Genomic DNA, 113,941 nt, shown 5'->3' on the forward strand with positions numbered 1-113,941 from the left:
TTATAGGCAGTTGTGAGCCATTATGTGGGTGCTGGGAATCGAACCTAGGTTCTCTGTAAGAGCAGCCAGTGATCTTAACCGCTGAGCCATCTCTCCAGCATCCACACATCAGTCCAGGCGGATCTCACACTAGCTTTCCTCCTGTTTCCGCCAACAGCTCCTTCTTCGTAAGAACTGCTCTGCACATACTTTGTTAGGGCTCTGCTCACCATAGAACTGAGCACCTACCATCCCAGCAGGAGCACAGAGAATGGCGTTGGTTTTCATTTGGGATGGGGCCCGGGTGAGAACTTACCACCACACTGCGGAGGAAAGGCCGAGAGCACAGAGTCCTGGGCACAAAGCAGATTGCAGCTCCATGGGTCACAGGTATCCTGGACACACAGTCTGAGGAATGAGGCAGGCAGGGTCCACCTGAAATAAATGCCAGCCCATCACCCGTGCCTGCCCATCACCCGTGCCTGCCCATCACTGAGCCTGCCCATCATCCGTGCCTGCCAATCACCCATCCTGCTCATCACCCGTGCCTGCCCATCACCCATGCCTGCCCATCACCCGTGCCTGCCCATCACCCGTGCCTGCCCATCAGTATGCCTGCCCATCACCCATGCCTGCCCATCACTGAGCCTGCCCATCACCCGTGCCTGCCCATCAGTATGCCTGCCCATCACCCATGCCTGCCCATCACTGAGCCTGCTCATCACCGGTGCCTGCCCATCACTGTACCTGCCCATCACCGAGCCTGCCCATCACCGTGCCTGCCCATCACCAGGCACCCGTCCTCCACTGAGTCTAGGGGAAGGGTATTCCCACAGTTTACCTGCCAGGCCCGGGCGAGCTCCTCCAGGCCGGCAGCTTCCGTGCCATCTGGCAGCATTAGCTCATCATCTGCTTCTTTATTGTTGGTACCCAGAAGGCCAGCAGATGTACCTGCAGGGCAGGAGGAACCTACTGGGAAAGCCTCCGTCTCCCCTCCCCAGGACTCCAGAGCTCCCAGAAGCGGGGGTGAGGGCGGGGGAGAGGATCTGGAGATGGTGTCTATGCCTTGCAATGCTTTCCCCACTGGGCCAGTTAGCAAGCTTTCCGGGAACCTCTTGGGGGTCTAGCTGCGTGATGGGGACCTCATGAGAGCCGACTTCTCTCTGTGTGTACTGCCCCCAGGGAAGAAAGCCAAGATGGGTCAGAAACCCTGGGCCAGATGTTGGCCCTGGGAACAGGAGTGAGTCACTCAGCCTCTGCTGGGTCATCTATAACGGAACAGGACCCACCAGGACTAGAAGTAGATAGCTGTATCATACTAGCAAGGAGGTCAACAGTCACTGCCACCCCAACAGGGAAGTGGCCAGTCAGCAAAGACAACCTTCGGGATTATTTCTGCCTCTTGCCCATTGGCTTCTTCCCCACCAGGAACACCAACAACGGTGCTACTGAGAAAGGGACACATCACCCTCTGCCCTGGAGTCTGGCCATGGGATAGCCAAAAAAGGCCCTTGTGGGCAGCACCGAGCCCTGACCCACCGTGGTGCTCAGGCCCAGCGTCAGGCTGCAGAGGCCTGTGGTACATCATAAGAGACAGACACATCATCCTCACGGCTCAGCTTAACCTGGGACCCAGTGTTCAGCATAGTAGGAGGCAGGTCTATATCCCAGCAGCTGTCCCGAGGCCTGACAGTGTTGTACAGCTTGTAAGCCTGTGGACTACACGGGTAAGGCCTGAATCATTCCCAGCACCAAACCTTTAGGTGACAAAGACAAGAAGCTCCTCCCACTCCTAAGCACGCACCTTGGGATACAGAATGAGGGTTGTGTGGTTCATCTCCACTTGAAGGGCCATGAACCCCAAGCCTGTGCAGCTCAGCATCAGAGAGAACGTTTGGGGAGTGAAGTCCTTGGCTGGCAGGAAGCTGCTGCAGCAGGGACCCAGGCCCCATACCAGCCCATCAAAGTCACCAGGTTCCTGGTACTGGCAACCACAGCATAATCTGAGATGAGGCCAGGCAAGATCAACACTAAGTAAACCTGCCCAGGAACAAGTGTGTTCCCAAGTCTGGGGTCTCTGCATTCAGGGGTGCTAACCACACCAACCTGGTGCTGGGCTTCCTCTGTAGAAGGCCTTGGGCTCAGATGCTGTGCATGGAGCCCACAGGAGCCAGCTGTGCTATCCTTCCTACTGCACACAGGAAGAAACTGAGGCTGAAGAAGTTGATACAGCAGTGTGAGCCAGATGCAGGCCTCCCAGGGCCTCCCAAAGGCTGCAGACACCGCCTCCCCAGCAAGCCTGCACTCAGCGAGCGGCCTTCCAACTCCAGCTGGAACCCGGCCTGCTCCTTCATGGCCCTCTGGGAGAAGGCTGGCCTCAGAAGGCGCCCTCGGCAGCTGTGTACTCCCCGTTATATTCCGGACAAAATCCAAGGTCTGTAGCCCCAGATGACCTCACCAAGCCCAGAACCTTGTGGGACTGAGGGCTTGGCAGGCTTTCCTGTGGCTGCTTGTCATCAACTCCTTACTAGGCCCTTTGCCCCATAGGCACAGGGTTTCCCAGGGAGGAGGTGGAGAGGTCAGGCAGGACTTAGGCTGGAAGGGCCTCCTCCGTAGATGCTGCCGGCACCCATAGAACTCAGCCAGCACGTTAGCCTCAGGCAGCTGCGGAGTGGCCGCAGGAGTTTCTCCTGCATCCAGGGGTTCATCTCCCGCTGGCAGCAGAAGGTTCCTGGAGGGACACAGAGGAGCTGGACCCCCTATGAAGCTGGGATGTCCCACTGAGCCTCACCGCCTTTCCCTGGTGGGTGGTGATGTCACATTAGCAGGCTATCCCCTAGAGAGGGCCTGCCTCTGTCTGAGAAAGTGTCCTTACAAGATGGACCAAGGCCCTGCAGTAAAGGCGCAGCTGTCTGATTTTTTTTACCCTGCTCCAGGGTGCAGTGGGGTGATAGGATGGGCACGGACACCAAGGAAGGGGAAGCCTACTCAGGGTGCTGTGTCACTGACACTTGTATCAGGGATACAAACATAGTGAGATGATGCCGAATGGGCTAGAACAGGGTTCAGCCAAAGGGAAGCTGGGAAGGGCAAAATGATCGTTGGGATTTCCACAGGCACCGAAAAGACTCTAGAACTTTCCATGACTGTGGAACAGAGCCCAGCAAACCTGGGGTTTGAAGGAGCAAGGAGGCAGCTAACCCTGGGCTACAGTAGGAAGGGGGATGGGCCCTGGGCATGGCCACCACAGAGCTACAGGAACAAACCTTCACTGTCACAAGAGACCTCACTCAGTCCCATCTGCTGGAGCGTTCTTCCTACACAGACCCTGCCAGGTTTGCAGCTGTATCTCCACTCATTCTCCTAGGAGGCATGTCCCAAGTTTACAGGTGGGTAAACTGAGGCAGAATAGGAGTCCAACCAAGTAGGCCCAAATTTTTCATACCCATTCTGCCACCTGCTGGAGTAGGTGGGAACTGCAGGCATTCTTGGAGGCTCCTACCTGTGCGTCCTGTGCTGCCACTTGTCCAGGCTAATCCCTGTTCACCCAACACCTAAGGTGCCAGCACCCTGCCTCAGTCTTCCAGAGCTGTGTGAGAATAATTCCTGTGGTTCAAGACACCACATTTCTAGTTACACAGCATTGGTTACACACGTACAGAAACCACACAATCTTGTCACCATCTGTAAAGGGACCTCCATCATCCTTCTAGCTGCCGAGGCCACGTACTTGGGAATCTTCTCTCACTCTTTGTACCACCGACCTCCAGCTGAGTCTCAGTCCTCCAGGCTAACCTTAAACATAGCTATGTTCTGGCTGTCTCTCATCCCTTCCATGCCGCCACTGTCCCGGCAACCACATACCCAGCCACATTGTCAAAATAAGGCCCTACCCCCTGCCCATCTTCATAATCTGTCCTCAACATGATCTGCTATGCCCAAATCCCAGAAGTCCCCGCAAAAGCCAACAAGGAGACCGAGTCCTGTATGTAAAAGCAAAGAGCCTTTATTTTATGCAAGTTTGCAAACTCAGTCTCTCCGCACGTCCAACGTATTGGAATAAATGGAGAGTCCCGAGCTCAGTTAGAATTGGGTTTTTAGCCGGGCGGTGGTGGTGCACGCCTTTAATCCCAGCACTCGGGAGGCAGAGGCAGGCAGATCTCTGTGAGTTCGAGACCAGCCTGGTCTACGAGAGCTAGTTCCAGGACAGGCTCCAAAACCACAGAGAAACCCTGTCTCGAAAAACCAAAAACAAAAAAACAAACAAACAAACAAACAAACAAAAAAAAAGAATTGGGTTTTTATAGTAGTAGAGGTGGGGGTGAGGGGTTTCTGAGGTTCAGGACCCCTGATTGGCTGTCATTTGTCTGGGGTGTGCTGGTGAGTGTGTGCAGGCAGGAGGTCCTATCTATAGCAGTTGGAATGCCAGGCATTTCCTTTGGATGGTCTGTTCTTGGGTGGTGCTCAGGTAATCTCAGCTTGTGGTTCTTCCTGCAACCAGGTATTACTTCAGGGTAAACTACTGAGACTCGGGCCTCTTATTAAATTTATCGATGGCCGAGTTCTACACTGGCGGGTTGGAAGTAAAGAACTTCCTTTGGGTGATCTGCCCATACTTAGCTTATCATGGCTGGCCCCCACAGATCCACCTTTCCTTGGGCTAAAACCCTTGTTTGGCATGTGTGCCTATCTCCAAGCAGGAGCCAAGACCCTGGGCCACCATGATCCTGTCCAAGGCCTGCTGGCCTCCTTATTGTTCTCCAGACACGCACCAAACGGTGCACTTGCCTCTGCCTGCCCAGAATTCTCTGCTCAAAGGTCACCTGGGCCAAAATGCTTGCCACACAAGCATAAGGACTGGAGGTCAGAACTCCATATGAACGGGGTGATCATGATGGCACTTGTAATTTCTTTCTCAGAAGGTGAGGCAGATGGTCCCCAAAGCAAACTGGCTAACAAGACTACTCATCTGTGAGCTCTGGGTTTGACTGAGAGAGCCTGCCTCAATGAGTAAGGTGGAAAAACAATAAAGATTATTCTATCAGCTTCAAGCCTCCATATACTGTGCACACATCTGTGGGCCCACAGAAATGTATACCACACACACAAGAAATGGGGATCCCCTTCTCGGCCAAACTGCACCATCACACACACCCCTCCTCTTCAATCCACTTGCTGACCACGGCTTTCAGTAGCACATGCCACCTAACACATAGGTCAGTGTAGTGAGCTGCGTGGTGTCACACCTGATGGAGATGTATAATCAACTCCTGAGATGGCTAAGGCCTGACCTATGCTATGATCACGCAATGATTATCAGCTGCCTGCATATGCGTGAACCTATGGGCAGTGCCCACCTGGCAGTTCGGGGTTGGCAGCCCATGCCTACTTAAGGGCTGGGAGAGGTTTGCCCAGAGAGAGAGGAGAGAGAGGAAAGAGAGAGAGGAGAGAGGGGAGAGAGAGAGAAGTGATAGAAGTCCTGGAATAAACTGCAGTGAGAAGAGCTCCGGTGTGTCGTGCGTCATCCTTGCTGGACGAGGTAGAGCCGTGACAGGTCAGGGACTGGGACCCTGCCCCCCAGACCAAATCCATGCAGCTGGCCAAGAATGGCTTTCCCATAGCTAAGGCTTTTGCAAAACCAAGTAGAATATGAACAGAGCTTTTGCAGGGCCTGAAACTCAGTTTCCCCTGTCAGAAGAGGACCACCTGTATGGCATTGTTGTCCTAAGAGTGAGATGGGCCAGTTTCCCATTGCTGTGTCCCGCCATGTAGCAGGAACACAGAACCCACAAGTCTCTGTGCCCCCCACTTATCTAACTGAGTACATGCTCCATAAGGATTTGCAGAGTTGCCTCAGGGCCCAGGAAACCTCAGCCCAGGACAGTGTATGGTGGGTGGCCTGGGTAGGGCAGGGACAACCATCAGAGCCACCCTCAATTAGTTCAACCCCACCCCACCCTTTCACACACACCCTCACCAGCTCCAGGGCAGCCTGAGCAGCCAAGCCTATAGCCACTGCCTGGCTTCTTTAGCCCCCTCTCACCACACCTCATCCAGCAACTGCAGCATCACCTCTGAGTAGGCCTCCTTTAGTGTGACCAGGGGCTCTGCAATAGGTAGTCACCCTGAGTGAGGCCCCAGAGCTCCTGGAAGCAGATGAGAACCTTTATAGTGTGAGCAAGGCAAGCCAACCATGCCTAACATCCCAGGCCTAGAGGACATAGAGCCTGTGCCCTGGAGTAAGGCTGGAGTAGAAATAAGGGAGGGCACACTAGGACTGCTGACCTGGTTACCTGGAATTGGTGGGAAGGGCCTGCTATCCGGTTTGTGCAAGTGTGCCTCCCAGCTGGAAAGCCCTGTAACAAGGCTGGTGGAACCCCTGTGTATCTACACGGTGCTTCCCTGGTAAATGCTTCCTGTGGGCATTACAGTTCAACCCAGGGGGAGTTGGTGGCATCCAGTGTGACATGTTGAGGCTCTGGATGCTGCATGTAGGGTTCCTGGACTCCAGCCTCCTGCCCCGTAATCAACTCTGCTCTTTACCCTGTGCTGCAGTTGACAGTCATAGCCATGAGGACATCTGTGTGCTCCTGGCCAGTCACTGACACAGGGACTCAGGCATAGCTAGTTCTGAGCTAGGACAGAGACAAGTCCCTAGTCAGCGACACAGGGACTCAGGCATAGCCAGTTCTGAGCTAGAGGCAGAGACAAGTCACCACTGATTACTTTAGTCCTGGACAAGGGTCTCAGGGACTGAAGGAGGACCAAGAGTGTTCCTTAATTGTGGGGAGTCCAGGTTCTCAGCTTGCTTGGGGAGAGGGTCCTCAGGGCTGGGTTGTGTGCTAACCAGAACAGAAACCTTGCTGGAGCTCATAGACAGATACCCAGTGGTGACCCTGGATTCTCACAGCAAGGCTGGGTGCATGAGAGAAGCCAGGCAGAGGGCAGATGAAGCCTGGGCAGCAGACATTACTTTGGAGCCTATGAGGATGGAGAAAGCATGTCAGAAGGGCACAGAGGCTGCAGGAGCCTAAGAAATAAGGTGGGGGGGGGGGGCTCTAAAGAAATTAGACTTTCATTCTGACTGAGGCAGTGGTGTGAAGACAGGTGTGCAGGCCTGGGGACCCTGGGCCAGCATAGTGCAGGGTGTGCCCTCTCCTGTACTCACGGTCCAGCTCATGCCGCGGCTGCTCCAGGTAGAGAGGCAGGTGACCAGTCAGCATTTGCTTGACCTGACCCTGGCCCCACAAGGTGGCCACCACCTGGCCACCTGCCTAAACAGCGCCTAGCCCCATCCAGGTCAACTGTACCAGGCACTCTGTTGCTCTATCCAGGGTGCCCACCGGCTGTACCTAGGCAGGAAAACTAAGGCAAGATCGGAGGGAAGTCTACAGAGATAGCACTCTCCAGCCTTTTATACTGGGGCTTGAGAACTGGGCACCCCAACATGATGCCTTAACAGGGACTACTCACCAGGTTCTGATCTCACATAGTAACCCAGGCATGTGGTCCTCTCTTCCAGCTGGGCTTGCACCCGGGAACTGTCATCCTGGACTGTGGGGCAAAGGGACAGGCGAGAACTGGAGAAAAGGTCCTCGTAGGGACTGGAGGATGTGCCTGCTGCCCTAAACTTGTCCACTCTGATTTTCTAGGCATTGCTGCACTTTCCAAGAGCCCTCCATCCCAGGCCTGCTTACCTCCATGTGGCTCAGCAGGGGCCCTGAAAGCCTTGTACAACTAGGAAGAGGCCCTGGTTAGCTACCTGCAGAGCCAGGCATCCCAGTGGCTGAATGTGCTGCTCACTGCACTGAAGCAGGGCCTCCCCCTCCACGGCTCTCTTGTGGGGGCATGCCTGTAGCTTCACCCTCTTCTCTGCTCTCTGGAGCCCAGGAGGGACTGAGTTTGCCTCCATGCCTTCTCTCTCTGCCTCCCCAGTTCCCTACACAAAACCTCAGGCTGTTATGGTTTAAGAGCCTTGAGCTGTACCACTTAGGTGATCCCTTCTCCTGCTCTAGTTAAAGTCCCCACTTCACACCCACCTCTGGGTGGATGAGCTACATCCACTCCCATCCCCTGCTGCCCCACAGCCTCGCCTGACTCAACAAAGTCACGACAGATATGGATAAGAAGTTCACCCCAAATCTGGGGTTTTCTTGTGCTTCTAAGTTCTCAACAGGACAGAAATAGGGATCCCCTGTCCTCCCTTGGACAAAGGTGAGGCCTAGCTTAGCTGGCCTGGATACCTGTTGTTATTCTTAAAATATTTCTAAGATGTTTGTGGCACAGCTGCTAGCCCTGAAGAGACAGTTGTCGGTCCCCTGGGGCGGGCTGGCAGAGCCGCCATGCGACAAGCGGCTAGTTTCCCACCAGCGGGAGGGCATGTGCCACGTGGGCGGTGGCGGCGGGTAACAGACACATAAACACAAAAGATAGGCATAAAGGTAAAATATTTATTACAGGAGAGAGAGAGAGAGAGAGAGAGAGAGAGAGAGAGAGAGAGAGGATAAAAGGAGAGAAAGACAGAACATGTGCGCACGCCAAGAAAGCAGAAAAGGAAAAGGGCAAGATGGCGGCGGGCAGATCAGAGGTAATGGGTGTGGGCATGGCTTGTCCCTTAAAGGGATGGGAAAGCACAACACCTTCCACTTACCTTCCATGTGGGCGGCAGAAGTCTGAAGACAGCTCAGGGCCCACAACACAAACAGCCTTAGTTTCTCATCCTTATCCATGCTGCCCTCCAGCAGGACCAGGCTTTGGGAAGCTGAGGTAGAGATGCTGCCCAGCAGGAGGAGCTGCTGAGCCCTGGAGCCTTGAAGCTATGAACCAGACTGAGTGGGCCTGGCTACTGGGCTGCTCTGGTTTTTGGCCTCTGCCTGTCCAAGGCTCAGGGAAGGGCTAGGGCTGATCTAATCAGTAGAGAAGAGACAGGAAAAATACCCACACTGTTCTTCCAGGAGCACCGGGTTCCCTGCTCGTCACATGGCTCGGAATCCCACCACATACAGTAGAACATATATAGCAAAGCCCGCTTGTAGGTGTCTCCCCACCAACCCAGTCTAGGAGGCTTAGAACCCTTGTCCTTGCACACTCTTGAGACGGATGCAACTGGTCTGGGGATTCTAGTCCCAGTGTCCATGGGACATAAAGCCTGGGTCATTGTGTTTACCCAAATCCTGATAGGCACCCATCCTTGAGGGAGGAGGTACAAGACAAATGTTTTTGAATGAACTGGAACAATGCCAAAGGCTTTAAGGTCCCAGGGGAGGGACCATTAAAAATGACCAAGAGACTGGTAGAGCAACTGGGAGAAGGGAGACACTCCTGCTCTGGCCACTGCCCTGTATTCTGTAGGCTAGATCCTGCAACTCAAAGCCGTGCAACCTTAAATAAGGGTATCACCTTCTCTGAGCCTCAGCTTCTGGCTGTAATATGACATAGATCAGCAGAAATCAGAGGTTCCATTGAGTCTTAGGGTTGAGCTGCATTCATCAGTCTCTGATGTCTTTGCTGTGGTGGTCAAGGAAAAATGAGGCCACAGTGGGATAAAGCAGACCGTGAATGCAAAATGCTGCATTGCTGAAGGCGGTACAGACCAGGGGCTGGGCAAGGACTGCAGGGCAGCACTGTAAGCCAAGGACAACCAGGAGCTGCTTGGAGCTAGCGTGGCTGGGGACCTGACAAGCCAGCCTTCAGTTTGTCTTCAGCGCCATTAGTTACGGCCGGAGAACAAGGACCCACCAGCCACGGTTGGCTTGGGTCTGTTATTTGTGAGCAAAGGCTATGCACCTCACAGACTCCAGAGTGGGGTAAGGAGAGCGGAGGGTGGGGACCACATTTGGGTGCTCCCAAGTGCTTGCCCTCAGGCCTTACTCTCTGTCTCTAATTCCAGGAGTGGAATCAAGCACCCGTTCGTAGCTGGGCAGAGCAGGCCTGGTTGTAATTGAGGAAGTGGCAGGCCCAGAGACTCAGCCTGATATGAATGGCCATGGCCTCTGGGCATGACCCCACCTAGAAATGTCATCTGTGATGGCTATTCTTGGTTATCAACTTGACAACATCTAGAGTTGACTAAAACCCAACTGTGGCTGGGCACACCTGTGAGGAATTCTCTCTCTCTCTCTCTCTCTCTCTCTCTCTCTCTCTCCTTTTTTAATTTTTAAAGACAGTTTTTATTTTGAGGCAGGGTTTCACTGTAGTTTTAGAGCCTGTCCTGGAACTAGCTCTTGTAGACCAGGCTAGCCTCGAACTCACAGAGATCTGACTGCCTCTGCCTCCCAAGTGCTGGGATTAAAGGCGCGAGCCACCACCACCTGGCTAAGACAGGGTTTTTTTTTTCTGTGTAGTCCTGACTGTTCTATAAGTCCTCTGTGGACCAGGCTGGCCTCAAACTCGCAGAAATCCACCTGCCTCTGCCTCCCTAGTGCTGATTAAAGGTGTGCGCCACCACCACCCAGCTCAGGAATTTCCTTCTTAATTTGATAATTTAAAGTGGGAATATCTACTTTGAATCTTTTGAGGGGGTGTCATCCACCTCTAATCTGGCCTCTAATCTAACCTGCTGGCACGTCCATTCCTTCACTGGCAGTAGAGCCTACTTCTTCGGCATTATGGTGTCTACTGAAGGCCAGCTGAGACATCCAGCCTCGTGGACTGAGTACTTACTGGGTTCTAGGACTTTCCATTGGTAGAAAGCCATTGTCAGGCTAGCTGGACCACAGCCTGTGAGTCACTCTAATAAGTCCCCTTTCTATAGATTCATTCCATCAGATCTGTTCCTCTAGAGAACCTTGACTGATACACCATCCTTGTCCCATTTGAGAAGGATAGAATCTGTCTCTTGGTTATAGAAAGGGAAGGAAGGACCGTGGAGTAATGGAGGAGCCACTCTGGGGTCTGAACAATAAATATTCCCCAGAATGAATACTCTACACGCTTCTAGTCCTGGACTAGTAGCGTACAGACCTGAAGTTCCACTGATAGCCATTAGATGGCAGTGCAGCCCAGACAGAGGGGCTGCTGGCATGGAAACTTGGAAGGATTAGACATTTACCTCCACCTGCACAGAGAAGTCAGGTGCATTAGTTCTGCTGTGGTTGTAGGGGGTGAGGCTAAAGTGCAGGCCCTGGTCATGGTCTGGAGGAAGACCCAGCTGGTATTGAGAACGCAACAGTAGTGCACCCTGGTCCAGACTGTGCTCCCGGGAGAATGAGAGGACCTGAAGGAAGACTGCAGAGGTTCAGAGGTCAGGAGACACAGGGAGAATGGCTTTGTCCCCACTGGATTTTGGCCCAAGCTGTGATCCCTCCCACCCGGATTGCTGTAACAGGCTGTGCAGGTGACAGGTCCTACTGCCCCTCCCACAACCTTCTTCAGCAAAACCTGCACATGTGCCTGTGTGGGGGTGAAACATGCATGTACATGTACCTGTGTGTGGATAAAACATGCCTGCACAGGTGCCCGTGTGTGGGTGAAGCATGCCTGCACAGGTGCCCGTGTGTGGGTGAAGCATGCATGCACAGGTGCCCGTGTGTGGGTAAAACATGTCTGCACAGGTGCCCGTGTGTGGGTGAAGCATGCACGCACAGGTGCCCGTGTGTGAGTGAAGCATGCCTGCACAGGTGCCTGTGTGTGAGTGAAGCATGCCTGCACAGGTACCCTGTGTGGGTGAAGCATGCCTGCACAGGTGCCCGTGTGTGGGTGAAGCATGCCTGCACAGGTGCCCGTGTGTGGGCAAAGCATGCCTGCACAGGTGCCCATGTGTGGGTGAAACATGTCTGCACAGGTGCCCGTGTGAGTGAAGCATGCCTGCACAGGTGCCTGTGTGAGTGAATCATGCCTGCACAGGTGCCTGTGTGAATGAAGCATGCCTGCACAGGTGCCCGTGTGAGTAAAGCATGCCTGCACAGGTGCCCGTGTCGGTGAAGCATGCATGCACAGGTGCCCATGTGTGGGTAAAGCATGCACGCACAGGTGCCCGTGTGTGAGTGAAGCATGCCTGCACAGGTGCCTGTGTGGATGAAACATGCCTGCACAGGTGCCTGTGTGAGTGAAGCATGCCTGCACAGGTGCCTGTGTGAGCGAAGCATGTCTGCACAGGTGCCTATGCATAACTCCTGCACAGTGCCTGTGTGTGACCTCTGCGGGGCCTGCAGGTGTCCTGAGACCACTCGTAAGCCCTGCTCCCATCCCACCCTCCCCCAGGCCCTGAGCATACGACTTTGGTCTGTCCTGTTTTCCTCCACTCTGGACAGCTAGCTCTCCAGCAGAGTGGCACCTGCCTCTCACTCAGCAGATGGATAGATGGCTGGGTGGGTGGTAGGTGGACAGCAGGAGGGTGGGCGGGAAGGCAGGTAGGTATGAGCATGGGTGGGGAAGGGACAGGAAAGAGGAAGAGAGATGGATAGGGGGACCTGAGAATGGTGGGGGGCTCAGGCGACAAGCCCAGGTAGTGGCAGGATTGGGTCCCAGTGTGTGCCTCAGCAGTGGTGTTGGTGACAGCTCTCGTTTGCACATCCTCCTGAATATCACAATCTCCCCGCTTCCTTCTCTCATGTAAACTAGTGATAGATGCCCCACAGCTGATGTGTGCAGAGCCACTGTGACAGTTCCGCCTGTCCCAGGTACTCCCCCTCCTCAGGGCCCTGGTTCCTTGTACCCACCCTGCTCAGCAGACTCACCCTGGGCAAGCTGCAAAGCCCCAGATGAAGGGTGAAGCTTAACTGTGTGTGTGGTCAGTCTCCACTGTGCCCTGGAAGCTGTGCTGGACACAGGGGCCCGTGAGGATGTCCTCTAGTGTGGCCTGTGTGTGGACCTTGTCCCATTGGGGCAGCTGATGCTTCTGGAATGGATCATGACGTGAGGGTTATCACATAGGAGAGAATGCCCACAGTACCCACAGGGGTGAGTGTCACCCACACAGAGACAAAGTGCCAGTGACCCCAGCCTTAGGACCCCAGGGTCTCAGAAACCTGGGGCAGGGGGCTGAGGTGGACAGACTCAGAGCCAGGGTCTCAGAAACCTGGGGCAGGGGGCTGAGGTGGACAGACTCAGAGCCAGAGTCCCCATTTCAGTGCAGTCTCTCTTTTGTCCCACACTCTGAAGAGCTGCACTCAGCCCTCTGGAAGCCCTGGTTGATGGGGAGATGGGAGGTGAGCCCTGCCCCTCCCCCATATGTACAGACCCTAGCACTAGCAGCGCCTACACACTGCTGAACACCAATCGGAGTGATCTATTTCCTGGTAGGACAGGACTATCACATCCATTTCACATGAAGCAAGGCTCAGCTAGAGGAAAGAGTGGCCTAGATCCCATGGCGTAGTCAGCACCTGAACCCAGAACTACACTGCCTTAAGCTCGGCACTTCCCATAGCTGCCAGGGCTCCCTGCCAATGCCTGGCTCTGAGTCTGGCTTCCTGGGCCTCATGTCACATTCTGCTGCGGCTGGTGTTGGCCCCAGGAGAGAGACCCGGATCTGAGTCAGGGCCACACAGGCCTGCAGCGGGCCCAGGGCCCAAGTTCCCTTGAGCTAACATGAACCAAAAGATGAGCCCAAGGCCTACTGGGTGGCCCAGAATGAGGATCCTAAGCAAGAGGTCACCAGTGAGCCAGTTAGGAGGCAGTCAAGCAGCCATCCCAGGCCACACTGTGTGTAGAGGACCTGTTAGCCCAGGTAACCTCCAGAGTCACAGGTGAGCCTCTGTCCCTTGATTGCTGAATCTCTATGAGGAGGGAACAGAGGTGAGGCCATCACCGCCTCTGACAAGGAGATTTTGGCTGGATTGTGGCTGCCTTCATCTTCCCTGGAGAAGAAGTGGGCTTCAGGAACTTTGGTCCTCCTACTAGGACTCCAGAACCCCATACTGGGAAACTGAGAAAGGCCTCACCCTTCTGGGTCCTGAGTGTCCTACCCTACCATCAGCCAGTCTCTTCCATCAGAAGCTCCTCAGCTTAGCTCCGACCTCAGGGCCTTTGCACTTACTGCTCCAGAGCTCACATTCCTAGGTCCTTGGCTGACAGCCTCCTCTCCCATCAAGGTCTCCCCTGACCTTTCAAATCCAGCTCCCTGTGTCCTTGCTATCACAACTGCTTGCATTGTCCCAGCCCCGGCCTCAGGACATGCCATTGTTCCTTGATGACCACTGGAATGTTCAAGCCTTGGCCTTCAGAGGCTTGTTACCACTTCCCCTCCTGACCTCTGAGCAGCCACCAGGGAGCACACTTTGGCTGACTGACCCTAGCCTCAAACTAGGCTTCAGGTGACAGCCAGAGGGTACTGAGCTCCAGAGAGAACCCAGAGACCAACAGAGACCCCTCCCCTTAGCTTGTTGCTGACCTTGATGCAGGGGCCTACCGCAGCCTCCCTGCTCACCCTCCTGGTAACTTTAAACCACTGGGCTTCATTCAGGACAATTTAGTACACCTATTCGTATGTGTACATGAACATACATGTGCCACAGTCCACATGTGTGGGGGATCAGAGAACAGTTGTGGGAGTTGGTTGTCTCCTTTAGCTTCTGGGTCCCAGCTCAGGTTGTCACCCACTGAAACATCTCATTGGCTCCATTTTGCTTTTGTTGCTAATTTTGATTTATTTGGGACAAGGTTTTATGTAGCTGAGAATGACCTTGAACTCCTGACCTTCCAGCCTCTACTTCCTGGGGGTTGAGATTACAGTCATGCCCCCCCCCCCCACACACACTGTTTTTTAAGGTGCTGGGGATCAAATGCTCTAAGCAAGCACTTACTCTACCAACTGGGCTGCAGCTCCACCTAGCTCTTTGCCTATCTCCTTTGAGAGCCATCTTTTGTGTCCTGAGGATTCTAGAGGCCTAGAATAGCACAAGGAAAAGCAGGCACTCACCGTGGCAAGTGAGAGCACCCCGAAGCCCACGCCTCCTGCTCCTCAGCTACTCACCCTGAGTCCCCAGGCTCTGAGACGGGCCTGGAGAGGCTTCCAATGAGGGCCAGTTCCCTGCCATCCCACTGCACAGCCTGGTGCCAGACAGGCTCTCTGGAACACAGTCCTCAGGGTCAGCTCTGCGTGAAGGGTGCTGAGCCAGAAGAGAATGGGGTGGCTAGTGCATCGCCTCTCAGAGCCGAGCCGCACACCAGCCTGGGGCGGGGAAGGGCAGATGCATCCAGAAAGGGAAAAAAGTTGTGTGTGGTCAGAACCACAATACTAATCAGAACCACAATGCTAAGTATATCCTAAGTGTGAGTGGACAGTGTAGAGGGAGAGGGTGGGCTGAGACATTTCTTCCAGAGCCTGGAAGGAAGGAAGTTGTAGCAGAGACTCCAGCCTATTTGGGCTGACAGGCCTGACACCTGCAGACCAACCACACTTCCTCCTGCCATCCCCTCCCAGCCCCAGGGCTTCTAGCCAGTTCTCGACTCATCCCCATCCCAGACCCTTAGCATAGAATGCTCTTTCCCCCAAAATGCTTGTTGTATAGCTCAAGTGTCACCTCCTTAGGTGACACTTCCTGACCCCTAATCATATATATGGTTTATTTATATGACTTTTGCCACCTGCCTCAACTAGATGATCTATTCAGTGACAGCCAGAGCCTACCAGTTCTGTCCTGTGCTATATCCCAGCTTCTTTCTGGAACAATGCCTAGGATTAAGAGATGACCACTAAAGACAGACACACAGCTGAGAGTCCCTTCCAGCCAGTTTGCCGCCTTCAGAGCCCGGCTTATACCAGTCCCCACAAAAGTGAGGTCTCAAACACGATTTCTCTTTTCTTAGGAACCTCCACACCTGGAGGAAGGTCAGTTGCAGCTGAATAGCATTGTCTAGGCTGTCCTTAGCAGCCCGCAGGCTGGCACTGACATGGGAACGGCGCTCCTCCATCCCTAGGACAGCAGTGCTTTGGGTCTCATCCTTGGAGTACCGGAGCTGGTGAAGGGAAAGTGTAGGGGATCAGATCTCAGCCAGATGATGCTTAGCTCCAGGCTTTGCTCCCAGAGCCCCAGAAAGGGGCCTACAGCTTCCTGAGATGAACAAACTCTGATGAAATAAGGATCTTGGGTCTAGGCAGGCCCTGAGGTGTGATGCGGGCAGCTCTTGGGCTGCAACAGTGATACAGATACTGGCTCAGGACCCGCGACAGGGATCTAGTGGTGATACCTCTTGTGACCACAGAGGGCAGCGTTACACAAGGACAATGCTCAGGGTGGTAGACCAGGCTCCATGGTGGGGCTCCTAGGTGTGGGTTGAGTTAGTGGCAATTAGATCCTTGGCTTCCTGAGCCGTGGCCTTTTAAACTTATAGCTAAGGATAAGGATGCTTGCTTTTTAAAATGGACCTAGTAGCTTTAGAAAAGGCAAGGCTTGATTGTTATATCTATAAAATGAGCTAACAAGCTGGCTATAGCTTTGTGGAAGGGTCTGGATACCTGTTGCTGCTAAACTGACAATATTATAGCTGGCCTAGCCACCAATACTATCAGAGATCCCAGAAGGATAAATAAAATATGCCTGAGTACACACCAAGTAGTTTCCAAATCTGTTAAAACTGACAGGGACCAGAGTCCATATACAGTTAGCCATACCCAGGTCTTCATAGCATTGGAGGCAGAAGTATCCAGAACAGCAGTCTTAAAGAGTCTTAGCCAGACCCATAAGGTGATTTTTTTTTTCCCTGTAGAAGAGGGCCATGGAAAAGACTGACCTTATTTCGTCTAGGAAAAGTGGTGCAATCAATTCTCCAATGCCCTGCTGTTTGCCCACAGTCTGGACCGGGTCCTGGCAGCAGGTGTTGTACGGGGCATCTCGCCCAGTGGTCAGCATTGTCATAATCCAGGTGGAGACATCATGGTCTTCCAATAATCTTCTGTGGAGACCTTGGGTTACTGCTAGGCCCTCAGAGTCTCTGTTTAATATAATAAGCTTCTTAACCATTATTTTAAATGCCACATTCTGCAGATCTCTGAAGTATGAGGGCTGCCCAGGTATGTCTGATTAGATAAACTTTGTTTCTTTTTTTTAAAAGATTTATTTATTTATTATGTACACTGTTCTATCTGTGTGTATGCCTGCAGGGCAGAAGAGGGCATCAGATCTCATTATGGATGGTTGTGAGCCACCATGTGGTTGCTGGGAATTGAACTCAGGACCTTTGGAAGAGCAGGCAGTGCTCTTAAATGCTGAGTCATCTCTCCAGCCCCTCTTTTTCTTTTTTCTTTTTATTGAGCTATATATTTTTCTCTGCTCCCCTCCCTTCTTCTCCCCTCCCCTTCTACCCTCTCCCATGGCCCCCAGGATCTTAATTTACTTAGGAGATCTTCTCTTTTTCTCTATCCTATGTAGTTTAGATCCATATATGTCTCTTAGGGTCCTCCTTGTTGTCTAGGTTCTCTGGGATTGTGCACTGTAGGCTAGTTTTCTTTGCTTCATGTCTAAAAGCCACTTATGAGTGAGTACATATGATATTTGTCTTTCTGGGTCTGGATTACCTCACTCAATGTGATGTTTTCTAGATCCATCCATTTGCCCACAAATTTCAAGATGACATTGTTTTTCTGCTGTGTAGTACTCCATTGTGTAAATGTACTACATTTTCCTTATCTATTCTTCAGTCAAGGGGCATTTGGGTTGTTTCCAGGTTTTGGCTATCACACATAATGCTGCTATGAGTATAGCAGAGTTGTTTTGATTTGCATTTCTCTGATGACTAAGGATGCTGAACATTTCATTAAGTGTCTTTCAGCCATTTTGGATTCCTCTGTTGAGAGTTCTCTGTTTAGGTTTGTACTCTTATTATTATTATTATTATTTTGATTATGTGATCTTTTGGTGTCCAATTTCTTGAGTTCTTTGTGTATTTTAGAGATCAGACCTCTGTCTGATGTGGGGTTAGTGAAGATCTTTTCCCATTCTGTAGGCTGTCGTTTTGTCTTGTTGACCGTGTCCTTTGCTTTACCTAAGTTTTTCCAGTTTCAGGAGGTCCCGTTTATTAATTGTTTCTTTCAGTGTCTGTGCTGCTGAGGTTCTATTTAGGAAGTGGTTCCCTGTGCCAATGTGTTCAAGTGTACTTCCACTTTCTCTTCTATAAGGTTCAGTGTGGCTGGCTTTATGTTGAGGTCTTTGATCCATTTGGACTTGAGTTTTATTCATGGTGATAGATATGGGTCTGTTTTCATTCTTCTACATGTTGATATCCAGTTATGCCAGCACCATTGTTAAATATGCTTTCTTTTTTTCATTTGATATTTTTTGCTTCTTTATCAAAGATCAGGTATTCGAAGATGTGTGGCTTGATATCCGGGTCTTCTGTTCAGTACCATTGGTCCTCCTGTATGTTCTTATGCCAAAACCGAGATTCCATCTTACATTTGTAAGAATGGCCAAGATCATAAACACTGATGACAACTTATGCTGGAGAGGTTGTGGCGTAAAGAGAACACTCCTGCATAACTGGTGGGAGTGCAAGCTGGCACAACCACTTTGGATATCAGTATGGATTTCTCAGAAAATTGGGAAACAACCTTCCTCAAGACCCAGTAATACCACTTTTGGTATGCTTAATCGCACCACAAGGACATGTACTCAACTATGTTCATAGCAGCTTTGCTTGTCATAGCCAGAACCTGGAAACAACCTAAATGCCCCTCGACCGAAGAATGGATAAAGAAAACGTGGTACATTTACACTATGGAGTACTACACAGCAGAAAAAAATGACAGCTTGAATTTTGCAGGAAAATGGATGGAGCTAGAAAACATCATTTTGAGTGAGGTAACCCAGACACAGAAAGGCAATTATCATGTGTACTCACTCATAGGTAGTTTTTAAACATAAAGCAAAGAAAGCCAGCCTACAAACCACAATCCCAGAGAACTTAGACAACAATGTGGACACTAAGAGAGACTTACATAGATATAATCTACCTGGGAAGTAGAAAGTAGAAAAAGACAAGATCTCTTGAGTAAATTGGGAGCATGGGGACCTTGGGGGAAGATTAAAGGGGGAGAGGAAAGGCAGGGAGGGGAGCAGAGAAAAATATAGAGGTCAGTAAATATCAATAAAATGTATAAAAAATGGAATCTCAGAGTTGTTTTGATTTGCATTTCCCTGATGACTAAGGATGTTGAACATTTCCTTAAGTGTCTTTCAGCCATTTTAGATTCCTCTGTTGAGAGTTCTCTGTTTAGGTCTGTACTCTGCAGGGAGCGGAACAGAATCGCCATTACAAGATGGAGCTGACATCCTGTCCCCTTGGAAATAAACAACTCCATATATGGCTATGCCTTTGGGAGTTGTGTGTCCCCTGCTTCCTGCATGCGCGGTGGATAAGGGCCCTTGGGCCTATCCCGATGCAGTCTGGTGTCAGCTGATGGTGGCAACCAATCACAGGGCGACCCGTGTGCCTACTCCCTATATAAGCAGCTGCTTTAGTGCTCTCGGGGCCCCTCGCTTCCTGCTCTCCCCCTCAACCAAGAAGCACTCCAATAAAGCGTGATCTGAGAAGAATCCTCGTGTGGTGGTTGTTCTTCCTTGCTGGTCAAGAAGTTCGCCACAGTGCTCCATTATTTTATTGGATTATTTGTTCTTTTGATGATTAATTTCTTAAGTTCTTTGTATATTTTAGATATCAGACCTCTGTCCAATGTGGGATTGGTGAAGATCTTTTCCCATTCTGTAGGCTGTCATTTTGTCTTGTTGACTGTGCCCTTGCTTTACAGAAGCTTCTCAGTTTCAGAAGGTTCCGTTATTGTTTCTCTCAGTGTCTGTGCTGCTGGGGTTATATTTAGGAAGTGATCTTCTGTGCCAATGTGTTCAAGTGTATTTCCCACTTTCTCTTTTATGAGGTTCAGTGTAGTTGGCTATATGTTGAGGTCTTTGATCCATTTGAACTTGAGTTTTGTGCATTGTGATAGATATGGGTCATTTTCATTCTTCTACATGTTGATATCAAGTTATGCCAGCACTATTTGTTGAATATGCTTCCTTGTCCCTTTTTTTTTTTCTTCTTTGTCAAAAATCAGGTGTTCGTAGGAATGAGGATTGATATCCGGGTCTTTGATTCAGTTCCATTGGTCCTCCCATCTGTTTTTAATGCCAATACCAGGCTGAAAAACAACAATTTTTCAATTGAAGTTCCCCTTAGTATCAATACAAAAAATTTTTTTTTTAAATATTTATTTATTTAGTATACAATATATCCCTTCAGGCCAGAAGAGGGCACCCGACCTCATTACAGATGGTTGTGAGCCACCATGTGGTTGCTGGGAATTGAACTCAGGACCTTTGGAAGAGCAGACAATGCTCTTAACCCCTGAGCCATCTCTCCAACCCCCTCAATACAAAAAATTTATCACTCAGTTTATTTAAATAGCTTAAACCCAACAAAGTTAGCAAAAACAAGGAGGCTAAATGTACATTTTTAAGCCTGAATAGACCTTGAGCAAGGAGATACATTCTTTTAAGCCACCGATTCTTAACTTTAAAATGGCTTGACCTTTTAATATAGTTTCCCATGTTGTGGTGATCCCCTATTACACAATTTTTCCTGTTGTTATTTTACAAGTAAAAGAAATGAACATCCAGTTTCTGGTTAGCATTTGGTGCTTATGGCTGTGACCTTAATTTTTAGCCTTTTATGAAGTCCAAACACATACAATATAAAACATTTTATAAGCACAAATATCTCATAGTTTTAGCTGTTCTTAAAAAATTAAAATCTCTTAAATGTCTTCCTGTAATATCAGAAATAAAGTACCTCTTTCTCTCCATCTTCGACAGCATATACATAGCCTGTCTTTTAGATCTCAGCCTGCTCTGTTTCACTGTAGCTGGTGCTTCTGGTGACTATCACCTGGCACTGGCGTTTCCAAAACTGTCAAGGTCCATTCTTGCGACTGCACATTGTTTGGGACTCCAGTCCCGCCGTGCATTTGTAAACCTCAGCTGTTTCCTATGATCCTTTTATGTCTCTATAACCATTATCACCTCGGTGACTCTTAAATTAACAACGTCTAGCTGGCAGTGCAAGGTACATTTTTGAGTATAAAAACATTGAAGTTCAACTATGTATGTTGTTTTCAGAACGGGACCTGAGCCATCATATGAAAATCTATCCCAGTCCAAACTATCTTAGAGATCTGTTGCTGCCTCCTAGTTAGGCCCCCTCCACGTGATCACGATCAAGATAGCAGTGAAATCCTGTGGCGTCCATTTTTTTTTCTAGCAAAATGCCAATCCAAAATGGAATTATGTCTTATGGTTTCCTTAAAATTACCCATGCATACAATTTAAGTTATCATTCCCCAGTGTTACTAATTAGATTTTAACTAGTTTTATTTTAATTTTAACAGATTTTTGACCATATCGAAAAATAAACTTATATATCTGAAGCTACAGAATGTGACTGTTCTGCTTTGTTTTTGTCTCCTTGTCATTGTGTCAGGGGCTTAGACTGACAGAGGAAACTTTTAAATAAACATAAGCCTGGGTCTAACAAAGGAAGAGCCACAATCCAACTTTAAAGTCAATATTTCAATAAAAAAACAGCATAAAAACAGTTTTAACATTATCTATACCAAAGATATAGTCATCTAAATTTCTGCTAACCCAAGTCCAGCAACCAGAGTTCAGAGATAAAAGTCTGAAGTCAGGCCCATGAATGTGGCCACAGCAGTGATGGGTGGCAGAGACAGCGAAAATAGCCGGACCGTCATTTCTGTCTCAGCTCCATGCTTGCAAGAAAACTTACATGGACAAACTTTTCAACAAAACAAGCACATTTAGTATTTGAAGTTATGAGAAACCACAGCAAACATAGTTCACATCCCCTTCTGACCGTCTATAACTTTTATATACTTTCATCCATTTTTCCTCTCTTCATTCTTTTAGCCTCCTGCTTTTTTCCTCTTTCCAGACAACACACCAAAGTATTTCTCACTCTCCAGACAACATAAAAACTCTTACCGAAGTCTTTCTTGTGGTTTCCCTCAGTGGTATATAATATATTGTATGGCTACAATATTTTAAACAAGAACAGAAGCATGCATATACTATAACAAAAATAACTTTAAATTACATCACATAAAATCCTGTACCAGCATGAAACATTTGAGACTAACAGTAGTTTTTTTTCCATACTCTAACCAATAGTAGTTTGTAACCAGTCCCTCTAAATGATGACAGGTATTTATAACACATTGGATCTGAATGATGAAAGAAGCTCTGGTGGAGGGAAGTCTGGCTATAGTGTCACAACATGATGACTGCAGCCTGACATCAGTGCCCTTGGCCCGAGGAGCCCACAGCCCTCAGGGCAGGCCGAGGGAACCCCTCCACCAGCATGGGAGGGGTCAGGGTGGCATGGAGCATGGGTCTTTAAGGGAAAAACCTGCAAAGGCGAAGGTAGTGCAGTCAGATTAGGTGAAATGAAAGGCTTGTCCAGTCAAGTCAGTCGTGAACAGAGATACAAAGACAGAACACACAAGACCAACAAACACAACAGTTAGACAAGGGACCCAAAACAGACTCCTGCAGGTACTAGATGGTATGGCTTGTTGAGAGCCTGGAGATTTGACCTCGACAAGACCAGAAACCATACAGATAGGACAGGAGCCATTTAGTAAGGCTACCTGATCCCCAGCAAGAAGCAGAATTTGGCAGCTTCAGCCACGTGGTTCTGCCTTTAGAATCAAGGATACTAGGAAGGGTTTACGGAATCTCCCTCCACGGCTAAGGAAAATTGTTGAGGCCAGGCATGTGGCAGGGCTGTCCCTACATGGAAGCCTAGAGAGGCCATTGTGTGAAGCTGTGAAGGTGAAGCCTGGATTATGTTGGAGAAAGATGGAGATGCCAGAGTCATGGTAACTGCCAAGGAAAGATGCTACAGGGATTAGAATCAGCTCAGAGAAAGAAGTGTGTTGTCGTCAACAAAGCTGAAAGGAGCTGGAGATCTGAAGAATGCTGTGACATCAGACATGGAGATGACGAGTTTGGAGTTTGCCCTGCTGATTTTCAGTCTGCTTTGGCCCAGTATTTTCTCACTGTGCTCTCCTTCCTCCATTTTGTGATGGTGATGCATTTCCTGTGTCATTGCATGTTGGAAGTATTGATCTTTTCTCTTTGATTTTTACAGGGGATTATGCTTAAGAGATTGCATGACTCTCAGAAGGGACTTTCAGCTTTGGACTTTTAAAGTTGGACTGAATGCTGTTTTACCAGCCTGTGGGAGACAGGGAGCAGAATGCAGTGATTTGAATGAAAATGGCCCCCATAGGCTCATTGGGACTGGTACTATTAAGAGGAGGAAGTGTGTGAGCTTTCAGGTTTCAGATGGTCAAGCCACTCCCAGTGTCCTTCTTTCTTCCTGTTCTCTTCGGATCCAGGTGTGGAACTCCCAGTTCCTTCTCCAGCACCATGTCTGCCTGCATGCCACCATGCTTTCCACCATTATGACAATGGACTAAACCTCTGAAATATAAGTCAGTCCCTAATTAAATGTTTTCTTTTATAAGAGTTGCTGTGATCATGGCATCTCTTCCCAGCAATAGAAATCCTAACTAAGACAGTGTGCTCAAGACCAGCCTGGGCTGCATAAACGGACTGTCGAGTTGGTAGAGTGATTGCCTAGCATTCAAGAGGTCCTGGTGTGGTGGTTTGAAGAAAAGTGGTCCCCTTAGGCCCCTAGGGAGTGGCACCATGTATAGCCTTGTTGGAGGAAATGTGTCACTAGGGGTGGGCTTTCAGGTTTCAGATGCTCAAGCCAGGCCCAGTGTCTCACTCTCTTCCTGCTGCCTGTGGATCCAGATGTAGAACTCTCAGCTCCTTCTCCAGCACCTGTCTGCCTGCATGCTGCCATGCTTCCCACCATGATGCTGATGGACTGAACCTCTGAACTGTAAACCAGGCCCAATTAAATGTTTCCTTTATAAGAGTTGCTATGGTCATGGTGTCTCTTCACAGCAATAGAACCCTGACTAAGACAGCTCGGTTCTGTCCTCAGCACTGAATACCCTAGGTGTGGTGGTGTATACCTTTATTGATCTGGACACCTCAAATTAAAAAAGAAAAAAAAGTTCTAGCCTGGGTTACATAAGACCAATTCTCTAAGGAACTAAACATCCTAATTTATAAACATCCTGTGTTATAATATAGAAAAAATCCTGTTCTACAAAACACTTGCCGTCTTCAGGAGTAAAGACGGAGCCTCATTAACTCAATTACACTGCAAATGTGTGGTCTGCCCTGACTAGTGGTGACTTCTTTGTCGTTGCTTGAGACAGGTTTCATGTAACCCAGGACGGCCTGAAATAAACTGTGCTGCTGAGGCTGATCTTGACCTTCTGATCCTCTTGCTTCTACCTCCCTAGTGTGGGGGTTCTGGACTGACAGGGCTGGACCCCAGGGCTTTGTGCGTGCTAGCGTTCCACCCACTGGCCCCCTGTGGGTGTCCAGCATTTCCCTGCCTGTGGCTGCAGCTAGTCTGAATAAAGCTGGAGAGAGAACTAAGGTGCTTTCCTTTGGCTGCGATGCTGAGAAAACATCCACTTGGGTGAAGGCTGCATAGAGTGTGTGCTCCGTAAGTGAAGGCAGGCCAGGATATGATCAGGGGGCTGGTAGGAAAATGCAGTGGTCGGAGGCTGGGGAGGGAGGTGTGTGTGTGTAGCTCAGTCATAGAGAGCTTGGCTAGCGCACGAGGCCCTGGGTCCGGCTCAGCACCAGAAGTTACTGGCAGGGCCAAGGGAAAGGCAATGAGGAGAATGAGAGGGAAGGGCAGGGGTTGGCAGGTACCAGCTAGTTGGCAGGCCTACCAACTCACTCTTTACTAACAGCTAATCTGTACTGGTCCCTGTGCCAAGGGCTGGCATACCCTCATTTGGGAACTAGAGACAGACAAGGACACAGCAGCGACAGTGCAGAGCAGCCTTTGGCCACGGTTTAACAAGCCATTCTGTCTACCCAGACCTCCCTGTAATGCATGCAGGGTGTGGTGGCGGAGGTGGCTCTTCTCAAAGAGCCAGGGTGCCTGCTGCAGCTGCTGGGGGCACGCCAGGCTGCAGGGGGTGGGGGTGGGAGTGTCAGGCAGCAGGCGCCAGAGCAGCAGACCCCCCAGCTCCCGAGGGTCCCCCGGGCCCCTCTGGAATGTAAACAGCAGGATGTTTGGGAAAGTCAGAGCCTGAGTTTTGGAGGTGGCCCACCGGGGCTCACTGCAGGCCTCTGACGGACAAGGATGTACGGACAGCCCCCAGCAGCCCAGGCTGCACAGGACTGCCTCAGGCAGTGTCTGGAGCTACTTAGGAGCTGGGGTTGCTGTGGCGGAGGCTGAACCCCGGGCGGCCATCGAGGAAGGAAAGGAGGCAGTGCTGGCCCTGTAGCAACAGCATCAGGCTCTTTGTTGGAAGCAAGGAAAGAGAGGCTGGAGCTGGCAGGAGGGCATCGGGCTCAGCACTACCCGGCTCAGCAGGTTGGAGGCCCCAAATGTGAGCAGTCGATCCAAGCGTGGTCACTGGTCACTGGGGCACAGCTTCCACCCAGCTCTGGCACCAGGAACCAGTTTCTTGTTCTGTACCTCTTAACCTCATTTCCCTGTAAAGGCTAAAAGTGGGTCTGGACTGAAATTGGTCCAAGAGTCCATACGCTTGGGTTTTCATGGCAGGAGCCCTCTGGGATGCGGGCAACAGGATTTACTTAGAAATCCCAGCCTCCTCCTTGGGACAGCCACCAGTCCTTCCACCAGGTGCTCATCCATGGGGCCAGGGTCTCTACAGCTGGGGCTGTTCTATGCTCCCAGGGGTGTTTAGCAGCCTTCCTCTCCCATTTAGCTACAGAAATTTATTTCCCCAAGCCTCACCCAGGTGAGAATCACGGGCTAAACCTTTTTGTTTGTTTGTTTTGTTTTTCAAGACAGGGTTTCTCTGTAGTTTTGGAGCCTGTTCTGAAACTCGCTCTGTAGACCAGGCTGGCCTCAAGATCCACCTGCTTCTGTCTCTGGAGTGCTGGGATTAAAAGGTGTGTGCCACCACTGCCCGGCTATGCCCTTAACAAGTGGGGACTGAGTTCAAGAAGTAGAGCTGGTAACTCATACCCCCCTTAAGAGTTCCAAGCCCCAAGCCAATTCCACTAAGAGCAGTGGCTGATGAGAGAGAGAGAGAGAGAGAGAGAGAGAGAGAGAGAGAGAGAGGTGGCAGAGGAGTGGGGGAGGACTCATACATGCTGTCCCAGGGGCCAGGGACTTTTTTAAAATTTATTTATTTATTTATTTATTTAGAGACAGGGTTTCTCTGTAGCTTTGGTGTCTGTCCTGGGACTAGTCTTGTAGACCAGGCTGGAGGCCAGGGAATTTTTAAGAGCTTGGTGACCTTGGAAATACCACTCTGCCTCTCTGAGTCTCCCATTCTGTAATCTCAGCGGCTTTGTGATCGTTTGGGGAGCCAACATGTCTCATTGGTGCCCAGCAGTGTCCAGCTGCCAGCTGGCTCCAGTTCCCCTCCTCCTGGACATCCCCAGAACTGGATCTGGCCACGGACATGGAGGAACAGGAGATCTTGGGTGTCGCAAGTGACTTGAAGGGATGAATTCATGTCTTCCAAGGTCCAGAGTTCTTGGAATAGTAACTGGGGAGGGACAGAGAGCAAGACACATATTATTGGAGTGCCGAGGACCCTGGAGATCAGTAGAGGTGCCTGTGTGATTCCCAGCCCTGAGCAAGACCCTGCCCAGCCTGCAACCATGCAGGCCCTGGCTCATGGCTCCCCCTGGATGTGGGACTCATGGGCAGGGCTCAGAACCAGATGGACTGGGGAAAAGGGGAATCTGCAATCTGGTGTTCTCAGTTGTGGGGTACAGGCTCTACACAATGGGGGGGCATCAGGAGCTGCTTCTTCCTTCTCAGCAGAATTATGGGACAGAAGTAAGCAGTGCCCACTGACACAGGCTTGTGGGGACAGGACACAGAGGCTCGGGCACACATGGCCAGGGCACACCCCATGCAGTGGGGACCACAGAAACACAGGGTTGAGTCCTCATTGTTTGAGCAAGTTACCTAACCCTCATGTGTACCCAGACACAGTGATGGTCCTGTCACCACTAACAACATTGTCGTAGTCAATGGTGTCCCAGCATCCTCAGCCAACAGCCTGGATCTGCACAACTCCATGCGACAGGAATATTACTTACCATCTTTATTTCACACACAAGGTGATTGGGGGCACAGAGAGAGCAAGCCGTCTGCACAAGGTTGCACAGCTGGGGATGATAGGATGTGCTGTCCTGTACAGCAGGGGTGTCAGCAGGACAAAAAGCATAGAACAGCCTGGGTGCTGCTCTCAGCACTGAGAACTGGGCCCAGAGTGCTAAGTAATGCTCACAGCACTGAGCCACATCTCCTTGGTGAAAAGAAGCTGGCCTCAGCTCTGGTTCATTACTGGACAGGCAGAGAGGATCCCGGCCAGGAGCTAGCACAAGGCTGCAGGATGCCAGGCCTGTGGTGGAAAGAGTTTACTACGTAGGCATTTGCTACAGCTGCCCATTAGTTCGTTTTTCGGAGACAAGGTTTCTCTGTGTAGCCCTGGTTGTTCTGGAACTTGCCCTGTAGACCAGGCTGACCTCAAACTTGAGATCCTTCTGCCTCTGCCTCCCGAGTGCTGGGATTGAAATCATGTCCCACAACACCTAGACTACAACTGGTTTTGTTTATTTAGAGAGCCTCTGCAGACTGTAAAGTGTTGTGACCACTTGCCAATCCTTTCCTCTGCACATGAGAAACTGGATGAGGGCTAACACGTTTGGAGAGTGGCCTGCTGGCCCTGTGGCCCCTCACTTGGCTGCTGAAGGGCAGGCCCAGTCTCTGGACAGCATGCACCATGTGGCTGGTACTCACTGTTGCTTCCAGTGCCATTTGGCAGCCAAGCCAGGAGGGCAGGCTCATTTGCCTTCACCTTGCTGTTCCTGCCACGGAGACCACATGGGCTCAAGTCTTGGTCTCTAAAGGCAGAGTGACAAGAACTGTGGGAACCTGAGCTCACTCCCTCCCTCCCCAGAGAGGAATGCAGCAGAGACGGTAATGGGGTGTGCTGCAACCTATGCACCTTGGCAGAAAGGCTACCATGCAGGCCTGGAGGGATCATTGACTGACCTCAGGCTAGCAGGTCACCTTCTAAGCCCTCATGAGATCATCTATCACAAGGCATTCCTAGACCCTCCTCTGAGAAGGCTCACCCACCCTCTCCCGCCTGCCACCCTTCCCTGCTGGGCATCTTCATCACATCACAGGGCACAGCAACCTGTGCCTCGTGGGAACACCAGCCTGGGCAAGCCTTAGCTGTGCTCTGCAGGACAGGCGGGTGCCGCTGTTGGTCTAGCAGGCACTCAGAAGCAGGCGCCTGTTGTGTGAACTTGCCAAAGGGTGAATGGCTTGTCCTGAAAGAGGTGTGGGCCAGATGCCAGCAGCTCTCCTTCAGTGAGAGACTCAGAGGTCATCTAGGATCTGGCCTGGCTTGTAGGATCCCACCCCTTCTGCCATGTGGGGAGCTTTGGCAACTTCTGCCCCGAAGTGGGGTCCCCTCTCTGTGGCTGCCTCACACGGTCCCTCCAGAGCAGGCAGCTCCAAGAGCTCACACACACACGTCCCCTGCTGTGTATAAGAAATGACTGGCAGACCTGGGAACCTAGGACTATGCAGGTGGTTCCTACTGGGTGTCAGAAGCTGGGGTCATGCTAGGTGAGGCTCACAGCTTAGGTCTGCCCGGGGGCATGGCCAGTGCCAGGAAGCCTGAGCCTTGTTGTTCTCATCTGTAAAATGGTTGGAGCCTACCCACCTCAAGACAGTACCCAGGTGACATCGTACCCAGAGGAGCTGGAGGTGGGAGTGCTCAGGGGTCAGAAAACGCTCATTTATTCTTGCATTATCCCATATCCAATCACACACGTCTGCTATGTGTAGGGTGAGGGAAGGGAGGGGACATGGATCTTATGCTTGGGGACTCCTGGCGTTCGGGGCTCCATGAAGTGTCATTGTGGGCTTGGACAACCAGACGTAGAGAGCAATGGAGGGAGGAAGGGGCTAGGAACTAGTGCCGTCCCCAGCAAGCCCAATGCCTGCTCCCGAGTGATCTCAGGTCCCAGCGTGAGCATAGCCCCCATTTGCCTGCCCCCATGACAAAGATGGAAACATTTGCAGCCAGAGGAAAATGATTCGGATGGCAGGGAAAACACCCAGGGTCCCAGTGTCTATCTGGAGGACAGAGAGCGGCAGAATGTGAAGCCAGACTGAAGTAGACAAGAAAGTTCAAGATCTGGCTTCCTTATAAATCAGCTGTGTGGCCTGAGGCAAGCGACTCCACCTCTCTGAGCTGTGTCAGGGAAGGAACTGGGAGGAGAGCGTGAAGTCTGGGTGGGGAGCAGTGCTCTGTGGCTCTGATGCTAATATTGGCTGTCCACTTGACGGATCCAGCATTACCAGAGCTCCCACTCTGCACAGGCCTCGGAGAAACTTTCTGGAACTGGTAACTGAGGTGGAAGAGTCACCCCGCATGTGGGCCACACTGTCCTATGGGGTCCTCTACCAAATAAAAAGGAGAAAGTGAGCTGAGCACCAGAGTTTGTCTCTCTGCTTCCTGACTGTGGGTGTGATGTGAGCAGCTGCCTCCAGCTCCCTGCCTCCAGCTGCCTCCAGCTGCCTCCAGCTCCCTGCCTCCAGCTCCAGCTGCCTCCAGCCCCAGCTGCCTCCAGCTCCAGCTGTCTCCAGCTCCAGCTCCAGCTGCCTCCAGCTCCAGCTGTCTCCAGCTCCAGCTCCAGCTGCCTCCAGCTCCAGCTGTCTCCAGCTCCAGCTCCAGCCCCAGCTGCCTCCAGCTCCAGCTGCCTCCAGCTCCAGCTGCCTCCAGCTCCAACTGTCTCCAGCTCCAGCCCCAGCTGCCTCCAGCTCCAGCTGCCTCCAGCTCCAACTGTCTCCAGCTCCAGCCCCAGCTGCCTCCAGCTCCAGCTGCCTCCAGCTCCAGCTGCCTCCAGCCCCAGCTGTCTCCAGCTCCCTGCCTCCAGCTCCAGCTGCCTCCAGCTCCCTGCCTCCAGCTCCAGCTGTCTCCAGCTCCCTGCCTCCAGCTCCAGCTGCCTCCAGCTTGAGCCCCAGCTGCCTCCAGCTCCCTGCCTCCAGCTCTGCTCTTCCTCCTGCTGCTGCGACTTCCCCATCACCATAAACTATAAGCCGGGAAGTCAGCCTTCCCTCTTTAAGCTGCTGTTTGTCACTCTCACAGTGGCTCTTCCAGAGCTGACTTCAATGAATGACAGCCGAGGACAGTCACAGCATAGTCCTGGCAGAAAACTTGTCTGGCTGGCTCTTAGCTTCTCCTTCCCTTAATTACAGGCTGACTTGTATCCCACTCTGAAATCTTACCTCTCATACCTGTGAGTGTGACTTTATTAGAAAATGGGCTTTACTGGTGTGACTAAATAAAAGCAAGGTGACCATGGAGGTTTTGGGATCTAAGCCCAATGTTGGTGTCCTGGTAGGAGAACAGGCCAGAAGGAAGGTGGTCCCCTGCAGAGAGAGGCTGGGCTGGAATGATCTGTTGTAGCTAGCAGACACCTGCCTGCAACAGAAGTCTCTTGGGACTGCCAGAGGGAGACCAGGACACCTGCACTGTGATTTCAGATGTCGGGCCAGAATTCAAAGTAAAATGCCCGCTGTTTCCGGCCTCCTGCTTTGAGAAATTGTGTATCTCTAAGGGGTAGCCCTTGGAGGACCAGGCTATCGGTCATTCCCAAAGTCCAGAGCCATCTAGACCTGCATGGGTCAAGGCCGCCTGGGTCAAGGCTGGGGCTAGATTTGGGCCCGGGGATGCTGCCCTCTGGACCTTAGCTCACTGTATAATAACCGTAGTTCAGCTTGCAGGATGGCCTCATCTGGGACCCCAGCCTACAGCAAGGCCTCACTGTCATGTTGGCTGTGGGCCCATAGCTCCAGATGGCCAATGTGGGCCCAATTTACAGAGCAGTTAATGGATATGCAGCCTGTTGGGATATGTGTGGAGTGCCCAAAGCACCTGTAAGGATGGATCATCCCAAACTGGTCGAACCCCAAAGCCCCAGGGATCTCAGGACCAAGGCATGGAAAAAGCAGGCCTGAAGTCATACAGTGAATACAGGCCTGAAGTCATACATTGAGTGAAGTAGGGTACAGAGAATGGGCTGGGGAGGGCCACAGGGACAATAGTCAGAGTGAGCCTGGGAAGACAGAGATGCCCTACTATTGGAAAACAGGGGCACAAACCTAGGGCTGCTCAGCTCCTGTACATGTTCTTGTTAATAAAGTTTTATTAGAATATGGCTCTGCTCCTTCATCAACTGCTGCTAATGGCTATTCTCCCCTATAGCAGATTGGGAGACTCCCACACAGCCTAAGGGTTTCCTTCTCCCTCTCTCCCTCTCCCCCCCCTTTCTTTCTTTCTTTCTTTCTTTCTTTCTTTCTTTCTTTTCTTCTTTATTGGGGGCAGGGTCTCTTTATGTAGCCCTGACTGTCCTGGAACTCGCTTTGTAGACCAGGCTGGCCTCAAACTCACAGAGATCCATCTGCTTCTTGGTGGTGATGTGCATCGCCATGCCTGGCAGGTTTTCCCCTTTTGTCCCCTCTGTGGAGAAGCCTGCTGGCCTTTGCTGTAGTGCACTGCTCTTTCCTGTTCCACCTTCAGCTGTCTCAGGCCTTAGGTAAAACCTCCACCCCCATTACTGAAAAAAAGATGAGGATTAGGGTTAAGGCGGGCATCCCTGGCCACAGCCATCCACAGTGTTGACTGTGGACCAGGATTGTTGGTGTCACCCGGCCACACCGTCTCAGGCTGCCCCAAACCTGCCAGACCAGATTCACATTTAAACACTTTTATTTTGTGCATATGGATGTTTTACTTGCATGTTTGCCTGTGCAACACACACGTGCGGTCCCTGAGGTTAGAAGGTGTTGAAGCCCTGGAGTTACAGATGGCTCCGAGGTGCCAGGTGAGTGCTGGGAGCCAACCCTGAGTCTTCCACAAGAACAAGTATTCTTTACCACTCAGCCAGTTCCCCTGCCTCAGATTCACACTTTTAAACACCTAATCTCGGAAGATGTTTAGCCTGTGGATGCATGGCAAGCTAGGACAGAGTGGTGTTCATACCAGAGGGCCAGAGGCAGGCCCTCTCCACTGGGGCCAGAGGCAGGCCCTCTCCACTGGGGCCAGAGGCAGGCCCTCTCCACTGGGGACACAGGAAGGCCCTCTCCACTGGGGATACAGGAAGGTCCTCTCCACTGGGGATACAGGAAGGTCCTCTCTACTGGGGACACAGGAAGATCCTCTCCACTGGGGACACAGGAAGGTCCTCACCACTGGGGATACAGGAAGGTCCTCTCCAGCCCTCTCCACTGGGGACACAGGAAGGCCCTCTCCAGCCCTCTCCACTGGGGACACAGGAAGGTCCTCTCCAGCCCTCTCCACTGGGGACACAGGAAGGTCCTCTCCAGCCCTCTCCACTGGGGACACAGGAAGGTCCTCTCCAGCCCTCTCCACTGGGGACACAGGAAGGCCCTCTCCAGCCCTCTCCACTGGGGACACAGGAAGGTCCTCTCCAGCCCTCTCCACTGGGGACACAGGAAGGCCCTCTCCACTGGGGACACAGGAAGGCCCTTTCCACTGGGGACACAGTCAGGTCCTCTCCACTGGGGACACAGGAAGGCCCTCTCCACTGGGGACACAGGAAGGCCCTCTCCACTGGGGACACAGTCAGATCCTCTCCACTGGGGACACAGTCAGATCCTCTCCACTGGGGACACAGTCAGATCCTCTCCACTGGGGACACAGGAAGGCCCTCTCCACTGGGGACACAGTCAGATTCTCTCCACTGGGGACACAGGAAGACCCTCTCCACTGGGGACACAGGAAGACCCTCTCCGCTGGGGACACAGGAAGGCCCTCTCCACTGGGGACACAGGAAGGCCCTCTCCACTGGGGACACGCACTTGGAAAACAGAGGAAGGTGGATCTCCAAGTGCAAGGCCAACCTGGTCTACAGAGTGAGTTCCAGGACAGCCAGGGCTACAGAGAGAAACCCTGTTTCAAAAAACCAAAATAATTTTTTTCTTCTTGAGACAGGGTCCCACTAAGTTGCCCAACTTGTCTTTGGACTTGCAATCCTCCTGCCTCAGCCTCCCTAGTAGCTAGGATGATAAACCTCCCTCTCCAAGCCTAACTCCACTCTTTACAACCGTATGAGTGACGGTGATCATGTAAGTGACGGTGACCATGAGTGACGGTGACCATGTGAGTGACGGTGACCATGTGAGTGACGGTGACCATGAGTGACGGTGACCATGAGTGACGGTGACCATGAGTGACGGTGACCATGTGAGTGACGGTGACCATGAGTGACGGTGACCATGAGTGACGGTGACCATGAGTGACGGTGACCATGTGAGTGACGGTGACCATGAGTGACGGTGACCATGTGAGTGACGGTGACCATGAGTGACGGTGACCATGTGAGTGACGGTGACCATGAGTGACGGTGACCATGAGTGACGGTGACCATGTGAGTGACGGTGACCATGAGTGACGGTGACCATGAGTGACGGTGACCATGTGAGTGACGGTGACCATGAGTGACGGTGACCATGAGTGACGGTGACCATGAGTGACGGTGACCATGAGTGACGGTGACCATGTGAGTGACAGTGGATGACTGTGGGTGGCTTCCTTGTGATGGCTTCTAGCAATAGTCAACCTCACAGGATATAGACTCAGCATGTTCCTGAGGGATTTTCTACATTAGGCTGAGGTGGGGAGACCCACCTGAATGTGGGCAGCAGCATTCCCTGGGCTACACTTTCTGTTTCCTGACTGCAGACGCAGTGTGGCCGGCTGCATCATGTTCCTGCCCCCGGGCCTTCCCAACCACTGTGTCGTAAATCTGTGAGCCGAGACAAACCCTTTGCCAGGTATTGTACCCCAGCAACAAGAGAAACAATTTGTCTAGCCTACATGGTCCCTTGACTTCAGCCACGATGAGGAAGCATAACCTAACCCTTCTATCCCCACCTAAATGTGACCATGGCCATATATGGAGAAGGAGTGGGCACAGTGCCTGGGGCTGGTATGGTAGGGCCTGAGGTGTCAAGGTTGGCATCGAGGTGACAGCTGTCACTCCACAATTCCATCTGTGCTGAGCAGTTGGGAGACTCCTGGGCACCGGTCCCTTGCACCCCTACCTTGAAAGCCGTTCCTCAGGTGAGACACCAGAACAGATGGCAATGGGTGGAAGGAAGCAAGGAGACCATGAAAAGGGCTCAATCCAGCTTGTGGTGTCAGAATAGGAGCTAGAATTCTGCAGAACTCCTGAGCTCCAAGACAGACTCCTTGAGTCCCAGTGTCCCCAGAGACTCCAGGTGTGTCACAGTTTTCCTGAAGCAGTAAATTCATCTAATCCACTGCAATTTCCACTCACGTTTGCCCCTGTGGGCTCCCTGTCATGAAGAAAAAGGCCCAAGACTTAGAACAAGGGATGGGGGTGGCGCTGTATCTACCACTGCTGAGACATCCTGGGCTTCTCCAGGCATCTGAAGAACAGCCCCTAGGAACTAGAGTCGGAGCTATCTGTCCCACAAGCACAGCTCACAGAAAGGCCTGGAACCACAGCTTTGGGCTCCAGGGGTTTCTTTTGCCCCTGCCCTCAGATCTAGGATTCAGAGTCTGGGAGAAGCCACACAACTGAGATCTGTCCTACCTGAGTCATTCAGCAGGCTGAAGTTGTGAGTCAGGCTGCCTGGAAGCTGGCGATGCCCAGGATCCCAGGTGCGGGGCCAGGCTGATCAAGTACCCACGGAGAAGACTCCTGTGTAGGTCTGCCACTGTCCCCAGCCGGAGCTCTGTGGCTAAGGCCTGGCTGCAGTTCTGGGTGAGGTGCAGGTCACGCTGTGCAAACCGCTGTCCTCTGTCTCCTCGTGCTTATCCTGCAGGAAGAAGCTCGGCATGACTGAGTCAGTGGGAACCTTAACAGAACAGTCGGGGAGGGGAGGGCAGAATACTGGGTGGGCAGTTACTAGATCTGTGGTACTGTGAGGCCAACACTAGTGGAGTGGACGGTAGTACACCAGCCTCTACCAGGATGCTCTAGGCCACACGATTAAGACTAAAACCCAAGTGGCTGGACACACCTGTGAAGGGTTTTTCTTAATTAGATCATTTGAAGTGGGAAGGCCCACCTTTCACCTGGGCCACACATCTGCTGGCAGCCCTTATAAGGACACGGAGAAGGAAGCTTTTGCTCACTGCCTACTTGCCATCACTCTAGATGGCAAGCCCATTTCTTCACTTCATTAGAGCCTACTTCTTCAGGATAGCCTCATGGACTGAACAACTACTGGATTCTTAGCCCTTCTGTTGGTAGACAGCCATTGTTGGGCTAGCTGGACCGCAGCCTGTAAGCCACTCCAATAACTCTCATATATATCTATATATATTTATATAGATATGAATATATATTCATTCTGTCAACTCTGTCCCTCTTGAGAACCTGACTGATACAGCATTGCTCAGCTCTCCCCTTCTCTGGATGTCATCTTCTGCTTTAGCACCCGCCTGAGGCTCAGGACAAGGCCCCACAGGCTGAGGACCCAGCCTCGCCATCTCCCCTCAGATGTCCTGAGGAGCAGCTGTGCTGGGCCCGGATCCCGCAGCACCTTGGAAAACAGCGGTACCCTAGGAGGAAGGCATGGGGACTTAGTCTTCTGCAGGCTCAGATGTATGAACACTTGGTCCCCAGCAGGTGGCGCTGTGGAGCCTTTGGGAGGCGGAGCCTTGGTAGAGAAGTGGGTCATTGAGGGGTTACCCCACTTCCTGCCCACTCCCTGCTGCCTCATCCACCAAGCCATTAGCAAGCAGCTTCATACTCCTTCCACAGCTTCGGGCTGCTCACTCTGTGGTGTGAACTGCACCCTCAACCTCTTTGAGCCAAAATAGCTACCTGTTATAACCAGCTGTTTGTTCCAGGAAACGTAACAAACACAGAGATGGTAAATGGACCCCAAGAGGCATTCCTGAAAGTCCCCAGGGAGAGTCATTGCAGGGCTGCTCTATCAGGGCTTCATGCAAAGGGAGACAGGGAAGCTGGGCACCCAGACCACACAAGCTCTGAAGTCAGGCAAGCCTGGGTTCAAACACCAGGGCCGCCTCTCTCAACTGTGTGCCCTCGACAGGGAGACCTCTCTGGCGGCCCAGGAGGGAATCAGAAGGAAATATTAACCCAGATAGTTACACAGAAGGCCAGCTCCCTGAGCTCCTTTCAAGGGACTCTTACCACTTCCCCCAGTAAGAGACAAACAAGGCAGGCCTTGGGACGTGGGTTTTGATGGATAAAAGAACTGGAGGAGAGGCCGTGACTCCATGACCCCTGTCCCCAGCTGGCACAGGTCTGGCTGAGTGTTGGGTCAGATGGGAACAGATTGTGCAAAGGCTACCAGCAAACACTGCAGTGGTTCCGTCCTTCGACCTACTGCTTCAGCGTTGTTACAGGTCAATCTTAATGACGCACTGCCCCGAGCATACACAGTCTGCCAGGTGCCTTATCAGCCCCCTCACCGGAGCCTGTGAGAGCTAACCATGCCAGGATTCCCCCCACCCAGTGAGGGAACTGAGGCAAGTGGCAATGATTGGCCTGGAGCTCATGCTTACACTTAGGTTTCTACTTGTGTTTACAGTGCTGGTTCTGTGAGGGTTTCCAGCTAAATGGACTTGGGACTGTCTGAGCTGGCTCCTGGCGCTCTACTCACCGTCCAGCCCTCTACTGAGATCTTCCAGGTCCTGACCTAGAAAAGCTCTGCCGTGGTGACAAATGACAGAAGTGCACTCATGTTTAACAATCCTGCCTCAAATCAGTGTGGTGACCACACCTTTAATCCCAGCACTTGGGAGGCAGAAGCAGGTGGACCTATGAGGCCAGCCTGGTCTACAGAGTGAATTCCAGACATTCAAATTAATAATCATAATAATCTGCCTCAAGTTTTATTTTAGCTTAACTTTAAATTTTTATGTGCATTGGTATAACAGTGTCAGAGTCTCTGGAACTGGATTTTCAGACAGTTGTGAGCTGCCATGTGGGTGCTGGGAATTGAACCCGGGTCCTCTGGAAGAGCAGTCGGTGCTCTTAACCGCTAAGCCATCTCACCAGCCCCCTGCCTCATCATTTTATAGGTGAGGATAAGGATATAATCAGACAAATGGCTGAACAGCTGGAGGCTGGAGGTCCTGGGCACCAGAGGAAGGAAAAGCAGTACTTGGCCCAACCCAGCCCCCAGCCCCAGGTTCTCAACAACCTGGTATCCTGGGAATTCCAGTGAATAGTCAGAGAGGAGAGTGGGAGGCAGTGGGCAGTCCCTGGGACTGTCTTGTGACTTGTTTTCTTCTTTTAGGAAAGATATCAGTTGAGACAGGGTCTCTCTCTGTGGCCCTGCCTGGACTCAAAGTCACAATCCTCCTGCTTCAGTTCCCAGAGCATATGAGTAAAGGTGTACGTGACGAGCTCACGCCGCCCTCCTGTCCTTACAGAGCCTTCTTGCCAAGACCACCACACCAGAACTGATCCAGGTGGTCTCAAGAATCAGGGGCCTGTGGGGATGGCTTCTCCCAAGCAGGACACTAGCCTTGGTCCTAAAGCTTTTTCAAGGCACTCAGGGGCTGTTACCTTGCTGGGGTGACTATGGAGGACAGTTGTAGCTGAAGGACTCTGGGGGTGCTGAGGGCGCCTGATGGAGGGAGACCCTCATGTTCCAGCCCCAGTGGCTCCTCCTTGTGCTGCTTGCTTGTGTCCACCCCCAGCAGAAGCAACTCATGGCTAGACACACACACACACAGTGACACATCCACTCTGCCTCTCTTGTGACACACTGTGGCAGCCTGCACCTGTAAGGCAGAGAGGGCAGGAAGCTGTATGTGATAAAGGGTTAGCAGAAGCCAGGGCAAGCATTGGCGAGCACGGCCTCTCTCTAGCCCAGGCAACCCCAAAGGCTCCCTGATGACAAATAGGAGAAACCAGGTCACCATCCCCAACCCCAGCTCCGAATCCGAATCCTAGCTGATCCTCAGCTCCAGAGCTCGCGTCAGCATTCACGTTCACGCCAGCAGAGGAAGCAGCAGAGGGCACCTAAGGTGGTATATGCCTGTCATCCCAGCATTTAGGAGGTTGAGGCAGGAGGGTCATAAGTTTGAAGACCCCTAGGCTACAAAGGAGGACCTAGCCTCAAAAAGAGAGACAGCCAGGTGGAGAGAAAGAAGGAGAACTTGAACTCCCATGTGTGGCTGAGACCAAGAATTTCCAGGGGGGCCTCCTGATTGCCTCCAGCTCCCCAGGGACCCGGCAGACCCCCAGACTGCCTCCTGCTCCCCAGGGGCCCGGCAGCCTGTACGGTTCCAGACCAGGCAGTGTGGCAAAACTTGGTTCTTTAGCCAGGTATGGTGACACACACCTCTAACCCCAGCACCTAAGGCATGAGATAGGAGGATTACTTATTTCAATTCAGCCTGGACTATATACCAAGACCCTTCCTTAGAAGTGGGGAGGATGCCTAAAGTGGGTTTGGTGGTGCATGCCTATAATCCCAGCACTCTGGCAGCAGAGGCAAGAGGATCCAGAGTTCAAGGCAGGCCATCTTGTGCTACATAGTAAGCTCAAGGCTAGTCTAGGCTTACTATGTAGCACACACACAGACACACACGCACACACACATGCATACACACACAAGCATGCTTGCATATACATACACACACACGCACACACGAGGAAGGAAAGGAGAGAGGGGGCAATGTCCATTCTGAACACACAACTCAGAATGTCCCTCTGTTCTCTGCCCCCATCCGTACCCACCCTCAGCCCATGTGAGTGTAGAGGGCCCTAATGAATGGTTCTGAATGGAAGACTGCCCACTCAAGTTGCCTCTGCTGGGCCTAAAGCGCCACACTCCTGAACACACAGCAGCTATGGGCACCCCCATTTTCCAGCTAGCAAAACCGAGGCAGGACAGGGTGAAGTGTTGACCCCAAGGCCACGAAGCTGTTAAGCTGGTGTTGGGATGCTCCTAGCTCCCTGCGAGTTGCCCCTGCCTCCTGCTGGACCCTGACCATGAATCCCGCACTGTGCTCCTGGCTCTCTGACCATTACCTTACCTGAACCTCACACTGCTCTGCTGGGTTGGTGATGCCACTCCATTTCCCAGCTGGTAAAACTGAGGCTCAGAGGCCTTAAGTGATTTACCTTAGGTCACATAGCCAGTGAGCACAGTGCTAGGAACTGAACTGTAATAAGCTGGGCACCCACTGGCTTCAGAGTTCCTTGGAATTGGAGACCAGTCTGAGACACCCAGGCCTCCGTGGTGTTAGAATACAAATGGCCCTCATAGACGCTCACATTCAAATGTTTGGCTCACAGGGAGGGGTCTGTTGGGAGGTGTGGCCTTGTTGGAGGAAGCGTGTCACTGTGGAGGCGGGCTTTGAGGTCTCATGCTCAGGCTACGCTCAGTGCGGTAAACAGTCTTCACTTCTGCTGCCTGTGGATCTAGTGTGGGACTCTCAGCTCCTCTCCAGCACTGTGTCTGCCTGCATGCCACCATGCTTCCCGCCATGGCGATAATGGACTAAACCTCTGAAACTGTAAGCCCCAATTAATGTTTTCCTTTATAAGAGTTGCTGTGGTCATGGTGTCTCTCTCTTGACAGCAACAACACCCTAAGACACCACCCATCACCTAGCAGAGGCTGGCATAAGGCAGACACACGGAGCGCACAGGGGATGAATGAATGCAGAAACACACCGCCACCAGCCACTCTTGGGGTTAATGATTTCCTCCAAGATGCACAGCCAAACTACATTTCCCAGCTTTCCCCACACCAGGTGGGATTTCCTATGAGTTCTGGCCAGGAATGGGGGCCAGGGTGAGGGTGCTACTGAAAGGCCTGGCGGTGCGGGTGTGGACGGGGCCGCTCTGGGCCGCGGTGAGGGTGTGGACGGGGCCGCTCTGGGCCGCGGTGAGGGTGTGGACGGGGCCGCTCTGGGCCGCGGTGAGGGTGTGGACGGGGCCGCTCTGGGCCGCGGTGAGGGTGTGGACGGGGCCGCTCTGGGCCGCGGTGCGGGTGTGGACGGGGCCGCTCTGGGCCGCGGTGCGGGTGTGGACGGGGCCGCTCTGGGCCGCGGTGCGGGTGTGGACGGGGCCGCTCTGTGTGTGTGTGTGGTCCGAGAATGAGCCGTCCTGATATGGTCAGGAGACCACCAGTGCATCCCACCTCAACAAGGACTGGGATTCTGGCTCCCCGGCCACCTTGTCACCCTCTTATCTCCCCACCACCTCATGTGTGGCCCCTTTTCTGGATGTGGTGGTCGGAATACCTGGTTTCCTGTTGGTGGCTGTTTAGGAAGGATTAGGAGGTGTGTCCTTTGTTAGGGGTGGGAGAAGTTAAAGTTTAAAACCTCCCTAATAGGCCCTGTCTGCTTCCTGCTTGAGGATCAGGTGGGCCATGCCTTTGCTTCACCTTCATGGACTCTAACCTCTGAACCTGCAAGCCAAATTAAATGCTTTCTTTTATAAAGTTCCTTGGTCATGGTGCTTTGCCACAGCAATAGAAACCCTAACTAAGAGACTGACTGTTTTATTTTTTGGAAAAAGGACCTACGTAGATCAGTCTGGCTCCAAACTCCAGTAACTGAGCTCTACATAACCAAGGATGGCCTTGAACCCCTGACCCTACTATGGAACTGCAAGCATATACAGTTACGCTGTGCTGGGGATGGATCCCAGGGCTTCATGTACACCAGGCAAGTGTTCTGCCTCCTGAGCCGCAGCCCTGGTCTCCTGCAGTGGATTAGTAAGACCCCTTTCCCTCACGCCTGGGCAGAGGCCCGCCTGGGATGCGGTGCTACACTGAAGTCAAATGCTCCTTGTCGGTGCCATGTGAGGTCAAGCCACTATTAAAGTGAAGGCTCTGGGGAGACAGCCAGGAGGAAGCATGCCCTTCACTCCTGCATGGCCCGCCCAGCTCCCCAGCACACTCCAGTTTTTTTTTGTTTTGTTTTGTTTTTTTTTTAGAAAAGGTCTCAGGTTGGCAAAATGGCTCAGCAGGTAAAGTCACTCCCCTCCAAACCTGATGACCTGAGTTCTGGACCACATAGTGGAAGGAGAGAACAGACTCTTTCAAGTTGTTCTCTGACCACTACACATGCACAGGCTGCATGAGTGTATTCATATACATACAAAATACATACATACATATACACCTATACACACACATATATACCTATATATACACACACATATATGTATGTATGTATGTATATAACTTTAAAAATTAAAAGTTTAAAAGGAAAGCACTAACATGACCAGGGTAAACAGTCTCAGGCTGCAGCTAAGGATGACTTCGAACCCTTGATCATACCGATTCCCCTCCTGAGTGCTGGGATTATAGGCATGCACCTCATAGCAAGCTCCCCTTGGCATATACTAGGTAACATTTGCCCAGCCTGGAGACACTCACCTGGGAGGAACGGGTGACATCTAAAGCCACGTATGCCGGATCCCTCCACCCTGAGAGCTGCCCCGGTGGAAACCTTCAGATGCAGAATGACTTTCTGGTTGACTTCTAACGTAGCCTTGATCTCCCTGTTCTTAGCCTGAACGTGTGAGAACCAGAGCTATGGAGAGAGGTCACCACCATGTCCACATGCAAAAGAAGCCACGTCAGAATCCAGAGACCAAAAGCAAGTGGCCCAGGGATTGATGTCCAAAGTGTAGTCTAGTCTCTTGCATTCATGGAAGAGAGAATGGGGCCAGGTGCGTGCTGGGCCTTCCAGCAGGGCAGCGCCAGTGCTCTTAGCTAGAGGTGGTAGGTTAAGACCCTCCCCACAAACTGGGGCTCAGTCAGTCTATCTTCTTTACTGCTAGCTTCCTAGTACTTAGATACCAGCACACAGTAGGTACTAAACAAATGCAGAATCACTGGTTCTAGCCTGAAATGTCAAGGTCGAAGCTGAACCAGAGTGGGAGAAGGACACAGAGTGGTCAGAGGAACTGCAAGACCCTCATCCTATCCCTGGAGCCTGAGGCAACATGACCTTCTGGACAAAGGTGATTCAGGGATCTCGAGATGGGGACAGGTTCCCGTCTTTATCTGAATGCGGATTTTATGAGGACAATAGGAGGGTCACAGTCAGACACGGAGAGTGTGAACTGCTCTGCTGCCCTTGGGAAAGCCACAGAGTGCAGACAACCTCGGACGGAAATGCTTCTTCCTGAGCATCTCTGCAGGGAGCTCGGTGGTGCTGGTCCTACAGTTCCACTTCCTGAGCTCAGGGACGAAAAGACGTGTTGGAAGTTGCTACATTTGGGGCAGCATGTAACCCAACAAGAGGAAGCACACAGTTATCAATTATTCACTCAGTAACCCTCAGCGGCTGCTGGAAGCCAATGATACCGTTGCTGGTTGATTTCGTGTCTTCCTGTCTGTACTGATGGAGAAATCCAACTGTCTGCCCTCAGGTCTCATCCGTGACCGTTCAGTCTATATAAGGAAACATGGTTTTTCTTGGAACCAGGATAGCAGAAAAGGAAGCAGCTGGGGAGGAAAATGTGTGTGGAAAAACCCATTTGTTCTTTTATGAATCCAGGGCTGGAACACAGCTAGGCAATCACTCTCCCGTGGAGCTGCCTCCCAGCCAAGGCACAGCTCCGAGCAGAGCAGACAGCAAAAGGACAGTAATGGAGGTCTCTCCAGCCCCTGCTGCTGGCCAGATGTTGTCAGCTGGGATTTGAGTCTAAGCAGAGCCAGACCTTATTTTTCTTTTCTTATAAACAGTAGAAATCCAGGCTTTGTCTAAAACCTCCCAATTTTTAAGGTAAGCAGGCCATAAAAACACACGTGTGCCCTTGTTTTGCTGGAGCATCACTCCACAGTCTCGGGTGAGAAACCCAGAAAAACCACTGGGAGCCACCCGTGCAGGTCTCTGGCTTGGCATTTACTATTTCCCCTCAGATGGTACTGGCCTGCATCGGAGAAATCACTGATAGCCCCCCTGACTTAGGGGAAGCAAAGCCCTGGACCCCGCTCAGTCCCCACTGCCTGCTTAGCTTCATCTTCCTTCCTAGTTCATTCTGTGTGCACACAGTAGGTGCTCAATAAATGGTTGTTGGCCATTGTGGTGACTCCCCTCTCCCCACGGGAGGGTCAGGAGGACGAGTCTAAGGCAGCCTTGTAAACATGTGGTACCTAAGTACTTAGGGGAGATTACCAATTATATCCTGACCTGTGGCCAACCATGTTCACAGCAGAATCACTTTATCATACACAGAATCTGAAAACAACTCAAATGTATCTCTTCTACACACATCATAAATGAGATAGCCACAAACACCATTAATATCTTTGAGTAACTCTGATCATACAAATTGAAAACCTGTATAACAAGAACTTTAAATCTCTGAGGAAGAAATTTAAGCCATCAGAAAATGGAAAAATCTCCTATTCTCTTGTAAAGATAGCGCCAACATAGCAAAATTGACATTACTGAAAGCAATCTACAGATTTAATGCAAATGCCCATTAAACTTATAACAAAATTCTTTAGACTTTGAAAAACCAATCCTCAACCTTATGAGAAGACAAAACTCAGGATAGCCTAAACAATCTCAAAATCAAGGAACTTCTGAATGCATTACAATCTCTGACTTTAAACTTTACTACAGAGCCACCATACTGAAATCAATCCACCTTGGATACAAATTCACTTGCCTACAAACAGCAGACTTTTGACAAAGAAGCAAAATTGTGAAATGGAAAAGAAGCATTTTTAACCTGCTTATCTCAAAGACTACCTTAACTTAAACCTGTCCTTTTTCTTTCAGTTGAAGCTGTGCTGCAGGGCAGGGGGTAGGACACAGGCTCACTTTGTTAGACTGTCTTTCTGAGCTCTGGTGGGCAGATTTTTAACTATCTTTTTTTTTATTTTAACTCATAAATCATAAAATTAAGAGAATCTCTGAATCCTCTCCTCTGTTCTGTAGACTGTGAGGTTAAATTTGCTCTCTAGACTCACTCTTGCCCCTGCTCGCCTCTTACCCACAGGTGAGTTAATCAGCTGATCACTGTGTGCACGCGGCATCTCAGTCTCACCGGTAACTTGGTGATTCTTGGGCCAAAAGTCATTTTTCCTTCACCTTTCCTACTCATTTAGCAATCAATAAAAGTTGCAAATCTGCATCTATCACACTTACAGATTCTCAATAACTCTGCCATTGTTTCTGCTCCACTCTCACTCCCTTTGGTTACAACATATTATAACCGAATACTTTTTCCTTATCCCATATCTAACTTACTTACAAATTTTTACACCCGATTTAAATTTTGTCCCACTTTTTTCTACATTTCTTTAAATTTTGATCTCTATTTCTGAGCGCTCACTACTCATGCATCCACTGATTTCTTCTCGCGGGTTCCTCACGTCTGTGCCCTCTTTCTTGCTTTTTTGGGGAGCGCTGACCAGCCTTGCGTTCTCCTCCATCCTTTGTCTGGTTTCCCTCTGGGATCCAGCGATCAGCATTCACTGTCTCTCGTGTTGTCCCTTTTCTGGGGTCATGGAGTTCGGCGGTCAGCACCACGTTCCTTTTTGTACTTCTTCCTCCGGAATTCATCTCGGGGTTTGGTGGTCAGCACCACGTTGTCTTTAATCTCGGGGTTCAGTAGTCATCCCCACATTGGGCGCCATTATGTTGGGGCCCCGTGTGGGTCCAACACAGATTCCCTAACTGGACTGGAATGGAGTCGCTTACACGGTCATCATGGAAGGGCAAGATCTCTCTGAAGATCTCTCTTAATTCTCCAAACACCTTATATATCATCACATAAATTGAGGGGGGGGGGACACATTAGGCTGTCTCCTAGGCAACCAGGTGAATGGGCTCAACTCACATCCGCATCTACCTATATGCTAGCTGTCATGTAGGCCATGAATTAGCATCTCTATAAGGCTTCCTCCAAATTACAAAGGAAAGAAGCACCAAACCTCCTAACTCTTAAGTCATCAGCTTCAGCCAACATCTCTTCTCAGGTAATCTACATTTATAACAAAAGAAACTAGGAGCGGCACGTCCTGGCTATTGTTAAACAGAGACAGCTGGTCTGCAGAGTTCGTGACCACTTCAGACCAGGCTTATGGCTCTTGTGCCATACAGAAATATGGGCCTACACTGTGCAAAAGGGATGTGCTGCTACCTCACAGGAAGGGGACCTGAGGCCCAGGGACACAAACTTGTAATGACATGCAGGCAGTGTGAGCCTTGGATGTATTGCTAAGACTTTGCAAATCGAAGACCATGGGCCGTAGCCCACTGTCCAAGCAGCCTGTTCTGTTTGTTAGATTTAAAAAGGATTTTAATTTTTATCTATTTTTAAATTTTATTTGGATACAGGGTCTTACCATACAGTCCTGGCTGGTCTGGAATTTGGCCAAGTGAGCCACCAACTCCAGAGGTCTCCCTGACTCTGCCTTCTGCTATCTGTAATTTCAATCATGTGTCTGTATTATGACTGCTGGTGCCTGTGGACCCTCAGCCATAGGGGGCCGAAGGCTGCCTCCAACTGCCTGTGCCCTGAGTTAATGGAACCTAGCTGCAGCCTCCGGCCAACCACAAACCTCTACCTCCCAACCACCCCTCCTACCCACCAGCTTCTGGAACTTCTGGGCTAAGGAAACTGAGTCCCCCTCCCCACGCTGTGGTCTGCACTAATATGCCTGGCGTCTACAAGAAATCAGTGCTCAAGGAGGCCCAAGGTCACAGGCCAAAAAGAGAGGGAAAAGGGGACCCAAGGCCTCCCCACTGCAAGGGGCACCTTCTTTGTCTGTTGGTAGGCTGCTGTGAGGCTGAGTTCCCCTCGGAGGCTCATCAAGCAGTGCAGGACCTTCCTTCCTGTCCTGACTGTTCTCCACACGTACCTCACTGGGCACAGCTGCACTCCAGGCTGACTCAAGCTCTCTCCTGCTGTGGAAGAGGCCTGGCATCAAGGTTGTCACCATGGAAACCTACAAGGAAGTCAGGTGAATGAGCAGAGTTTTTGAACCTGTTAGTTACCCTTTATTCACTTTGCTACTTGGTGAACTCCTATTCATCCTTCAAAGCCCCTCCAGCCAGGACCATCTGTGCATGGCCTCCAGTGGAGGGAGATGTGATGTGTGGGCTGGTTCTTCCTTACAGGATCCTAAAGAAAAATCCTTTCTATAACTCTGAACCAAGCAATACAACTTCCTCTCTCCTCTTTGATTTAGGGTGGGACTATTATCTCACTGGGCCACCATTTTTTTTTTATTAACTTTATTGAGCTATACATTTTTCTCTGCTCCCCTCCTTTCCCCTCCCCTCCCCTACAACCCTCTCCTATGGTCCCCATGCTCCCAATTTACTCAGGAGATCTTGTCTTTTTCTACTTCCCATGTAGATTAGATCCATGTATGTCTATGTCTCTTTTAGGATCTCATTGTTGTCTAGGAATGGGAAAAGATCTTCTCCAATCCCACATCAGACAGAGGACTGATCACCAGAATATACAAAGAACTCAAAAAATTGGTTATCAAAAAACCAAATAACACAATTAAAAAAAAATGGAGTACAAACCTAAACAGAAAACTCTCAACAGAGGAATCTAAAATGGTTAAAAGACACTTAAGGAGACGCGGCGGAGCGGCGGCGGCCAGACACCGCATACAGGAAGAGGCTTTCGGGGACCAGCGCAGCAGCAGACCCAAGCGGCAGGGACAGGCGTGCAATAAGGAGAGCAGATCGCCCTACTACAATTGAATCAAAGAGGTAGGCCTTTGGTTGGCCAAGTCACTGGCACACGGGGAGCCTGGTCATGTCCTGAAGATCTGTAGAAGAATGAAAATAGATCCATATCTATCACCATGCACAAAACTCAAGTCCAAATGGATTAAAGACCTCAATATCAGTCCGAACACACTGAACCTGATAGAAGAGAAAGTGGTAAGTACCCTACAGCACATGGGCACAGGAGACCACTTCCTACGTATAACCCCAGCAGCACAGACACTAAGGGCATCATTGAAGAAATGGGACCTCCTGAGGCTGAGAAGCTTCTGTAAAGCAAAGGACACTGTCACTAAGACAAAAAGGCAACCCACTGACTGGGAGAAGATCTTCACCAACCCCGCAACTGACAAAGGTTTGATCTCCAAAATATATAAAGAACTCAAGAAACTAGACCGCAAAAGGCTAATCAACCCAATTATAAAATGGGGCATTGAGCTGAACAGAGAATTCTCAACAGAAGAACTTCAAATGGCCAAAAGACACTTAAGGTCATGCTCAACTTCCTTAGCGATCAGGGAAATGCAAATCAAGACAACTTTAAGATACCACCTTACACCTGTCAGAATGGCTAAAATAAAAAACACCAATGATAGCCTTTGCTGGAGAGGTTGTGGAGAAAGGGGTACACTCACCCATTGCTGGTGGGAATGCAAACTTGTGCAACCACTCTGGAAAGCAGTGTTTCGGTTTCTCAGGAAATTCGGGATCAACCTACCCCTGGATCCAGCAATACCACTCTTGGGAATATACCCAAGAGAGGCCCTATCATACAACAAAAGTATATGCTCAACTATGTTCATGGCAGCATTGTTTGTAATAGCCAGAACCTGGAAACAACCTAGATGCCCTTCAACAGAAGAATGGATGAAGAAAGTATGGAATATATACATATTAGAGTATTACTCAGCAGTAAAAAACAAGGACTTCTTGAATTTTGCATACAAATGGATGGAAATAGAAAACACTATCCTGAGTGAGGTAAGCCAGACCCAAAAAGAGGAACATGGGATGTACTCACTCATATTTGGTTTCTAGCCATAAATAAAGGACATTGAGCTTATAATTCATGTTCCTAGAGAAGCTAAATAAGAAGGTGAATCCAAAGACAAACACATAGGCATCCTCATGAATATTAACCTTCATCAGGCGATGAAAGGAGACAGAGACAGAGACCCACATGGGAGCACCGGACAGAAATCTCAAGGTCCAAATCAGGATCAGAAGGAGACGGAGCACGAGCAAGGAACTCAGGACCACGAGGGGTGCACCCACACACCAAGACAATGGGGATGTTCTATTGGGAACTCACCAAGGCCAGCTGGCCTAGGTCTGAAAAAGCATGGGATAAATCCGGACTAGCTGAACATAGCGGACAATGAGGAATACTGAGAATTCAAGAACAATTGCAGTGGGTTTTTGATCCTACTGCACGTACTGGCTTTGTGGGAGCCTAGGCAGTTTGGATGCTCACCTTACGAGACCTGGATAGAGGTGGGCAGTCCTTGGGCTTCCCACAGGTCAGGGAACCCTGATTGCTCTTCGAGCAGATGAGGGAGGGGGTCTTGATCGGGGGAGGGGGAGGGAAATGGGAAGTGGTTGTGGGGACGAGGCAGAAATCCTTAATAAATAAATAAATTAAAAAAAATATCAAAAAAAAGACACTTAAGGAAATGTTCAACGTCATTAGTCATCAGAGAAATGCAAATCAACACAACTCTGAGATTCCATCTTACACCTGTCAGAATGGCCACCATTCTTAGCAGACACCATCTCCGCATCCAGGGGGCACATTCTGGGAAGTAGTTTTTGTTCCCTGGGTCACCCTGTGATCTCCAGAACCTGGAGGAGCTGGGTGTTACTCTGGCTTGTATTGGAGCTGGAGGAGGCCCATGACCATGGCCCTCCCCCAGCCCAAGCCTCAGTGTCCTCTACCCTAGAGCCATGGTTCCTGTCACACACAATCTTGAGGTCAAATTTGGTAGGGCCATGCTGACCCTCCAGCTAAATGCCAGACCCTGGGATGGGGCTTTACTAACTTCCCCATCTTGGCTTCTCCAACCAGCTGCTCAGGCGGAAACCACAGTGTCATTTATCCCCTTCCTTAAAATCCACCCACTGCAACTAGGGAGCAGCCCCAGCCTCCTGGGAAGCTGGGTTCCTCTAAGTTACCTTCCCCACCAGCTGGTGGCCCATAGGAGCCAGCTGCCACCTCCTCTTCACAGTCCTGCCCTGGCCATCCCTGACACCCAGTCACCTCCTCACAGTGCCTGAGCTCATCAGGCACTCACCACTGCTGTCTGTCTTCCCAGTGCTGCCCCAGAGGGGACTGTGCTGCCCCAGAGGGGACTTCAGTGTCCCAGAGGGGACTGTGCTGCCCCAGAGGGGACTTCAGTGTCCAAGAGGGGACTTCAGTGCCCCAGAGGGGACTGTGTTGCCCCAGAGGGGACTTCAGTGTCCCAGAGGGCACTGTGCTGCCCCAGAGGGGACTGTGCTGCCCCAGAGGGGACTGTGCTGCCCCAGAGGGGACTGTGTTGCCCACAAAGGCTGAAGTGGGCTGGACTCTCCCTGGTCCTGCATTGCTCCAGAGAGGGCTCGGAGCAGAATTGTCTGCGGCACGGCCTGAGTGGCAGCACGGTATGGGTGGAGAAAAACCCTTCACTGAAGTCACTGAGTAATGCCAGCTGTGCCCTCAAAGCTGTCACTCTGGTGGCCAATGCCCACAAGGGGCCATCTGACCACTTTATCCCCTCAGAAGCTGCTACACAGGAACTGGATTCTCTTTATTCAGATCCTCTTGGTAACAGTTCTGAGAACTCTGGCTGAATCCTGTCCCTGTGTCTGTGGGGTGACATCAGCCATAGGCCTCCAGTTTTTCCTGTGCAGAGGAGGGCAAGGGCAGGGAGCATAGCTCCCGTGTTGAGTGTCAACAGGGGCAGGCAGCAGGACACGGGGCTTGTTCAGGTTATAAGAGGCCCTTGTTCCAGGCCTGTATGTACATACTCAAACACACACGCTTATGCACACACACAAATACACAAATCTCTGTGCATGCACAGATAGACACATATGCACACATGTACACATATATACAGCATGTACACAAATATGCACAAATACTGTCCTAGGGTTTCAATTGCTGTGATAAAATGTCATGGCCCAAAACAGCTTGGGGAAGAGTTTGTTTCATCTTTTGAGTCTCTTATGGGCCACACCCCATCACTGAGGGAAGTCAGGGCAGGAACTCAAGGCATGAACCTGGAGATGGGAACTGGAGTAAGAGGCTTGGAGGGATGCTGCTTGCTGACTTGCTCCTCATGGCTTGCTCTGCTTGCTTTCTTATATCACTCAGGGCCACCTTCCCAAGGGTAGCATCACTCACAGTGGACTAGGACCTCCCCCACCAATCACTAATTACAAAAATGAATGATGGACTCGTCTCTGGCAATCTGATGGAGGCATTTTCTCAATTAAGTTTAATTTGTGTAAAGTTGACAAAAAAGAAAACCCAGCACAACAAATGTACCAAGCTGTGTGCACACATGCATATGCATGATCAAGGACATGCACACACATGCACACACATGAGATGACCTGTACTGCTTACCCAGAGATAGGTGGTGGTGGCTTCAGTGTACACCGGGATCTTGGCTTTCCTGTCATGGCTCTGGCTCATGGCTCTGGCTCATGGCTCTGGCTCCTGCAGGTCATGCTGACCACCAGATCTTTGAGGGTCCAGGCCTTGGCCAGCGTCAGCTCTGAGACAACCTGGAATGTGACCCAATGTGGCCAGTAGAGCCAATGAGCTGCAGACACTGTGAGCCATGTGCTGTCCTGCAAAGGCACAGAGAGAAGCTGGTGTGGGGGGCAAGAAGGGAGTGATTGGCAGGCACCAAGAGGCCACCCTTTCCAGTCTCATCACAGCTGTGCAGAGCTGGGGTTCCTGGGATTGGGCACCAGAATTCCTTTTACGGAGTGAAATGAATGTGAGTTTTGGCAGGACCAGTGCATGCACACCTGTCTAAACTCGCCCAGTGTCACCCTGGGCATCACTGTGTTCCTTCTAGATAATGAAGCGCAGATCACAATGCTCGGGAGAGGGAACGACATCTACTAAGCCTGTGAACCTTTTACATTGCTGTAGGACCCTGTCATCTACAGAGTTCATGTCTGAGAACTGTAACTGGGTTAACAAACAGACAAAGCGCTAAGTGTGGAGTGTTTATGAGGGTGCTATGGCCTGTCGAGGACAGACGATGACCTTGGGCTGAGAGCTGTAGTTAAGATGAGGCCATCCTGGAGGTGGCCCTTAGATCAATATGACTGGCGTACCTTTGAAAAGAAGGGACGGTGAGCCCAGAGACACACAGAGAATGACAAGTGCCAACAACAAGGAGATTGTCATCAAACAGCTGCAAACCAAGGAACAAGCATTGGTGGCCTCCTCCAGAATCCATGAAAAAGCAGGGAAGTGCTCTCAGGGTCCCAGCAGAGCAGGGATCTGATGACCCTTTGAGATGCATGACCTTCAGGTCTACAAAAGGCTTTCTGGTTTTGGTTTTGGTTTGGTTTGGTTTTTCGAGACAGGGTTTCTCTGTGGCTTTGGAGCCTGTCCTGGAACTAGCTCTGTAGATCAGGCTGGTCTCGAACTCACAGAGATCCGCCTGCCTCTGCCTCCCGAGTGCTGGGATTAAAGGTGTACACCACCATCACCCAGCTGGGCTTTCTGTTTTTTAAGCCCCCCTGTTAGTGACCATTTGCTATAGCAGCCATTGGGGACAGGTGCACCTGCCTGGAAGTTACTGGAAGGTGCGTTCCATCTGAACAAAGGAGCACATAGAAAGATTACAAAGGCACCAGACACAGGGGCCATGACCCAGACAAGTGGCAGGAGTTCCTAAGGGGACAGCAGAGGGGACCGAGGCAATGGCGCCAGGAAGACTCTTCAAGGAAACTCTCCAAGGTAACTAAAGCCCATAAGCATTCAGACATGCCTGGCCATTGGAGAGAATTCTGGTAAAGTTGCTAAAAGCCCTGGGAATAATGAGAAGGAAGAAAACAGAAAACTTATCAACCATGAAAAGAGGTGATTGTAACCATCACCTACACACCTCTGCCAGGAAGACATGTACACAGCCCCACTACATAAACACGGAGTGGTAGCAAACACAGCTCTTTCTGGAGGATGAGAAGAAGTGGATATCTGGAGAAGGGCCCTTGTGAGAATCGGATTCTCATATTCTTAGTAAGGCATCTACCAAGAATGCCTACTGAGGCATCATGGCAGTCAGGCTGTATTGTTTTTAGAGGTGTATCTAAAAAAGAGCTGCGATAATTCACACCAATTACTCTCGGGAGCAAGACTTGGGGTCGGAAGAAAGGCAGAGGGCTCCTTCTATAAGTTTACTACTGAAAACTTCACTTTGAGGGTCTGGGGATGGAGCTCAGTTGGTAGTGTGCTTGCTCATCTGCAGCCTTGTATAAAATTAAGGCATGGTTGTGTACACCTGTAATCCCAGCCCTTGGGGAGCAGAGGCAGGAGGATCAGAAGTTCAAGGTCATCCTCAGTTATATAAGAAGTTTGAGGTCAGACTGACTGGCCTATGTAAGACTTCAGCTCAAAAAGAAGGAGGATGGAGGAGGAGGAAGAAGGAGAAGAAGGAGAGGAAGAAGCAAAGAGGTCTGAGGGATTCAGAGAAATGGGGGGAGGGGATGTAGGGGAAGATGACAAGGGGACACATAAGGTAGCTTTGTGTCACAGGATGTACGAAAGGTTTGCCTTGAGTGAGGCTAGCACACAGATGAAAAGGTGTTCCAGGTAGAAGGTGCATTCTAGGAGAAACCTGGAGATCAAAATTAGAAGCCATTAGCTAAGAAGGCCCCTGAGTTGGCTCTCAGCTTCCGGTCTCGACAGGGTGGCCCTAGCTGTGTCCTTCCAGTGCAAGCCTACCAGGAAGGGCAGCTGCCCATTGAATAGCTTCACTTTGAGGGTATGTGCTGCTTTTGACATAGGGCTGCTGGAGGCTCAAGTGATGCATCTGTGAGAGGCAGCCCACCCACCTCTCTGGGGCCTGCAGTACAAGCTGGAGAAAGCACCCACAGCACCCCATCAGTTCCCACTCCAAGTCCAGAGCACTCCCCACTCTCCCCTCCAGCTGGGGCTCACAGGTTAGACCTGTCCTGTGACCCCCCCCCCCCCCCCCCGGCGCTTTACCTCTAAGTAGGCGCTGAGGAAGTTTAAAGCAAGTCTCGGCTAAGCAGTGTGGTGGTGGCACATGCTATCTATCCCTGGCAAAGGCCCACATGGAGGACATGGGTAAGGTGCGTCTCCAAGCCTGATGTCTGCAAACATCTCTGCAGCTAGAGCCCAGAAGGGCATATCTTGCACCCCCCCCCCCACACACACACACACACTTCCTAGGCTGGCTCTGCTCTGGTGGCAGCTCACCTCCAGGAAGTAATTGCGAAGTGCTAGTCCTGAGTCATTCTTGAAGGTCAGGCTGATGTGCAGGAATCCCCTGTTGCCTCTCAGCTCCCCGTAGCTGGCCTCCAACTGCCAGCATAGGCGCCCCAGGCCCTGTTTGTGCTGCAGCTGGACCTGGGGACACATGAATAGTGAGGTCCCTGAGAAGGCTTACCCCACAGCCCAGAGCCCTCTGCCCCTCCCCAAGATGTTAGATGGCCTTTCAGCAAAGGGTGCTGGGAACCATACCAGTGTCGTCTTCAAGAATGGTGAGTTGTTGGGTGCACACACCTTTAATACCAGCATTCTGGAGGTAGTGGCAGGAGGATCTCTGTGAGTTTGAGGCCAGCCTGGTCTACATAGGGAGTTCTAGAACAGCCAGGACTACATAGAGAGACCATGTCTTGAAAGGAAGGAAGGAAGGGAGGAAGGGAGGAAGGAAGGAAGGAAGGAAGGGAAGAAAGGAGGGGATAAAGGAGAGCGGAAGGAAGGAGGGAGGAAAGGCAGGGAGAGGAAGGGAAGGAAGGAAGAAGGAAAGGAAAGGAAAGCGCAGCAGTGAGCAATCTCAGGTGCTGAGCCATGTGAATTTTCAGGATCAAAGTCAGGTTCTTATACTTCTATGATGAGCGCTTTACTGACCCAGCCATCTCCCCAGTCTACATTTGCCTCTCCACACCGTGCAGTGTCCTGAGGGACAGGAGCGGCTGGGTGTACAGCTACACACCAGGTACCTAGGAATAAACAAGCCTAAAGTCATGAGTCCCACACTCTCATCAGAACCATGAGACAACAATCAATGGGAGAAGGCAGCTTTAAGAAGGGAAGGCAGGGGCTGGAGAGATGGCTTGGTGGTTAAGAGAGCCAGCTGCTCAACTCTAAGGACCAGAATCCTAGCAGCCTCATCAGGTAGCTCACCGAAACCTGTAACTCCAGCTCCGAGGGACCTGATGCCCTCTTCTGGGGTTCTTGAGTATCTGTACATACATACGTACATACACTCACACATGTGTGAACACGTGTATGCGCACACACACATAACAAAATAGAAAACAACAGGCTAGGGGACAGGCTCAGCAGTTACGAGCAAGTGCTTACTGACCTGAGTTCAGTTCTCAGCACCCAAGTCTGGTGGCTCACAGCCAACTGCAGCTCCAGGGGATCTGACCCCCCTTCTGGCCTGTGCAGGTACTGCACTCGCATGCACCAACCCACACACAGGCACATGTAATTAAAAATAAGGGCTGGAGAGATGGCTCAGAGGTTAAGAACACTAGCTTCCCTTCCATAGGACCCAGGTTTGATTCCCAGGGGATCCAATGTCCTCTTCTGGCTTCCTTGGGCACTGCATGCAATGGTACACAGACATACATGAAGGCAAAACACCCATACACATAAATATCAAGTTGTTGGTGGTGGTGCGCACATTTTAATCCCAGCACTCCGGAGGCAGAGGCAGGTGTATCTCTGTGAATTCAAGGCCAACCTGGTCTACAGAATGAGTTCCATGTCAGTCAGGACTATTACTCAGAAAAACCCTGTCTGGAAAAAATAAATCTCTCTTAAAGGAGGAGGAGGAGAAAGGGGAAGAGGAGGAGGAGGAAGGGGAAGAGGAAGAGGAGGAAGGGGAAGAGGAGGAGGAAGAGGAGGAGGAGGAAGGGAAGAGGAGGAGGAAGAGGAAGAAGGGAAGAGGAGGAGGAAGAGGAGGAAGGGGAAGAGGAGGAAGGGGAAGAGGAGGAGGAAGAGGAGGAAGGGGAAGAGGAGGAGGAAGAAGAGGAAGAGGAGGAGGCGGAGGAGGAGGAGGAGGAGGAGGAAGAAGAAGAAGAAGAAGAAGAAGAAGAAGAAGAAGAAGAAGAAGAAGGTGGTGAAGGTAAATTAATATAGATGATCTGGCAATGTGGTTCAGTGGAAAAGCATTTACCCAACATGTAAGAGGCCCTGACTTCACACAATCCCAAGACTTCACACAAACAAATAACAGTCCCCCCAAGACAGATGCACCATCCCTGTCCCCCTTTCGTTTGCCCTTCCAGCTGCTCTGCTAACCTTCCGTCACCGTCACCCTCTCCCCGTCTTCTGCCTAGGACCTTGGTACTTAACACCCCCTTTGCCCAGAACACACTTCTCTGGGGATAAAGTCACCTTACATTTTAATTTTCAGTGGAAACATTCCTTGACCAGAGACATCTTCCCGCCAGCGCTACCCAAACAAGCTTGCCTGTGTTCAGCTCTCCCACCTCACTCAGGCAAGTATATTTTCCATGATTTCAGTTTTCTGTTGTATGTTACCTATGTCAATCAGCAAGGTGGCAAGCACTGAGGCTGTTTCCCTATGGCTCTCTGCTCCAGGCTGGGTACACATAGGGATTTCATAAAGGCAACCCAGCAAAGAGTCTAGAACTCTGTGACCGTGTGCTGACCCACCCTTCCAAAGATGAAGGTAAGCTTTGAAATCCTCAGTTCTCTGCCTAGGCATAAACTTTATGACTGATGGTCAGGAGCTGTGTGCAGTGGAATTCTTGGACCAGCTTCAACTCATGGGTGTCCTTGGGGCCATTCTCCATCCTCAGCCTCTGGTGGGGACTGCACTCATGGGCAACATGCCTCGTCTGACCTGTTTGGATCAGCCCAGAGCCCTGCCTCCTTCTGCCTGGCATTTCTGCCATTCTCCGAGGAGAGGTGAATTCCAGCCTGATTCAGGGCTTCAGGCACCCTAAGCAAGCATGTCATCAGGCCACCGCTGCCCCCATTTTGCTTTTGGAGACAGGGTCTCATGCCGTAAGTTGACCACTGACTGGTTATATGGTCAAGGATGATCCTGTACTCCTGATTCTCCTGTCTTTATCTCCTAAGTTCCAGGCTTACAGGCATGTGGCACCATGGTTTATTAAACGCTAGGGATGGAACCTAGTCCACGCAGCTGGGCAAGCACGCTACCAACTGAGTTAAATCCTTAGCCCCTTAATGCAGCTTTCAAAATGACAGGTGAGCAACCCTCCAATGCACTGTGAGCAACCCTCCAATGTACTGTGTTGTTTCTAATTAACAGCTGTGTCCGATCCACGGCAGGGCCAACAGAATGGCAGCCGGATGGCAGAGGCGGCATCTTAGCCCCCCAGGTCACAGTGCAGAATACATTCCTCCCCCATCCGAGTACTGTACCCAGGAGGCCGTACTTGATCCTCAGGGTGTCGCTTCCCACAGAGCCATGCTGCTCCAGCAGGCCCTATATGTGGAGCTCTGTCACACTGGGAACCTGCAGCTGGACACCCAGGATGGCTGACTGCAGCCCAGCCTCTTCCTTCTTCTCCAGCAACACTGTGGGGCAGTTGGTAACAGGCATGGGTGGTTGTCCCCTAGCACACTCCCCACCTTGGGGGCTCAGAGACCCCACCCCTGCTTCTCCTGTGCCTCGGGGGCATTGACACAGACTGTAATCTCCACCATCTGGGGCAACTGTGTCACCTTGGCAGGTCTGCTAAGTGGAATGAAACAATACCGAGTGGGAAAGGAGAAGAGAGAGTGACATCTCAGGCGACTGGGCATGTCTAGAAAGTAAGCTTTCTAGAACTTTCAGCCCTGCAAGTCTATCACACAGACAAAGTACACAGAGCTAAGCCATACTACAGGACCCCAACATGCCTATGCTAGGCAATTCACAGTCACCGCTCCAAGTTCCTCCAGCCCAGGCCCCAGGAATGTTCCAGAACACTACAAGGAGCATAGTCAAGGGCTAAGCTGCCTCTAGCACCAGGGCCAGCACCTCTCTCATCCATCCTATGTTCAGACAGCATCCTGGAGCTGGGGATTTAGCTCAGTTGGTTGGGTGCCTGCCTAGCTTTCAGCTAGATGTGATGCTCCACACTGAAACCTGGGTGCAGTGGTGCACATCTATAATCAGAGGTAGAGACAGGAGGTTCAGAAGTTCCAGGTCATCCTCAGCTTCCCAATGAATCTGCAGTCAACCTGGGGATGATAGACTATCACAAAATGAACCTACATCTAAATGTACTTCTCACCGTGGGTTAGAGTCAAAATAGTACCAAAGCTATTGTCTTAGAAAGCTGCCATTTTAAGGTACCTAGGGTGGGTTTAAGGGGAAGGAGGTCAGTGGGCAAGTGGGTGGGAGCACACAGGAGCCATTACCCCTTAGTGCGAAGGAGGCTGAGCTGGTGGGGGTCACACAGGGATACTGGGCCGTCCATCCCCAAGCTGACCACAGAACAGGGTTACGTGAGCTCATCATTTAGCATGCGCCTCAGAGATGCAGAGATGGACAGCCTGCTGCCCAACTGCCGCCGGATGTTCCCATCAGGGACTATAGGTCTGCCTGCTGTCTCCAGCTTTGCCTCCACCTGGGCCTCAAACTGCTGAATCTTCTTGTCTGTCTCTGTCACTCTAGACCTGAAAAAGTCCCAGCATCACCTGAAGGGCAAGCACGACCAGCAGGCCTGGTTCTGACCCTGTGATCTTGGACCAGATGGGGGTAGGGGCAGAGCTTAACTGATGACCTTCTACTTTGACCTTGACCTCATTTTTTAAGATAGGGTCTTGGGTAGCCCAGGCTGGCCTCAAACTCCCCACATAGCTGAGGATGACCTTGAACCTCTGAGTGCTGGGATTACCATGCCAGTGTGTGTGGTATGGGGATCAAGTTCATATCAGGCAAGCACTCTACATCTGAGCCTCATCCCCACACCTTGGCCTGGGTTTTAAAACCCTGGATTGTTTGAAGTAGTCAGGGGGAAGCAGGAGGGACCCCTCTGTCCTTCCCTCACCTCACCTTGTTACAGGACAGACAGCTGCCCAGGCAGTGCCTAGAATCGAGCACCTCTGCGACCTCTGGCCGCCCTGTCCTCCATCCCAGTCTTGAAGCCTGGGTCACTATAGTATCCTCCTCCTACCCCACTGGCCTCTTTAAGATGTCAAGGTCAGGGTACAGCCAGGAGCCAGGACTCTGCAGCGAGGGCTGTGGCCGGAGCGCAAAGGCCACCCTTGAAGCTTGCTGGGGAACTACAGACAATTGGGACCATTGCCTTCAGTGGCAGGTGCGAAGCTGAAGGATGGCCCTGCAGACAGTGCCTGCAGGAGCTGCAACAGAGACAGGTGTGGCGGTCCACACTGCAGTCCCAGAGGATTGCAAATTCGATAATATCCTGGGCTACAGAGCGAGGCCGAGAAGAGATTGCTCGGTGGTTAGAGAACTTGCTGCCCTTTCAAACGACCTGGGTTTGGCTCCAGCATCCACACGAGTGGCTAACAACTGCCTGTCACCCCAGTTTTAGGGGATCTGATATCTTCTTCTAGTCACCAAGGGGACCAGCCATGAACATTGTACATATACATACAATACACTCAGGCCTACACACATACACATAAATAATAAACCATTTTTTTAAAAAGAAGAGTAGAAGGGAAAAATGATAGAGAGGGGAAAGGAAAGGGAGGATGGAGAGGAGAAGAAGAGGAGGAGGAAGGAGAGGAGAAAGATGAAGGAGAGGAGGATGAAGGAGAGGAGGAGGAGGATGGAGAGGAGGAGGATGAAGGAGAGGAGGAGGAAGATGAAGGAGAGGAGGATGAAGGAGAGGAGAAGGATGAAGGAGAGGAGGATGAAGGAGAGGAGGAGGAGGAGGATGGAGAGGAGGAGGATGAAGGAGAGGAGGAGGAAGATGAAGGAGAGGATGAAGGAGAGGAGAAGGATGAAGGAGAGGAGGATGAAGGAGAGGGAGGAGGAGGATGGAGAGGAGGAGGATGAAGGAGAGGATGAAGAAGATGGAGGTGAGGAGGAAGATGAAGTAGTGCAGACATAATAATACAGGCCTGTAGTCCTAGTGCTAAAGAAGGGGGGACAGGAGGATCACAAGTTCTAGGTTAGCCTGCCCTACACAATAAGACCTGTTTCAAAAGGCAAACAGGTTAGAAACAACATGGCCTATGTGAGTATGTGTGCATGCATGTGAATACATGTGTGTGTTTACACAAGCATACACACACTCCCTTTTTACAATAATGCATGCAGTCCATGCACTGTGTCCCAATGATGGCTTCTTTAGCTCTTCATTGGGGCTGTGGGTGGCAGCATATCCCAGACCTGGCACCCACATTAGGGGACAGACAGCTGGGCTTCTCCAGGCCAGTCACTATGTATGATCCCCAGTGTGTCACACCTGCCTGAATTCAGGAGCTCACCCGCCTGTTTCCTCACCTGCTCTGGGAAGCGGGGACCTGGGAGCTATGAGAACAGGCTGCAATGAGTTCTGCAGCTCCAGATGCTGGCGTTACTGCAATGCATCAGAGGTGTGAGCGTTGCACAAGGCACTCTGGGAGCCCACGGGGCTTTTCCACGCTGGCACCGAGGACTCAGGGCTCCAGGACTGAGAATGAGGAGTCTTAGCCTGAATGCCTGGGGTTGGAGGAAGACGAACTTCCTGGGCACTCAAGAGGTAAAGGCGGGTGGTGGAAAGAGTGCGGGTCAGAGGTAGTGGAGGGGGTGAGGTCAGAGGTAGTGGAGGGGTGAGGTCAAAGGTAGTGGAGGGGGTGAGGTCAGAGGTAGTGGAGGGGGTGAGGTTGGAGGTAGAGGAGGGGGTGAGGTCGGAGGTAGAGGAGGGGGTGAGGTCGGAGGTAGTGGAGGGGGTGAGGTCAGAGGTGAGAGGCACCTCATCTGGAAAAATGGTGTCTTTGTGTCTGGCATTAAAAGAGGTTTGTCTGAATTCAATATGACAGGTGTCCCCTAAAAAAATGAGGCAATTTGAAATGACCTGCAGAGGGATGACAATCTGACCAAAATGGAAAGAAGCCATCTCTGGGCTGAGGAATTCTGCAGGTAGCACCGGACAGCTCTGGGAACACAGGCTCCTCACAGCCCCTCTCTGCACTCCCTATTAGCTCTCGGAGCTAATGGCGGATACACTGTGTTAGGGCATCCAGTTCTGAGAACTTCAGTGGGATATCAGGAAACCCGGGAGCAGTCTGCATAACTTGTTTTAATACTTTTCTCTGCTGTAAACTTTTATTAAAGAGATTTATTATCTGATAATTTATTTATTATCTGTGCATGTATCTACTGTGTGTATGTGCACAGGCATGCAGGTTCCCACAGACGCCCAAAGGGGGTGTGAGGTCCCCTGAAACTGGAATTGCATGCAGTTGTGAGTCACTGGATGTGGGTGCTGGTCCTCTGCAAGAGCGGAAGGCAATCTGAATTGTTGAACTATCCCAACCCCAAACTTTCTATTATTGATTCCACACATTTGTTTACATCAGTGCTGGCGTGGGGCGGGGGAAGGAGAGGGGCTTTGTTGGACCAGGACACTGACTGGGTCAAGGAGACCTGGGGTGGGAGTAGGGCAGATGAGTGCACCTCGATGTCACCTGGGGACCAGGCCAAGGTCAGAGGTGGGCCTTCTGGTCCATTTTCTATCCCCTGAGCCATCAAATGGACCGGCTCTTGCTCTGGAACCCAGGAACAAATGTGTGACAGACACACTACCCACATCACAGCTGCAGAGGAGTCAGGTGGCGAGGGAGGGTGTTGTCCTCACCATCCAGGTGAATTTTCTTTTGGGGGTGCCCAGCTTGAGCCAGCACTTCCTTTGGGGCACACTCTTGCTGACATTCACCCCAACGTCCCTGGCCACTTCTGACTGGGGTGTACCCATGAAGATGTGGGCGGTGGCTTCTTCGGGGAGCCAGCTGTCCTTCTGAAAGCACAATGGGGTTCCTGAGAAGAGAAGACCACCGCTCCCCTTCTGAAATAGGGCTGCCTATCCAGGCTTTGAACAGCAGCACAGGACTGGCAGATTTTCAGGACAGTCTGGCACAGGACTTTTGATTTTCCCTCATAGTTGGGGTGCAAGGCTTTGCTGCATGCTAGGCAAATGCTCTCCCACTGAGCTACACTCAAGCTTCTCTGGTCTTGATTGACAGGAGAAATGGCCAGAGTGGGGCTTCTGCAGTACACAGCTCCAGCATCCTGTCAATGCTGTCTCAGCCCAGACTAGCCCTGTGCAGGTCCCTCCCCTTTCTCACTCTGCTATGCACAGTGGACATCTGCAACCCCAGGACACAGCCCTATGCTCTGGAGTCAAAACAATACTGTCTTTTGCTTACTGCTACCAACCCTCTTACAGATTCTGAGGTTGGTGAAGCCAGCTTCAGCCTCTATCTTTCCTAACTTTTCACTTCTCCTGGCCCGAGGGCCTTTGTTTAACAGATTCCTTTACCCCGAGCCTCCATATATAAAACTTGGAGAAAAGCAGCTTTGAACTCAAGCTGCTTCTAGAACCCAGAGCCAGGCTGGGGTGTGGCTCAGTGGGACACTGCAGGCTTTGCACACACACACACACACACACACAAGGCCCCAACTCCTCCCTCTATATTGCAAAAGCGTCAAAAAAATACCACATCCTGGTTCACTCATTCGGCACTTCTTGTGAGGCTAGCCTGAAGCTTGGGGAGCCCTAGGTATGCAAAGCTCCTGACCCTGGGGGCTGACACCCCAGAGTCAAGGGCATACAATAACCACACACAGAGCCAGGTAAGAGAGCAGCCAGAAATCTTTGTCTTGTGGGTACACGAGTGGCCCTCGAAGAGACATGTGTTTTATGTCGGGTGGAAAGGCACAGGCTACCTGTGATGGCCTGTTAAGATGCCTGAGAAATTACAGACTAAGAGGTTAGCTGGCACTGGAAGAAAGAGTGTCTCGGGCACAGGAGAGAGCCAGTGCAAAGGTCTGGGCACAGGAATGCACTTGACACATTGAGTCAGAGTTGATCACGGCACTAGGCAGAGTCAGCATGTGCAGAGATCCTGCGGCAGAAGGGAGCCAGCTCGAAGCCTTAGAGTCGAAACCTGTGTCTCTGTGGCCAAGTCCTCGGTCCTGATGTGCAGCAGGTACAGCTGAAGTCCCGTTTCCTACTTCTGCAGAATCAGTCCCCAAGCACAGGTGCCGAGAGCAGGAAGGGCTGACCAGGCCTTGGCCAGGTCACGTTAGTACACAGCTGCCGACCCAAGGCTCGGGATCGGCGAAGACCTGAGTGACAGCTCCGGTTAGCAGACGGCTCGGGCTGTTGGCCCAGCCACCCATGTTACATTTCCTTCTGAGAACCAGCGCTGTACAGACATTAACCCTGAGAGACAGGACTGCATAGGCCAGGGCTCCTCAGACTCAGCAAGCTGTTGACATGGGCCCAGTAATCTTTTGAGAGTATCATATAGATTATACAATATTCTATAGCATTCCTGGCCTTTATCAATTGGATGCCAGGAACTACCATAAATGCCAGTTATAGCAGCTTTACTAATCATTGCCTTAAGGCAATCCCCTAAATTCAGGGGTGGTGCAGAAGGCAAAAACAACCGCACTGAGAACTGGTGCAGACTCTCTCTCTCTCTCTCTCTCTCTCTCTCTCTCTCTCTCTCTCTCTCTCTGTGTGTGTGTGTGTGTGTGTGTGTCTGTGTGTCTGTGTGTATGAACATGTGTGTAAAGGTACCCAAAGAGTCCAGAAGAGGGTGTCTGATCCCCTGGAGGTGGAATTACAGGCAGTTGTGCATTTCCCACTGTGGATGCTGGGACCCAAACTCGAATTCTCTGCAAAAGCAGCCAGTGCTTAACCCCAGAACCAGATCTCCAGCTCCAGGGTGATTCTTTTTGTTTTGTGTGAAACAGGGTCTCACTCTGTAGCCCCGGCTGTCCTGGAACTCACTCTGTAGAGCAGGCTGCCCTCAAACTCACAGAGATCCGCCTGCCCCTGCCTCCTGAGTGCTGGGATTAAAGGTGTGTGCCACCACATCCATGCCCTGGACCACTTTTTTCTTATAAAATTATTTTTATTTTGAGCTACATAAACATCTTTCTCTGGAATGTACCAAAGTGACTTGCTTATGGTTTGGGATAAACATAATTAACAAAATGATTTCATTTCTATTGTACAGAGCTGTGATGTAAAATGATTTAAAGGCTGTATTGTTTTAGAAAGCGGGTAATTCGACAGTAATATATTGAAGCAACTCTCCTGCTAAAGCCTCCATGACAAAGCAACATGTTCTGGTTGGGATGCCGAGTTCTGGAGGATGCCTAGCTTCTACCACACACAGTCACCGGGATTTGCTCAGTCTTTTCCAGTTCTACCCTGAATGACTTGGCAGAGAAAGATTCTTACATCTTCTGATAAAATGATTTGACACAATATGTGTCGATTTCTGAATGAAAGACATAATTTTGATCAATGTGAGTGCCAGCTCCCTTCATGGCTTGATGAGGTTCCTTGGCAAAGACATCTAGGATGCTCGGCATACGTCACGATGGCTGTAAGTCACTTCAAATGTCACCTTCCGTTCCAGACCCAGAACCCCTTCACGCTCACTGAGTCGGCATAATTGTGAAACACTCTGCAAAGATGGCCATAGCGTCTGGCCCAGGCTTGCATTAATAAATGCACATCATCCCCCTCCCTTTCCCCAGCCTCATGCGAGGCCCTGGAAACCACATCAGTTGAATCTTGATTCCCACTCCGATCCTCACAACGGTCACCCTGGGCAAGAGAAAGCAATGCGAGCTGTGTCTGAGGCAGTGTCTTTGGCCAGTCTCCTATCAGATCTTCTCTGTAGACTCTTAATCTCTCTGGTCTCTGTGGTTTTTTTTTTTTTCAGTAATCTTCATTGTTTTTATTTTTGGTTTTTTTTGTTTTGTCATTTATTTATTTATTTATTTATTTATTTAAGATTTCTGCCTCCTCCCTGCCACGGCCTCCCATTTCCCTCTCCCTCCCCCGATCAAGTCCCCCTCCCTCATCAGCTCGAAGAGCAATCAGGGTTCCCTGCTTAATGGGAGTCTTCACCTGTTCCAAGTCCCTTCACAGCCCACAGGATCTTTGTGTCAAACTGAGCTGAAGTTTGAGCACCCTGAGAAACTCTTTCTCCAGGCAACCTGTGAGGCCTCCCTCTGAGCTTCCTCCCGTATGTTTGCAGAGGTGTGCTGTCTTGACCTGCCTTGCTGAACTTTGATTCTCGGTGAGAAGGCAAGTGATGGCTACTCCATCTACATCTTTCACTGTTAAAGATTTGTGCATGACAGCTCCACCCAAGGATGGCCTGAAGCTAGGGCTCCCTGCTGACCTGCGACCACATCTGGGTGATTTCACGGCTTCAGTGGGTCTTAGTTACTTTTCTATTGCTGTGAAGAGGCATCATAACTCAGGAAACTTATTAAAAAAGCATTTAATTTGGGGGCTCATGATTCCAGAGTGTTAAAGTTCACATTCATCATGGTGGCTGGTAGGCAGGTATGGCTAAGCTAAGCCTATAGCTAGGAGCTTACATCCTGAGCCACAAGCTGGAAGGAGAGAGACGGGGAGGGAAGAGCACTAACTAGGAAGGATTGGGGCTTTAGAAACCTCAAAGCCGGCCCCTGGTTACATACCACCAACCACCAGAGAACATATTCCTGTTCTGGACGGCCAATAAACCAGGCCTGCCAGAGGAATTCTGATGTCATTGCCATTTTAAAGAAGTGTCTTTTCACTTCCCCTTCTAAGGACCTAAAGAGAGGTTCTGCTCAGAAGGTTTCCATCTCCCTAGGACCTTTAAAGTAAAGATGGCTGCCAGGCCATCTCCGTCGAGTGCCATGCATCCTCCTGGGAATGGCTAGCCCAGTCTGCTGGGCCTGTGGTCCCAGCAGCATCCCCACCTGGCTAAAGCGGAGATGAACAACCTGACCATGAAAGGATGGACTCCCTCCTGGACTGGTGGCTCCCGAGGGACTCATATGACTTTGTACAAGCATGTTTGTGAAGGACTTGCTCTGATCCTTTGCAGAATTCTGTTGTATAAGAGGCAGCTACAGCTGGGTGTGGTGGCCATGCCTTTAGCCCAGCACTCGGGAGGCAGAGGCGGAACTCTGTGAGTTTAAGGCCAGCCTGGGCTACAGAGTGAGTTCCAGGACAGCTCAGGCTACAGAGTGAGTTTCAGAGCATCCTGGTCTACGGAGTGAGTTTGAGGCCAACCTGATCTACAGAGTGAGTTTCTGGACAACCAGGGGGTGTTTCTGAGGGGTTTTCTGGGTTAGGATAATGAAGGAAGGAAGACCCACCCTAAACGTGGGTCCAGGACTGAATAGGAAGGAGAGTGAGAATCAAGCAGCAGCATTCACCCCGCTCTGTGTCCTGACTACGAACGCAACACAACCAGTCAGCCTCCCTTCCACCACGGCAAATGATCCTCTGAAGATGTGAGCCGGAACAAACCCGGGGCAGGAGGATCAGGAGTTCTGCTGCTTGTGACTTTGAGGACAGCCAGGGCTACATAAGACCTCGTCTCAAATAAACAAACCAAAGTTGATAAGACTTCTTTGTACACGAGCCATGCAAAATGGCTTTCGATTTTCCCTGGGTGCAGTACTAGAAACCAGATTGCTAGGTGACTAAATCCTTTTGGAGAGTAATTTGGAGGTCATCCCCTCCACACCCAGGACACTCATCTCAGGCTGAGAACCAGAGGCCCACCAACCAGCTTCCATCAGCTGTCCCTGTCACCAGCCTATCTTACAGATGGGGACACCAAGCCTCTGAAGGACAGAACACTGCATGGCGGGGGTCATGACACAGCCCCATTTCTAAGCCCCACTTCAGGTCACCCCAACTCTGGTAGATGGTGTGTTGTTTGTGTTCTCGGTCACACCCAGAACCCACAGACAGCTTGGCTGGGTGGTGGGACAGATGTCCCGGAAATGAGACCATGACTTACATGAATTCTGTCCCTCTCCTTCCATACCACATGGGCTGCTCCTGCAGCAAACTCATTTGACTATATTTCCTCACCAACAGTGGGATTAAAGAAGGGCCTGCCCTTCTTGGTCCTTGGTCACTGGGGCTTGGTGAGCTTGGGTTGGGCTCCTCTTACCTCCCTTGGTCTCTAACTAGAGACCCTGTGGCCCGACTCCCCCGTGCAGCCCTGAGCACACAGCTTCACCACTTTGGGGCCTGTCTTCTTAGCAGTAAAGGGACCTCATAGTCCAAGATCCTCACGGTTGTTTAGTTCAGCAAAACAGGCGGGCTGAGAATGGTCCATTCCCACACCCTGAGCCCCTGCTTGCCTCCCCAGTCTGTATGATGCCCAGCCCTACCCCCTGAGATCCTGTTCACCTCCCCACAGTCTGTACAATGCCCAGCCCTACACCCCGAGCCCCTGTTCACCTCCCCACAGTCTGTACAATGCCCAGCCCCCCACACTCTGAGCTCCTGTTCACCTTCCCACAGTTTGTATGATGCCCAGCCCCCACCCCAAGGACCTACTTACCCCAGCTTGGAGAAGTCTGTTTCCTGGACTTGACAGAACTCCTCAGGGAGCCATCCGAAAGCTGCTGGAAGTCAGCTGCCCCTTGGGCATGGATTCTGACAGTAGCCAAGGCATGTAGGGTGAGCCTGGCTGGAATGCCAGACATTGTGGGAGCCAGACTCAGCCTCGGGGTCACCTGACCTCCTGCCCCTGTGGCCAGAGAACCATAGTGACAGCTCACAGCCATGTCTAGGGACAGGTGATCTTAGCATGGAGCACAAGACATCCACTTTTTCTCCAAGTATATGTCACTCCAGAGATACACTGGGGAAAATGAGGTCTTGGACCTAAATGGTTGGCTCAAGGTCAAGTAGCTAACAGGAGTAGAATGTGATCTGCTTATTGATCAAAGGCGAGCTGGGCAGATGGGGACAGTAGATGTCTCCCACAACCAGGGACACATCATCCAGTGTGTCCTAGGCAGATCCGTGCACTAACTTAGTCAGCCTGGGCCTTCTATTTCAAGATCAGAGTAGAGCTCAGTGCACAGTGCTTGCCTAGCATGCATGAGGCCCTGCACCCTGCCCCAGCACCAAAAAGATAAAAAGAGATAAATACCTCCACGTGTGAAGCAGGAGTCAAACTATGGCAAGACCTACAATAGACCCAAAGTAGGAGGTGGTGTGGGGGAAGCCTTGTGCTCAGGTATGGCCCCAACTGTCATGTTCCAGGGTCAAAGGGTCAGGGGACAGAGGTAGGGGATAGACAGGAGAGGCAGGAGTAGGATCCAGGTCAAAGGACTGTAAGCAGAGGCAGAGGGAAGGAGATGGGGACATAAGCCATGAGGCAGGCCCAGGTTGGAGATGGAAACATGAGGGAGTGTGCAATACTGTAGAATATTAGCTAAATATCTGCTGCATTTGTTTATGTTGTAGAGCATTTGTTTTAATGATGCAAACATGTGCTGCGTTCTCTTATGCTGCATTTGTTTAACTCTGAGAAGCTGTGTTAGTTTGCCTGTCTGAAACACCTAATTAGTCTAATAAAGAACGGAATGACCGATAGCAAGGCAGGAGAGGGATAGGTGGACTGGCAGGCAGAGAGAATAGGTAGGAGGAGAAATCTGGGAGGGGAAGGATTGAGGAGCGAGAGGAAGATGACTTCAGGGGCCAGCCACCCAGCCACACAGCCAGACACGGAATAAGAAGGAGAAAAGGATGTGTAGAAATAGAGAAAGGTAAAAGCCCAGAGGCAAAGAATAGATGGGATAATTTCAGTTAAGAAAAGCTGGCTAGAAACAAGCCAAGCTAAGGCCAGGCATTCAAGAGAAAGAATAAGACTCAAGTGATTCATTTGGGAGCTGGGGGGCAGGCCTCAAAAGAGTCAGAGTTAAAAGACAACCAATTACAGCCCAGGGCTGGGGACAGGGACATGAGGCAGGGCTGGGGAAGGGATATGAGGCAGGGCTGGGGACAGGGACATGAGGCAGGGCTGGGGGACAGGGACATGAGGCAGGGCTGGGGACAGGGACATGAGGCAGGGCTGGGGGACAGGGACATGAGGCAGGGCTGGGGACAGGGACATGAGGCAGGGCTGGGGACAGGGACATGAGGCAGGGCTGGGGGACAGGGACATGAGGCAGGGCTGGGGACAGGGACATGAGGCAGGGCTGGGGACAGGCACATGAGGCAGGGCCCAGGGCTGGGGACAGGGACATGAGGCAGGGCTGGGGGCCAGGGACATGAGGCAGGGCTGGGGGACAGGGACATGAGGCAGGACACGAGACAGGGACATGAGGCAGGGCTGGGGGACAGGGACATGAGGCAGGCCTGGGGACAGGGACATGAGGCAGGGCTGGGGATAGGGACATGAGGCAGGGCCCAGGGCTGGCGACAGGGACATGAGGCAGGGCCCAGGGCTGGGGACAGGGACATGAGGCAGGGCTGGGGGACAGGGACATGAGGCAGGGCCCAGGGCTGGCGACAGGGACATGAGGCAGGGCCCAGGGCTGGGGACAGGGACATGAGGCAGGGCTGGGGGAGATGGACATGAGGCAGGGCTTAGGGACAGGGACATGAGGCAGGGCTGGGGACAGGGACATGAGGCAGGCCTGGGAACAGGGACATGAGGCAGGGCTGGGGGACAGGGACATGAGGCAGGGCTGGGGGATAGAGACATGAGGCAGGGCTGGGGGATAGGGACATGAGGCAGGGCTGGGGGATAGGGACATGAGGCAGGGCCCAGGGCTGGGGACAGGGACATGAGGCAGGGCCCAGGGCTGGGGACAGGGACATGAGGCAGGGCCCAGGGCTGGGGACAGGGACTTGAGGCAGGGCTGGGGGAGAGGGACTTGAGGCAGGGCTGGGGGAGAGGGACATGAGGCAGGTCTGGGGGACAGGGACATGAGGCAGGGCTGTGGGACAGGGACATGAGGCAGGGCTGGGGGACAGGGACATGAGGCAGGGCGGGGGACAGGGACATGAGGCAGGCGCAGGTGCAGAGACCAGCGTCTCCTGTGGCCTCCAGAGGCTCACAGTCCCGGAAGCTCAGCTCATGCTGGACACTGGCACTCAGCTGGCAGCTTGGTGCCTGTCTTTCCCTAAACCTCCAGGGTACCCGAGAAAGAAGCCAGAATGAAGACACAGAAGCTTAGGTGAGCCAGACAAAGCTTCTGGATTAGGAGGGAGGCTGGGTTGCCAGAAAGGTCAGGGGCATGTGGGGCTCTGCCCCCCAAATTCACTCTACCACACCTGTTCTTTGATGTGCACGGTAGTGCCCATGGCCCAGTGTAAACACACCTTCCAAGGACAAGTGTGAACAAGAAGCCAGCTCTGAACCACAGCTGCTTTTCCCTGATCCCCTCGTCGGCTTCCCTTTCTGGCATCCCATCCAGCCACCTGAGCTATACTCTGGTCCATGATGGTCTCCTGGTCCCTCATCACTTTTCATGCTATGACGCAGATTTTGTTTCTAATATTTGAAATTAGGAGATTTTTTTTTTTTTTTTGGTTTTTCGAGACAGGGTTTCTCTGTGGCTTTGGAGCCTGTTCTGGAACTAGCTCTGTAGACCAGGCTGGTCTCGAACTCACAGAGATCCGCCTGCCTCTGCCTCCCGAGTGCTGGGATTAAAGGCGTGCGCCACCATCGCCCCGCTGAAATTAGGAGATTTTTATATAATTCCAAACCCATGGCTTCTTGGAAGACAGAAATACTAGTTTGTCTACCCACCCCTCAGTAAGGGGTGACCAGAGCCAAGAGGCAGCTGCCGATGTGAATGGCTGTTCCTCTGGGCACTACCGTCCCTGCCCTCTCTGTTGTCTTGCCAATATGGAGATCGAGTATCTGTTGTTACTCTCTTTGTCTTAGCAAAATACTTCTTGGGGTGTGAGTATGAAACATGACAAAATAACAGACTCTGGAGGGTGTGTTCTAAGACAAAATTGTTTGGTTTGTTTTTGTTAAGCAAGGTCCAGCCCAGCATGGGGCTGAGACTTGCCTGAAAAATCCTTCAACCTTCTAAGTGCTAGGGTTACAGGCACATGCCATCATGCCCAGCTAGGAAAAAGTGTTTATTCCTAGCCCACCTGGGCTTTGGGCTAACATCTGGTCTGTGTATAAACATGTCAGTACACACCCAAGCCACCCACGTTGCTGGCTCTCAGATGTACACAGAGATGGCATTTTACAAAGGCAAACATTGTAGGCGGAGTGAGTGCCCATCATGGTCCCTGCCCTCCAGAAGAGTCTCTGCTAAGATGATGGCTAGCAACGGGACCTGGTCGCTCAGCTGAAGACAGGCTTCCAGTTACAGAGCACACGTCCTCGGACACTATCCACTCACATACCACAAAAGCACCCTCAAGACAGCACAACTATTCATTTCTTTAATCTTTAGGTAGGGTCTCGTGTAACCCAGGCTGCCCTCAAACTTGCTGAACATCTAATCCTCCTGCCTCCATCTACTGAATGTTAGGATTACCTCCACATCTGGTCTTAGGTGTCATTGGGGATCCAACGTACACTGGAGAGGTGGGGGAGGGGGCTGCTAGTGTGAGGCCAGTCTGGGCCACAGAGTGAGATTTTATCTCAAAAAAAATAAAACAAAAAATTTTAAATACCACAAGGGCTGGGGAGATGGTTCAGTCAATAACGTTTTGTCATGAGCATGAAGAACTGAGTTCGGGTCCCCAGTACTCAAGAAAAACATAAGGCAAGCACACAGTGTGCCCTTAATCCCAGTGCTGTGGAGGCAGTCAGGAGAACACTGCGGCCAGCCACCATAGTGGAGTGGGTGAACTCAGGAGCAGTGAGAAGCTGTGTCCCAAAACATAAGGTAGAAGGACTGGAGAGATGGCTCAGCAGCTAATAGTATTGGCTGCTCCTGCAAAAGATCCAAGTTCAGTTTCCAGTGCCCACATGGGGGCCGAGAACTCTTTGGAAGTCCAGTTCCAGGACTACCCTCTTTTGACCTTTACGGCTACTACACACACATGGTGCACATATATACATCATATGTACATACATACAGGCAAGCACTCAGATATAAAATTTTAAAAATTTAAAAGCAAAGTAGAGCAGTGATGGAAGAAGATATTCAAGGTCAACACATGCACACACAAACTACACATGCATACATGCACATGCAAGCACATACATATACACATGTACATGCATGCACACACACATACAGAAAAGTGAAAGAAAACCCCAAACTAAACAAAACAACCATTCCCTCTAGAAGAGACTAAAAAGACACATCATAAACTGAGAGACTGTGTTTCCAAGTCACATGTCTGATAGCAGAAATTATTTCTAAGACAAAGAATTCCCAAAACCCTGTAAGAAAATAACCCAGCCGGGCAGTGGTAGCACATACCAGCACTTGGGAGGTAGAGGCAAGCGAATCTCTGTGAGTTTGAGATCAACCTGGTCTATAGAGTGAGTTCCAGGACATCAAGAACTGTTAAACAGAGAAACTTTGTATAAAAAGAAAGGAAGGGAGAGAGAGAGAGAGGGAGGGAGGGAGGGAGGGAGGGAGGAAAGAGAGAGAGAGAAAAAGGAAGGAAGGAAGAAAGGCTCAATAAAATAAAACAAACCTAATACCTGAATATACATTTCATTAAGGACACCTGGGTAGCTGAACTGTCCACAAGGTGATGGCTTAGCCACTTGCAGCCATGTCTGATGACCCCATCCACACGGTGGAAGGAGAGAACCAACAACTACAATCTGTCCTCTGACCGCCATACACATGTGCATATGAACGCACACACACATACGTACGTAATAAAAATAAATGCTTAAGGCTGGAATAGCGGTATACACCTTTAATCCCAGCACACAGAAGGCAGAGACAGGAAGATCTCTGTGAGTTTGAAGCCAACTGGTCTACATAGTGAGACCCTGTAGCAAAAAATATATAAAGTAAAATAATAAATAAGGTTCATCACCAATAGTCATTAGGGAAACACGATTAAAGTAAGAGACTAGCCTGGCAGGATGGAGCAGGCCTAAGATCTCGGTACTAGGAGGCTGAGGCAGGAGAATCATATATTTGAGGGTAGCCATGGACTAAAGAGTAAGTTCCAGGCCAGCCCAAGCCATATGGAGGGTTTAAGGTCAACCTAAGTTACACAGTAAGACCCTGTCTTGAAAAAAAGAAAAGAGAAGAAAGGAGAAAGGGCTGGGCTGGTGGTAGACTGCTGTCCTAGCATGGAGAGGCCCTGGGTTCTACCCCAGCCTGGGCAGGGGCAGGGGGCACCTCACAGCCACGGATGAATAAAACAGAAGAAGTAAGTGCAAGCTTTAAATACACATCACACTTTACGTAACCTCTGAGAAAGTGCCGAGCCATCTGCAGTGGCACATGGTTTCTCAGTAGCTCCTGAGGGTGACTAGGACAGGAAGAAGGTATACCATAGAAGACGAAGGTGCTTGTAAGCTGGGCACCACCAACTGGGCATCACCAACTGAGATACCATCAACAAAAGGGGCTAAGGCAGGAGGATTCCAAGATGGGGGCCAACCTGAGCTACAGAGTAAAACTATGCCAAAGAAAACAAATCAAAAAGGCTCGTGTGAGCGTGATAGGGTCATCAGCTTTTAGTGAGGGTGGCACTAGTACTCTCGGATCGTATTATATAACTCTGTGTCTGTGTGTCTGTGTGTGTCCGTGTGTGTTCGAGTGTGTGTCTGTGTATGTGTGTCTGTGTCCGTGTGTGTTTGTGTGTGTTGTGTCTGTGCATGTGTCCGTGTGTCTGTGTGTGTCCATGTGTGTGTTTGTGTGTGTCCATGTGTGTGTGTGTTTGTGTGTGTCTCTGTGTCTGTGCATGTGTCCGTGTACCTGTGTGCACATGCACTTACAGGCAGGGATCAATGTCTTCTTCAATTGCTCTCCACTTCCTTCTTTGAGGCAGAGCCTCTCACAGAAGCTGGAGCATCCCGACTGGGCTGGACTAGCTGTCTTGAGTGCCTGCCTTACTATCTCAGCACTGGAGTTACAGTACATGCCTCTACACCCGCTTTACAGAGTTAATTTTAAAGAGCAGGAGTCACTGGCACCATCAGAGGTTGGACCCGGGTCCCCTAGGTTAGGGACGGGCACTGACGAGAAGAGAAGGCAGCGGGTTCTCCGGAGTGGGGTGCTGGTGCACAGAGGAGGAGACACACACCCAGACGGGGCTTTGGGACATTTCTGTGTAGAGGTTACACTTAGACAAACACCTTTTCAGCACCAGGTAGGCGTGATCAGCAGGTATCCACAAGAGATGCATGGACACCCATAGTCTTCCCAGGAGCCATGCAGGCATCTGGGTCACTGGGTGGGGGACAGGGTGGTCAGAGCACATCACATTTATTTATTATCACCATCCTGGGTCTTTCTCCTGGACAGTCAGAGCTGGCCTGGCTACCCCTGAAGTGTTCTCTGGCTCAGCCTTTCTTCCCTCTTCCTGCCTCCAGAAGGATTTGGGGCCCAGCAGACTGCGGATGATGTCTTCAGCATTTTTCAGCTGGAGTCCCAGCTTGAGAGAAAACACAGAGGCTCAGGAATGAGGAACCCAATCACACAGGTAATCAAGGACTGCAGGACTGGGAACAGGGTCCCAGGAGACTAGCCTGGAGCACTCAGGGCTCCCTGGGCCACCTGGGCTCAGGAAACAGTACAACCTTGAATTCTTCAGGCAAAATTTCCTATGGATTCTTCGGGGGCTTCAAATGCCACTCCTTCTGGGCAGCCGTCCTTCTCACATCCCTGTCCCAGGTCACACAGCAACAAGGTAACACCCAGATCCTGCGTGGGAATCCCCTTTAAGGGTGCGGGGCCCCTTTAAGGCCATGAGGCATCTACTAGCCCAGACAACTCTCAGAAGCTGGTGGATGAACAGGCGAACCCTTCCTCTGACTGTGCGCACATCTGCAGATCCTCTTCCCTGTCCACTCACCTCTCCTCCCTCCTGGACGTGGATAGCTGTCCGCCCACCTGTCTGTTTCCTTTCCTTCCACACAGACATCTGGCTTCCCTCTCCTCGGCTCTTCTCCATTCCCTCCTGCCATCAAGCTCCTTTGATAGTGTTTGGAGAAAAATCACAGGGGGTGGCACCACCCCAGCGGGCAGTGTCTAGGTGACAGGCCCTGGTCTCCCTCAACCAGCAACCAGAAAGGTCCTGCAGACGGACTCCAGGGCTTTGGGGCCAAATGTCGGGACTTCACAACAACCCACAGGACCCCAGCCTCAGAGATCTTCCTCTCCGCTGTTGCTCAGAGTGCTTGCCTAGCGTGTACTAGGGTTTCAGTTCCTGCCCCGTAAGAGGGAGCGAGGGAGGAAATAAGTTGTCTGTCTTCCACTGTTGCCCCAAGTTCACTCATTCTTCGTGGTGACAGCAAGTGCTGTCACATCCTGCCACCCCCTGCATGCTCCCTCTCTGTGCCCCCACCCTTCCCTGTGAAATGCCACTCTTTTCCTCTCCCGGGACCTTTGCCCTCACTAGTAGTCTGCTTACCAGGCACTCTCTGACCTCAGCTCTGCACAGATCCACTTGACTGAACTAGAGTCGCCATCCACGGAAACGCACCTCTGATCCCATCCATGAGGGTGTTTCCAAAGAGCTAAAGTGAGAAGGGAAGACCCACTCTAAAGTTGCTCCCTTCTGTAGGCTGGAGTCTGCTCTAAATAAAAAGGAGAAAGCCAGAGCCAGTGATATGCTTGCAGCCAGTCTTGATGATATGAGTTCTGTCTCTCAAACCCAAATACTGGAAGGAGACACTTGATTCCCGCCCTCCACAAGCACATCATGGTGTCCATATGCTCCATGCTCCACCCCTGACAATAAATCAATATTTTAAAATAAAATAGAAAGCAATCTGTGCACCAGCATATGTGTGCATTTATGTGTGTGTGCACATACACAGACATTATATGCTTCTCAAGTGTGGGTGCTATTACACCCCTGCTGACACCTTGTCTTCCCACCATAATGGGCTGTTCTAACGAACTGAGCCAAAATAGAATCTTTCCTTCAGCCAATTTTGCCATGGATCTTGTCACACCAGCAAGAAATTTAATACAACAATGTCTGTCCTTCAGGTCTCAGTTCAAACTTCATGTTCCCAAATAAACAGTTTAGAGTTGCCACTGTCACTTCCAGCTGTCTCCCTCTGCTGGAAGACACTGTTCAGAACAACACTGAAGCCATCTTCATGAGATCAGCTGTGTCTGCTCACAACGGTCACTACTGGGCGTGTGGGAGGTTGATCCCTCACAGAAGGGAGGGGGAGAGTCAGCACTCCTCCCAGTCAGTTGTATACAATCCTGTCCCAACTGCATGTGGCCTCTTAGCAAGCACACGGGCTAAGGAAGGCGAGGTCAGGGGCTCTATCTATGCGGTCACGGGGGAGCCATCATCCACACCAGGTGCAGACCCTCCAGCATGGCTGCTCTGTAAACAAGCTGAATGAATTAATTGGTTCCGCAGAGCAAACTCTAGTGAACTCAAGCTTTGGTTTGCCAATAGGACTTTAGAAGGAGGATGTAGAAAATTCCTCCAATAGTCTCTCAGAACAGAAAGTACCAGGAGAGCAGGGACCACACCTCAGTTGTTCATCACCATGTATCCAGCGCTGAGCACATTGTTGGTACAGCATCAGCTAGAGGAGGGATATTTTTCAATGGCTGGTAGGTAGATAGATGGGTAAACGTAGGTGGATGGGTAGGTGGACAGAACGTGGATGTGAACTGATGGAGACAAATGGAAGGTGGGAACACAAACTGATGGGTGAGTGAATGTGAGGGATAGATGGATGGCAAAAGGAATGGATGAGAGGGTGGATTAGAAAGATGATGGATGGATCAGAGAGATGGATGGAAGACTAGATGGGTGGGTGGGATGGATGGATGATGAAGAGGGATGGATGGATGGATGATGAAGAGGGATGGATGGATGATGAAGAGGAGTGGATGGATTGATGGATGGATGGATGATGAAGAGGAGTGGATGGATCGATGGATGGATGGATGGATGATGAAAAGAGATGATGGATAGAAGGATGGATGATAAAGAGGGGTGAATGAGAGGGTAGATAACGAGAGGGATGAGCTAGATAGAAGAATGCTTGGATAATATGTGTGGACAGATATATGGCAAGGGCAAGTTAGATGAGTCGAAAATGGTAGAAGGAATGTAGAACAACAGAAGCAAGAAGCAGTGGACAGGTGGATGGACAAATAGATTACCCCTTGCCCTGCCTCCAGGACAGCCCTAGAGAGATGGCAAGCACAGAACTCTTACCTCCAGCAGGTTGAAGGTCCAGACAACAGCATGGACAGTGAAGATAACCATGGCAGAACAAGGGAGGAAAGAGCTGGAAAAGAGGAGGAGGGTCCTCTCAGGTTGCCTCCCAGGCTGACAGATGCTAAGGGAATAAGGAGGGTCCTGGGAACTAGAAAGAGAGGCTACACCCAGTGTGTCCTGCCCCAGGAGAGGACTGGGCATCATCTCCATGCAGTGAAGGCTGAGGGGGTGCTAGAGCACCCTCCATTCCCTATGCTTCCCAGGATGACTGAGGTGGTTCAGGGATCTCAGCTGAAAAGACTCCTCCTGCAGCATCCCCACTGCCCTGTGGGGACCAACACAGCCCTCATGCAGCAGGGGAGGGGATTCTGCTATACTCCAGCCCTCTACTTTTTGAGAAAGGTTCTCACCAAGTTGTCCAGGCTGGCCCTGAACATGCTCTGTGTCACCCGGGCAAAGGAAAGAGTTTCCTTAGGCCCTGTGTTCTTGGAGATTGGAGCTCTGGGGTCCCTAGGCCTTGTGGCCCCAGGTGAGCTGTGCTTGAATGGAAGGTGACATCAGAATAAGACGAGTGTTTCCAGGTCTCCATCTGGAACTGTTGACAAGGATGTCCTTGGGGAGGGACTCCCAAAGGTCATGTTTCAGGGGGTCATCCGTCTCCAGCAGCTGTAAGCTGTGGCTCCAGACGAAGGAGCCCACTGGGACAGAGGGGCAGCCACAGACACACAGCCACTGGCCAAGATGCTCTGATTCAGCTCCGGCAGGCCACACCCCATGTCAGGGCTGCTCAGGACCCCGCAGTCTGAAGTTAACAGGAGTAGGACCCAGCCTGGATGTGGAATTCTAAGGAGTTTCCCTGAGGGCAAAAGAAAAAAAATGAAGTGGGCACCTTGGCTTCACTTGGCTTGAAAGTCAGACCCAAGTCTGAACCCCAGCTCAGTTCTATGAATGTAAGCTGTGTTACCTCAAGATGGTGCTACAGCCTCTCTGTGCCTCACCTGTGAAATGGGGATATCAAGCTGTATTTCCAATCCTCATTCTACCCAGAGCCTTTGAAAACATACTTGTATACATGTATGTGCATGTATGTGGAGGCTGGAGGACAGCTGCAGATGTTTCTTGGGCACCACACACATTGTTTTGGGGCAAGGTTTCTCGCTTTTCTCTGGAGCTTGCTGACTCGTCTAGGCTGGCTAGCCAGCAAGTGAACTTGAGAGATCCACCGTGTCCTGCCCTCCAGCACTGGATTGCAAATGGATGCTAACATACCCTCTGTATGTGGGCTCTGGAGATCAAGTCAGGCCCTCGCATTTATTCAGCAGGCACTTTACTGGCTGAGTCTCCCTTACTTCTATTACTTCTAAGTGCATTGGAGATGCTCACTCTAGCTCTGAGCTTCCTCATCTGTGAAATGAAACAACATTTCTCGAGGGGCTATTGACAAAGGTCAGTCAAGGTCAGAGACTGAACCAGAGAGTTTAATTATTTCAGAGCAGACAAGGAGGTGATGTGTGGTCCATGATGGAGACCCTGCCACGGTCATGAGGGGTAAGGTGAAATGGGTGTGTGAGCTGCTGCGGGAAATGCTCTTGTACACTGTGAAGATTTGCCACTCATATTGGTTTAAATAAAATGCTGATTGACCAGTAACCAGGCAGGAAGTACAGGTGAGGTGACCAGAGTAAGAGAATTCTGGGAAGAGGAAAGGCAGAGAGTTAGTCATCAGTCAGACACAGAGGAAGCAAGATGAGAATGCTGCACTGGGAAAAGGTGCCAAGCCACATGGCTAAACATAGAAAAGAATTATGGGTAAATTTAAGTTGTAAGAGCTAGTTAATAATAAGCCCGAGTTAATAGGCCAACCAGTTTATAATTACTATAAGCTTCTGTGTGTTTTGTTGAGACTGAACAGCAGCAGACTGGGCAAGACAGAAACTCCATTTACAGTGAGTAGGGAGAACATGGAATATTGCCCAGTGGAAACCCTGGCATAAATAATATTAACTCCCAGAAGGCACAGCTAGAAGCTCCTCAAACATCTGGCCATGGAACAGGGCTGACATTGGGGGGCAGGGCACCTATTTATCCCACTGGGCAGCAGACAGCCTGGTACCTACAGCCCCTGGCTGATCCCTTGGAAGCTTAGCAGGCTATGACTCCAGACAAAGCCCCTGCATCATCTGCTTCCTCATTCCCAAGCCTGACACAGGGCTACATCTTCTGATGACCATAGAAGGTCATTTGGAACATGTGACTGGTTTGCTGTTTTGTTTTGTTTTTCAGTGTGGAAGACGAAGCCAAAGGCCTCATTGTACCTACAAGGCAAGTGTACTGCGACTGAACCATTTCCCTGGCCCTGCATCTACTTCAAATGAATACAGCATTTGCATAGGTGATTTAGCTTCAGGAAAGCATCAAGTCACCTCAGGCAGACGTGTAAACAGGTCACTTTGGGTTATTGGTACTAATGGCTCAAAACCAGAAACAGCTTCTGGCCCTCAGTGGAGACTGTTATTCTTTGTAAAGATATGGTGGTGGGGAACTGGTCCCACAAGAAGTGGCAGTCCCACGAGGGACCTGCAGCAGGTCCTCAGAGGCCTCAATGGGGCAGCAGTGGGTCCCCCAGGCCTCAGTGGATCACCTTGGCAGGAGACTGCAGCAGGTGAGAGACAGACAGATATGCCATGCAGAGAGAGAGGTATAGAGTTTATTTAGTGGGTTATGAAGGAAAAGGGAAGAGGGAAGGGAAGAGAGAGAGCTCACAGGCTAGAGGGGGGTTGGGAGTGCATGGAGTTTGTTTCTTAAAGGGACAGGGTACCCAGGTGACAGGCCAGGCCTTTCATACATTAGGCAAGTGGTTTACCACTGCGCCCCAGCCCCGCCCCAATGCCACCCCAGCTCCACCCCAATGCCACCCCAGCTCCACCCCAATGCCACCCCAGCTCCACCCCAACCCCAGGCTTTATTCTTTGGAGCCAGGGTTCAAGCTGGCTTGGAACTCATGATTCTTCTGCCTCATGACCTTTAGTGCTAGAATTACAGACGTGCATCATCATAACTAGCCAGTTGCTACTGGGTTTGTGATTTTGATTTGTCAGCTGAACTTATCTTTCATATTCACACATAAGTTCATGAACCTTGTTCAGTGTCCCCTGATTTAAAGGGAGCTCACTGATCTCCAGAGGGACCCGAGATTTACAGCCACCGTCTCTGTCTTGGCAGTTCTCCCTTCTTCAGAGCAGGCTGGCCCTGGGTGTCTCTGCACAGAACTGCTGTGAATCTGGCCAGAGTGAGCAGACCTCAGCTCAAGAAAACTGAGGACCTGAGAGAAGGGACTTTTCTCTAGTTATTCATGGGCAGGATGAGGGCTGGAGCTGCCATGTGGGGGGAAAACAATGGGCCAATTGTCTAGTATGACTTGGGAAGTAGAGGGTGAGGGAACTCATAACCACACTGCCCTACCCCAAGAGACACGTGGAACAGCCCCATCCATAACACCCCACACTGCCCTATCACCCTGGGTGGACTGCTTTGTTGACTGTGTGTGCCGCACCTGGGCAAACACCTCACTGGGGCACCTCATCAGAGTCAGGAAGGCATTGATACGGAGCTCTATGTCCTCCTCGGGAGCTTGGTACAGGTGAGAAAGCCCTGACCTCTGGCTTGGGAAAGATATCCATCATTCAGCAGCCCTCCCCCGCCCCCAGTGCCCTTGTTCCTACAGGTGACTCTGTGGCCCCACTAGCTTCCTTCATGTCTCTACCATAAGCAATTTCCCCAGCACACTGTCACCTGTGTGATCCAGAGCCTGGTCAGTTTCAATACATACCAATATATAACAGACATACATGGATTCATTCCAATAAAGATTTATTTACAAAACAACATAAATATGAAGTATAAATGTCTTAGTGCTCCTAGGCCCAGTCCTCAAGAAGCCACCTCCAGATTCTGTGACTCTCCATCAACCCCTTCCGACTTCCCTGTTGGTGTAGCCATCCGGTCACCCATTTGTAGGGTGTATCAGGTGGAACAGATGGCATCATGAATATGACCGACCCAGTCCCCATGCACCCGACACTCAGGTTCTAGAGCAGTGAAGATGTCTGAGTGAGGAGGACTGTGTGTGTGTGTGTGCGCGCATGCACACACACCATAGGCAACTTCCCCAGTACACTGTAACCTGTGGCCCTATTGTGAGAGGCAGTGGAACCACTACCCAGGTCTTTCGCAAGAACAACAAATACTCTTAATTTCTGGGTCATCTGTATATCTCTATAGCCTCTCTCCACCTTATTTTTTATGATCTTATTTTATTTACATGTATTTGCTTAATTAATTTATGTACATCATGTGTGTACATACATGCACACATGTTTAAATGCCAGAGATCAACTTTGAGTCCCTTTTCTCAATCAGTTTCCACCTTAGTTTTAAACTTTGTTTTATCTGTATGAGTATTTTGCCTGCTTGTGTGCATACTTGGTGCCTGTGGAGATCAGAGAAAGGTATTGGACCTCCTGGAACTGGAGTGACAGATAGTTGTGAGCTACCATGTCTTCAGCAAGAGCAACAAGTGCTCCTAACTTCTGAAACCTCTCTCCAGCCCTCTCTGCCTTACTTTTTAAAAGATTTTTTTTTTAATTTTATTTCTGTGTGTTTCCTTTCATGAGTTTATGTGCAGCATGGTGGCCAGATCCCCTGGAACTGGAGTGGCAGGAGGTAGTGAGACACTGCATGGGTGCCCGGAACTAAGCCCAGGTCCCCTGCAGGGCAGCAGAACCATTTCCCCAGTTTCTTCAGCTTATTTTTAAAAAGATTTACATATTGTTAATTTGAGGTCTCCACGGAGCCTGGAGCTCAGCAGTTCAGTTGGACTCCATGGATTCTCCCATCTTTGCCCCCTTCCAGAGTTGGGATTGCAGGCATGGCCCACCATGCCCAGCTTCTGTGTGGTGCTAGGGCTGAAACTCAGGTCTCCATGCTTGTGCAGTGGGCACTTTACTAACTGCGCCGTCACCCAGCCATCTTCTCTCCCTGTAAGGCTCTACATACAGTTACAGACTTAGGCCTGAGGACATCTGGAAGAAAAGTAGTAGATGAGGCTAACATGTGCTATCAGGTCAGAACCAGACCATGCAGAGCTCAGTGGTTTATGGGTAAGGACCCGACACTGACTGAGTGACAGACAGGCAGGCAACCTTTCCCTGTAACAACACAGACAATAACTATCTTGGGTCTAGCAACTTCTCTTGGAAAGATTCCATTCAGCAGTTGGAGCACCAATGTAGCCACAGTTAGCCTATAGCAATCTGTGTACCGATAAAGTTTTATTTACAAAAGCGGATAGCAGGCCAGGAGGTAGTCCACAGAGTCTGCCAGTGTTGGTACTTGTGTGTATGGATCACGTGGCAGTATTAGAAATTACACACTTATTTGTGGGTTTATTTGGTGAATAATAGCTTCCCACAATAAACACAGTTCTAGAGGACAGAGGCAAACTACCTGCTCATACTACCGCCTAGGCAGGCACCCAGCACACACGAGCTGCTCAGTAAACATGTAATGATTTCAAAGGAAGAGGTGAATCGAGAGCCTAGATCAAGTCCACCCATTGCCCAACTACAGCCAGAGTTAAAAACACAAAAACTTAAATCTGCAGAGCAAGGGATCCTCCAGAAGGCCTGGATAGCCACCAGCCTGATCTCCGCAGAGACGCCCCTCAGAGATGCTCAGGTGCTCAACAGGCGTGAGACCTGCTGCGGCCAGACCAGCACTCCATAGCCTTCAGCACAAGCTGAGGCTGCGGAATCATGGCAGTGGGGTGGACTGTGAGGCCGGAAGAGGCCCCCGCCCCACCCACCTGTCCAAGGATGACCTGCCAGGTAGGACCTGAATCTAGTCTTGAGACACTAGCTACGCTCACTTGACCAGCATTCACAGGCTCTGGGAAGCTGCCGTTCACTCCCAAAGCCTCGTCCAGAATCTTCACAAGGGAGCCAACTCCAGGTAGCTGTTGGCAGTGCCTTCCAGAGTGGCACAGAGGTGTGTGCCAGAGCTGAGATGCCAAGGAAGGCACCTGGGCTGGCCCCTGGAGACGGCAGCAGTGGCTAGGGATGCGGACAGCCCACTCCCGCCAAGAAGGCATACAAAGACCCTCTGTCCCCCTCTGCCCCCCTCTGTCCCCCTCAACCCTAGTCAGCCCTGCACTTCCCAACCTCCTGCTGTGGATAAGAGACTCCAGGCATTTGTTTCTAGAGAGGCCCCAGGAGTCCCTGCTGTACCCAGGGTAGAGATCTACACTCTCAGGCCTAAAGGGGGGTAGGAACATTGATGTTAATGTCTAGAGCATTTGGGGGTGTCATAATGGGAGGTCTAGGGGTGTAGCTCTGTGGCATAGCACCAGTATAACATGTGCAAGGTCCTTGATGTCCAACATCAGAAAAAATATTAGTGAAACTGTCACTGCTGGATGTGGTGCCTGTAGTTGTCGCAGTAGGGAGGCTGAGTCAGGCAAGGCAGGGGTTCAAAACCAGCCTAGACCACATTGTCAGATGCTCTTTCAAAAGAGATGAAGCAAAGCAACAGCAAGAACAGCAGCTAGGGAGGTAGGAGGGTGCTGCTGTCATGATCCAAGACCAGCAGCCCTGCTAGATGGCCTCTCGTGGGTAAGACAGCCCATGATAGTTACCTGATCCCACCCTGCACCAGTAGCTCCGGGATGAATGACTGATCCAAGCTGCCAGCTGGAGTGAGCAAGGTAAGGGTCCCTAGACAGTTGAGTGGAAAACCCTGGCCACAGCGTCAGGCCACCTCACACGTGGCAGAACAGCTCCTACTCTCTCACCTGGGAAGGAAATGAGCCCAAGTTCTCTCTGCACCAAGTGGATCTCATGAGTCAGTGACCTGGACCAACTGCTGCACCCCCGCCAGGGGAGCTGTACCAGGGAGAAGTCCTTCTTCAGAGACCATGGCTCCCCAAATGCAGACCAGAGTCCCTGTGGACCCAGAGAGGCACCCATGCAGGACTAAGAGGCCTGGGTTGGGGGCTGGAATCAGCTCAGGGTGCCATGAAGACAACCTGTCCACTGGTTCTGTCAGAAGGTTTCGATGTAATTTCTCTAAATGCAAGCTTGAGTCTCTTGATTCTTGGACTATCTTAGACTATCCAACGTCTTGAAAGCTGCCTATGAATCTACTCACGGGCTCCCGCCCCCAATGTGCCTTGCAGCACACGCAGCCAGACTCCACCTTATGCCCTGCGCTGCACACCAGCCCCCTGCTATCACCCTCTCCCATGTGCTCTCTTATCACAGGGAGGTTAAAGACCTGCCTCACATTGCCCAGCCTGTAGGGATGAAGCCCCACCTTAACCCTGGGGCTGGGCTCCCAGGTTCAGCTCTTGTTGGTTCTCAATACAGCTCTGGGCTCAGTCCTGAAAAAATGAAACACGCCCTGGGCCCTGCATGCAAATGTTAGCCTGAGACCACCCAGTGCTGACAGAATGGGGAAAGAGCGTGGCAGCCTCTGTTCTGCCGTGGTCCACAAGAGATGCAAGGTACAAGTGCGTGTGAAGGTGTATGTGTATGAACGTGTGCATGCAAATGTCTCTGTATGTATGTACAAAAATGCCTCTGTGTGTATGTATATGCATGCGTGAGTGCATCTCAGGGTATGTGAATCCTGGTACATGCATCTCAGGGTGTGCCTTCTGTGAAAATGAACAAATTATATATATATATATATATATATATATATAGCCCTAAAGCATTCTGGGATTCTATTTGCTTGTTTGTTTTTTTTTTTTTTGTCAAAATCAAAGGGGCCTCCATGTTGTCTTGCTGTGGTGAATAAGTAGGGCTGGGTGCAGAAGAGGCTGCAGAGGTGGCAGTGGGAGAAGACACCTGACCTGCAGGCCTGGCAAGTGAACTGATTCCTGGACTCCAGGGTGGAAGGAGAGGACTGTCCAGAGCTGTCCTCCAGCATCCGCATGTACGCTTCACCAGCACAAGAACAGTCAGATAATTTTTTAAAACTAAAAATTTACATGATGGTAAACTAATTTTTTAAAATGAGAGATACAGAGAAACGCCAGACAGCATTCACGCTACCTGAAAAGCTGTTTGTCACGCCCTTGACCAAGACCCCAGCTGCTGCGCTGCCAGGCTCTCCTCAGGCTATCTCCTGACCTGCAGCACAGTCCCACCCTGCCGTACAGAGAGCAAAACTCAGCCCATGCTGGTAAAGATCCATGTCTATGCCACAGCAATCACACCATGCAAAGATCAGATGCTTGAGGGGAGGGGAAGGGGGAAAGAGAAAAGGGAGGGAGGACAGGCAAGGTTATTTTCAGCTAGGCAGCCTTGCCCAGGCCCACTTAGTGCAGGCACGCTTGGATGGTACTCATGAACAGAACCAACACAGCCTGTGGAACCAACTGTTGGTTCAAGGGTCAGGGTTAAGGGGTTGGGTGCTCCCTGGACACCCCTGAATAGGCAACCAAAAAACTGCCAAGGCTCAGAGATACAGTCACCCTCATCAGGTGAAACTCCGGGGGACTCTGGCTGGCTAGCACCAGCCACTGATTGCTGGCTGCCGGTGCCCCCATCTGTCCCTAGCCTGGGGGAGTGGGATGAGGATCCCTCAGAGGCACCTCTACCCCCAGGCAAATGAGGATGCAGACAGAGCAAGATTCCCAATGTGGACTAGCTGCCCTGCGGGGAACCTGAGAGGGGAGTGATGCTTCTGCTCGTTGATGGGAACTGTCGACTAGTTTCATAGGGATTCCCAATTGTAGCACTCCCAAATAAATTTGTTTATAAAAACAGTCACTCTGGTTTTTTAAATTATGTGCATGTGAGTGTGCCTGTGTCTGTCATGTCATATGTGGTGACCAGAAGATCCTCTGGAACTAGAACTAGTTGTGAACCACCCCGTGCAGGTTCTGGGAACTGAATTCGAGTCTTCTGCAAAGATAGTCGGTGCTCCTAACCACTAAGCTATCTCTCCAGCTCTACAGGGGCCCTAGAATTGCTTTACACACAGCATGTCATTTCTCACCACAAACCTGAGTTAAAAGATAGGTTCATCCTCAGTTCCCATACCAAAAACCCATCTCAGAAAGCGGAGCCAGCCCCACATCAACCCTGGTGGGAGTGAGGTTCACCTGTCAGTGCAGCACTCGCCAGGAAGAGAAAGAGGATTCTCAGAGCAAGCTAGCTCTCCAGATTAGCCTGCATCTGTGAGTTCTGGGTTGCCTCTATGAACATGCACTTGCACACATGCAACCCACACCCACACACATGCAAACCCACACCCGCACACATGCAAACACATATCCACACTCATGCAAACCCATACACATGCATGCCCACACCTGCACACATGCAAACACATACCCACACACATGCAAACACATACATGCACACATGCAAACACACACCCATACATATACAAACCCATACCAGCACATATCCAGACATGCATCCATGTGTATTTTTTTAGGATGGTTCATAGAGGTTGGCCCACATCACATAACAGGAATACACATCAGACTTTATCTAGCTTTAGCCTGGCAACAGCCCCACCATTGCTGGGGTGGAGGCCCAGGTGGACAGTTGTGCCTGCCATTAGCCTTTTCTCGCTGCACCCGTTCAATGTGAATTTGTATTTCTTCTTTGCACTTGGACCACTTTGCTAACCTGCTGGCCTTTGTCGTGTCCTCAGACAGCCCGAGTTCGCACTTCTGTCTCTGCTCTGAGGAGAGTGGAGAACATCCTTTCACAATTCTGTCTCTGCTCTGAGGAGAGAGGGGAAGGCACGATCTTCCTCCAATGGTGAGAAGGTCCATGGAATGCCCCTTGTGGTTCTTGTTTTGGTCAGAAGTTACAAAGGGATTGAACTTCATTTTGACAGCTGCAATCCAGTGACGGCCACCAAAAAAAGCTAGTTCAAATATTTAGTAAGGAATAATCTCCAATTTGTAAATTTGTTATTATATTACTTGTTTGTTTCTTAATTTTTACTTTTTGGAGTCTGGCCTGGAACTCCTACACAGAGAGACAATGCTGACCTCGGATTCAGAGGCCCACCTGCTTCTGCACTTGAACAAAGGCCTGTGCCATCACGCCCTGTGTTACTTTCTTTGTTTCCTTGGATTCAGCCTAACTCTTCAGCCCTGGCTGGCCTCACACTTACCACCCTCCTTCTTCAGCCTCTCAGGTGCACCTCTGTGCTTACCTTTCTGGCACACTGGCTTTTGTGTACATGTTGTGCTTTCTGGAATTTGGTTTTATTTTATTTTCTACAGTACTGAGATGGACCACAAGGCCTTGAGCATACAAGACAAACCCTCTGAGCTGTGTCTGCAGCCCTTGAACTTCTTCCTATCAACAGTGATGGCAGAAAAACATGGTCACCTGATGGCCAGTCATGCAGGGTCCAAACACTCCAGCAGACAAAGGGCTGCCTCCAAAGCGTACCCCTGATTCTTCCAGCTGCTTAGTTTGAGGGAAGCTGACTTCATTCTTCCCATCTCAGCCTTCCTTTAGTCCCAGGTCTCTGCAGCAACCTAAGCCCGAGGCCATGAGAGAAGCAAGCCCAAAGGAGTCCTGCTAGGCCCACCCTGCTGCCTGCTCAGCATAGGCCTGCCAAGGCAGGGATGAGGCCCCACCTTGAGGGATCGCTGGTGTGGGAGGCTTCACTGCGTGACTGCCACCGAGCCCAACTTGGTCTCAGAAAAGCACAGGATATACCCAGCACGGTGGCAGATGCTGTACTCTCAGCACACGGAAGGCACAGATGGGGTCATCATAAGTCCCAGACAGCCTGGGCTACAGAATGAAACCCTGTCTCAAAAACACAGAGAGCACAAAGCAGGCTCCTTGAGGCCAGTGTGTCCACCCCAGAATGCAGGGAGCCTTCGTGGGATGGGCCTTCTCCAATCTCACCCTGTCTTCACTTCCACTGGTGCTACTCACAAGCAGACTGACTACCACTGCTAGGCTGGCCCTCACTCTGGTGGCCACAGAGCCTCTCTGTCACCCACCATGCTATCTGGAGACCACAGAATCCTGGCTCTGATTCTCCCTCTCTGAAGCCTTGCTGCAGGCTTTAGGAACACCTAACTATCCGCAGCCACCACCAGCATATAAATAAGCCCGTGTTATGTATCAGTCTCTGGGGCATTTGGCTGACGTGTAACTCTGTGTTGGTGTGCTTACGTAGCATGTGTGGGATCCTGGGTTCTGTCTGTAGCTCCACCAAAAAGAAGAAAGAAAAAAACAAACAAACAAACCCACTTGTCTCTATAGCATTTAATAAATGTGCATAGCTTGAGTTCTCTTCCAGAACACGTGTGTCTGCTCCTCTCTCAGCCACCCTAACAGGCATATCCCTGTCCCCTGGCGAAAGCTCTGACCCGGCCATTCCCCCCGCCCCCGCTGCCCCTCGGTCATCAACACCTGCCCCCCCCCCCCACACACACACACCGGGAGTTTGTGCTCTATGGACCACCACGTCCTGGCTTTGTTTTAGGACTGAAAACAAATTTGGTCTGGGGCCACTGCCCTTAGCAAGGGGCTAAGACTTTGTAGTCTCCTAGCAACACAGGGAGGGTTTGGTCCTCCCAAGGGGGCTGGGGATCTGTGGCTGTGGGCTAGTGCGCCCCTGGGAAGCCTAACAACTTATCTTTTGGCCCAAGGGACCTCCTAGGGAAGATGGGACCCTCTGACGCAGGCACGGCTGTCTGCCTCAGGGAGACCCAGGCCCATAGCGCACCTTGCCTCAAGTCGTGGGACCCGCTTAATGGACAGCCTGGGGTCACGGAGTGCTCTGGGGCTGGACAAGAGGAGCTGGTCTGTCCTGTAGCTTCACAAGTGAGATAAGAACAGTGCAATAGTTCTCAGCTTGGACAACCGTGTACCCAAGAGATAGCAATCTGGTTGTCATGGCTACAGGCAGGGAAGATGCTGGCATCCAGCTGGTGGAGACCAGGAGTGCTGCTTCTGTATACCACAATGAACAAGGCGCCCCTCCCCAACGGCAAATGTGGAAACAGACTGCCTAGGTGAACCGCACAGCTCTGCTACTTCCTGGCTAGGTGGATGTGAGGAGAGTCCCTAAATTCTGCAAGCCAGTTTCCTCACTTGTACAATGGGCACAGAGACAAGAACTTTCCTGAGGGTTGAATTAGATAACATGGAGGAGGAGGTCCTTAGCACAGAGCGAATGCTTGGGTGTGTTGGTGAAGCTGGGCAAGAAGGGGAGATCATGCAGAAGCTGCTCAGGCTCTGAGTCTGCCCTGGGGCTGGAAAAACTTACCTCAAAGCTGGTAGGCTGAGCCGCACACAGCTTCCTCACTAGCGCAGCTGCCGAGGCCACTATGGCTCTGGACAGTTTTTCTTCCTACTTGAGGCTGCTGCGACTTAATCTCTGTAGTCTGTGTCTGGGACAGCAAGACCCTTAGAGTCAGAGGGGCCTGGGAGCTGTCCCTCAAATTCTACAAATGAGTCCTTCAGCATGCTCCAGCCATGGGGTTAGAGAGGCAGGTATAAAGTCATAGCAGATATTATGGTATTACCCTGATACCCATTACCAGGGCATGGGTAGGTCAGCAGGTGGGGGATATGCAGCGCTGCCAGCAAAGACAGGAAGTAACTTAAGCACCTGTCTGTCAGATGGAGTACACTGGATCAGCCCCAACAGTGCACAGCAAAGGTGATCTTTCTCTGTGAGGCCTGGGGACGTGGCTCAGTTTGGGAACTGCTGGCCTAGTAGGCACCAGGCCCTGGGTACAACACCCTGGCACAGGATAAACCAAACACAGCACACGAGTCTGTAACCCAGCACACAGGAGGGAAAAGCTCCTGGCCTCTCGGCCCCCTAGGGGCCAGGACTCTCTGGAGTAAAGGTTGGTGTGAATGCAACCCTTTCTCCCTATTCAGGTAGCCATTGTCCAGAGCGCACCTCTGTCATTGCAGGAAGATGTGGAGGAGGAAGGGAGAGGGGTGATGATTGGGTGAGAGGAGAAGGGAAGAAGGAAGCGGACAGGAAGGAAAGTGAAGGAGGAGGGAGGCAGGCACTGTGGCGCAAGCCTTCTGTTCCAGCACTTGGGAGGCAGATGCGACTGAGGGAGGAAGAAGGGAAAGAGGGGGAGGGGAGGAGGAAGACAGAGGGAAGGAAACTGTGGGGTGTGTACAATGACCATCCCAGCCAGGGGCTGAGTGTGCAGGGAGGAGGGGACTACGTGCAGGGAGCACCTTGTTCTTGAGCTGATCCTCTCAGCTCTGGTATGTGGTGGGACGCAGGCCCAGGATGTCTCTCTGGGATGCCCAATAGAGCAGTTAGCCCCCTGCACCACCTCCATCCCACTGGCCTTCCCTTCTGGCCTCACTGTAGTGAGCCGGACAGGATCGCCATTACAAGATGGCGCCGACATCCTGTCTTGTTGGTTATAAACAACTCCATATTTGGCTATGGCTTTGAGAGCTGCACGTCCCCGCTTTCCGCATGCGTGGTGGATGAGGATCCTTGAGCCTATCCTGATGCGGTCTGGTGTCAGCTGTTGGTGGCAGCCAATCACAGGGCGACCCGTGTGCCAATTCCCTATTTAAGCGGCTGCCTAAGAGCACCCCGGCCCCTTCGCTTCCTGCTGCCTCTCCCCTTAGCTCTCTGCCCCTTAGCTCCCTGCCCCTCCGGTTCCTGTTCCTTGTTCTCCTGCCCCCCTCATTCCATGCTCCCCATCAATCAAGGGCACTCCAGTAAAAGCGTGATCTGAGTGGAATCCTGGTGTGGTGGTCATTCTTTCTCGCCGGTCGAGAGGTCCGCCACACCTCACCTCCTCGAAAGTCTTGGACTCATGGACCCTGAACAGCTCTGCACAAGCCCAGCGTGGCTCAGAGCAGTGGGGACACAAGTGGACACTGGCCAGCACTGAAGATGAAGACAAGAGGATTGCGGCCCAGAGCAACACTGTGGAAGGAGGAATGAGGGGTCACATGGGCTGCAGTGTCTCCATCCTGCAGATCTCCCCGTAGGAAATCCCACTTCTCTCTGCTCCTGGTACGAGGAGAGCACGGAACGCTGGTTCCCACTGGCCAACAACCTGCCCCCTGACCTGGTGAACGTCAGGGGCTATGGCTCAGCCATCTTGGACAACTACCTCTTCATCGTCTCTGGAATTGTCAGTATAGGGACAAAATCCACAGGCAGCTGAGTTCATCTAAAAGAGGGAGGCTCTGGAGAGCTGTCTGCACTCTCAAACTTTCTACTGAACCCAGAGTCTGTCACCCCAAAGGACACCCAGACCAGCACTAGAAATCCGCTCACATCTGACAAGCTTTCACTGAACCCTGGTGAGGTGTCCAGAGGAGCCCGAATGTTATCAGTCCTCACTATAGCGTCACCCACCGAGAACAGCAACTCCAGCACAGGGGAAAGACAGACTTTGTCCCAAACCGTATCTCCCCATTTTCAGAGCATCATACATCACGCTTGTCTCAAACATGTTCTGTAGCCGAGGATGACCGTGAACCTCCTAATCTTACAGCCTGTACCCCCGGCCCTGTCACTACACCTGCCTTATCTGTTCTGGGGACTGAATCCTGAACTTGATGCGTGCTAGGCTAACACAACTGAGCTACATTCCCAGCCCAGCCCCACGTTTTGTTGTAGCTGGGGTGTAGGGGGTTGTGTTACTGTGGCCCGGCCCAAGGCACCACTCATGCTGAGCAAACATTCAGTCATAGAACTACAGCATCACCCTTTGCCCTTCCTTCTTTCCTCCCTCCCTCCCTCCCTCCCTCTCTCCCTCCCTCCCTCCATCTCTTCCTTCTTCTCCTCCCTTCCCCTCCCTTATGGTCTCCTTCCTTTCTTCCTCCATTCCTTCCTCCCACCCTTCCTCCCTCCCTTCATGCCTCATTTCCTCCTATCTCCTTCCCTCCCCTCCCGTTTTCTTTTCCTTCCTTCCTTCCTTCCTTCCTTCCTTCCTTCTTTTCGTTTTCTTTTTGGTTTTTCAAGATATGGTCTCTCTGTTTTGCTCTGGAGCCTGTCCTGGAAGTTGCTCTGTAGAACAGGCTGACCGTGAACTCACAGATCTGGGATTAAGAGATTTACTTTTTAGTTGGCTATATATGACTGCTTTGCCTGCCTCCGTATACGTGTACTGTGTGTGCTTAGCGTCCACAGAAGCCAGCAGGGCTTCAGATCTCCTGCGCTTGGAATCAGGACAGTTCTAAGTCACTTGTGCTTGCTAGGAACCGATCCTGAGTTTTCTGAAGAAGCAGCAAACGCTCTTACCTGACGAACCTTCTCTCTAGCTTTTCTGTTTTTAATAGAGAGTTTTAACTGCACAGCACAGGCTGACCTTGAACTAGCAACCTTCCTGCCTCAGCCTCTCTAGTAGCTGGGATGGCAGACTTGTACTACTTGGTACCCACCTTCTTCTGCAGGCCCATTTGCTCTTCCTAAACACCTGCAGCCTCTGCCCAGACTTCAATGCTCTGGGCCCATGTGGCTACTGAATACAAATGCATATGCTGTTTCTTCTGTCACCCGCCTATGTCAGCTATGAAGTTGACTGCAGCAGAAACAAAGTCTCCTGCCACACAGGGTCCCCAGGGGTTGCTCACTGCCTGCCCCCCCCCACTTCAGTGTAGACAGGACAGCATGGAGCTAAGCAGAGGCCAAGATCTAGACCCAGACGGCTGGTTCCAGGGTCACAGGCCTCAGAACTGTGGGAATTACCTTGAGATCTGTCACTGTGAAACAGGCCTTGGAAAAACAGTGTTCACATTAAGCACTGACTCCAGACTTGGACCCGTAGGTAACCAGACACAGAATCAAAGCTTGATCTGTCCTGTTGGACTCCTTCACTATGGACTGCCCACTTATCTGTACCGGGCAGCGGGTGTCCTGTCAGGTTTTTTTTTTTTCTTGATATAACTTAGGGTCACTTGGGAAGTGGGAGCAATTGAGCAAGTGCCCAGACCAGACTGGCCTGAAAGACTGTCTTGATTGAGGATTGGTGTGGGAGGGCCCAGGCCACTGCCAGTGCCAGCATCCTACTCAGAAGGGCCTGAACCTTATAGGAAGCTGCAGAGTGAGCCAGCAGGCGATGCTCCTCCAAGGGCTTCTGCACCTGCTCTTCCCAGCTGCTGCATTGATTAGGTTGCCTCTCCCTGCTTCTCACAATTACTCGGTTCTCAAAGTTTTGTATCGGGACAGGCGACCAAGGCTAGCTAGCTTGTGAGCTAGGAGTTCTGCCTTTTACCCTCAAACTCCAGGTCACAATCATTCAGACTAGCAACCAGGAATGCGCTGCCACACAGCCAGGGATGGGGAGCAGGACTGAGCCGTGCACAGCAGCCAGGGGTGGGGAGCAGGACTGAGCCCATGTCTCTGGACCCTGCTCTCACCTGGTAGGACAACTGGTCAATGCCTGGTCCCCGGAAGGTAGGGGAGAAGAGAGGAGGGGTGCTAAATCCTGCATCCCTGTGTGAATACAGGAGACCAAGATGATCCAGGACAAAGAGGAATGACCACACCCCAAGCCAGCAAGCCCAGGGAGGCCCCTGTCCCCTTCTTCAGTTGGTATCAGGGGTGAGGGTGCTAAGGCAGGGCCTGGGATCTCAGACCCGGGGCTTAGAGAAATGCTAATTGTACTTCCTCAGAATAAAGTGTCAGTTTGGTCCCAGGGAAGTGACAACCCCCAGGGCCCCTGACTTAGCATTTCTGATGAGGAGTGGGGGACAATAGGCCCCTTAGAGGAGACAGCTCTAAGCCTTTCAGGGGATCCATCTGCCCCTGGGCAGTATCTCCCACCCCCTGTCCCTGTATTCCTGGACAAAGGCTTTATTTTTTTTAACAAATGAATTTGCAATAAAAAGGAAGAGGAATCTGTCAGATGGGGCGGTCTTCAGGCTGGCTGCTCTTAGCCCCCACGTCAGGGAGCCCTGGGAAACCAGCCTAAGGCAGAGTTCCAGGCTTGGCTGGGTCACAAAAGGTCAGCTCAGCTTGGGGGCAGGCAGGACTTTGCCTTTTACCTCCCAGACGATGGGGGAAGGGAGACCAGCTGATCTCAGAGGGAACAGAGGTCACAGCCATCCAGAACCTACACAAGGGCAGTGCCATTGGGTAACAGCAGGTAGGAACTCTCTACCTGCTTCAGGTACAGGGCAGGCAGTAGTGGGAAGTCCCCCCATCAAACAAGAAGCCATCTGGTGACGTTATTTGGAGTCACTAGAGGCTCCTACATCATGAAAATTCTTAATGTTTCATTGGCGATCTAGCCTGATTACTTGACAGAGTCGAAACATGAACACAGTTGTGATCCCAGCATTCATCAGGAGTTCAAGGCCAACCTGGGCTACAATAAAACCCTGTGTGTTCTCAAACAAAACTTGTCAAGATAAACCCTTATTTGACCATCACTCCAAAGTGACATCTCTTCAGCATGAGTTCCCCCTTCTTGGGTTTTCTGGTCTGGCTCAGTGTGTCCAAAGCCTGTTAGTTGTGGGAAGGGGTTATGGGCTCACATGTGAACAGGCCAGGTCTTACCTCAAACTCTCCAACTCCTTCTGAACTTTCACCTGGGGCCCCAGAACAGATGTCACCTGGAAGCCTTGAAGCTGAAGCACAAAATGCCGTGAGTTGACGGACTCTCAATGCTCCGACACTGGACGCTAAAGATCCTTTCCTCAAAGAGAAGGTTCTGGATCCTGGGTGGTAGAGACCCAGGACACGTTCTAAGTAATAGAAACAGCCAGATGCGCCCTGCTGTGTTTGTTCTCATTTTGCCCAGGAAGATATTAAAGTCTGATAGAAGGATTCCTATATCAGGAATCTACAAACTAAATCATGTAGGGATGGAGTGGTTAAAAGAAACGATGCTTGCAGCCAAAACTGATGACCCAAGTTCGATCCCTGGAACCTACATGGCAGAAGGCAAGAACCAGCTTCCTACAAGTTGTTCCCCAGCCTCCACATGTACACCCACACAGAAACAGATTAATAAAGATTCTGCCAATGACATGAGTTTAAGTGACATTGTCAACTGCCATTGTAGAGGGATAATTACAAAACCAGAATATAACCACTTATAAATATATACAAACATTCACCAAAGACAAATGTGGCTGGATGGCCTGGAATCACCAGGAGTGGTGGTATACTTGTTTATTCCAACAAAGAGTAAGGCTTTCAATCAGGTAGAGTGGTGTTTCCTGTGATCCCAGCACCCGTGTAAAGTTGAGAGCATGGTTCAAGCCTGTAATCCTAGCCCTGGGGTGGGGCGGGGCGTGACTAAGGCAGGAAGATGTGGGTTCAAGGGCCACCCAAGCAACATTTGAGTTCCAGACCAGCCTAGGCTACATAGTACCTGGGGGGAAAAAGTAATTTTAAATGTTGGGCTGGGGATGTAGCTCAGTGGTTGACTGCCTAGAATGACAAAGTCATGAACTCAACTGGGAGAAATAAAAAGGAATTTTAAACAGTATTTATTCTTCAGGTGTGGCACTCAGAACTCAGGAGGTATGTGTGTGGTGGAGGGGGTGTTCGTGTGTGTGTGTGTGTGTGTGTGTGTGTGTGTGTGCTGGCCAGAGGTTGATGTCAGGCTTCTTCCTCTATCACTCTTTACCTTGTTTTCTGAGACAGAATAGCTCACTGAATCTGGAACTCAGCAACTGGACAAGACAAGCTGCCGGAGCGGAATCCTCTTTTCTCCACATCCATGGAGCTGGGATCACGGGTGTGTGCCACCAGCCCAGCTTTCCCAGGCAGTGCTGGGAACTTGAACTCAGGTCCCTGTGTTTGTGCATCAAGCGCTTTACCAACTGAGCCATTTTAAAAACTTGCCAGAAGACATTGTAAGATGGAATGAGGTTCTGGTGCATGTTAGGATATAGGTAAGCTCTGAACACATCCTAATCAGTGGAAGGAGTCAGAAAAAAGAGCTTGCCAACCAGCTGATCACACTTAGATGAAGCACCAGCTGATCACACTTCATGAACCACCAGAAGTAGGAAAGTCCCTAGACTCAGAAGAAGAGTGGGGCCAGGGAAGGATTCAGGAAGTTAGTGATTGAAGCTCCTGTTTAAGGTTCTGAGAACATTCTAGAAATGGACAGTGCAAAAGTAATCCGTTCCAGCGAACCCGTTAATATAGACAACTTCATGTTGTGTCTATTTTACCACAGTAAAATAACTAAACCAAAATACAACAGCTTGCATGATACCATTAATCTTACAGGGGTGCCAATATTTTGTCATTTACAAAGTTCAGACTTCTAAACTACAGAGTCAAGTTGCACACACACCAAGTTGCAAAAAAATTTATCTCAAAATGTTCTAAGTAAGTTTGCAGTTTGGAATTGTGCTGCATCCCAGCTGTCCTTGGGCACATGTTGGACAAGCCTGCAAGACCTGGAGCTCCTTGATTCAGCTGCTCTGGCTGCTCAGCAGGACGCAGGCATGGCAAGTGTGAGCCACTATACCCGGGTGCTTTTATGTGGATTCCGGCATTGGACTTGGGTGCTCATGCTTGCTTGGTAAGCATTTTACTGACTGAAGCATCTCCCAGCCACACACTCCTCAAGCAGGTATTCCTCACCTCCACCATTTTACAGAAAATGGATCTGAGATTCAAAGTGATTAACAAACTTAGCAAATGCCACATTCAAGCCTCAGCAATGACCAGCCAGTGAGGTGGCTCAGAGGGCAAAGGCCCTTCCTTGCCAGCAAGCCTGATGACCTGAGTTTATCCTCGGGACCCAAAGATGGAAGGAAGAACTGATTTTCTGAAGTTGTCCTCTGATCTCAATACATGAGCACACGTGCACCACCTCTAGCACACACACACACACACCACACACGCATTTTAAAGCAGTACAAACAAATGAACCAATCTTGGCAGCCTGGCTATTCCTCTACTACCCTGATAAATATGAAGTAGGAACAGGCTGTTTGCCTGGACTGGACATAGCCTCAGGTCCCCAGGATGCTTCTCTCTTTCTCGTCAATTTGCTCCCAGACTTTTTCGGTCTGTTCTATCCCCAAAAACAAACGGGGTGTAGGACCAAAGGCAGTTATCCACCTGGGAACCCCAAGGCAGAAGGAGAGTATGACTCGCTATTGGAAACACACTGCGTGGGTGGCTTGGCTGTCCTCCCACTGGTTTCTGGGAGCACAGCCAAAGCTCCCACATGACTGTTCTTCACCCCACCTTGCAGCCCTTCCATGCTCTGCATCACCCTTGCTCTGGCTCTGCCCCAGTGGCCTAAGACTCCTGGTCGAGGTGCAACTCAGTGTTCGTGCGAGACGCACCTTCGCAGGCCACCTTATAGGATGTCTCCTGCCCAGCCTGTGAGTCTGCAGCTTCTGAAAGCACAGTCAGAACCAGGGCAAGGTTAGGAAGAGGGGTGGGATGGTACCCCGCCCCGTGGGCCACCACCTGCTGAGGGAGAGGATGAGACAGAGAGGTGAGGAGAACTCTCCAGCTCCTTAGCCTTTGACTAATCTGCCCTTTGCCAGCTTGGACGCCAGTTCCAATGCCCCAATGGTTCAAGCAGGTGGGCCAGGAGGGCCTGTGTGTCTCTACTTTTTTCATCTGCCACAGCCCAAGTCTGCTGTATCACTGAGTTCTGTCAATTCCATCAGCTAGGACTAGTCTTCCTCCCTCCATTCCTCCCTCTACCCTTCTCTCCACCCACCTGCCCACCCATCCACAGGGCCTTGGCTCCTGGACCATGGCTCCAGCAAAGCTACACCTTCTCTTACCTAGACACCAGGAGAGCCCTCTACCTATCCCAAGGCCCCCGGGAGTTCACATCAGTAAAACGCAAGTATGAATACTGGAGTCTGGACCCCAGAACCCACACAGAAAGTCAGGCACCGCAGTGCATGCTAGTGATCCCAGAGAGAGGGAAGCAGGGTCCAGGGCTTGTGGCCAGCCTGTGTAACCTACTTTGTGAACTTCGGGCCAAATGCAAAAAGGTAACTCAAAAAACAAGATGGATGGCTGAGAATGATACCCTACGCACTCACAGGGAAGTGGGGGAGGGAGGGAGGGCGGACCATTCTCCTTTCTCATTATAAAATCTCAATCACAAAGCCAGCCTCCACCAACCCTCTGGCCACGCCCGCTGGCTTTCACCCTCTAGCCTCACTGGCGGTTGATCTGCCTCTGTACAAGCTATTCTGTCTAAACACTATGCCTTCTGTTCTCTGAACAGAACCCCCCTCTGCCTAGAGGAGGTGCCTCCCTGCCCTTCTCTGCTTCAGCACTTTGCCCACAACTCTTGTTTTTAATTATTCTGATTTAGTTAACTTTATAGCTTTCAGTTTCTGGAAAAGAACTCGGCACCCAGTAGAGAATGGAAAGGTGAATGAATGAATGAAAGAAAGAACAAATTCCAATCAAATTATATATTCCACCAATCCCATCTTCCTGGCAACCAGCAAAAGCCGCCATCATTTAGAGACAGAGGCCTTGAGACTACAGGGACCTTTTGCTAACTCATGGCTTGCCAGCAAAAGAACCAAGTTCCAACAAGCTGAGCCCATTCCACAGGTTTGTCACCTCTCTCCTGCAAATGAGGGTAAGTAGGGGCTCAGTGAGGGAGAATATGCTCCCAAGGACATATGACCTGAGTTCAATACCCAGAAGGGATGGTGGAAATACCCCAGCTCTCGCAAATTGTAATCTGACCTTCACATGTGTCCCATGGAGTGCAAGGTCAACATGTATGTACACACAAAATAAATACAATTTAAACGTCTTAAAACAACTATGCTAAATTTAGGAGAGTGGCTGGATGAAAGGGATGGATAGATGGATGGAAAGGAGGAAGTAAGGAAGGATTGAAGGACAGATGGAAAGGTGGATGGATAAATGGAAGGGTAGAAGGGTGAACGGGTGGGTGGGTGCACGAGTAGGCAGATCAACCAAGAAATGCCAATGAACTGTGTCAGACAGATGTTGTTATGGCCCAGAAGAAGACATGCTGACACATGACACAAGTCACCGTCATGACACAGAAGACATGCCGACACATGACACAAGTCACCGTCATGACACAAGGAAGACATGCTGACACATGACACAAGTCACCGTCATGACACAGAAGACATGCTGACACATGACACAAGTCACCGTCATGACACAAGGAAGACATGCTGACACATGACCTATGTCGCCACCATGACACAAGGAAGACATGCTGACACATGACCTATGTCGCCACCATGACACAGAAGACATGCTGACACATGACACATGTTGCCATCATAACACACATTGCCGTCTTGAGACAGAAGGCATGCTGAGTATGATCAGATATAGCACAAGCTAGGGTCCTCCCAGCCTTTACCTCAAGATGCTGGAGACACCAGGAGAGCCCCAAACGCTTCCTAGATCAGCATCCTATTCCCCCATTCCACCAGTCCCACCTCCTCCCAGGTGCCATCCATGTCCCTCCCTCCTCCTCCCAGGTGCCATCCATGTCCCTGCCTCCTCCTCCCAGGTGCCATCCATGTCCCTGCCTCCTCCTCCCAGGTGCCATCCATGCCCCTTGTAGCCAGGACACACCTGCAGTTGCCCTCCTACAGTGACTCCTCCAGGGTATCACTTTCATCCTCAGCCCCCAGGCCTCGACTGTTGGCCGTCACACACTCCGCCCGTGTGATCCCTCGGGACACACCCCACATCCTCACAGTGGGAAGCATGTTTCACCCTGTTTCACTTAGACTTACAAAGACTCCACATTACAGACTGTATGGAAGAGTTGCCCCATCCCTGGATATCTGGATTCATTTACCAAAACCCTCTCTCCAGGAAAGCAGAATATTGGTGGGGGAAATCCACCTCTGGAAGACACTGAGGGCAACTGATTTCCTCCCCACTTGCTTTAAGGCTTTGATAACTGGGCCCCCATCCATGTTAAACCATGCCCCAAGTATAAAATCCATCCCAGATTTTACAGAATAAAAAAAAAAATCTCAGTACTTTTCAGTACTGATCATATTTGTTAGTGGTAGTTTGGATATATGGGATTAAGACAATGTTTATTCGGGGAGTGGGTGGAAAGTGTGTGTGTGTGTGTGTGTGTGTATCTTGTTGCCTGTGTGTCCAGCATATGCACAGGTGTGTGGAGACCAGAGGTCGACATCAGGTTTATTCAGTTGCTCTCCATTTATTTTTTGTCACTGAACTGCCTGGTGCACCTGACATGGGAAGTCCCTGGGGTCCTCCTGTTTCCAGCTCCCACCTGCTGGGATTGCAGGTGTGTGTCACCACACCCGGCCAATATATTATAAGCATTAACTTTTGTTGTTGGAGACAACCTAGTATGTAGTCCAGGCTGGTTCTGCTTCAGCCTTCTAAGTTGGGATTGCAGGGGTCCATCACCACACCCAGTGACTGGTTTTGTTTGTTTGGGTGCCAGGGGAGTGGATTTGTGGGAACAGAACCCAGGGCCTCATGCCTGCCAGGCAAGCACTCTAACAGTGGGCCACACCCTAAATGCCTTTTAAAGACATTATTTCAGTGATACTGAATAGGTTTAACACAGTTCTGCATAGTTGTTCAACTCCTCCTGTGCACAGCTCCAGCCTCCTGCTTGTAGCCATGAAGGGCAATGTCTCCATCTGCTTCCCTGCCGCGCTACACTGCAAAGCCAGGACTGGAACACCTTGATTCTCTGCCCCACTACACTGCGAAGCCAGGACTGGAACACCTTGATTCTCTGCCCCACTACACTGCGAAGCCAGGACTGGAACACCTTGATTCTCTGCCCCACTACACTGCGAAGCCAGGACTGGAACACCTTGATTCTCTGCCCCACTACACTGCGAAGCCAGGACTGGAACACCTTGATTCTCTGCCCCACTACACTGCGAAGCCAGGACTGGAACACCTTGATTCTCTGCCCCTCTACACTGCGAAGCCAGGACTGGAACACCTTGATTCTCTGCCCCACTACACTGTGAAGCCAGGACTGGAACACCTTGATTCTCTGCTGCGCTACACTGCAAAGCCAAGAGTGGAACACCTTGACCTTCCAGAAGGGGCACATGTTTCAGGAACCCTTCCCATTCCTCAAACACTTAAAAACAAAACACTGTGAGTTCGAGACCAGCCTGGTCTACAAGAGCTAGTTCCAGGACAGGCTCCAAAACCACAGAGAAACCCTGTTTCGAAAAGACCAAAAAAAAAAAAAAAAAAAAAAAAAAACACACTGTCGTTTCACAAAAAAGTTTCTGACAATGAAGCTCATTTGGTAACAAATCCATGAGAAGTAACCAAGAAGGTGAAGGCATACACAAGGCAAAACTTCATCTGGATTCTACATTTTTTATTTTACATTCGTGTATGTGTGTGTGGCGTGTGCTACAGCACATGTAGACATCAGAGGAACCCTAGCCAGAGCCAGTTCTCTCGTCTACCATGTGACCTGGTGTCACGATCAGATCATCTGACTTGGTGGCAAGCACCTTGACCCTCTGAGTTTTCCCACTGACCTCATGTATTTATATGGAAACTAGGTCTTGCTGCGTAGCGTAGGCTGTCCTAGAACTTGTGATCTTCCAGCCTCAGTTGGTGTGCTCCAGCAGGCCTCGTTCACACTCACGTCTGAGAAGAGGCGTGAAATGGACTAAAATCCATGTGTGTGAATCCCCAGTGAAGAGAGAGGAGCTGCCACTGACGTCACCTCTGGCTTCTGGGTGCTTGAACCCTCACTAGTGTATGAGAAATGTTTAATTAATTAAAACAGAAATCTGATACTCAATTTAACATTCCAAACATGTTAGAAACCATAGTGCTTGCCTCCTCCCTAAATCTAAAGACAAATCAAATATTTTTCAATGAAATTTTAGTGTCCCAATTGAAAAAACTAGAACAGTCTGGTGGTGGCACACACCTGTGATCCCAGCATTTAGAAGGTGAAGGCAAGCTGATCTCTGTAAGTTCGAGGCCAGCCTGGTCTATAGAGTGAGTTCTAGGATAGCCAGTGCTACACAGAAAAATCCTGTTTCAAAAAACAAAAACAAACAAAGACCACCATCAACAAAAAGAGTTCAAAGTCACAGACCTGACTACACAGTGGGTTTGAGGTCAGCCTGGGCTACGTGATTCCTTGTCTCAAAACCCAAAAGTTGAAAAAGCACCAAATGGAAGATGCTAGATTTCAAAAGATGGAGGAATACAGACATTTGGTGCATTCTAATATTTGTGTTTGACAATCTCCTGAGTTTAAAAAACATAATGACATTAATTCCACCTGCTTTCACAATTTTTTAAAATGTTAGATTGGGAAAGCCACCGTTCCATTTAGTCCCATTGTCTTCTACCCTAGTACTATTCTGTGTGCCCCAGCGGTCAAGTAAAATGAGGAAAAACAAAACCAAAACCTGTTTCAGCATGCTCCAGAACTTCGCCCCTGCATGGATAGCAACTATACCCCTGTACGCCAGCTTCCCCACTCTCCTGCAGGGTTTGGGTCTAGCCCCCAGCTTCTGTAAACTCTACCTTACCTGCTCCAGGAAGGCAAAAGAGGGTGAGGAGTGACAGGAATTTGCCTTGAAGTTTAGCTCCTCTCCCCCAGGGAAGCGAAGGGAAGCAAAGGCGGTTGGTGAGAGGGACAGAAGGGCATCGGGTGGCAAACCCAACTCCTGCAGAGCAGGGTGGCTGCCCTCTCTGTGCCACCCAGACTCAGGAGAAGAAAATGCAGCAAGCTGCATGTTCACTTACTCCCCAAGGTCACCCCTGCCTGCGCCCAGAGCAGGACCAGCACTAGGAACCCTGTGGGCACCAGCATCAGCATCCTTCAGGGATAGGGACAGGGGAGCCCACAAACCTCAGCTCACTCCCTAGAAGAGCCAGCTCAGCTCCCTCCAGACCAGGGGAGAGGGAGTGAGGTGGTGGGGCACAGACCAGCCAATGAGAAGCCTGTGGAGACACTCCTAGCTCCCTGGAGAGGGGGAGGAGGGGGCTTGGGATCACTGAGGGGAGAGCCCTGTTTTGCCTTGGAGGAAGTACTAGGAACCAGTGATGTCTCATGCTGGTGTGCTGGCAGTACCATGTAGCTGTGTGACTTTGTTGTTGTCTTTAACATGTTTCTGTATGTGTTTACACGTGTGTAAACGTGTGTCACAGTATGCAGGTGGAGGTCATAGGACAATTTGCAGGAGTTACAGTGTGGCGTTTAGAGATTGAGCTCCAGCTTGACAGAAATCTCCTTTACCTGCAGAGCCACTCACTAGCCCTGAGGGTGTTTGTTTATTTGTTTGTTTTTGTTTTATTATAATCTAATATATAAGAAATAAAATTGACTGTCTTAATGCATTTAATTCAGCAGCCTTGGGGGCATCTAACCCACCATCACCACCTGATAGGCCATGGTCAGATAGATGGTGACTCTGAGGCAGATCTACAATGCCTTGGGGACAGCAGTGTCACAGTGCTGGGAAAGCAGGCCCACTTAAATCATCTTGTACTCCCCATGCTGGACTCAGTTTACACCCCGAGTTCTCTCTAATTGAGCCTTTTTAGCTGAGCTCCAGGCGCCAAAGCCTGGCCTCCAGGGCAAGTCCCTGTGGCAGATACCGTCTTTGTGAGCTGCTTGGCTGAGGAAGGACATCTATAGTACATCCCGCCACTCAAAGTGGGCAGCCAGTGGCTCAGAGGGGAAAGTGCTCACTGCATAAGCGTGAGGACCTAATCCAACTCCCAGCCCCTCGTAAAAGCCAGGCTCGTGGCTCATACCTAAAACCCAGCCCTGGGGAGGTCCAGACAGGGGGGTTTAACCAACATTTGCGAGTTCAGATTTAATAAGAAACTCAGTCTCAAAAACTAAGGTGGGGGGTCTGGAAAGAGGCCAGCTCCCTGCGTGCATGTTGGGAAGCTCACAACTGCCGGTAACTTAGCTTCGGGAGCTCTTCTGGCACTGTGGTCACCCACACATATGTGGTACACGAGCACATGTGCACACACGCATGCATGCATACACATACACACCAAATAAAATCTTAAAAGGAAATGAGTGACTAAATACTTACCTGATGTCCCCTGGTCTCCACACGCTCATATGTGTGCGTGCACACATGGACACACACAGGACAATCTGCTGCGTGTTAGTGTGTTCACAGAACTGTGCAGCCATCACAGCAGACAATTTTGAGCTATTTTCATTGCCTTGGAAGGAAGAACTGTAGCCATTAATCTATCACTGTCCGGGTCTCTGGCCTTTGCCTCCACTTTCTATTTTTATAGGCATGTCTCCCGGAGAGTTGACATAAACAGAAGAGCCTGGCACGTGGTCTTCGCATTTGGCTTCTTTTCCAGTCAGATGATGTCCCCGACTCAGACATCTTACTGTCCAGAACCCTGGCCACAAAGCTGAAGACCTAGCTTCTGGCGGGTCTATGGCGCTTTCCAGGGTGACTGCAGGGAGAAGTGGGGAGTTGAGTCCCGGAAGGCTGGCCTGAGGGTGACAGGCCCAGTGTGGGCATGAAATGCATCTGCAGATGACACTCACACAGAAACAGTGCTGGGCAAAGAGTTCTCTTGGAGGCAATTTATGAGGAGAGCTTCTGTCATCTCCAAGAACAGACCAACCACAATAGTGATAATAACACTGCCTTCAGGAAGCTCTGTCTCCCATCAATGAAGCCCTCACATGGGTCATTTCCACCAGCTACCCAGCAGTTCCTCAGAGAGGGTAAGTCACTCGCCCAGTGTCCCACAGCCTCTGAGGGTTTTTACTCACTCTGATGGAAGTAGCCTGTCTCTTTTAACTTTGGTGGCATTTCTGAGCCTTTCTCCACCTTCTTTCCTGGGAGACTGCATCTCAGTCTGTGGCCTGGATTCTCCACAGTCAGGAGATTGAGCCAAATCCTTGCCATCTCTGTTGTGTGGTCTCCAGGCAACACGGAAATGTTGGCAGAGTGGACATCCTACAACTGATGCCCAGGCCCCACTCCAGAAGCAACCACCAGGGTGGCCCTGCCTCCCTTCTCCTAGCCATCTGATGCCCCACTGGGTCTGCTATCACTCTAGGCCACTGTGGTCTGCCAGGCAGGGCTCTACACCCCTGGCCTCACCTCTTCATGGCTATAGCATCCCAGGCCAAACCTTGGCTAACTGGCCCCATGGAGCTCAGGATATGGGACAGCATTTACACAGGCCTTCCTGACAAGTGCCTCCCACGTGTCTTTCCTCTACACTCCTGGAGATAATGTGAAGTCGTTCTGACTCTCTGCACAATGACCAGAGCCTGAATCAGGCCAGGACTATTGGAGGTCACAAGTCCTCATCTTTCTGAGATGTTTGCTTTCTTGGTTCTGGGGCCAGAACATGAGTCTTGTCCATGTAAGACAAGTGCTCTCCACACATCTGCAGCCCTAGTCTGACACTATTTTACATTGTTTTTAATTTTTGCGTTTCTTTTTAGAGAGTGTTTATTTTGTGTGTGTGTGTGTGTGTGTGTGTGTGTGTGTGTGTTCCTGAGTACACACACGTGCAGCCCATGTGTGGGTACCCACAGAGCACAGAATCATGTGCCAAAGCCCCCGGAGCTGCAGCTATGAGCAGTTGTAAGCCACCCAGAGGAGGTCCTAGGAGCTAAACTCTGGCTCTCTGTAAGAGTAGTAGCATGCTTGACTCTCCACTGTGGGAGGTCCTTCTGTCTATGTGTTGCTTTTATTGGTTAATGAATAAAGAAACTGTCTTGGCCTGTTGATAGGCCAGAACTTAGGTAGGCGGGGAAAACTGGACTGAATGCTGGGTGAAGGAAGGTGGAAATGGAGATGCCATGGATCTACCACCGGAGATAGATGTGCTGAAACTTTGCTGGTAGGCCACAACCTCATGGTGATGCACAGATTAATAGAGATGGGTCAAATTAAGATGTAAGAGCTAGCAAATAAAAAGCTAGAGCTAATGGGCCAAACAGTGATTTAATTAATACAGTTTCTGTGTGATTATTTTGGTTCTGGGAGGCCAGGGCAGACAAGCAGCCTTCGTCTCCAACAAGGTTTGTTGTTGTTTACTTTTAATTTTTTCTAAGACAATATCCTTGTTCATAATTTTAGGTTCACAGAAAATTAAGGAAAGCTAGGGGTTTCTCATCCATCCTGCCTCATGTCTCTAGCATCCCCACACTCCACAGCCTACACCACAGAGTTCCAGGTGCTAAGAGTCATGGACCTGCCGGCACACATGGTTACCATCAAAACAGGAGACTTACAAAGGGGCAGCTTCTGAACTGGGTGTGATGTGCCGGCCTATTATCTCAGCAACTCAAGAGACTGAGGCAGTGGGATCAAAAGTTCAGTACCTGCCTGGGTGATACTATGTCTCAGAAAAGCAAAAATAAACAAAAGAGGAGATGGGTTGTTGTGTATATGTTTGTTGAGAATGGGTCTTATGTAGCCCAGGCTGACCCAGAAGAGCTGATGCCCCTGCCTTCCATCTCTCAAGGGCTAGGATTACAGTTACGAGTCACCGTGTACTGCTCTACAGTGCTGGGGATTGAACTCAAGGCTCCCCTCTTGCTAGGCATGTGCTCTACCCCCTGAACTACATACATCCCTAGTACTCCTTTGCAGAGACAGGCATGGAAGACCCATGGGAGAGAAAAATTCACAAGTAGGGGGCCCTCAAGCTGCTGGAGCCTAGTGGGGCTGTCTACAGAAATGCTGCCATGTCTGCTAGCTTTGAAATAAAGGGGACAGGGAGAAATATGTCCCCTGTTCATCAGGAGTGGGGTTGAGATGGGGATGGAGGGTGACTCATTTCTGTTGACTTGTTCCGTGAGCTGTCTGACCTTTGAAAATCAGTTTCCTGATCTCTTTGGTCTCATGAACTCACTGGCGAAACCAAAGGGCTGGAAGTCACAAGCCAAGTGTTTCCTCCTGGGTTTCGACCGAGAATGAAGGCCAGAGAGGAGAGACATGATGACAGCCAAAGCTGCCACATGGTGGTCTTAGACTTGGTGCAGCCATCAGGCAACAGTGGACCAACACCCTGTTCACAGCAGGCGGCAGAGGTCTGTGTGGCTAAAGCTGCCCAGCCTCGGGCACAGATCAAAGAAAGCAGTCGTGTGTTCTTCACAAGCACATCTACCCTGGGCCCTGGCCATGTCACTTCCAAGTGTTTACCCACAAGAAGAGAAAGCAAACAGTGGGCCAGTGAGCTGGCCCAGCTGGTAAAGGTGCCTGCAATGCCCAGGACCCCACGTGGGAGAGGGAGAGGACAGACTCTTGAAAGTTGTTCCCTGGCCTCCACAGGTTCACTGTGGTACATGTGTGCCTGCACATTCACACACCCAACAAATAAGGGGGGGGGTGCAGGAGTTCAAGCGGCATGAGTGTGCACAGTTACTTCTTTTGTTTAGAATTAGAAACAACGCAAACAAGCATATCCCTCTAAAGGTAACTTGGAGGGGCAAGCTGGGATTTGTCTGTACAGTGAGATACTATGCAAGGACAAAAAGGTGCAAGGTCTAAGGGTTGACATTGTCTACCCTCTCAGGAAGGGCTCACTAGGACCCGGGTTCAACAGCTGAACTCTGAACTCTGAGCCCTGCAGTATTCTTCTGTATTTTGGAAGGAGATGCTTGCTAAACAGCAGCAGAGTGTAGCCTGCTGACATTGTCCTTGCTGCTGATGTGGGGGTGTTGGAATGACCCATAATGACAGTCTGACACCCACAAACATGCTAACGAACCATTACTCATTGCCAGCTGATAAAATTTCCCAACCAGAGGCCAAGTTCCTGATCCTGCCGCCACTAGGACCTTAGTCAGGCTGGAGGAGGGCACACAAAGCTGGCCCAGGACAGCAGCAGCAGGTAGGAAGGCAAAACCACACCTCGCCTCACTGTGACAGGGGCTGGAGCCCCTATGGGACACTTCCAGGTTTCCAGACATCCTGGAGTTGAGTGGCTCCCAGCAGTTACATGGGAAGATGCCTAGGTATGGACAAGCACCAAGTGCAGGGTACCAGCCAGGAGAAAGGTCTAGAAACATCTTTCCTCCTTCCTCCCATAAGAAGGTCTCAGTAGCGACATGTGAAAAGAGTGGGCTGCCCAAGACCTCAGAAAAACACACCAGAGATGGAGGCACCAGGCTAGTGATAGAGGTTTTCATAAGAACATAAACTGTTGGGCTGACCCTTGACCCTCCATGTCTCTTTTGCTCTCCCAGGCTGTGCATCCTGACTGTAAGAGGCCACCCACACCCCTGTATATGGGAAGCCTAGCCCTCCTTCCCCAGGAGTGGGCTCCCCAGCTATGCTCCTCGGGGTGAGGCAGTTCAGGGCTCCCAGCTGATCTAGGGAGAGCATGTGCCCGGCAGGTGTACTGGCACAGACCCACTCGCTAGTCTGGTGAGCTCGTGTTTTGGAAGGCTCTCTTATGATTTTGGTTTGAGACAGGGTCACATTGTAGCCCAGGCTAGCCTGGAAATCCTGATCTTTCTGCCTCTGCCTATGAAGTGTGAGAATCATGGGTGTCCCTCACCATGCCCCATTTCACAAGCCGGCTAATTATAACTTTCCACCTGCAATCGCACCCACATGGACTTTCCAAAGAGTATTAGGAGGATGCTAAACCAGGGCCAGGGTGCAGCTCAGTAGACCAAGTGCTTGCCTGGCATGAATGAAGTTCCTTCCTGAGGTGATAAAATGCTAACAGCACTGTGTGTGAATATGCTCAGAACTATGCCTTGCATTGAGGGGCTTGGGGCCTTGCACCTGCCATTCCAGCACTTAGGAGGTAGAGGCAGGAGATTCAGGAATTTGGGGGCAGCCTGAGCTACATGACACTCACAAAAAAAAATGCATCAATACTTCAGGTGAATTTTGTGCAGTGTGAATTAAATTACGCTCCACAGTCTCTGTAAAGATGAATCCCTTCCCAAAAGAATTCTTATCTCAAAGCTCCAGTAGGTGGCTGTTGACAGCCCTTCCTTCCTTCCTTCCTTCCTTCCTCCCTCCCTCCCTCCCTCCCTCCCTCCCTCCCTCTTTGCCTCCCTCCCTCCCTTCCTTTCTTCTGTTTCTTTTTTGAGACAAGGTCTCAACATGTAGTTCTGGCTAATCTGGAACTCACTATAGGCCAGGCTGGCCGCAAACTCACAGAGATTCTCCTGCCTCTGCTTCTGAGTGCTAGGATTAAAGGCGTGCTGTGTGCCACCACGTCCAGCTCTTAGCCACTGCTCTTGGTGAGCTCCCTCTGGTCTTTTCATCCTGAATCTAACCGGCATCACTTGCTCTAACCCGGCAATATGCAAGGTTCCCAAGATGCTTACACTGATGCTCTCAAATTCCACTTCTAGCTTCCTCCTTAGGGTCTCGTACTGTGACCCAGGCAGACCTGGAACTTATGCATAGCCTACGTTGGCTTTAGATTTGTGGTAATACTCCTGCCTCAGGCCCCCAAATGCAGGGATTACATGTGTGAGCCAACACACCTGGCTTCCCCTTGTTGAGCCTGAGAATGCACAAACTCTGTGTGTGTGTGTGTGTGTGTGTGTGTGTGTGTGTGTGATGTGGGAAGGTCATTTGTCAATCTGTTGTTTCATTGGTTAATCAATAAAGAAAACTGCTTGGCCTGATAGGACAGAAAATTAGGTAGGCGGAGTAAACAGAACAGAATGCTGGGAAGAAGGGAAGTGAGGCAGACGCCATGCCACTCCTCTCCAGGGCAGACACGATGAAGCTCCGGCCCAAGATGGATGTACACTAGAATCTTCCTGGTAAGCCACCACCTCATGGTGCTACACAGATTATTAGATATGGGTTAGTCAAGATGTGAAAGTTAGCCAAGAAGAGGCTAGATATAGTGGCCAAGCAGTGTTTAAAAGAATACAATTTGTGTGTTGTTATTTCGGGGCATAAGCTAGCCAGGCAGCTGGGAGCTGGGTGGCAGGAACGCTGCCCACAGCTCCTTCTATGTGTGTGTGTGTGTGTGTGTGTGTGTGTGTGTGTGTGTGTATGTAAAGGGAGGCTGAGGATAAGCTTCAGTGTTGTTCTCCAGGCACTGTCTACCTTATGTTTTTGAGGCAGGGTCTCTAAGTAGCCTGAAATTCCACAAGTAGGCTAGGTGGACTGACAAGCAATTCCCAGGATCCACCTGCTTCTGTTTCATCAGTCCTGGGGTCATAAACACACACCACCAGGACGGTTTTATTTAGAAACCATAGGTGCTGGGATCCAGACTGAGCCTCTCACCATGGACTCCTTGAAAATGTTATTTAAGTGATGGCTGAAGTCTCTTTATACTTGTCAGTGGTTGTCATTTCACTTAAATACCCGTTTTTATTTCCCCTGCATTCACTTCACCCCACCCCATTGTGTTAACTGTTACAGTAAATTATAGGACTTGGCATACTTAGCACAGGGGATTGAAGCCCAGGTCTCAGGGTGTAGTGCAGTCTGCCCCTCTTATCCAGCTCCAGACATTCCTATTGCTGCCAAGGGACACCCCATATCCAAGGAGAATGTTCTCCCTCTCGCCTCCCCAGCGCTGGCCTCTGATATGCCTGTCCTATATGTGTGCCCTCCTTTTTTCCTTTTGATAGGGTCCCATGTAGCCCAGGCTGACCTCAGGTTTTCTATACATCCAAAGGGAGCCTTGAATTATGATCTTCCTTCCTCTAGCTCCTGAGAGCCCAGGTTACAGGTGCGCACTGTGTGTGCTAACAATGGAACCCAGGGTTTTGCGCATGCTGGGTGAGCTCGCTGCCCTCTGAGTTACATCCCCAGCCCTGCTCAGTACATGGTCCCTTACATCTGGCTTCTCTTTGCAGCCATGCTTTCGAGGCTTATCCACACCACGGGGTGTAGGTACTTTCTTCCTTTTTGGGGACTTACCATGCTTTTAGCCACAAGCTCATGCCAGCTGGGGACATCCAGTACTAAAAGTAGAAGGGTGGCTGTGGGCCCTGCACTTTGCTGGGGCTCTGGAATAATTTAGTCCCCTGGGGGGCACTGCACAATGTCTGAAGATAATATATTTTTTAACCACAGCTGGTGGAAGGCTATTGGGTAGAGACCCAGGAGGCTGCTCACAGACACCCCAACAACACAGAATGAAGCCACCACGGTGCCGACCAGTATTCTGTGTAGCCCTGGGTGAATTTTAGACTCTGCAGTCCCTTTGCTGTGAACAGCTCCAACATTGCTTACCCAGCATGCACAGCTCCTCCAAGCCCCTAGTTTTATTCGTAAGTGCTACTGAAGACTGCCTTTGCTTTTGGGAGCTGAGTTCTTGGCAGGATCGACGGCGTTTCAGGATGCGTTTACAAACAAGGTTGCTGTCATCATGGAGTGAGGTGGGTTGATGACATCCTTTCCTAAACACCTTTTCGTTCCATTTATTTGTTGTATTTGTAAGTCTGTGCCATCGTGCACATGTGGAGGTCAGAGGATAACTAGCCGGAACTGCTTTCTTCCCTTTACCGTGTATGTCCAGGAACCAAACTGAGGTTGTCTAGCTCAGTAGCCCTGAGCCATCTCTTGGGCCTGTGGCATTGTCATGATGGCACAAGAGCCTTCCCTCATGTTCACTTCTGTGTCCTGAAACACAGCACATACCCAGGCAGTGCTTATAGAACGATCCATGCCCTGTGAGCCCTATCCCATGCCAAACAGGAGTCAGCCATGAAGGGCTGGACATCAGTTTGGTTGTTGGGTGCTTGATTAGCATGATTGACGCTTTAGTTCCACCTCCAGCCCCCATAAACCTGGCAAAGAGATGCTTGCCTGTGTCCCAGCACTAGGGAGGTGAGGCGGGAAGAGGAGATGTTCAAGGTCATTCTTGGTTACAGAGCCACATGGCTGTTTATGGCCAGCATGGACTACAAGGACTGTCTCAAAAAGAAAAGCAACACTGACCAAGGCAGTACTGCTAATTCTTCAGGACTGCTCACTGTAAAAGAATCAAGTCCAAGCGGGACTTCTGTCATCACACACGCTGGCGCTAGCTCGCTCTCCGCTGTTGGGAAGGCTTGGATGGTCATATTTAGGCGTTTTCACTTCTAATTACAAAAACAATACAATGAAAGCGTTCCTGTGGCCGCTAGCCCACACTGATCATGTGAAACCGAGACAGAAGCCAAGCTGCTATTAAGGAGCCACATTGTTATACATTGTTATTAAGTCTCCATGCCTTACAAGAATAAGTTTCTGTTTCCTAAACCCACGGTATCCTGCAGTGTTTTTCAACCTACCACGAATCCGTGACCCCATGCTGTGTGTCCACTCCTTGGCCTTGTTAAACTCTTGAACATCTATGATGACTCCCCTTGCACATGGTGTGACCTGCATTCATCGGCCCCACAGGCAGCCTTGAGCCCTGAGCTCCCCACTCTTCTGTCCAGCTGCTATCGGCCAAATATCTCAACAGTTATCCTAGCAATCCTAACCCTTCCCTATAAAAGGGACCTCAAAAGCCAGCGAGGAGCTGCTCTCTGAAACCCTGACTTGAGGGGAAGCAGTGGTCTGGCCAGTCCTTGTGCGTGTCTAAATACAGCCTGCTTTAATCAGACAGCCGTGGACATGGCTTTCCTCTCAGGTCTAACACTAGGGGGTGTGGGGCCCCAGGCTCTGTGTACAAGGGAGGCCAATGGCACAGCAAGTCTTTCCCACTATGTCACACTGTGCTAGCTTAGTTGTTGTATTACCAGAAAAGACCCAGGAGTCAAATACTGGGGTGAAAATCTGGTAATTCAACGAAGCCACAGAGGATCGACCAGCTGACCTCGCCACACTTCCCATACCAAAAAACGGCTGATCTCCAAGTCTTTCCCTACTCCTCCTGGTGCCTCTCTATCCATATCCTGAGGCCTCTGCAGTCTCTATGACTAACTCTTGTCAACTAGTCTCTGGCTCTGCCTTGATTCAACGTTAACTTTATGAACACAGTCTTAGGGTGTCACAGCGAGATCAACTATCCCGCAACGATGTCATGCCATGGGTGGGACTCTGGGTTACACTGAGTGACTGAAAGTAGGGAAAGCCAGGAGCACACACAAACGTCCCTCAGTCCCCACATTAGCAGGGCTTCCTCCCATCTTCTCCCATGGGTTGGCCTTTAGATCTGGAGCAAGCAGTCCTGCCCCTCCCTCTCCATGCAGGCAGGCAGATAAACAGACACACAGACTCCCAACTGTCTTAGATGGAAGTCTGCACCAACTCAGTGCTGTCAGGGCCACAGCAAGCTGCACATAAAATAAGAGAACATGACGTCAGGGCAGCAGCAGAGCAGAGAAAGCTAAGCCGAATCGACCACACAGATGGCTCTCAGTGACACAGGGAGGACCCTGTCATTACACACCAGTGGTCACAAACAGCCGGTCCTAAGCTGCTGCTGGTGAGCTGGCCATGTCATGGTCATCAGAGCCTCTCCATTGCCACATAGACAATTGCCACCAAAGCTCCCGGAGCACAGGGCTACACTGTCCATTTTAGAAAAGCTTAGATAACCCCCAATGCACACACCTACATGCATGGAGACACGCAGACACACACATTCATGACTCTCTTAGGTCAAGGCCTATGGGAGGCAGAGTCCCCAGCCACCACCTCCCAGTTGGCATGGGATGAGCATTTTTCCTACTGCTTTAATTTCAGACACAAACACAAGGCAAATTACAGCTTAGGAAGCATTCTCAAGTTCCCCCACCCCCACGGCCTTGCCATGTGCCCTCTCCTGCATTCTAGAGTCTTCCAAAGAAGCCAGTGGTGGTGACACCCCTCATCCAGCACTGGGGTTATGGGAGGGGTAAGGGCCCAGCACTGGGGTTATGGGAGGGAGTAAGGTCCCAGCACTGGGGTTATGGGAGGGGATAAGGGCCCAGCACTAGGGTTATGGGAGGGGGTAATGTCCCAGCACTGGGGTTATGGGAAGGGGTAAGGTCCCAGCACTGGGGTTATGGGAGGGGGTAAGGGCCCAGTAGTGAGGTTATTGGAGGGGTAAGGTCCCAGTAGTGGGGTTATAGGAGGGGGTAAGGACCTGGCACTGGGGTTATGGGAGGGGTAAGGTCCCAGTAGTGGGGTTATAGGAGGGGGTAATGTCCCAGCACTGGGGTTATAGGAGGGGTAAGGTCCCAGTAGTGGGGTTATAGGAGTGGGTAAGGACCTGACACTGGGGTTATGGGAGGGGTAAGGTCCCAGTAGTGGGGTTATAGGAGGGGGTAAGGACCTGGCTCTGGGGTTATGGGAGGGGTAAGGTCCCAGTAGTGGGGTTATGGGGGTGGGTAAGGTGAAAAGCTCCTCCCAGAGCTCCCTGCCATCCTGAATTTTGTACCACAATCCAGTTCAAAAGCAAAACAAAACAGAAAAACCAATAAATGGTCAAATCAAGGGCCTGAGATGTCCATGTTAATGAAATCCTTTCAGTGAGGACATGAACATGGTCTATCTCCTCTCCCAAGATCAAAATGACAAGTCAAGGCGGGACTCCAACGTGAGTTTACTAGATTCCTTATGATACAGGTGGAGGCCTCTTACGAGGGTGTGGGTGCTCCTCCCCATAAGGGTGCAACAGGAAGTCATTACCACACAGGGAGATTTTTTCCCAGAGGAACATGGCGTGGGGGGGACACCCCTAGTCTTTCTG

General features: G+C 50.9%; 1 protein-coding gene across 1 annotated transcript; it reads right to left on the minus strand.

Moving 5' to 3' along the window:
• Positions 1–733: 733 nt before the first annotated feature.
• Positions 734–90,499, minus strand: LOC121464013. Its single transcript, XM_041676605.1, is given in 62 exon segments — positions 734–930; positions 1,515–1,556; positions 1,559–1,691; positions 1,778–1,963; positions 5,798–5,911; positions 5,947–6,086; positions 7,453–7,533; positions 8,630–8,795; positions 11,030–11,194; positions 12,657–12,700; positions 12,703–12,825; positions 13,404–13,444; positions 13,446–13,504; positions 13,585–13,697; positions 14,894–15,029; positions 15,742–15,879; positions 16,535–16,623; positions 26,380–26,557; positions 27,763–27,827; positions 30,801–30,947; positions 34,783–34,863; positions 34,866–34,911; positions 35,536–35,659; positions 37,641–37,698; positions 37,701–37,752; positions 37,754–37,858; positions 39,119–39,177; positions 39,896–40,128; positions 41,506–41,551; positions 41,554–41,611; positions 45,822–45,896; positions 45,898–46,011; positions 49,281–49,432; positions 50,515–50,644; positions 52,590–52,653; positions 52,723–52,799; positions 52,801–52,893; positions 53,259–53,408; positions 56,428–56,588; positions 57,417–57,439; positions 57,504–57,674; positions 59,553–59,931; positions 60,812–60,841; positions 60,844–60,970; positions 62,121–62,206; positions 62,209–62,301; positions 66,564–66,752; positions 66,922–67,018; positions 73,454–73,564; positions 76,328–76,400; positions 76,780–76,933; positions 76,936–77,028; positions 79,847–79,988; positions 81,973–82,086; positions 82,161–82,208; positions 82,251–82,354; positions 82,357–82,377; positions 82,380–82,440; positions 88,652–88,775; positions 90,163–90,252; positions 90,254–90,301; positions 90,492–90,499. Coding segments are annotated over 62 exon segments (6,621 nt in total).
• Positions 90,500–113,941: the final 23,442 nt, after the last annotated feature.

Source organism: Microtus oregoni, unplaced genomic scaffold, assembly GCF_018167655.1.
Source record: "Microtus oregoni isolate MIOR12 unplaced genomic scaffold, Mior012 000027F_ref0000203, whole genome shotgun sequence".
Taxonomy (NCBI): Eukaryota; Metazoa; Chordata; class Mammalia; order Rodentia; family Cricetidae; genus Microtus; species Microtus oregoni.